We start from the raw sequence: 114,853 nt of genomic DNA on the forward strand, positions 1-114,853 counted from the left end.
AACCACCAGATTGCCATCAGATTTATCAACCTGGATGTGAGATTGTATGGTTTGTGTTTATCAACTAGGTATGTGTCATGGAAACAAATAAAAATATTTTTCATGTGGTAAATATCTAACAATGCCTTCAAAAAATAGGTTGCATGATTCCCTATATATAATATAGTATATTTTTATTTCTTTTGTGGTTTCTTCTTTTGCCTTTTTTCTCTTCCTTTTTCCTCACTTTTGTTTCTTTTTTGGCACCTTAAAGCAAAACCAACACAGTCTTCTAGATAAAGTAATTTATTGTTCAAAATTAGGGACATTAGATATGCTAAACAAATGCCAAATTATTCATTTCATTCCGTTTAAAGTAAATGTAACAATCTGAATAATATAGGACCATCAACATTGGGAGAGGAAAAAAAAAACTAAAGATGAGCTTTCCATATTGAACAAGTAGAGAACAGCAACACTGAGGTACGCTCAGTTTCTTACTGCATAGATCCTTCCAAATTTCTGAGACTATTACTCTGCATAGCTTTTATAACATAAATTCATGAAAATTCACTATATTTAACTTAAAGCAGCATATTACACATGCGCTGATCTTACAGAACCGTGAGGATTCTTGGTGAAAATATCCCAACTTCAAACTGAGGTTCTCCATAGAAATCAGTCTACACTGCATCGTCCTCGACAATGAATTCAATTAGCATTCAGCTGTTGTTGGTATAACTTGAACATACAGAGTCTTTGTATTTAAGAACTTCATGGAAGTTTCCTTTGTAACCTCTAAAAAGGGAAGAAAAAGCATTAACAGCATTAGCAACCATACATCTGATTTTACTAGGCCTCATAAGTAACGTTGTGGAATCTTTTCTAAATAACACTCTGCTCTCCCCCCACTCCCCCATCTTTTTATCAGAGTAAATGCAATTGCTGGGAAAGACAGAAGCATCTGAAGAGCTTTGTCACCAACGTGAGGACAGAACATAGTTTTATTCATTGTTTCATTTAATACTTGAATTATATGGCTTAATTATATCAAGAAAACTAACCTTATATTGGTTTAGGTTAAGTTAGGTAACCTGATAATAGTTACATTAGGATAATTAGGATCTGCAAGCGAGTATTTCAGTATTCCATCGTTGGGAGAGCTACCTTATATAACCAAAGGAGCTTCTCTGTCATGCACACAAGATTTAGAATGTCCTTATCTCATGGCATTAGCTCTGGTGGTGCAGTGGTTAGAATGCAGTATTGCAGGCAAACTCTGTCTACAGTGTGGAGTTTGAATCTCACCGGCTCAAGGTTGAGACTCAGCCTTCCATCCTTTTGAGGTCAGTAAAATGAGGGCCCAGATTGTTGGGGAAAATATGCTGACAGTGTAAACCACTCAGAGAGTGCTATAAAATACCATGGGGTGGTATATGTGCTATTGCTATATGCGCTTTGACACCCACCTTTCATTCTCACATTCAGCATTAAACATCCACAACTGGACCACACTTTCTCCCCTAACTGCCTATCTTTCAGCACTGTTACCACAATTGTCAAGCTTTTATCCTGTATTGCTATAAATCTGGACTCCACTTATCTCTTAACCTTAACCTTTTACCAGGAACTGTTTTACTATAGAAGGCTTGCAGACAATAATGAAGCTATCTAATACAGAAAAATCTACCAACTGCAGTCAAAGTCAATGTATTTAAACAATAAGTCATTTTTTGGGTCACAAATTTGGGTCATTCCCTTCGTAGCCTTAAGAATGGGAAGTAAATGAAAAATGCTGGTCTTGGAATGAAGTTCCAGCTTCATTACTGGCAATGATTACTGTACTTCTAAATTTGTTACTCGTCTATACTTTGCTTATTTTACAAATCAATCCGTTATAAACATTATCTGGATCACAGACAGGCTATGTTATATACAAATTATGAAATAGCACAGGAAGCTATTATTGCTCTGAGTTCTGAGCAAAGCTTCTTCTGAAGCCTCTTTGGACAACCTGCTTCATCAGATTGCAGCTACAAGAAAAGTTGTTCGAGAGTTACATCTATCCTGCAAGGCCTGGAACAAATTCTCCTTGGCTTCTAGGCAGTATTCAAAATACAGCTAAGGCATTAATAAGGAAGGTTTGCAGCAAATAGCTCCTAGAGCTTATACAAATACCTTGTGCCTCTGCATTGCAGCTAAATTTGTTTAATCATATCTCAGACAACGAACTTTCCTCTTAATTCTAATAATGAAAGTTTCAACCTAACCTCTGTGAATTGCTAAAAGTTGAAGGAGATCAAGTACCACAGCATGACCACAGATGGAAGAATCTGTTCTTTCATAACCAATCATAGCTAACAGATCTTCAAAAGGCTCCTTAAACCTTCATTAGTTTAAGAATAAGTACATATACTCACTATTCCCAGCATATTAGCAGATTATCAACAGATTTGGGATGGGGGAATGGAGAAGTACCTCATATATATGTTTATCCCATTTTACTGAGTTTAATATATCTGCTGTTTTAGTATTATAACATTAATTTTATCCTGGATTCTCTTTTAATGAAAAAACATAGGTTCTTGATAAAGGGATCAGATCTTGACAGCTAAAATTAAACCTTTTTTTAAAGCTATATAAAATGTGCTGTGTCAATTATATTCAGCTAATTTGGTGTTTATACCATGCAGATATTAAAATGTTTACTCAAGAAATTAGTTGAGACAGAGCAATTGTAATAGCACTGCAGTAGTTAAGTAAGACTAGCTTTTGTATAAGTAGATCCAAAAATTATAGCTAGAATATGCAGGAAAGTCGGAGGGAGGAGACCTAGAGAACTCAGGGTCACAAATAATTTGCATTGCAGGACATGTGCAATTGCTTCATAAAGCAAAGCTGGACGTTTTGACATTTATTTCATTGTGCTTTAATGAGTTCTGTCATATTGAATAGACACAGCATCTACAACAGATAAATTACATCATCCTGCTTCTTTTATTATGACAGCAACGACAGAAATCTACCTGCCATGAAGAACAGTTATTTTCATCCTACAATATAAAAAAAGCCAGGAACTGCCATCAATTTTTCCTAAGACTCCCAATTTTTCCATGCATAAAGCCAAAGCTTTCCTATCAAGACTGACACAGCAGGAAGTAATATTAGCTCAGATATTGAAAAGGTAAAGGTAAAAATAAAGGTTGGAAGTTGACTGGTGATCAATGTCATGGCCTCAGCATAGGTTGTTACACTGTTGAACCTGCTTCCTCATAGCAGTATTGGGTTGCTGAATTTTGAACTAACTGCAGCTTCTGAGTTACCCTGAAGGTCAGCCCAGCATAAAACATGTCAACATTGTATTTTGTTAAATCAAACTTCATGTGTTAAAATTTGCTTCTGGCTTTCTAAATCACAATCTGAAATAACACATGCTTATAAGTTTATCACATAATTGATATGAGCATTCAAGTCTTGAGCTGTTAAAATTTAAGAACCTCTCCCCTCCCACACATGATATAATGCTGTATCTTTCCCATTTTATCTCTTCTTTGCAATGCAAATGTCTATCAATCCAGAATAGATGTGCCAAGAATATTGTTTTAGAACTCTTGGAAACTCAAAAACAACAAGGGGGCAGGGGGAGGGAAAAGGATAGGGTAGGGAAGTGGAGGAGAACATCAGTGGAATTCAATCATTATTAACCATTTCCTAAATATTGCTTATTATGTCTTCTCTATCATATTACTTTTTCAAGGAAAATGCTGTTTTTATTATCTGGGATGATAGAGTTATTATCAATCTCCTGTCTAAACCATTCATAAAAATGTCAATAAAACAAATACATTTAATGTGTCTATGCAAGAGTATCTAAAATTAGAACAATCTTTAAGTAAGTTATGGGTAAGCTGAGGCTTCCTTTGGGCTTGGCTTTGAAGAACAACATAAATAGCAATTATGGTGTTGAAATTATCTTTCCCAATACTTGCTCCATCTCTTCACACATACATCAAGTCCCTAAAATTCTGTGTTAATTATTCATACTTGAACAATCTGCCCTTTAAGTTCTCTGTGATGTACAGAGCAATCAGAGTAAGAAAGTACTCAGGAAGTTTGATATCCAAGGGAGACTGGAAGTGATCTCTCGCTTTTTGCTTGATAGCTAAAATAGTGTCAAGCAGAATTTTCCAGGACTAAACCTATATTTAATTTGCTATTAGAGATCATTTCTGCAAATCACTGGTCTGACATTCCTTCACTTTATAAATGATATTGAATCCACAATACTGTAAATGTTTTCCTCATTTATTAGAACATTTATTATATGGGGTATTACGGTTTTTAAAAGGTCATGGAATCTTTTAAAAAGATATTCAAGTAAAATGCAACATAAGTTATATCTATCTCTGTTAGCATTCTCAACCTTTCAATTTAATGCTGGGTTTTAATATTTCTAACTTAAACCAGATCACATATACTAAATCCCCAGAAACCCTAGAAATTAGGGCAATAACAAAACAAAGCTTTTTAGAATGTAATGCAGCATGTATTAAATCTTTAATATCTTATCATTCCATATTAGCAACACGTTTAATCTTAACAGCAAAGCAAACTACAAAATTACTACTAAATTTTTATATTAAAGTAATATAAAACAAAAACATCATCTTTTTCAGATTTACAAAGCAGGAAATATGCTGCTTCAGATTTTAGGCAACGGCTTTGTTTGATCTTTCTACAGAACTGCGATTGGATGAAATGAAAACATGAGTTTATAATATTTTCTTTTTCAGTTATGTTTTAATAGTAAGATAATAAAATAAAAGGCAACAATAATAATCTGCAACAGCAAATCTGCAAGTTTTGTTCTACTTCTAAGGCCAATTCTATGTTTAAGATTCCATGGATCCTCTTTCTTTTCTCCGGACAATACTGCAATTTAATTACTAATATTTTGGCAATATTACCATAGAGAACAATAGAACAGAATAGAATAGAGAACAACAGAACAGAATAGAACAGAAACAGAACTAATGAAGCAATATGAATCAACTGATGGCTGAACTTCCAAGCTTCCAAGAATTTCTAACATTTTTGGATTTAGCTTAGTCTAAGATGCTCACAGTTTTCCATCTGTCCACACGTTGTGAGATTAAGGACTTTTCATCATGCCTTGTATTACCAACAGGCAGAAGATTGTTCCTAGAATTCATGGATTTTGGCATTCAGGCAAATCAGCCATCAATAGACACATAAAGATAAACCACAATTGCATATCATTCAAAAGAGACAAGAAAAAAGCTAAGACGGAAACAAAAAGACCAGAACAGATCTTCTCCAGCAGTCATCGCCCACATACGCAGAGATTCACACCAGACAAACAACCAAGCAGAGATAAAGGAATCAAAATCAAAGAATTTATAAGAATAAAAGCCACATCCTTGTAACACAGGGCAAGCTCCTGTATATAAACAAGAAGCAAACTCCCACTCACCAGCACTGACAATATTACCTAGTCAGGCAATGAAAAATCTGCAAGCCAACATGCTCAGCACTAAGGACTTCACAGAACAATATGAATAGTATGAAGAGTAATATTATATATTATTGATCTTTATAGTTTAAAGACTCCTTATTTTATAGTATGATGTTAAAACAAGAATTTCAGGATAACGGTAAGTCAAACACTAAGTGTAAAGCTATATTATCTATAATAAGTAGCAATTAACTGAATTCATCTAGGGAGGGTGCCATTCAGGTATAATTTTTAAAAATGGAATCTTCAGTCTAGATTGGATCCACTGTTAAGTAGAATGTTGTTAAAAGGCTCTATATCACATGATACAATCCCCTCTAAGTAATATTTATGTCCTATTTTTTAAATAAGAAAAAAGCTGTTGTAACTTGACATTTTAAAGAGAAAATGTAGGCTGACCTTAACTTACAATTTTATCTTAGAAACTAAACAGTATAATGTAATACACTAACAACATAGGGATTTTTTCTCAATCTATGTACTTACCCTTTGTCAACGCTTCATCCAAGAACAATTTTAGCCTCCTACTTCTGAGTCCAAACATTTTGCCTGTTTCATGCAGAAGCCCTTGATATGTTAATCCATTTTGACCAACAGGGTTTTCCATAAGAAGGGTTCCCACCATTCCATTTAGACACTCTGGAAAAAATGAACTGTCTTAATTTTTAGCAAAAAAAAAACCATACAATTCCACAACATAATTTACATTGTGCTCTATGAGGAGTTACTTTTTCTTTACAAAGCAACCCTGTACCTACATCTATTGGATTGAGCCCAGCTAGACTCAACAAGATGTACTATTCCTCTTTCCCCTTTTGATTCCACCTGCCCCTGGGCAGCAGAGAGGACAATCTACCAGCAGCACTCCCAACTGTTTCCTAGAATCCTATTTTACATCACTTATCGGCAGAGCACAGGATCTGGTACTGGAGGACTCATGGATAACAACAGCCACAAACATCACCTCTCTCCGGGGTTTTGACTGATGCCAAACTAGAAACCCAGATGGGCACAATTCCAAGAGAGGAAGAACCCTCTCCAGACCCAGTCAGGTTTTGATTAATTTTGGTTAAATACTTCTTCCAAGACCAGACTGCAATTATTTTAGAGATTAACTATTTTTTTATAAAAGCATCTGTCTTATAAATAGCTTTTGCATTCATTCTATTAAAAGATTAAGATTAAGATTCTTTAACATGATTAATTGGTGTAGGTTGTGGATTGTGATGCCCAGACATCTGTAGCCTCTACCACTGAAGCAAGAAAACTATATTCAAAATAGGGTTAAGTCAAGCTGGTCTTCAGAAAAGGTCCAAAATTCAAAAGTTAATAAATTGATCTACCACCAGACAATTAACATTGTGTGCGACATACCTTGTGGTTTTGCATTCACTAGTTGTAAATTGATATACTGACATAAAAAGTCATCAAGATTATTTATAATTGGCAATGGCCCTGCAGTTACATGAAGCTTCTTTCCATTAAGACTCAGCAAATCTGTTTGTTTTTTTACTTCTGAAAAGAGAAAAAAAAAGTTGTTAGAAAGAAACCTTTGAGCAGTATCACTAAATTACACACATGAACTGAACTTTTCTTTGTAGGGTCTATTTCTTGAATATTTACATACAAGCTAGAAACGTGAACAGTGAAGATTAATATTGCATAGTATTGAACTGGCCTGAATATTTCCAGATCAGTGTTTCTCAGCTTTGGCAATGTTGAGATATGTGAACTATTGGCTCAGAAATTCTGTGAGTTGAAGTCCATCTTCTTCTCCGTTTCAGGTGTAATGGAAGATACAAAGTTCTGGTTCTTGCTCTTCTGGCAGCCTCAACCACTGCTGAGATTATTGTAGTGTGTTTTTGATGTGGTCTCTCCATCTTCTTTTGGGTTTGCATCATGTTTTTTGACCTTATCCTGTTTTGTATATGCCTTGTACATATGGAATTCCACAACATCCTCTCCAGGAGAGCAAACCACTTTATATGCTGTTTTTGTACGTAGTTTAAGATTGATTCTATGCCAATTCTTTCTCTTATGGTCTCATTTCTGATTTTATCTCTTTTGGTCACTCCAGCAGCTTTCCTCAAACATCTCATTTCCATGGTGACTACCTTTCAGTTATGTTTTGTTGTAAGCGTCCATGTTTGGCACTGGTAACATGGGGGGGGGGATGAATATGTTTTGTATGAGTTGATTCTTTGTGCCGATTGGTACTTTCTTATGCTGTAGGAGTGAAGCAAGCTGTCCCAACAGTTGTCCCAACACCTCTCAAGTCCAAACCACAGCCACGTTGTGAAAGGTGGCAACAGAACAAAGTAAGGGATTGCTAGGAAGTACTGCGTGCCTTATGCCCCAACAACAACCATGAAGGCCATCCTAGCCAAAGGGGCTCTGATGAAATTGCAACAGGCCCAGAAAGCCAGCAATGGATAATGTATTGCTACAGAAATTATAATGAAATATAAACAGACTGTTAAACTATATACATATTAAAATTGCCAAGGTTAAGAAACACAATTCTCGATTGATACTATGACTACAGGCTGGATTAGAAAGTATTTATTTGTCCCAAACTATCTCTGGTGCTCCTTATTGTACATGATGCTGCATTATCAATGATCTTATCTTATCGATTATAATAAGTTTACGCTGCTCTAAGACCATAAGCACAATGTTTTTCAGTATTAGTGGAAAAGGCCTTTCATTTCATTCATCTGGCCATTTAGCCAGCTGCTATGGGGAAATTAGATCAGTCTAGCCCAGGCAACTGATAGACCCAGCAGGGAACCTGGAATGCTTTCTGAGACCCTGGAGAGTGATTTTGCTGAGTCCTTAGCCACTATTAGTATGGGCAGGTGGGAAAGAGACCTAAGACTGGACTGCTCTTCTATGACATCTCATTGTGTGTTGATCCCAGAGATCAACTCCGGATGAAAGGCCAGAAGAAACTCCATCATTGGAGAAAGACAAAGAATGAGTCTTAGTTGAACATGAGCAAGAGTCCACATCAGGACTCTTAGAGCTGCAAAATACAGTACATTTTCTCACTCTTATTATGTTCTTTGATAGCTGCCCAGCAGCCATCATGAGGTTTGCTAACCCAGTCACTACCTTATTAGATCCTGGCCCTGCCTGGCTTGTTCAGTTTTCTCAGGAGGAAGAATCTACTGAATCCATACGACAGTATCTTCAGCAGTAAGCAATGAAATGTTTCCAGAGAAACAATGAAGACCATTTGGAAGCAAAACTCAAGTCAGAATGAAGCAACATCAGCGTGGTGGGCCTGCTTTGGCTTGCCCACATGATTCCTTAACTTCATGAGCTGCGCTGCTTCCACTTTGCTTCCAAGTGTGATTCAAGAAGGTGTGATCACATATAAAACCTACACAGTTTGGGGCCTGGTTATCTGAGGGAATTCCCAGTAAGAGTCAAGAAAGTGGGCATGCTACAGGCTCCCTCAATCAAACAATATTCCATTTTGATACACAGGAAGCACATATTTTCTATGGTGCTGCCTAACCTCTGAAATGAAGATCCCTCTCTCCCCCAAAATTGATGGTATTCTGGAAAGCTCTAAAGCCCTGGCTGTTCTCCCAGTTTTTCAAGATAGAATGGGGGTGGAACCCCGTGTTAGACTGCACTGGGGAGCACAGAGTGGGAAGTCATTAAGTAAGGTGATCACATGGATGCCTCACTTAATGACCATCGTGACTTACAACTATAATGGGAGGGCTCCATTACAGTCATAACTAGGACTACCTTTATATGTGTTTTTCTCCGGCAAACCAAGGATAGTAATATCAAGTTGATAAAATGAATTTTGGTTTCCCTTTTCCTCACTTGGCATGCCCATTCTTGTTTTAATTTGTTTACACCATTGTGGTGAGCTGACACAAGTCATAAAAGTTTAGAAGTCTTTTATCTGTCATGTTTCCTGTGCCCTATTTTGGTTTTTATTGACCAAGAATTATGAGCACAACAGACTGCTTTTTTAAAAAAGAAAATAATAGATAATCCAAAAATGCTGGCAGCCAAAGAAAAACTTAAGTCTTTGCCATGTTTTATACAAAACAACTAAGCACTATTTTCATTTTATGCTTTGTCTATCATCAGAGGCAATCTGATTTGTTATGTGATGATACAGTTGCTGGGATAAACAATTGATTTTAAGAGAAAAAATAGTGCCAACATTCAATCAATGAAGAGGCTCAATACAAAATGTTCTTTGTCACCAGTACAAAGTGAAATCTTCCCAAGAGACAATGTGGAAATTATAGCAATAAATAAGCATTCCAATGTTATCAAAATTTTAAATATTCTCATAATTTATTTTCTGTATTGACTGTAAAATAATGTGCTTTCAAAATGAATTGACTCTTAAGACAAAAGAGTCCTCTTAGATTGACACAGTGTATAGAAACGGAGGCAAAATAGGCATTTCTGTTTAATCTTCCTCTGTGAAGGAACTGCTTTAAATTCAAAGTCATATTTTTTCTGGATAGAAGCAACAGATGGTTTTCTAAAAGGCATTTTATCTAATACATACCAAATTTATCATGAAAACAGCTAACATAATTGGTTTTTTAAAGCATATAAATCTATTTCAAGAGTGTACATTTTTTGTCAGACTTGGTAAAAAGCAAGTAGTGAAACAGACCTATTTGCAATTTTTTTTAAAAAATGTCACAGTGAGGATAAGGTATGTATCATTCTGAAATTCTACTTACCTTGTTTTCCACTATAAATTGCTACTTTCGCTTTTTCAAGACCAAAAATGCAAGCAATAGTATTAACAAGATTGGTGAAGTCTAATTTATTGTCTCCCTTTGGATTTTCCAGCAACACCATACCATCTAGAGAGAAATATATGTATCAGTAATTCTAATAATCTAATTTTGTTTTCTTCATCAATTAACAATAGGTGCTTAGTTATTTTTGGGATTCCATCATAGCATTTAATAAAATGCTTCTGTCAATGTGTGCTCCTTTCAAAATCCAAGAAAGAAATACTCAGACTCCATGGTTCAGAGCAAAGTTCTTCTTTTACTGGAAGATGAAAAGGAAGCTACAAATGGAATTCCGAAAGTGAGAATTTGGCGCGCAGATCACACATACAAAGAAATGGAATTGTTCCCACCCCCCAAAGTCCAGAAGTCTCTGCCAATTAAAAGTTCTGATCCTGATCATGTGGGCATCTTCAGGTGGTGATGAGGCTTCTGTCCGTTGACCTTGACATATTTTGATAAAACTTCGCAGCTGCGCAAAAAGGATAGAGGCTAGCAAGGAAATGGAAAGTTGGAAAGAAGAAATCCCCCCTTCTTCTGCCCACAGTAAAAGAATGCAAAACACCTCCAGCTCTCTTCCCCCACAATTACCCCTCCCCCGTTGCTAATGACAGCCGAAAGAAGTAAGCCTAGCAGTAGAGATACTAAGGGAGAAATAAAGGATAGTAGTTGGGGTACCCGAAGAGATCTTGAGGCTGACAGCTTCATAATACTCTGATTAATAAGCAAGTTAATGTGAGTAGGAAGCCCTGAGAATTAGGTGGCTGCTTGGAACTTGTAGCCAAAAAATGATCTTTAATGATGCCTCACTGGATTGCAGGAGGTATTAAGGGGGGCTTTACAATGTTTGGTCTTGATCCTGCACTCTTCAACAAATTTATTGGAGTAACAGTAATAAAATTTGCAGGTGGCATAAAGTTGGGTAGGGCAGTTAATATAAAGAAGATAATATAAAATTCAAAAACAGTTATATTATATTAGAGAAATAGTTAAATTCAAATTTTTCACATAGGGAAAAGAAATCAAAGGCACAGGAATACAAAAATTCAGGAGTACCACACCCAACAATAACATTCATAAAAATTATCTTGGAATAATAGTTCATGACAAATAAGATATAATTGCAATGTGATCTAGCTTTAAAAAAATGGAATTAAAAAGTTAGGGTGCATCAACAAAAGAATAGTTCCTAAATTCCATTTAGCCATAATTCTAAGTATGAATTATATAATATGGTGCATTGTTTAGGGCACCGCATTTTTAAAATGATTCAGGCAAAGTAGAATATGTTTGGTCAGAGGGCTAGAAAATAAGTCTTAGGTGGAAAAAATGAACAAATATTTGTCTTTGAAGAGATGTTATTCATCAAATACATGAAAGTAAGTCACCAAGAAGAAGAAAATCTATTTTAAATCATTCCAGAGTACAGGATACAGAATACCAGATTTATTATTACAGAAAAAAAAGACTGTGGTTGGACAGCCCTTCACTGGAGGTGATTAATAGAAGCTGGAAGACATCTATGGAGTCCCGGTGCTCTCTGAGCTTGGTTGTTATTTGCAGACATTTCATTACCCAACTAGATAACATCATCAGTGCTAGTATTAGTCATCTATCTAATCATCTGTCATGGATCTCTTCATCTGATTTTTGTCCTGAGCAAATTTTCCTTGATGGGCTCCTTCAACTCTATATTTCTATGAATTTGGGATTTTAGAAAATAGTTCAATTTGCTTTGGCTGAGCACATTGGCACAAACCCACAAGACTCCAGAAACTGAAATTTCCTTAACTCTCTATAACCACCAAGGAAAATCCATAAGAAGTTGTATCCTTATAACATCTTAATGGACCAGAATAAAACCTGTATATCTCTAGTAAGCTTCAACTGTAAGCTTCAAAATTTCTGACACTGTTCCTACAGCTTCTAAAAACCAACTTTCATTTCCTCCATCCAGTGTTACGTGCCAATCTGAGTAATATCCCAATAGGTTTCAGTAACATCTATCAAATCACATTTGACTTCTGAGTTGGGATTTCTAATTGTTCCAATTTATTTCCCATATTTTTGAGGAACATTAAGCATTGAGGAACCTATTCAATAAACAGCCCTTTGAATTACTGAAGATGAGGTGCAAAAGAATTGGAAGCAAGCTTCCCTTAAATATGTGCTTCTGATTGTTTTTTGAAACAATTAAATTACCAATTCAACTCCGGATTTAAGTGAATAGGATGCACACTTCTATTATCAGGGTTACTATATTTATACTGAAATATATCCTTGATATTAACCAAGATCGTAATTTCTTTCCTCTTATTCTGAATCAGTTAAGTAGCTACACCTTAATTATAATCAAAAATAAAAAGTAACCTTCCATTTTTTAAATTTTATAAGGAACCAGACACAATGATTCAAAAAATTTAAATCTTAAATACATTTTCAAACAACCCCACCCCCACCCCCCAAAAAGTTCAAACACTTCAAGTGTAAATTAGGCTCAAAAGATCTGTAAACCTCATTTCAAGTAACCAAAAAAATGGTTGGAACAATGCCAGGCCAGTGTCAGTTCTAAAGGTGAAATATTGCATGGCTAATTCCTAATGATGTAATTTTCATTGCCATCTGTTACACCAGGGGTGTTAAACTGGAGGCCCAAGGGCTGGATGTATCACACACAGACCACGCCCCCCGGCTCTGCAAAGGCAAAAAATGTCATGATACATCATGTGACACGATTGAGTTTGACACCCATGTGTTACACAGACCCGTTGCATATCTCTCCAACAGGCTCCCAGATAATGCAGTTCTATGTTTGAATACTTCTTAAATATAGCCACATAGGGTTTTTTTTTTCCAATAGCGTAGAGGTAGTTTGTCATTGCCTTCTTCAAGGATGTTTAATTTTTTTAAGTTCCCAGTGTAATGTAGAGCTGGGATTTCTTAATGATCTCCCAGGCAAATCCTGTCTGATCCTGCTTAGTTTCTCCAAAATCAACTTGGTGCTACAAAGACCATATACTATGTTTTTCACCATCACGTTTAACTATTAGCTTCATCCCTTTTTAGTTAGCAATTTTACAAGTAGTACAAATAGCTCTAGCTACACCAGCATAGACACCATCATGTTTTGCGGCAGCGATTCAAAGGAGAGAATGACAAATTAAAAAGTAGATTAATACCGACGTACCTTGTTCTTTACCACTAATGCAGATATTCAGAGTGACATATGCACATGCTGGCTCAGTACAGTGATGTACAGCTCCTTTGGCTATTGTAATTTCCAGTTCTGATCCCTTCAGCTAAACAAACAGCAGTTACATTCTTTTTAATTATTCTTCTAAGACAAGACCTATGCACACTTTTCCTCTCCAAGCTGTTACAATCTGAAAATACTGCCAGGAACCACAGTGGCAATAGACAGATATTAACATCTAATAAAAATAACAGGGCAGAGTACTTTACTAGAACTAGAATCTAGCAATTAAAACACAAAATTTGTACCTTCTAAACCAGCATGCGAACTAGAAATATAGTACAAATATCAAGTGCACTTTCAGTGGAAAAAAATGAGAGAGAAGTAATGCCTATACATGTAGATAGAGGACAGATTTCACCACACAGGCACTTTGCTCAGGACCAGCCAAGGATGTTTGGGTATCTACTATTATGTTGCAGAAACATTTGGCTTGTTTCCTCCTCTGGTATGGCCCCAGCTATTCTATTTTAATTGTTATATTCTTTTAAATCTCGCTAGCCTCCATCAGACTTTTACAAGTTGGTCACTGTAAGATTTGAAAATACAAATACAAATTATGAATCAGTGTACAGGCTAAAATGTAGTTGCCTGGTTTGTTGTTCAGTGTGCAGTCAAGTCTAGTTGGCATGGTTTGATAGTGTTCAATATGTTGTATGAATGCAGACAAGAGTTAATTCAGTAAATTATGGCTTAGTTAACTAAGGCATAACATGTAGTTCAAATACTATGCAATTTCTTTCTGTCCCTGCCATTATGAGACCCAACGGGCAATTGTTTCAACCATCAACCCCCTGAAAGTTGACAAACAATATGCCAAATAGTGGCTATAGGAAAGAAAAAAACAACATGTAATAGTATATTAAATGAAAAACTAAGATGATGTTAACATAGCCCCTTGTTATTTACTCTTAACTGCTAATTGTTCTTATGGCCACTGGTAAAAACTAATGTCAACAAAAATTAATGACTTAGTGGAAGGTTACCAATCAGCAAATACTTGTCTTACAATTTCCCAGTAACAAAACTAGCTGGGGGGACTGAGGGGCAAAGGATGAAACAAATTCAGATATAACACTCATCTTCTGCTATATCATTTTTTTTTCTAGAAAGCAGTCACAGTTATGGTGAAGGTTTGACTACTTTGATAAAGTAAAAGTTTATCAAAGCACTGAGTTGTTTCAAACTGCGAGATGGGTAGCAGATACTTATTATTATTATTATTATTATTATTATTATTATTATTATTATTATTATTATTATTTTATAATAATCAAGATATTAAAGTTAACTTTTGACTGAAGATCTTGTTTATCTCATTTAGGTCAGCTAAACTATTAAATTAACATAGAATGTATTACTATACCAAACATTAATTAATATTCCTTATAAAATGAATGTAAATCTTATTCATAGACGGTGGTAAAATATCATTAGGAGCAGTCTAGTTCCCACTTAAATGTAAATTATTGTCTAGCTTATTTGTATGTTGCACATTTTTTTTAATTTGTCTGCTGTTTGGTCTTGAACTATATACATAATAACTCTATAATCTTAGTCATATCCATGAAAAGGTACATCAACAACTCTGAATTTCTCCTCATTTTAACTACATATTCACTTTCCATAATCTGGTTCTTTAAATTATTCTGGAATTAAACATAAAAGCCTATCAACAACAAATTTAGAAATGGTTTTTAAAGTCAGTCAATTACCTAAGACACTCATCCAAAATGTGCAAACTGTTTGAAACCATTGGGGGGGGGGGACTATTATGAAATCATTTATCTTTTGATGATTTTGTAATATATGTTCTAACAACTGTTTAAATTGATATGAATCTAAATTTGTCATGAGAATTATTGCATGTATGCCTTGCAAATCTAATGCACATATATAACACCACCAAATATATTAAAATGAAGACATTCCGAAAAAATCTGAATTCATAAAGACCAACATGTCAAGGTTTAACACTAAAATTCACATGGGAATATACTTGATCAAATATGAAGTCTTTATATTGCATATAGGATTAGTTACTGTTTTTGTCTCATATTCTTTTAAAGCAAGTTTCTACAACTGTAGCTGTGTAACTTAATTTTGAAAGAATTCAGATTGACTTTTTGAATTTAAAACTTGCTATACTATATGAAAGTCTAATCCAACAAACATTAAATATGAATAGTGCAATATTTAGATCACAGTGAAGGTGATTATTTTGTAAAAGGTATATTTGTATTTACCTGAGTTTTTTCTTGAATAAGCACTTCCTCCGAGGGAGACACTGGATATGGCTTCAAAGCAGCTTTTATTGTGGCAAAAATAAAATCTGTATGTTCCTTAATAACTGTATCAAGATAATCACCTTCTGGAGATGCCTGATAATATACTGTAATCTCATCTGTAGGAACCAAATTGCGCTGAAATAAAATTAGCAACATTAGTGAGTATCAAATATTAGTTTATGGCCAATTTTTGTAATAAATTCTCTGTCAGTATTAACAGAAGAAATTAATCCATTAAAAGTACCAAAAAGCAACAAAACTGTGCCTATTGGTTTAATTTACAAAGAAAAGTATCTAAATTGTCACAAGTTTTCTTTCGAATTCCCCCATGCACGTAACTCACTCATCCTTTCCTAGGTAAAATGAAAATAAATGTTTTGCCATGTTTCATTGGCCTTCATGGGAAAAACCATTTCATGAAATTTATGGTTAGTAAACAAAGTTCAGATTCAAGTACTAACAAAATTAATGAAAGTTATTTGGGAGTGCTAGACTTACTTTGTGTGTAGAGGTTACTCTTATTTATAGAGCTGTCATCTTAAAACAATGAGAGAAGTCACCTTCATGCACAATTACCTATGTCATGTTCAATTTTTCTCCTCTGTTCTATTCTCTCCTTTTATTGCCATCTGTTCTCCATGATGCGCTGCAACCCCATCAAGCACAAAGATATTTCCCTCCAACACATTATTTTGATATTTAAAGTATTGACTTCTCTCCTTTCACAGCTTTCTGTTGTTATAACTGGTAGAATAGGTTGATTTCTTTCAGTATTACAGCTGGTTTAACAGCAGTTACATATGTTTTTACAAGGAAATGAGCAAAATGCACGGTCATTATCACCTAAGATAAGCAAACTGCAGGCTTGTGAAATTTAAGGAAATATTTTTTGCTTAATGCTTTTACTTCCCAATTAATTTCAAGGTGGCTGCCTTGATCATAAGCAACATTAATCAGCACAGCAAGCTATCTGGACCAAATTATTTTCTGTAATATTCTTTAATTAGATCTTTCTGATTTTGAATAGCATGGATGGGCAGTGGGAATGGAATGGAATGGAATGGAATGGAATAGAATAGAATAGAATAGAATAGAATAGAATAGAATAGAATAGAATAGAATAGAATAGAATAGAAGGCACCTTGGAGGTCTTCTAGTTCAACCCCATGCTCAGACAGGAAACCCTATACCACTTCAGACAAACGGTTGTCCAATCTCTTATTAAAAACTTCCGGTGTTAAAGCACTTACAACTTTTGGAGGCGAGTTGTTCCACTGATTAGCTGTTCTGTCAGGAAATTTCTCCTTAGTTCTAGGTTGCATATCTCTCTGATTAGTTTCCACCCATTGCTTCTTGTCCTGCCCTCAGGTGCTTTGGAGAATAGCTTGACTCCCTCTTGCAGCCCCTGAGATAGCGGAACACTGCTATCATGTCACCCCTAGTCCTTCTTTTCATCAAACTAGACATGCCCAATTCCACAACAGTTCTTTTATGTTTTAGCCTTCAGTCCCCTAATCATATTTGTTGCTCTTCTCTGCACTCTTTCTAGAGTCTTCACATCTTTTCATGGCAACCAAAACTGGATGTAGTATTCCAAGTGTGCTCTTACCAAGGCATTATAAAGTACTATTAATACATGATCTTGATTCTATCCCTGTTACTGCAGCCGAGGACTGTGTTGATTTTTTTTGGCAGCTGCAACACATTGCTGGCTCATATTTAAGTGATTGTCCACTAGGACCCCAAGATCCCTCTCACAGTTGCGACTATTGAGAGAGGTAGCACCTATACTATATTTGTGCATTTGGTTTTTCTTGCCTAAATAGAACCTTACTTTTTCCACCGTTGAAGTTCATTTTGTTAGATAGTATCCCATGTTCAAATCTGTCAAGATCCTTCTGTACCTTAAGCCTACCTTCTGGAGTATTGGCTATTCCTGCTAGTTTGGTGTCGTCTGCAATTTGATGAGTTTCCCATCTATCCTCTCATCCAAATCATTGATAAAGATGTTGTAGAGTATTGGGCCTAAAACAGAGCCTTGGGGTACCCCATTGCACACTTCCCTCCATGTAGATGCAGTTTCACTGAGGCCTACACGTTGAGTGTGGTTAGTCAGCCAGTTTCAAAAAGTGATATATATTTCACTTTTTGACTCAGATGCAAATAATGGTAAATACAGTTGCATACAGTACTTTCAGCTGCAAACAGCATTTATGCATTAAATAGACACTCATGCCATGGGAAGGACTGGGATTTGTTTCTTACAGCGGAGAAATTCAACCCAATCCATAGTAACCAATAGCAGATATATCTTATCCATCTTTTGTCATTCAAATTCAGTTATTTTTAGCTGGCTTTGGAAATCTCAAAAATCCCAAAATCTAATCTAAATCTAAAACTCATCATTCAGATAATTTGTGTTTTATATATTAATATTCATTAATACTTTTGCCTGAGTAACTCCATAGGTATTACCAAATTTACTTAAGATTAGTTGCTAAATACAGTATTATAATCAAAATCATCTTAAATAACCTTAAGGTGCTTAACTTAAATTCCCAGTGGCATACAGTTTAGGATTCTGGGAGTTCTAGTTCAAAAAAATCTGGTAATCCTCAACTTTATTATTATTTGCTGTATTTTTATAAAACTTTCACTTCTAATTTAAAATAAAGGTCAAGAACAGCATAAAGCAATCTATGTATACAAATAATTTTTGATAAGTATCTTAAACAACAATTAGTATCAGAAATATTCAGAAAAAGGTTTAGGAAAGGGAGTCTTATTTACAATTTATATGACCATCTTACATTCATAACTCTGAATAGTTGTATTAAAAAAATACAAACAGTAAAAAGCAGAAATTCATAACAATGCACATAAAAAAGTATTTGTGGTAAAAACAGAACCATAAATCACAATTATCATAGGCTCAGTCAAACCTCCTGACCCATAATGTGGGTGTCAGAACCAAGGCTTTACAAAAGGCCAAGGGGGCCAAGCCAAATTTGCTTTTGAGGAGGAATAATGTCCCAAGAGGCAAAAAGAGGAAGAAAGCAATAAAAACAACAATTTTCCCCAAAGTACCCAGGCTTTGGATATTTGGGGGAATTACCAAGTTTTCATATCAGTAGAATGCCCAAAGCATGAAAATTAACACTAGCATTTATTGTACATTGATTGGCCCTCACTAACAATATTGTCTAATTTTGAGCAACCTTGTCAAGAGGAAGATTCAGACAAACTGGATCAATTCAGAAAAGAGCAAGTAGAAACTACACTGAAGCAAATGGGAATGTTAAATCTGAGGAAAGGAGAATATGAAAGCATTTTTCAAGGACTTGAAACAAAATCAGATGGGCACGATCTAGACCTGTTCTCTATGATCTCAGAATGCTGAATGAAGGATAATGAATTTAAGATATGAGAAGGCAGAATCCGTTTGAATGTTAGAAAAACTTCCGAGAAGTAAGAGCAGTGTGACAATGGAACCAGTTAGGCAGAGAAGAGGGTAGTGGGAACACTGGGTGGGTTTCAGCAGAGGCTAGACAGAGATGCTGTAGTAAGGATCTCTGCACAAAGCAGGAAGCGAGGTTCCATAACCTAAGTGTCTCCTCTAAAATATACATTTGGGGATTAGGATTAGTTTGAACATAAAGAATATCGTTTTACTAACAATGAAAGGAATCAAGAAATATGACCCCAGAGAAATTTTTAGGAGAAATTTCTTTATTTGATAGAAATCTCCTAAGATTTACTTACCTTCTTTCGAAGTTTCTGAATGCGATTTATTACTTCCCGTGCAACACCTTCATCAACCATAGACTGATCAGGAGTAACATCTAGAAGAACTAAAACCTGGTAATAAAAATAGCAAAACAATGATCAAACCTTAATATTTATATCATTAAAAGAATGGAGTTTTAATAAATGAGAGCTAATTATAAATCATAGTTACTTGTTCCTTATTTATTCTTCTCCTTTCAATTTTGGAAAATCCCTGGGTAGATACAGTCCCAAGGGAAAATGGCTAGTTTTGCATTCACCTAATTAGACTCATATTCAGTATCTTATAGTATCTTTGAAATGTTTCTAAAATGTCAAACACTCCTCTTTTGAGTTAAAATATAGCTATGTACCAAGTCTGGGCTAGCTAAAAGGATCATATGAAAATGATGGTAGTATCTAAAACATTTTTCTACTTCTATTTTGGAGTGGCCAACAGATAATCAAAGGCAAAGCCTTAAAAATGTGCCCCTCTCTCCCTGACCCAAATGCACACTTCTATAAAGAAGTATAAATAAATAAATAAATACTTCTCTAAAGAATTATATTCTATAATGTACTCTTTCAAAATCATTTTCTGATAACTCTGCCAAATGAAATTAGGCAGATTGTTTAAGGCAGAGCATTCATTTGCAGGATTATATTCACTGAATGCCCACCAAAGAAGTCTATTTGCTATCCCTTTGAGGTCAAGCTGTATTTGCTTTTTTTCAAGATGCTTTATATTTCACTTTTAAAAGTTGGAATGGTGACTTGTGTTTTTTGATAAAATAAAAGTGCTTATTTTATTTAAAATAAAATTTAAAAGAATAACCATTTGTACTTTTAGTGTCAGTATTTTGTCCTTATTATACCACTAGCACCTGTTTTATCTGATGGAGGAGCACAGTTCACATTTGCTACATGGGCAACAACAGTATAAGACTAATAAAACTGTAGAGATTGCATGCCTCACAGTTATGGACCAGGACACTTATCTGTACAGACTGCTTCCTAGAGAAAAAAGAACTTCCCACCCTCCCCATCATACTGTGTTTTTTTTCTTATTTTAGTCATTACTCTTTAAAAGCACAACTACAATGACGTGGGAAAATACCCGAACAAAGCTGAATACCATACATGTAAGTACCGCGAAAACTTAAGAATATATATATATATAATTTATATCGCTGCCTATTTGTCCATGGCAACTCGAGGCAGCTTACAGAATGTAAAACCGTACTTTAAAAAAAAAAATAAAAAACTAACAAAAAGAATCAAATAAATTAATAAAGTACAGTAGAACAAAATCTGGGGGGGGAAATTACCCCCCCCCAACTCTCACCTCCCCCACCCCCCGCCCTGACAGCAGAGCACACAAGCCATCTCGCTCTGGGTTCCCCAGCAGAGCACACATGCTCCATCCCGCTCTGGGTTCCACAGGCCCCCTGGCAGAACCAGGTCTTCAGTGCCTTCCAGAAGAGTATTAGAAGGCGGGGGCATTCTAATCTCTTGGGGAATGATGTTCCAGAGAGAGGGAGCCACCACAGAAAAGGTCCTTCTTCTGGGACTCACCAGGTGTATCTCCCTCAGGGATGGGACCGGCAGCATTTCCTGCCTCCCTGCTCTGATGGGTTTAGATGTGACCGGCGAGAGATAACCTGGTCCCAAGCAATGAAGGGCTTTAAAGGGGACAACCAGCACCTTGAAGCAAATTGGCAACCAATGCAGCTTCCGAAGGAGAGGTGAAACACTGGGGTTTGCACAAAACCATGTGGGCTGCAGAATTTGCTTCCGAATGTTCTTCAAGGGCAGCCCCATGTAGAGCGCGTTGCAATAATCAAGACAGAAAGTGACTAGGGCATGAGTGACTGTGAGTAGGGACTGTTTAATTGCCATTAAAATAACACTATCATCATTCAACTGTTGTCACCGGGAGGGGGGCCTTATTTATTTTTCATCTTTCTTCCACTGTGTTTTATTATTTGTTAGCCGCTAGAGTCTTATATAGCCACCTACTCAACTGTGAGCAAGTAGGCAACTATATACATTTTATAATAAATAAATAAAATTAAGAACCCATACTATGTGGTAGGAAAGTTGCCTGTTTCCCTATTTTAAGTCCTACATTAACTTTAAAATGGAAAACTTTTTCTTACTGCTATTTTAAGTCAACTATTCAAAAATTACTTTTTACACTGCAACGTAGAGACAATAATTTGCAAGAAGTAGAGATAACAAAATGTCTTTAACAAAGACCACTTTTTATAGTCAATACCTGAGAATCAGAATGTGCTTCAAACTGGCCATATCCCCCTACAGTCTGGTCAAAGGTGTACATCAGACGGAGATCTTCTTCATGCAATTCATGCCCTTCTACAACAATTGTGCCTAATTCATTTAAACAGGAGAATTCTGTATTGTATGTTAAAACATGACCATTCAATTTCAAAATAATCTTTAATTATTTTCCCTTTCATTTGAAGGATAAACACGCGTATCAATATGACTTTGTATTTATCCCTCCAATAAACCGTTCACCCTTTTCATCCAAATACTTTGTACATTAGATTAGACAGGCGTTATTCAGGGAATAAGTAATCCTTAACATATGATGCTAATGGAGCCTGCCCGTTACAGTCTATGTCATGACAGTCGTAAAATGGGTCAATCAAGTGCCTGGCCAATTTGACTTTTTTTGCAGCGGTTGTTAAGCAAGAGACAGTGGTAAAATCATAGCAGTCATAAAGAAAACATGGTGGTTGTAAAGTGAACCGCAATCATTAAGCAAACCAGTGGTTCATTATGGGTGCAATTCTGCCCAAAACCACAAATAAGTACCAGGTTTTGGCAAAAGCATTATAAACTGTTGCAATATTGCAAGCTCTGTAAGTGAGGCCATGTTGCCAAGCGCTTGAAGTTCACTTATATGACCACAGAGGAGGTTGGACTGTTAGAACTTCAGATTCAGGTTCTAAGTGTCAAGGACAACTTGTACTGGAAAATTAATAACTTTAATGTTAAAATCCAGAACATTAGGCTTATGTTTGTTGTAAGAACAGTTGCAGGAATTGGGTATGTCTAGTTTAATGGGGGGAAAAGAACTAGGGCTGACATGATACCAGTGTCCCAATATCTAAGGCGCTGCCACAGAAAGGGGGGGGGGGCGGTCAACCTGTTCTCTTCAAAGCACCTGAGGGCAGGACAAGAAGCAATGAGTGGAAACTAACCAAGAAAAGAAACAACCTAGAATTAAGAAGAAATTTCCTGATAGTTAGAACAATTAGAGGAGCAACCTGCTTCCAGAAATAGTGGATGTTTCAACATTGGAGATTTTTAAGAAGAGCCTGGACAACCGTTTATCTGAAATGGCATAGAGTTTCCTGTTTGAGTAGGGGAGTTGGACTAGAAGACCTCCAAGGTCCCTTCCAACTCTGTTATTCTGTCATTCTCTTATTCTGTATTTAAGCTTACATTTATGACGCAGCCCTATCCCATTACACCTAAATTCTTTTTAACAGTGCCTGTTAAACTCAGCATGCTTTTGCACTCCCATGATTGGACATTTCTATTTTGTGCATGTCTCCTTTCAGAAGTGCATTTGATAAAAGTACTAACAATTTGCAGGCTCTCTCTATTCATTTTTTAAAATTAATACTCTTTCCCACTTCTGTTTTTAGCAGTCAGGGATAACAAATTTATGGGCGTTTTTAAGCTGAAATCCTGAGACTTGGATAGATTTGTTTAAAGAGCCAGAGATCCAAGAAATAGAACCTATGGGTTTTGGTATCCTGAATGCTACAATGTATATTTGCATAGCCTCTCCAGCCTGATGCCTTAATTAACTATGTCACGCCCAGAAAGTGTGCATTATATAAAATAAAATTATAAAATAAAAATCTTATAAAAATACAAAAAAGAATACAAAAACAAATTCTACTCTGTCAATTTAAATAATCCCCTGACATTTTCTGGGTTTTAGTGATTACTTTAACTGTTTCCCTGTTTGCAATTATTTTCCAATACATTTATAATTTATAAATATTTGATATTTGTTTATTTATGAGTTTTGGAGGCTGCCTGACTCCAGAATGACTTTGGATGGGTTACAAACACAATCCTTGTAACATAAAATACAAATGACAAGTGTCCTACTCCAAGAAGAATAGCCAAGTTGTTACACAGAAAGGAATATTGTAGCTTTTAAATACCCCCAATCTATTAGTAGGTTATAATATATTTCAGAAGCTAAATGGGTTTGCAATCCAAACATATCACAGAGTTATAACAATGCTGAATGGTTACCAACCTGTCTTCTGAAATTCTTCCAATAGCTCACTTGGCAATTCTTTGATAGCAGCCATTACAGATTTAAAGGCACCTTTAAGTCGCTTCCCAAGCACCATATGATCAGGCTCTGCTCTCAAACGGATTCCATACTTATCTTTATCAGTCGATAAAGTTACTTTGCGGACATTAAGTTCCTTCAAATTTAACCACATACACATACCCACCAAGGAAATAAAAAGAACAAAGAAGAATACATACATTATTATGATTTTCAACTTAAAACAGATGTTTTTGTCACACTTTTTTTTTTGCCACAGTTGTTAAGTGAATCATTGCAGTTGTTAAATTATTAACACAGTTGTTAAGTGAATCTGGCTTCCTTATTGATTTTGCTCAGAAGGTCACAAAAGGTGATGATCACATGACCCCGGGATATTGCAAACATCATAAATATGAACAAGTTACTAAGCATCCTAACGTGAATCACATGACCATGGGGAAGCTGGGTTCGTGTGAAAAATGGTCATAAAGCACTTTTTTCAATGTCACTGTAACTTCAAATGGTCACTAAGCAAACTGTTGTTAAATCAAGGAATATCTATACACTGCTCAAATAAATAAAGGGAACACTTTTTAAACAACACAATGTAATTCCAAGTCAATCACACTTCTGTGAAATCAAACTGTCCACTTAGGTAGCAACACTGATTGACAATCAATTTCACATGCTGTTGTGCAAATATAGACAACAGGTGGAAAGCATAGGCAGTAAGCAAGACATCCCCAATAAAGGAGTGGTTCTGCAGGTGGTGACCACAGACCACTTCTCAGTTCCTATGCTTTCTGGCTGATGGTTTGGTCACTTTTGAATGCTGGCGGTGCTTTCACTCTAGTGGAAGCATGAGACGGAGTCTACAACCCACACAAGTGTCTCAGGTAGTGCAGTTCATCCAGAATGGCACATCAATGCGAGCTGTGGCAAGAAGGTTTGCTGTGTCTGTCAGCGTAGTGTCCAGAGCATGAAGGTGCTACCAGGAAACAGGCCAGTACATCAGAAGACATGGAGAAGGCCATAGGAGGGCAACAACCCAGCATCAGGACTGCTACCTCCGCCTTTGTGCAAGGAGAGAGAGGAGGATCACTGCCAAAGCCCTGCAAAATGACCTCCAGCGGGCCACAAATGTGTATGTGGCTGCTCAAACAGTCAGAAACAGACTCCATGAGGGTGGTATGAGGGCCCGACGTCCACAGATGGGGGTTGTGCTTACAGCCCAACACCGTGCAGGACATTTGGCATTTGCCAGAGAACACCAAGAGTGGCAAATTCACCACTGGCGCCCTGTGCTCTTCAGATGAAAGCAGGTTCACACTGAGCACATATGACAGACGTGACAGGGTCTGGAGACGCCGTGGAGAACGTTCTGCTGTCTGCAACATCCTCGAGCATGACTGTTTTGGCAGTGGGTCAGTAATGGTGTGGGGTGGCATTTCTTTAGGGGGTTGCACAGCCCTCCATGTGCTTACCAGAGGTAGCCTGACTGCCATTAGGTACCGAGATGAGATCCTCAGACCCCTTGTGAGACCATATGCTGGTGCGGTTGGCCCTAGGTTCCTCCTAATGCAAGACAATGCTAGACCTCATATGGCTGGAGTGTGTCAGCAGTTCCTGCAAGATGAAGGCATTGATGCTATGGACTGGCCCGCCCATTCCCCAGACCTGAATCCAACTGAGCACATCTGGGACATCATGTCTCGCTCCATCCACCAACGCCACATTGTACCACAGACTGTCCAGGAGTTGGGGAATGCTTTAGTCCAGGTGTGGGAGGAGAACCCTCAGGAGACCATCCGCCACCTCATCAGGAGCATGCCGAGGCATTGTAGGGAGGTCATATAGGCATGTGGAGGCCACACACACTACTGAGCCTCATTTTGATGTGTTTTAAGGACATTACATCAAACTTAGATCAGCCTGTAGTGTTTTTTTTCCACTTTAATTTTGAGTGTAACTCCAAATCCAGACCTCCATGGGTTGCTAAATTTGATTTCCATTGATAATTTTTGTGTGATTTTGTTGTCAGCACATTCAACTATGTAATGAACAAAGTATTTAATAAGAATATTTCATTCATTCAGATCTAGGATGTCTTATTTTTGTGTTTCCTTTATTTTTTTGAGCAGTGTATAGATATTCATATTCGTAGATTTTCATGAGTACAGGTATGCAGGTCTTTTCCCGTGTAAAATTGAGAGTATCTTGGCGACGTTTCAACAAGGTCCCACTTGCCATCTTCAGGCTGGTGCTTTCGGCTTCATGCTAGTATGAGCAAAGCGTGATCTGAGCTGCCATCTCTCTATAAATACTGGTGGGGAGGTTGGCTGTGTTGTTGTTTCTTGATTGGTTGATGGAGTTGATGTTTGCAGATTGGCTGACTTTTTCGTAAGAACATGTGTGGCTGAGGTATTGGCTGTGTGTCTATCAGCCTCCTGTGTTGTAACAACCTGGGTAAAAAGCTGTGTGATGACCTTCTGAGTTCTATTGTTGTGACATCCTGGGTCTTATGCTGTAATCTCCTGGGTTGTTGGCTGTGTTGTAACATCCTGAGGTTTTGTGGTGTAACCTCTTGAGTTTCGTGATGTAATATCCTGAGCGGGTGGCTGTGATGTGACGTTCCGGGTTTTGGTTTGACTCCGAGTTTGAGGCCTGGCTATGTGTTCATGGCATGTGCCAGTTTGCTTGGTTTGGGGGTTGGGGTGTGTGGCAGCTGGTGATGCAGCTGTGGTCTGGTTTCTGGACGGTGGTTGCCTTTCGTCTATGGGATGGGTTTGGGTTTGAGTCTGGTGAGGGAGATTGGTGGTGGTGTCATGTGTTGTTTTGGGTCCGGTGTTGGTTTTCGTGGCTGGGACTTGTTTGTAAATAAGGGCTAGTTTCCAGATGTCTGGTAGGTGGGAGGTATCATCCCATTTATTCATGTTATGGGGGTGTTTCTCTATTTCAATGGCTTCCCTGATTATTCTCTTGTTGAAGTGTTTCTATATAGAGACAGCAGTATTTATAGAGAGACGGCAGCTCTGATCACACTTTGCTTGCACAAGCACGAAGCCAAAAGCACCAGCCTGAAGATGGCGAGTGGGACCTCGGCAAGATACTCTCAATCTTACATGGGAAAAGGCACGAACACGCCAAGACCTGCATACCTGTACTTGTGAAAATCTACAAAAACAAATATGTGTGTGTGTGTGTGTTTTGTTAAGTTTTTGCAGGTATTTATATGTGTGGTATTCAGCTTTGTTCGGATATTTTCCCACGTCATTATAGTTGTGCTTTTAAAGTTGTAGCAATGTTTCGGCAGAATCTCATCAGCCATCATCAGGCTTCTGACTCACAGACAAACACTGTACAGAAGCCTGATGATGGCAGATGAGATTCTGCCAAAACGTTGCTACAACTTTAAAAGCACAACTGTAATGACATGGGAAAATACCTGAACAAAGCTGAATACCATACATACATACATACATACATACATACATACATACATACATACATACATGTTGTGGCCCCGATTCCTGAGCCTATGCTGTCAGAGGAAGAAGACCTGGAAGATGAGGAGGAGGAACTGGGAATGCCTTCCTCCCCAGGACCTTCCTCTCTGGCAATGCCTTCCTCCCTGATAATGCCTCAGGTTTCATCAGACAACTGAGAGGAACAGCCTGAGATAAATTAGGAGGAAGGCATACCGGAGCAGCACATGTAGCTAATAAATTTCTTAAATTTCTTTCTTTAGCCTTTAAATTTCTGTAGAACTTCTGAAATCTACATTATATTGGAAAAATTCTGACACAATACTCATTATCCGTATTTATACATTGTAGGGACATGCATGCTTCAAAAAATAATTTGAAAAGAACATTCTAAGTTAGGTTCATGTTATACTACATTTCTAGTCAACACTGTTAATTGCTCCTCAATCAAGATTTGACATTCTCCTTTTGTTTTCAAACAAAGTCAGGTTACAGTTGATTGGACATATTCTTCCTTTTATCCAGCAAACTTTACATCACATAAGATTTGCCATTTTGGACATGATATATACATTTAGATAATTCTTTAATTATCATGTACCTAGTCAAAACTGGACTTCTAACATGTGCAACATGGACAAAGCATTTAACAGTCACTGAATAATTACAATAATACCATTGCTATTTTTGCATGTGAGCTATCCTTATCACCTTCTGAGCTTTTTGATTTGGCAAATTTGAACAGAGATGATAGAGTTTTTAATATATTTGTTCATCTTACCTCAAGTATATACTTTTCCAAGGACTTAATGTCTTCCAGTGCTTGAGAATCCTGATGGATGATCACCACTTCTTTCAATGGATACTAAAATCAAATTCAAGAACTTTAGTCCCAAAAAAGAAAATTGAGGAGCATTGCAAAATGCCATGTTGTCTATTTAATGTCTATATAATCCTCTTTCTGGAGCTCATTGGTTTACTTCTGAAAATAGAGAACTTCTTACCTTTACTGGAATGGTTTTCCTATCTCTGATTACACGTCCCAGCTCAATAACAGATTGCATCCGAGAAACAGCACTTTCTATATTTTTGTCGATCAGGTCTTCCCTAGATTAAAAGAGCAAACAATTTTTTATCTCAATGTATGCAGTTCCAGAAACTAAGAATACATAGGATTAAAATAGTACAAACAGACTGAAAAAAGGACTTGACAGATTTGAGGATAGGATTGATTTAGTTTTTACTTTTGGTATTTCCTCTTATCAGCTATGCAAGATTACCTATATTATTACTACAACTGTTAATCTAGTGTCTTTAACAATGATCTATTTCAAAAGAATTAAAAGGCCGCAAAGTTTATTTCAGATTATCAATGACAAATGCACAGAATTCTGACAGTACAGAATGAATGCAAGTTAAACACAAAACTAAGTTGATAATTACACAGTTGCTCACCTAACTTGAGGAAGCATGAGGTAGTGAATGCTATCGGTATTCTTCTCCTGAACACAAGCAGGATGAATAAGAGTCTTCAAATTCTGGTACATTAGTTCGGTAATAAACGGAGTATAAGGTGCCTGAAATGACAATATGGTCATAACTCACATTATGTTGCATATTCTAAATTCTTGATTGATTGTAAATTTTACTGAGAAGGTTATTGAATCTCATCTATGTCATTTCTACACTGAATACTAACGGAATTTCTACAATGAAAAGACAATTGTGCCAGCAATCAAAATTGTACTTTATTCATCTGTTTTCCTCTAACAGAAATTGTAAGACAGATGGAGCTTTTTCCATCCAGTGGCTGGACTCCAAGTTTCAGTATAACATAAAGCAATCTAACGAACAACATGAGAACACAAAATGTTATAGCTTATCAGATAGTACCTGGTTCTCTATAACTGCTCTATGAGCAATCATTCTGAGAAATCAGTAAGAACAGGGTGTGACTTAATTCTATTTTGTATCAGGTAAGATATATTAGAGGAGGACTGGCCCTCTAACTTCCAGTTTATGTTGGAGAGCCACAATATCGCCTGCAGAGGCCTTCAATTGCCTAACAAGATGTCCAGAGCTACTCCACACTTACACACACATAGTTACATTCCCACTAAAAGAGAAGAGAAAATAACAGTAAAACCTTTCCCTCTCAGAAATCTTTTGCAGAAATGCCATTTCTCCTGTGGCCATCAGAAATACGAATGCAATTTGTTCTTCTTCTTCAATAAGTTCTGACATAACCATTATTTTTCCTTCCTTGCCTTTCCTTGTCCTTTCCTTGCTATTGAGTTTCCTTTTAGCATAGCTTATTTGGATTATAGTATAGAAGTTCTGCATTCCATTGTTACCAGTCACCGTGTTTAAATAAAACTCAATTTTAAGAAAAGGCTACATTAACAACAAACTGGGAGTCGAATGTGACTGAAGAAACTAAAGCTAAAGAATACTGCAAATGCAATTATTAGCTTTAGAATGATCTATATTGAATGTTGGCCTGACTACAAAGGGAAATTATTACAATGCTCTGGTTAGGAAGAGTACGATTTTTATAAAAAATTGAAATTCTTAAAAAAATGAATTTGGTCATATAACCATAAACTATACTCCATCAGAATATATATAGCTTTGGCTACAGCCTTCTTCTATCTAAGCTAATATTAGAATTAGATTATAATATATTCTCACCATAAGTCTGCACATGGAGTAGAGGACGCTGAATAAGGTTTCTAAGGCCATAATGCAGTCTTCTGTTCCATTCTCACCCTTCCCATTTATAGACAAAAGAGTAATTAGACATTTTTATTTTTAATTGTTCACATATTTTAAGCAAAATAGCAATCAGGTTTGAATAAAATATTAATTCCATCAAAATTTTAAGCCACTTGGATTTATTATTTCTCTAAATAAAGCAACATATAAGCAACTCAAATAAATAAATGTCATGAATATATACACTGGAAAAAAAATAATTTACCTTTAACCTCCTTCGATTCATTCTGACATACCAGTTAGTTAGAATGTCTACAAATTTAACCAGTCGAGGAACTACTGTGTACAGTCTGTAGGCTAAAAATAAAAAGGGAAAAAATGTGTAATCTTTTTTTTTTTTTTTCATTTCAGTCTCTTTTTCTCATAGAATGATTTCATTAATACTGCAACAATTTTGTGGCAAAAATAAAATAAAATAGAGGAAGTTTTTTTTTTTAATTTAACTTTGCAAATCCAATACCAATCCCAGTTTCAAACCTGCATTAATAATCATTGTTGATATGGTTATATACCCAAAACTATTTTTTGCTTAAGATTAGTGACAGAAGAATAGGAATTAAAATTAAACTGAACAGGAATATGGGGATTCCTTTATAGGGCACCAGCAGTCTCTGAGAAAATACCGCCCGGAAATTTCTGCCAAATCCAAAGCATTTGCATTTTCTTTATTGATGTCTATGTTGCAATGAAGGGATACTCACGGATACACACACACACAAGCACATACACAAACCACTGTTAAGAGTTTTAATCAGTAATACTTTTGTGATTAAGCAAAAGGCAGAAATAATTATTCCAGCAGCAAATCACATTTTGGGGTGGATTTCTACTTTCTGCTTATTACTGATATGATAAATATATGTGAAAGGTATTTTATTTTAGCAGTGATGGCTATTTCTTTATTGTTTATTTTATCACTATATTTGTTCAGTTTCCAATGAACACACAAGGCAACTAACATTTAAAAATAAATATATTAAACAAAAGATAAGAGAAAAAACTAGACCTATTAAAATGCGGCATTTTGAGAGGAAGGAGGGAAGTGGCAGCAATGAAAATGATGCATTTTTGTACCATCGTTTCCTTTCTCCACCCTCTGGACTCGATGCACGCAGAGGAAAACAACCTCTAAGCTGCTAAACAGAACTGGGTTGTGACCATTATGGCAGCAAAGGGTTTTTTTTTAAAGCAACAGATACATAAAGTATGTCAGTAACTGGCAGAGCAACTCTCTATAACAGTGATAATTTCCTCCACCACCACCACCACCCAAAAAAACTGCACAAAAAGCTGGTCAATTTCATTCAACAAACTTGTATAATCTTATGTCTAACCAGGCTGAGCGTACATACGTATCACAAGGCTAATTTGATGCTGAAACATTGATAAAATGTACGCACCAGCCATCTCAGCCCTGAAGAATTGAATCAGTGATTGTGTGAAGGAAAGGATCCATTTATCCATGATGTTGTTGCTTTCTTTAATTGTATTCTCGTTGTAAAGGAATTCCTTCCCATCTTTCTATGAACATAGATAAAAAATAAATAAAACAAGGAATATAGTTTTGTTGCATGGAAAATGTTCTTAGTTAGAACTTTTGGGGGTTTAGGCAAGGGTTGAAATCTGGAACAGATTTTTGCAACAAATATACATAAAAACATGGCTCCCAATTATTGCAACTCATGTAGAGCCAGTAATAAATTTCACTGTTCTTAGGACAAGTTCTTCTATATGCAAACAACTGCAGATATCCTGCATATGTGAGAATAAAAGGTATCCCTTGAATGCCATTCAAAAGCCCTGTTTATCTTAACTATACCACCATGCATACCATGCACTCTCATTATAACACTTATTCATAAATAAATAATTGTAGTGGCATAATTGCCAAAGCACATCACTTATAAAAATACATTTTCTAGGCAATGAGCACAAGTATAATGAGACTAATATTTTAGTACCAAAATGCAGTCCAGTGATTTAATAAAAGAAAAAAAAAATATTAGGGCAAACTGAGTTACTGTGTTGTGAGCAGTGCCTGGGGAGACTCAGAAATAGCTGATTAATTATAAAACTTTGAAGATCTGCCTGTAAAGGTGACTGCTAAAAAAAGTAAAGCAATTTTGTTTTTTACTTTTTGAAATCTGCTGCCTTTATTGCAAGGTCTCTAAAGTTATTTTGAAACCTGAGATATTATAAGAGGTGTATAATTACAAGCTCCTCAAATGATCAATTTTCCACAAGCAACATTTGAAAGTATATCTGCGATAAAGTTTTTCCTACCAAATAACCATCTGTTAGTTTCTCTGCACAATGACTTTTCTGAAATGCAATAGTAGCTGAGAGCACAGATTAAATTTTGTGACAGGCACAAAACATTCATTACATCAGGAATCATCAATGAAGTTATCAAATACAGTGAGAGTGAAACCAATATTGCATTACATTCTGATAGATATAAACAGTTGTTGTTGCTCTGCTACTGCTGCTGCTGTTGCTATTAAATTCCAAAGATTGATCCCAGAGTCAGAGGACATATGCCTATGATAGTGGTGGGATAGGAGGCAATTTGCCATTTACACATCTTGTTGGCTTCTCATGGTGACAGTGGTTTTCCTTTGTGATAGTTTTTTAAAAATAAATTCATCTCACTGGTTACAACAAAAGATATAAAGCTATGTTAATTCAAAGATGGCAAAATTATCAATTAAGGACTTTGATAAGAACAGAAAGGAGTTTGGATTCAGTATATAAACAAAAAATTTCGCCATCAGAATTTGGATCATGAAGTTTCAGAAACTTCTTGTATTTAACCAATCTAGGACACAGATAAGTTTAAATTTAAATCCTACAATACTTTATTATATCTGTGCATAAGGTTACAGCAATTATTCCAAAGCCATATTCTCAAGCAACCCAATGAACTACTTTTAAATCCAAAGTACTATTTTTGATTTCCTGCTCTCAAGGGTGCTTCTATTATTTAGATCATTGCAATGTATGCTTTCAGAGAAGTCATTTTGGTGATTAAAAAAAATTATGTAACATAATATTGGATTATAAACTCACTTCAGAACTACCTTGCTTAGCATTGGAAATATTAGGTCCAATTGTGATTGTAAGTCAAGGACTACCTTTAAATGGTCTAAAAACCAAGTCTTATTAGGAATAATAAAAGAGATGGGCATTCTTAAGAAAAAACTAAAAGAAGATTAGGTGGTTGTTTATAAAAATCTAAAAAAGGGATTCCATGCAAGGGAAAGAGGGACTTAAATATCTGTTAAAATGACAGCAAGAACTATCACATTAAAATAAAAATAAAAACCAGTATTATAGAATATTAGATGATCTTGTAACTCCCACTTCTGGAGGCTCTCAACTGGAGATTGGTTGGCTATATGACAGGCTGAATTTTGTGGATTCCTGCACAGAGAGATAAAGCCAGGTATGGTAGCACCTATTCCAACTAACATATTTTCGTTACGTCCAGCTAACAAATAAGCTTTCATGAGCTGCATCTCACGTCATTAGATGCATAGATACACTCTTAACTTGTCTTTCCTCCTACTATTCCATGAAGAAAGTAGTGGATTAGGTGATTTTTCAGGATCCTCAAACTCATAATTCAGCGATTCTATAATTCTTTACTGGTTTTTCATCTTCTAACTAGCCTTCATTCTTATTTAATTTATGTTCCTGGCCCAGAATTCTTCTTAGACATAAAAGTGACATTGGGGACTGGTGCTTTGCTCTCTTAACTTCTCATTACCTTTTTTTATTAGATATATTTGAAAATTTGCACAAGTAGTCTGCTATGTCCCAACAGAGATGCCCACAGCTACCACTATGAGGAACTCAGCATTATATTAGATGTTTAAAACAGAACAGAATATTAAAAGGAATAGTCCCAGATCCAGGTATATAACGTTACTTTTACAGATGTGTGGATCTATATGTAGATCTCCATACATTATGTCTGATATTTTAATCATTGTGACAATAGTTCCAACAAGAGCAACTACATTTCCATTTAATTTTAAAACTGCACTGATGCATATGGAGTGTAGTTTGATAAAAAAATAAGTCAAGAAAACTGCCCAAAGTCTGTGGGAGCCAAGGAGCATATCAATTGAATAACAATAATATAAACAGAAACCATTAAAAAAAGAAAGCAGATCGTATTTAAAATTGCTGTTTAAAAATGGCAGAAACAGCCCCGAATGTGCATTTCTTGACAATATTTGAAAGTTTTATACCTTAAGTTGCAGAATGACAACATTCTGAATCAGAAAGCGATAGGCATTATACCAGGGGAGGAAGACATCTTTCAGCACATCTCTTACACCTTCCTCCTTGAATCTTAGGTTTTCTGCTCTTACCACTGGAGAATTAATAAGGTACAACCTATAGCGGCAAATAGAAATGTAGATAAACCTTTTTCTGTTTTCGAATGTTCAGCAGCCACTTTAAACATGTGTACTTTTAACATTCTGACATTCTTTAACTCATACCCAGGAAAGATGGGTTGGTGTTGCTTAGCAACTTTGTTAACATGCAATGTTCCCTATTAAAACAGCAGTCTTAATCAATGGTGTTAATCTAATTGCAAGCCTTCCCCACACAAAACTTAGCTACATAAAAATTTATTAGCATTTATAGAACAGCCTAATAGACTTAGGATATTTTATTAATTGCAATCTTATTTTATCTGCTAAATGCAACTTTACAAACACATTTGAAAAGACTTTGTTCTCAGCTCAATTTCATTCATTTCATTCTTTTCAAGTATTTTTTTTTTCATGTTTTCAGGCAATAGCTTTCCCCAATTTGATTTTTTCCAAGCACACTCTCAGAATTTCCAGCTAACATAATTATGCAAGATTACCATGAAGACAAATTTTAGCTAAGATTCTAACAAAACAAACCTAAAATGTTCTTAAGAGCTGATTAACATACCACTGATTCAGAAGATGTACAATAACTAGCTGTGTTCACATGATACAGCTGACACAGTTACCCTGTGTCCAGTTACTTGATTCATCGTGGTGCACCAACAGCATGTAATGTATAATCCTCAAGTTAACTATATGTATTTTGTTTCAATTTTCTACTGCTGTAAACTTATATTTTTTAAATATAAAGAACTTCCCATTATTACCAGCCAAAATGGCTGATAGCCGTGCTATCCCAATACATCTTGAGGGCATCAAAGACTCACAGAAATTCATGAGCATAGGAAGAGAACACCAACATGTTCATACCTCAGCGCATCAGCTCCATAAGAGTTGACAATTTTTGTTGGATCTGGATAATTCTTCTTTCGTTTGCTCATCTTTTGCCCATCACTAGGAGGGATTAAACATAGGAAATATAACAAAAGACACCTCTGGGGCAGTTTTCACATTAATTCAACTCCCCATGAGAAATCTGTTCAACATTTAGCAAAAGACAAGCAGCATCTATATTTTAAAACGCTGATAATGTGCTGCACAATACAGATGGAAAAAAAAAATAACCGTTACTTTGGCAATCTGCATTTAATAGTTCTTAACTTATGGTTAAGACTCATTACCCATTTTTTTTTTTTCAGTTTATTTTACCCCTCTGAAATTAATAGTTGAACTTGAATCCTTGAAGGAACTGTTACTTCATTTTAAGGAGTTCAATGAATACATACTTTATGATTCCCACCCTCTTGAACTTCTGCAAGAGCCTGAAGACCTGGATCTCCCAATTTGGCTTGGGGCCCCAAGGGGGGAGTACCACACTGGAGATGGTTGATCAATTAATAGCAGTTCCCCACCTTACCCCCCCCTCCTGGTACATTCTGCTCCTTTTGCACCTATTCATAATACTATTATTTTTTAGTTTTAGTTATAATTTGTATTTTCATTACAAATTTATTGGACTTTATACATTTGTGGATGTATTTATGATTTTAGTTTGATGTTGTAAGTTGCTCAGAATCTCCTTGAGATGGGCAGAAACAAATTTAATAAATAATAATAATGACACCAAGGATTACCCATCAAAAAAATTTTCAATACAGGCAGCAGAAATTTAATAAGGAATAAAATATTATTATACTTGCCTGGCAAGAACTAGGCCATTTACAATTACATTTTTGAAAGGAGGCTTTCCAAAGAGAGCGGATGATAACACCAGCAAAGTGTAAAACCTGGGGGGGAAATGATACTTAGCTGAATCTAGGCCAGTTGTTGTTAAAATAATATACTTACATTTTAGTAAACTTATAATTTTTAATTAAACCAAGACAATTCTTTATAGTACATTCAAACCATGGAGATATTAAGAACTCTCTATTTCCCCAAATTATATTCTGCTTACAGAAACATCTGGAAAATATGAACTTGAATTATTATCTTCCAAATACTGGCTTCCAATATACGTGTCTGAAACATTTGTAGTTATGTGCTCACTATAAATAATATTTACACATTTAAACCATTGTATTTTACCCATTTTGTGTGATACAGGAAGCTTGTCTGCCCTCTGGATTGATATTCACTTAGAGATCCAGATGGCTTCATCCTGATGCCACTGATACTATGCAGGAAGCTAGTAAAACCTTAACTACCATATTCTCCTATCTCTGGGGACAAAATGAAGTTAAGCCTGTTTAATTTCTTTGGTTATGTGTGGTTTGGGGGCCATTCGCTCTTTTTTATTTTATACTTTTAATTTTAAACTTCCCAGAATTATTGGGAGTCAGACAGCAATTGTAAATAAATAATCCTTACCCGTCGTAATACCATGACTGATGTAGGCTGTCCTACTTTGGCTCAGAAAGAAGATGTTTTTTTAAAGAAACAAATTAGTGGGAAATGCAAATGATCTGAATAATGGTGCCCATGTAACCAGCCAACTTGCGATGAGTAAAATTAATTATTGTTGCTTGCCTAGTTAAATTTAACCTTTATAATATCTGGGTATGGTTATACCCGTACGAATCGAGCAGTCAGCACAGGCCGCTGATGGCGAAGATCAGGATCAGCAAGCCCAAGACCAGGATTGACAAAAGAAATGCAGACCAGCCACGAATCAAGTGGTGGAACCAGAAGAAGATGGCGGGACCCCTCATCAAACCGGAGCAGTTCCCGCAGATGGTCGACGGGCCACAGGAAGCGTGGTCCATGCTGAAGAGCACTGTTCACACTGCCGGCTGCCAACAGCTTGGTTGCACCAAGCCAGGACGGAGACGCATCGAACGAGATACATGGCTCTGGACACCGGAAGTACAAGATGCCGTACACCTGAAGAAACGGCTCTACAAGGCCTTTCTTCAGGACAAGACCAGCGAGAAGCTCTGCGAATACAAGGCGGCCAAAAAGGCAGCCAAGAAAGCAGTAGCGACAGCCAGAAGCTCCCACTACGATGACATCTACGAGAAGCTGAACACGCGAGAAGGCGAGAATGAGATCTACCGCCTAGCCAAAAGCAGACACAGGAAGACCCTGGACATTGACCAGTTTCATGGGATCAACGACGAAAGGGGAAATTTGATCGTCAACCCCAGAGACGCTGCGGAGAGGTGGCGGCAATACTTCGAGAAGATCTCCACCGAGGAGTTCCCACACCCACGAACCCCGCGAGGTGACCCAGTTGAAGGCCCAGTCTCAGGCATTTATGCCAGCGAGGTCGCCGACGCCATCAAGGCCATGAAAACGGTAAGGCAACAGGACCAGATGACATCCCTGCCGACTTCTGGAAAAAGGCACTCACTGGCTCGGCATTGTGGCTGTGCGAGCTGTTCAACAACATCGTCTCCACGGGAAAAGTGCACACGACTGGTACCGCAGCACCACTGTTCCGATCTGGAAGGGAAAGGGCAGCCCAGCGGACTGCTCCAACTACAGACCGGTCAGGTTACTGTCACACACTATGAAGATCTTTGAACGCGCCCTTGATAAGCGCATTCGGGACACCGTCGACATCAGCGTCAACCAGGCTGGATTCATCAAGAACTGCGGCACCACCGACGCCATCTTCGGTGTGCGGATGCTGATGGAGGCTCACAGAGAGAAGAAAATCCCGCTCCACACCGCCTTCCTAGACTTGGAAAAGGCCTTCGACCGAGTCCCGCACGATCTCATCTGGTACGCACTGCAGACCACGGCGTGCCTGAGCTGCTCGTACAATGGGTCCAACTCCTATACAGACGCCACAAAAGCCGTGTAAAAGCGGCAGCTGGGATATCAGAGGAGTTTAATATTACCGTCGGCGTACACCAGGGCTCTGCTCTCTCACCACTGCTGTTCATTCTGGTGATGGACACAATTACACACGACCTGTACACGCCCGCCCCATGGACGCTGCTCTACGCCGATGATGTGTTCCTGGCCAACCTGTGCAAGGCTGAACTAGAGCACCGAGTCCAACAGTGGCACGACCGCCCGAGCAGTTCGGCCCGGCTGAACCTAAAGAAGTCCGAATACCTGACCACTGACAATGAAATGACAGGCTCCATCCACGTGAACGGGCAGGAGCTACCGCGCGCCTCCACCTTCAAGTACCTGGGAACTACTCTTGGGAAGAAGGCCTACTACAAACTGAGGTGGCAGCCAGGATCAATGCAGCGTGGGGCAAATGGAAGTCCGTCACGGGCGTCCTCTGTGACAAGAAGATGTGCATGCGCCTGAAGGCGAAAATCTATAACTCTGTGGTGCGCCCGTGGCTATATACGGCGCAGAGTGCTGGCCGACGACCAAAGAAGTCGAAAGCAGACTCCAGATAATGGAGATGCGAATGCTCCGATGGTCGGTAGGCCTCACCCTACTCGATCGCCAGGAACGAAGAAGTGCGTAGACGGTTCAACGTCGTGCCCATCCCCACGGTCATGAGGCAGTCCCGGCTACGATGGTTCGGCCACGTGAGCCGCGCCAAGGAAGAATCCATCATCAAATCTGTAATGAAGGTGACTGTCGGAGGAGCGAGACCGCGTGGTAGACCTAAACAACGCTGGATGGACACGATCAAGGCCGATCTAGAGATCGCGAAGGCAGACCCGACACACGTGGCAGACAGAGAGGTGTGGAAGCAGTACTCAAGGACATTAGCGGACCTCGCCCGAGCGCGAGACAAACGCTGAAGAAAAAGAAGAAGAAGAAGAATATCTGGGTATGGTTTGTCTTTTTATTTTCAATACTTGTTTTCTTTTCTCTTCCCCTCCCCTCATCTTCAATTTTATTTTCCTCTTTTTTTCTATCAGCATATCTGACCCATCACATGTTTTCCTTTTCTTCTCTTTTCTGGTTTCTGTTGGGAGAAGTTTTTTAATAGTAGTTTTAAATGAGACAAGGTTGATAAAGCCAAATGGGAAATCAATTAATTGTACATATTTTATTTTACAAGCAATTAATATTGATACATAATACAATTAATTAATTTATCATTTTTGTCCTATCTTTGTGCCTTTTGGAAACTGTAGTTTCAGGCAGATATATCTGTACATGTTCAAAATACTATTATCTACATATTTATAAGTGTGTTACAAAAGCACATTCACTAGGGCAAAATGCTAAGGATTGCTTTCAGTTGAAATTTGTTAAGTTAAAAACAATATGTAGGATTTTGGTTTGTGTACGTGGTTGATCACACAATCAAAAGTTCAAACTGGATTTTACATTTTTATTCATTTTTACTTAGTCCTTCATAAGGTTCTCGGAGAGGTAGATGTTGTGTGATTGGTGTTAAATATATTGTTGCAAGATGTTCAGCTACAAAGCTGCTTTTTTGCAATTAACTGGTGAGTTTGGCAATGCCGATGGTGTTTAAGCCACAGATGTTTTGACATTATTATTTATACTTCCTTTTGAAAGTACTGTCTCAGTTTCAGGATTTTCCTTTTGGATAAAAAGCAGTGCTATTTTAAGATAAGAATTCTCAGCACTCAACTACATTTTTAAGTCTTGCATGGAATAAATAATAAAACTGTTACCATCCTCTGGTCTGATCAATGCCTTCAGCTATGAAATCAGCAGGAAAAGCATCTTCAAATTCTCTCTTATTCTCAAACGGATAATGGACTTGGGCATAAGGCATACTTCCACTTTCAAACCAGCAGTCAAACACTTCTGAAACACGATGTAAGACACCTTTGCCACAGCATGAAGGGATAGTTATGTGATCAACACTAAAGAGAAAAAAAATCCAGTAACTGATACTGAATATTTATTTCAGAAGTAGTAATGTAGCCCACATTAAAGCTTTCTCATAATATTTTCCCTAGTGTACAGACACCATCGGTTTTGGTGATTTTATCATTTCAATTAACACAGATATTGTATTATTCATACTGTTGATGTTTGTTTTTGCAGAAAACTGCTGTGAATCAATTTATTAAAATCTGTGTTGTTTAATTTTAATAAATAAATAATAGCATGCCAAACCCTAAAGTCAGCCCTAATGCAAGATGGCACTTTTAAAAAGCTGAGTAGTAGAGTTTGTGGGACTCCTTAAGCGGAAAAAGCATCAACTTCCTTAATCAATCAAGGCCAGGCTTGACTGAGGAGAACTCCTTTAAGGGCTGCTCCTTGTTTAATTTACTTGTCATTGAACCTTTACAATGAAATCAAACACCATCTTCAGTGCACATCATGACCATGACCATGAAAATAAACACATACATCCTTCACCCTCCACACATTGAACCGAAAACCCCCGACACTGCACCAATATTGCACTATACAGCAGAATTCAAAAGAGCTACTGCCCTGGGATAGCAGCTTTTTTTCAGCCTATTTGTCCTTGTTTTTATTATTCTGTACCGTCTGCCACATGGTAATAGTTCAAAAAATGGGTTCCCAGGATGAGATGGATCTTTGAGAATGTTCTGAACTTTCTTAAGGCAGCGGGAACTATAAAGCTCTTCCAAAGAGGGGAGAGGGCAACCAATGATCTTCTGGGCAATGACGTCAACCCTCTGGAGTGCTTTCCTATCTGCCACTGTGCAATTGGCAAATCATACAGAGGTGCAGTAAGTTAAAATACACTCTGTGGTGCAGCTGTAGAAGGTCACCAGCAGTTTTTCATTCAGTTGTTGTTTTCTTGGAAGCCTCAGGTAGTATAATCTCTGCTGGTCTCTTCTGACCAGTGCTGCAATGTGAGCACCCCAGGTCAGGTCCTCTTTTATGGTAACACCCAGAAACTTAAAATTGGCCACTTGCTCTACTCGGTCTCCACTGATAAGCAGGGGCTGGATGTCTGATCTGTTCCTTCTACAATCCGCTATAAACTCCTTGGTCTTATTGGTGTTGAGGACCAAGTTATTGTCTCCACACCACGAAAGCAACCGGTCCATCTCATCTCGATAGGCAGACTCATCCCCGCCACTTGAGATGAGTCCTACCCCTTGTCAGAAACAATTCTCTCATTTCCTGTTCTATATTGTGCTAGCTTCTTAGTTCTTTTTGACTTTCTGAGCTGTGGGTTCATCCCCAGCTTTCAACCCTTAGATTACATGCCATTTCAATTTCTGAAATTTCAGGTTTGCAAGCTTTATCTCCCACTGTAAATTCACCTGCTCCAGTCTGCAAGGAAAAATTCTCTTAATTTGACTTTTGCTGTATGGATGCCTTAGACTCCTTTATAATCTTCAGCCTGATTGCCATCTCTATTTCACACTGAACTGATCCACTAATAAAGCACTTAAAACCAACACACCAATTCATTCCAGCTTGTGAGCCTTGAACAGGAATGATAGTTGAAAGCTCATTCATATTAGAAATAAACAATGTTTCTCACTGAATCATATCTTTTTATATTACATATAAGAACTTCTCCCCTATGCATTCTTATTCAGTTCAACTCAGCCCAGAATCAATCTGCATCTTCCAATAAAAATTATCATAGTGGTCCACCTTTGGGATATTATTATACAAGTTGGAATGTTTTTTTTTGTTTTTTTTTTGGGGGGGGGGGTTGCCAGAAAAATAGCCAAAGACTAAAATATTCATTTTTAAGGTGTAATTCTAAGCAATTCTACTTATCTGAATTTATTTGAAGGTAGCATCTGACTCAATGAAAGTGTCGTAGACTGGCAATGAATTAATCATAGTGGGCAAGAGTTTGGAAGGCCTTTGACAGATGATCTAGTCTCATCCACTGCTCAGTGAAGGAATCCATTAGTGCAGCAGCTAATCACTATATGCCAACCAATATTGACTCAGCCAAACTGTAGTTCTAAAATAGAAGCAGCCAATCATTTTTCGAAGAAGGACCATATTGTTCCCTCTGAATTGTTGGTAACAAGAATCACATAAGAGGTAAATACGATCACAGCATACAGTTGCCATTGGAATCTATAAACGTACTTTCCCCTATCCCTTATTATCAAATGATCATGGGAGTACAGAAAAAAGCTGCTTCTTTCTCCCATAATGCCGATTTATGGAAAGGGAGACCAAAGCTTTCACTGATACAGATAAAGACTTTTCTTCTATAGTGACAGTACCAATCCAACATAGGAAAGACTGCAATTAGCAAGGAGGAAGCAGTGCAATCATAACTGGAGGAAGGGGGAAAGGTTTTAATCTTGCCTGTCTCCCTATGAATTCTTATTTGTACTGAACAAGTGCATGAGGAAGATTTGTTTCAAAAACTTCAAACACTTTCTCCACCAGTACAGCCAAACTGATAAAAAAGGATATATCATGGGTGATTTATACATGATGGTTCCATAATGAAGGTTGGGGTTTTTAAAAAATAATGATTCAAAATGGACAAGTGATAATCTTGATGAATCTTTACTTGCCTCTATAATAATCACTAACCTTTCTCTGTGGAGATCAGTGATTTTCACTCCTGACAGTTCTTCCAGTTCTGCTACAGACCCAATACAAACCACCTGTCAACATTCAATACATTTCATATTTATTGATTTTTTTTAAAAAAATAAACATTTCTCTAAATTTAAAGTAGAAGCAGTGATTGCAAAATAGGAACTGATATCATGGGTTTAACCAGTACGTTTCAAATGTGTGTTTAATTTTAAATGTGAAAACATCATTTTTCAAAATCAATACTGTAACCTTTTAACAAGGACTACTGTATATAGTCTGCAGTGACAAAGGCTGGCTAAGATATTACACGCAGAAATGTCCTATGGATCCTGTACCTGTTGCAAATGAGCCTATTCTCAGGCAAGACTCAGAAATTGTGCCCCAAAAGGGTTGCCTATCTTTGGTAGGGTTGCCTATCTTTATAAACAATTTAGGCTAATACAAATCAACAAAAACCTCATATCTGAACATGAGCAAGAAATACAAAGCATATTTATATAAAACATAATATATAAAACATAAGCTATCGAATTATTTAGTTCATAAGAATGCAAAGTTCATTCTCATATTGCCTTTTCTTGCCTACCTCTTCAAAATCATCACTGACCCACAATGGAATAGGTGTCCCCCAGTAACGATTTCGTGAAATAGCCCAATCCCGTGCATCTCTCAACCAGTTGCCAAACCGCTTCTCTCTCACGAAGTCCGGAACCCTAATCATTTTTAGAAAGATTCTTAATTATGCACTGTTACATGTACATTCTCTATGGCTGACATTTTCTGCTCATTTAACCATAGTTAACTATCAGGAGAAATCTTCTCCACTACTCCTAATAAAATTTCATCCCAGCAGCCTCAGTCATTACGATTTAAATTTCTACCAACCTTGATTCTTGGCACTGGCCAGTAAGGAGCATTATCCCTCTCTCAGTGCTCTATTTGTTGTTCTTTTACATTTTATTTTTTCACTGGGCCACTCAGTGGTAAGCACTGTGTCTATTCAGTGGCCCTATGCAAGATTCTTAATGCATGCTTGAATGTTTATTTTTATCTCCTGAAAGTCCCCATTGTTCAATCAAAGAATATGAGAAAAATATTTAGTTTCCTTGGACAAGAATCAGTCAAAACAGAAATTCATTCCACATTTCACTTTATAAAATAAGGGTTCATATTTAAAAAATGAGATTTCTGACAATATTCATTTTCATGCCCTATGAGAATGTAATTGTCTTCAAAGATTTTGAACTTATTAAATTGCATTCTTAATGCTGACCTTAGGAGTATCTTTAAAATGGAATAATGAATTAAAATAAAAGAGTAATTGAACACACTGTTAATGTGAAAAATGAACTTTGCAACCTTGCTATTTCATACAATAGCTTTCTGCTTCAAGATATGGATGGGTGGCATCTTCCTTCTGAATACAGAAAAATATATTCCAATTTAATTTTCTAAGTAGAAATTCAGAAAGGAAACAATATAAGCCAAATTATATATTATTTCATAACATGCTTTGAACATCTGCATTTTTTTAAATCAAGCACCAAATACTACACAAAAATATTAAACAAAATATATAACAATTACATTCCCTGCTCAAAGAGAAAACTCCTGAACAGCTGCAATATAAAGTATAAAATATAGAGAAATTCCCCATAAGTCACTGTAAAGAATAGATTGCTGTTCTCTGATTGATCAATTATGTGTCATCAAGCTATTTTCAACTCCTAGCAACTATATAGGCTATTCTTTAGAAACAATCAAAAGGGAAAGGATGTTATATATAACTATTAATATACAAAGACATGCCTGGGCAACATCTCTGCCCCCATCTAACATAATAAAGATAAAAAAGTCCCACCAGCATTAAAAAAAAAAATTCAAATCCACACCATGACATAATTACTACAGCCTTTCCCAGCTAATTATTTTCCAGCTAATTATTTGAGCCAGCTGAAGTTTCTAGAGCAAGAGTGTCAAACTCAATTTCATTGACGGCCACATCAGGGTTGTGTTTGACCTCCGAGATGGGGGTGGGGGCAGGATGGGCATGGCGAGCTCAACGTCACTCATATCAGGAGAGCCTGTGCTGGCCTCAATGCTCTGCCAGCAAAAATGGACTCCCAAGTTCCGTTTTCGCCTATGACTGCAACTCTCTGCCAGTGGAAGCAGAGCTCGGGAGGGCCACTTGTGGCCATCACAAGCTTCATTTTCCCTGGCAGAGGCACCGCGAGCCAGTCCTCCTTTGTTTTCAGGGTGACCCAACGGGCCACGTCCAAGCACCCGCTGGCTGGCTCCAGCTCCTGGGCCTTGAGTTTGACACCCCTGTTCTAGAGCATTTTTAAAATGCAACTTGTCTCACCTATCCCAAGGGGTTCTCTTAGAACATGGATCTATCTTAAGAGAGCTTTTTAACAAATCAACTGTGCTTTAAGACATAGGGCTGTATCTTTCAATAGAGTTTGATTATCACTTGGCTGTCATCTAGTCTAGTCAAATTACTGATTCATATATCCACTGCCATAGCTAGGCTTAATGAGGAAAAGAAGTACAGCTAGGTCTCATTCAGGAATCCTACAGCCTGCATGTCACATGTGGTGTGCTTATCTGCAAATCTTGTTTTATACAATTATTAGAGTAACTTCTATTAGTTGGTCTCAGATGTAATAAAATCACATGGATAATTTGGTTCTTTCTATCTCCTTCATCCATTATATACTGAAATGAAGCTAGGTAGTTTGCAGGGCAGTGTACTGTGATGGCATGGTGTGAACCTGGCCATCGTATCATAGCAATTAATAGTAGTAGCATGGTTTTATTTGGGCACAGCACGTTACATGAATGTGGCCACTGTTTTATTAACCAGGTTTAACAAGTTTCATGAACTCAGCTGCCTACTAACTCACTGAACATTATTTCATCTCTCTCTTGCCATACTCAGAATATTACCTTGACTGTAAGAGCTAGATCAAACAAGGTCAGAAGCAACTAGCATAAGACCAAACTCTTCTGATACAAAGTGTTTCCTAGCCTAATAATGAAACATCTGCAGGAAAACAACTAAGCCCAGAATCCATTAGTTCAACCCTGAGTAACCTCTAAAATATAACACGTATGGGCAAAAAATGTTTCAGAAGGCATACAAATGAGAGAAATAAGCAGACAGGCAAAGCCTTATAATAATGAGCAAGAGAAACCTTGCACACAAGCCTGGCATTGACAGACGTTCAACTTCTTCTTATATCTCTTCTCCCTTTTTCCAAATACCATTTGGGTCTTAACATGAAATCCCAGAAGGATCGTAACTCACAAGAACTCTGGGAAAACTCAGTCTTGCCCAGTTGTAAATCTGAGTTGGAAGCTCACACTAGTAATGTTTCATAATATAGCAATAGTTCCTTTTCTGGCATTCAATGCAAGAGTGCCACCCAGTGAAATGCAGGTTACTGCCTCTAGTGGTCACTGCCTCTATTTCTATCTACCTTTTAAATCCTGGAAATTTTGTTTCCTTTAGTAAACCTGAAATGGGAGTCTGAAAGGCAGCTCAAGAAAAAATGTGGATGGATGATGGATGGATAATGTGTGTGTTTGTGTGTGAGAGAGAGGGGGGGGGGAGGGAAGGAGAGAAAGAGAGAAGAGAGCGCAAACCATTTGGATTTCTGCCACCTTCATTAGAATCATTTCCCCCACTTTTATATTTATCTGTATCTTGGCCAAAGTTTTATATGCTCTTCTTATCTTTAGAATATTACCTTTATATTTCTTTTTATTGCTTTTTAATTAATAACAAGAAAGAGAAAAAAGGAGCAAATCCCAAAGATAACAGAGATGTAGATACATAGTCAAAGAGTAGAAACGAAAAAACACCAAAAAAGTGCTTTAACAAAAAAATTAAAGAAATATGCCAAAGTAAATATGTCATTATAACAATAAACACTTAGTGTGTGTGTGTGTGTGTGTGTGTGTGTGTGTGTGTGTGTGTTGTGGCTCCGGGCTTGGATTCAGCTCCTGTGACTGATATGAGTTCAAGTGAGGAGGTCCTGGCAGAAAAATATGAGCCGGCATGGCTCAGTGATTGGACTGGTAACCAGGATGAGGAGATGGACGTGACAAAGGACGACAGACCTGATGTATTAGAATTGTCAGGACCTTTGACCTCCTCTGGTTCCTTATCTGATCAACAGCCGGGAATGGCTGACAGGGAAGTTTTGAGAGAGTCTTCTAGTGGAGATGAGAACTTGGAAAATTTGTGGTTAAATGTAAAAAACAGAAGACGGTTGAGAAGGCAAAATCAGCTGGAGCGAATGAGGAGAGCGAGTCAGTAAATTAGCACGTTGCCTCAATGAGTATAAAAGGACACAGCTGGGCTGGTACAATTTGCCAGGAACAAACTGACTTATTTGAGTGAGGACGTTTCAGCAAGAAGCTCTGAGACTAGAGATTTATTGCCAGGACTGGTTTGCCGGACAGAGTAAAGATTTATGCTGTGGATTGAGATTCCTGCCAGCCGTTATCTTGTAAGACTTCTTTCTGTTTGATTTAATTTGAAATGGCTGCTTTCTGTTTTGTTTGTTGGAATTTTGGAGGGGAGTCATAACATACATACATACATACATACATACATACATACATACATATTTTCTTAAGTTTTTGCAGGTACTTAAATGTATGGCATTCAGCTTTGTTCGGGTATTTTCCCACGTCATTGTAGTTGTGCTTTTAAAGTTGTAGCAACGTTTCGGCAGAATCTCATCTGCCATCATCAGGCTTCTGATGATGGCAGAAGCCTGATGATGGCAGATGAGATTCTGCCAAAGCGTTGCTGCAACTTTAAAAGCACAACTAGTGACGTGGGAAATTCAACAAAGCTGAATGCCATACATACTTACATACATACTTACATACATACATACATATATATATATATGGCATTCAGCTTTGTTCGGTATTTTCCCACGTCGTTGTAGTTGTGCTTTTAAGCATGTAAGTACCCGCGAAAACTTAACACACACACACACACACACACACACACTTGTCTAATGTAAATACTATGAAAGTACATATATATTTATTGGACTCCATTTCAATATCTTGCCCCTGGTCTCCTGGGCCTTCCAGAAGAGCGTGAAGACCTAGCTCTGCCAACTCATGCAAGGATGAAAGACGGGCACACAATCCTGGGGCGGTTGAGATCACTCTCTCTGCCTTTTAACCTAACTTTTATCTGTTTGTCAACTGTATTTTTATTTTATTATAAACTGCCCAGAGACTTTTAGATGGATGGTATGCAATTATGTTTTATATAGAAAGGACTATCAAAAGCAGCACTTTGTTGGAGATGTAGTAAGGATAATGCTTCTTTAAAACATACATTTCTACAATGTCCTTACTAAGTTTGGGGAGAAAGTTATGGATTATATAAAAATGGTTATGCAATGAAAGTTTTTTTAAAAACTATACAATTAATATATGGAATTTGACAACCAGACAATATAAACTGATTCTCTGTGCTCTTGCTATGAATAAAAGTCTGACATTGTGGCACTGGAAAGATAAATATATGGCTCCATTTATTCAATGGTTTGCAGTTGCCATTCACAAGCATATTGCTCTTAGACACAGACTTTGTATAGACAAGTATAATGAAAGATAAGATTCATTTATACAGAATATAAAGGACTAAACAAAAATCTTTACCTTACCAAATAACTGTGGTTAGTGTATACTTTGTTCTTAACAATAACCAGTCAACCAAACAAGAAAACAGTTTTTAAAAGGAATTTGCATTTACTATACAAATTTTGCAAGTTGCTTAGCCCTACAGGGACATACATAAGGAATTTATGTGCCCTTCTGGTTTTATATCCCACCAGGAGATACTTTAGAAAAGCAATTATTATATACTGCCATCTAGTTTTACAATCTTGTTATGGCTTGGTAACATTATGTTCTTTTGGAAAATTATCATCAGTTCTAAAGTATTGGACCATAAAACCTGACTAGTTCAATCTGCACTTTGTTGATGGGATCCCTCTTAGTCAACTTGCCACTCACAACTTGCTTTGGACCAGAGTGTCCCAAAAACTGTGAGGTGTCTCTCCCTTAGGGAGGTGCCAACATAACATTTTAGCTGTACACTGTTACAATAAATCCACTTTTCCCAAAGTTTCATTGTACTGTTTGCCTGGTTCATTTGTGTTCGTTTTGTTCTTTGGAATTTTAGAGGAGATACATACATTTACACTGCACTAAAGGTGCTATGGGAAGAGTTTAGGAATCCCTGCTAAGTTAAATCACAGTACAGAACTCCAACCTTTCTCAAACAATGGCACATCTGGAAACAACTCTCCAAAACAGATGCCACTGGAGAAGTTGCCCTTTCATCAAACAGCAAAAGCACTTAGACTTATATACCGCTTCATAGTGCTTTATAGACCTTTCTAAGCAGTTTACAGACTCAGCATATTGCCCCCAACAATCTGGGTCTTCATTTTACTCACCTCGTAAGGATGGAAGACTGAGTCAACCTTGAGCCTGGTGGGATTGGAACTGCCAAATTGCAGGCAGCCGATTATCAGCAGAAGTGGCCTGCAGTGCAGCATTCTAACCACTGTGCCACCAAGGCACATCCAATGGAAAAACGCCCATTAATTATTAACAGGACAACTGATGAGGAAGTGCCTATCCCTTTTTGTCTTTTTTTAAAAGCCCTTCGGCTCCCTTCCTTAGCTTCTCTTTTCTGGAAAGAGAGGAGCAATCCTAAGTAAAGGAGTGAATTGCCACCAGTTGCCATTTTTGTTTTCTAAAAATAACTATTAGCTCACAGGCATTTTTGTAGAGAAAAATACTTTGCTCTAGAGCATGGTAGCTTCATTTTAAGAAAAACTTAGAAGGAATTTTTAAAAATGAAAGCGGGCAGCCATACTGTTGGTTATTGAGATATCTCAAAGCCCATGGCACCACACAGGTAATCTCTTAGTCCTTCAAGGTAGGCAAGATCAAGAAACAAGATGGTGTATAACTTAATATTATTCTTATTAGAATGGCTATAGTAATGGAATCTTGCAATAGCCTTTTCTTTCTCTTTCTTTCATATTTTTGTGAACAAGGGAATGTGAATCTTATCATAAATCTCTATCTTTGTATGGGCTTAATCCAAATTTGTTGCCTTGCTCCATCAATGTCCACCTTAAAATTTTCTAAAGAATTTTAGAATTGTAGGCACAGTTGGATAAGGAAACAGAATTTCAGAGATGTGTCATTTATAAAATAAACATTATTTATGTAAAGCATTTATCTGTTATTTTTCATTTTACATGTTCCAATTTGTTTATTCAGATTGTTTAAACTCGCCATTTTAAAGAAATGATTTTTGGTTCTTTCTCTTTGATAGCTCCATTTAACTTAAAATTACAGACTAGTTGCACTTGGTTCTTTCTAGTTAGCAGTTAATTGGAATCATGATTTTTAATTAGTAAATTCCTAAATATAATATAGGGGGAAAATCAATATCAAAATAATAATAATAAATTTTATGATGCTGCACTAACTTATTACTAGAACTTATGTTTACTCATTTTAAAATGATCAGCAAGATCATACTTGTCATAGTTTAAGATCAGATATTCCTAAATCTTAAAATATGTCAGTTCAAAAACACATTAGTATTAAGTTATCTCATTAAAAACTAATTAGAAATTCAATTATGTTATAAAATTTGCCAAATCATATTCAATCTAGTTCATCACAGAAAACACCTATAAGGAATAAAAAGGATTCCTAAGAGACATTAAGTCCTATTAATCAGCAATTATTCTATAGTCAGAGCAAGCATCACAATAAATCCCAAAGATTTTATAGAATCCAGAAATCTTTGGTTTTTACACTTAGAACAGGAAATTCCTCAAGAGTCTTGACTGAATTAACAGTGTCCTTGTACCTTTACATGGTGCCAAAGTGGAACAAACTGTAGATATTTTGAGCATTCACAAAAAAATTAATTACATTTAGTCTGAATATCAATATATACACATTTAAAATGACTATGTAAGCAAAATTCACATTTGAAAATACCATATTAAAGTGTCAAAATGTGGAAATTAGACTTTTCTGATCAAAGTAGCCCCCAAATCATAACCAAATATATATAATTGTAAAAATACCTGATATAAATAGGTGCTCATCAATTATGGCATTAATGGCAAAAATATTATTTGCTATCACAGAATATTTATCAACCTTCAAGTGTGATATAGATGCCAATTAACATACAAGATAGTTTAATACTGCTACTTTTCCCATTAGCATATTAGTACTGCAGTATGTGTAAAAGACTTTATTTTCTGCAGACACTTTATAACATCTTAAATTCATTCATCTGCTTATCATAAGCCAGAGAGAAGAATTTGACACAAAGGAGTTATTACATTTAGCTGAATAAATTTTCTATCATTATAAGAAGCTATCCTCATCCACAGATGAACTTTTAGATAAAAAAAACCTTCTTTCTTAATGTCATGAAGCATAAACTGCAATTTGATCCTCTTGCATTATCTTTCCACATCCAAAACAAGCAGTATGCTAAAACATTTAAACAGCAAGGTATCACTGAATAATTCAGTAAGATTAGTGCCTATATTTATTTCTCATATTCTTGATAAATAGCATATGCTTTTTTTCATTAGATTATGAATGGTCAAAACAAAGATGGTTTACAAAACTTGCTAAAAGACATTGTACTGGGCTTTCCCAAGTCAATAATTCAACTGCACAAAATCAAAATACGGCAAAGTTTAAGTTCACCTGCCACATAAAAAAGGGGAGGGAGAGAATAGAGAGAACAGAGAATTGGTCATTGCATTCCATGAATACAATAAAATTTGAAAGCTACTCCAGCACAGTGCCTCAAACACCGCATCACAATCACACTCGAGTATTTAATCATCATCATCATCCTAGTCTAAAACCTATCTAAAACATTTAGAAAGTTAAATAGTTTAAAAATGCCACTATATACATAGAACTAAACCAAGCAAGCTTTATATAGTTCTACAAGATGCAATATCATGAAAGTGTTTTTGGAGGGTTAAAAACTCCTCCCTGTTAACTTAATGCATGAACGCTGATTTGTTGTATGCAGATTTCAGACTCAGCATTCCTTAGAACATTTTGTTTTTTCTCCCATAATGTTCCAATTTGGCCTTTGGGGGGATTCCTTAATTTCCAAAACATGAATCTTCCAGTACAGAAGTGTTGTCTGGGACCATGATGGCTCGGTGGTTAAAGTTGTCAGCTGCGAAGCTGATAGCCTGCATTCAAGACCCGAATGCAGCGTAACAAGGTGAGCTCCCATTACTTGCCCCAGCTCCTGCTAATCTAGCAGTTTGAAAGCATGCAAAATGCAAGTAAATTCAAGCAAAGATGCACCACTTCAGTGGGAAGGTAACAGCCATCCCGAGCACTTTGGCGTATAGTCATGCTGGCCACATGACCACGGAAAAGTCTTTGGACAACGCTAGCTCACTTCAGGTAAGAAACTAAGATGAGCACTATGGCTGGTGAGAGGAAACCTTTACCTTTACCTTAGATGTTGTCTAGTCCTGAAACTCATTCTGGTTCCTTTCTAATAAGATTGACTTCAGAAATGTCAAATTCCTATTTATTTGGGAGAATATCTATATGATTATTCATTAAATGTATATGCCACCCGTCACACTATAAGGCAACACTTAACTTCTCAGCATTCACTAGAATATCAAGGTGATATTACAAAACTGGATGAGGCTAAATATATCTGTCCAATTCTTTCATTTACCCTTCTATCCAGTCTGTCTCTAACCTCCCCACAATCTCTCACAGGAACCATCTCTGAAGAGCAAGAGGTTGGCCTTTATGAACTAACTTACCTATTGATTACCTCTTTCCTTCTTCAAAATCAGTTTTGTCAATACATGGAATATTTTTAAAAATAAATAATGCATGTTAATGGATATATTAATAAGTCTGTACAGATATAGAAGACGTTATTTCTAATCTAAATGGGAAATTTAAAAGAAAAGGACAGAGAACCAATACCCAAATGCAACACTTAAGCCCTTTTAAAATTCCTGCTAAAACAATTAAAAAGCACACTCATAAAAATTTGGGGTGGGGGAAATCAATGAATACCACTGCCAACATTGAACTATCCTCAGATCTTAAAAGAATAAAGCATGATGTAACACCAGCACCTTTGGAGAATTGTGATTTTGTTAATGATTTTTATGACATAAAGCACATTATACGAATTAAGATGGAAAAACAAGATGAAAGGAGATAAAACAGGATCTAGAAACCAAAGAATGACATCTGGGTACTTTGTGAGCTTATCATAATGAACTACTGGCAATGCATCTTTAAAAAGGCATCTGATTGCAACCAGACTTTAAATTTAACTAGATATTTAAGCAATTCATTGTTAAATGGGGAAAAAAGAGTAGATCACAGTACCAATAACATTGAGAATTGTTTTCCAGCAACTTTTCCACCATGTGTTCCACACGAACAAACCAGCTTGGAACTGCTTTGTATATCAAAGGTGTATCTGACCTGAAAGAAATTGAATAGACAGAAAAAAGGTGTTTTATTTTTAACTATCCTCCAAAATTTGAATGACCGTATTTGGTTTCCATCTAAAAGTTAATGGATAGATTCCAAATGGAATTTTGAGTGGAATATTATTGTACCTGTTGCACCCAAATCTAAGTAAATTGCTTATATAAATGTTTTAGTATACTCTTTTAATGAAATCTATCAAAGGGCTAGATTCATTATACCAACCTTAGAAATATTATTCATGAGTTTTTATATCTTGCAGACAAATGTATTTAGCTACAGCTGACTTAATTTTATTGCAACACATAAACCAACAGACCCCAGTTCTTCACTTTTCTATATCTTACCCATATTTATTTTCAGTTCCATTCACAGTGCTGCATGTTATTATTACATGGGCATGAATGACGAAAAGCTCTTAAGTTGCTTCTTGTCTCATGAATAATTCTGAACCTTTTTTAAATGAATAATGAAACTCGTACACTGGAGGAGAAGCAGTAAATATTGCAGCAAAAGAATGAACTTTGCAGAGAAAAAAAATATGAATGCTAACTTTGGAATGAGTTAGAAAGAGCCAGAGTCTTTCCTGTCCTTTTAACTTCCTCGTTATTGGAATACTTAACTTTGCATTCTATCTCATCAACAAAATTGTTCAAACTGGCTCTGCAGTCATTCTGATAATCATTTGGTGTTTGCCTAAGGATAAGAGAAAAGGCCAATGCTGGGGAGATGAGATGGTAAACAAGCAAGAAAGGGTCATATTGACACGATAGGCCGTCAGACCATTTCCTTCTACTTAACAGTCCAAGAATTGAGGGCAAGAAGTCCATGGCATACAGTGATAGTGGTGACCAGTGGTGGTATTCTACAGGTTTGGCCCAGTTCAGTAGTATAAAATGCTACCCATTCAACCGAACCGGTAATAAAAAAAAGCCTCTGAAATCTGAGAGGAGAAAGAAGAGAAAAGTGCAGGATTGATTCTTCCACCTGCCCCTGCACTTTTCTCTTTATCCTCTCGGCTGATTGGCACTGCAGGCCTCAGCTGGTGTGTGGAAAGCTGCGAACTCGTTAGGTGCGCGTGCAATCACCGAACCGCTAGTGAAACCCACTGCTGGTGGTGACCCAGGTACACCAATAATACACACACCTCCAAACCAAATATTTATTCTTTTAGCATATTTATACAGACACCAACCTCAGCAGACAAACAACAGAATAAAATAATAATCTGTCCTTAAAAAATACCAAACATATCCTTAAATACTTCACTAGCAGTATAACAGATATACCTGCAATCAAATCAGAGCTCCATCTGCAACCTGGCCCCAGGCGCCTGGGAGAATGACCAGATCTTCACAGCCTTCAAGGAGACTAACAGGGTTGGGCTACCTCTATCTCAGGCAGTAGGTGGTTCCACAAAATAGGTGCCATGACAGAGAAAGCATGCTTCCTAGGTTCCATGTCATGTACAGCCATTAAAGGGCACCCATGATAACCAGCATTGTGAAGTGCACCCAGAACCCCTGTAGAGGCCAGTGCAGCTGATAAGTGTCTTATACGGCACATTTCACTGCACGCTAAACCAACTTAATCTTCCAAATGCTCTTCAAGGACAGGCCATGTAGAATATGTGACAATAGCCCAAATGAAAAGTGACTAACGTTTAACTGACCATGAGCAGTATCTCCTGGTCTAGACAAAACTGGTGCACAAGCTATAATTACAAATGCTTTCCTAGCCACGGCTGTTGTGAACAGAAACCACATGACCAGGACAATGCCCAAATTGCACGCCAACTCTCCCTGAAGGACTGATACCCCATTCAGAATCAATGATGAAAAATCATTAGATTTTGAGTGGGGGGAACATGGCACCACCTATTAAAACTCACAGCTAAGATAAGAAGATAAAAAGAACTTTGTCATTGTACAACGAAACTATGGATGCACCCCGGCAACTGTTCACAATACAATAAAACCAGAGCACTTAAAGATGAAGATAAGAAAAATAGAGTACCCTCGTGTCCATTTGCAATTAGAGTACAATATCTATGAATATACACAAAATATACATCCAACACTGACTGTGACGCTTTGCCAAGTGTAATACACAAGAGATGGATTGTACTGTAATATGTTATTACACATCTGAATGAGGTATTGCGATTTCACATCTTTTCACATCTTAATAAGGTAGTGACTTTGTATTTATTTGCGGTTCGGATGGCCCAGGGAAAGAAACTATTTGTTAGTCTAGTAGTGTGGGATTTTATTGACCTAAAGCGCCATCCAGATGGCAGCAGGTCAAAAAGATAATTGCCAGGGTGTGAGGGGTCTTCTATGATGGTCTTGATTCTGCTTTGGCAATGGGACCTGGCTAAATCTTCCAGGGAGGGCAGAAGGCAACCAATGATCTTTTGAGCTGTGTTTATCACCCTCTGTACAGTTTTCCTGTCCTCAGCTGAGGAGCCTGCATACCACACACCCAGACAGTATATCAGAGTGCTCTCCACAGAGGCTTTATAGAAAGCCAGCAACAGCTTCTTATCCAGATTGTTTTTTCCTGAGAACCCGCAGGAAGTGCAGCCACTGCTGAGCCTTCTTCACTATGGCCTTGGTGTTAGGGGACCAGGAGATATCAGCTGAAATATGGATGCCAAGGAATCTGATCGTAGGGACAGTTTCCACTCATTCTCCGTTGATGAGTGGGGCGTGGTCCTGTCCATGTTTCCTGAAGCCCATAATCAGTTCTTTGGTTTTATGGACATTCAGTGACAGATTGTTCTGTGAACACCATACAGACAGGTTCTCTACTTCTGACCTATATGCCGTCTCATCCTCTCCGGAGATAAGACCGATCACAGTCGTGTCGTCTGCAAATTTTATGATGTTGTTTGTTGCGTGGCTTGGTGAGCAGTCAAAGGTGTACAAGGCATATAGCAGGGGGCTTAAGACACAACCCTGGGGGAAACCAGTACTGAGTGTAATAATGGAAGAAAGATGGGGGCCAAGTCTAACAGACTGTGGTCTGTTTGTCAAAAAGTTCTTAATCCAGGAGCACATGGGGGTGGGGACCTGCAGATTATACAGTTTGGTTACTAGTCAGACTTGTCAGTTTGATTCTTCCATATCCAGACCCACATAATCTCTAGACACTGGAGAAAAATGCCTCAATGAGAGCCAGACCTGAGATATATTCTGATGATACTTGACCCAGTGATTTCATGTTGATGTTAAATAGGGAGCCCAGGGAAAGCAACATTACATTAAAAGCTTGTGTGTTTGCTATGTGTGCGCTCCAGTGATGCAATTTCAAAAGTAACACCATCTGTTTATTTGGTTTGTCTGTTGGTTTACGGTATTTGTGCAGTGCACATGCATGGTCTTGTATATTTTTGATGCTGAAATCCAGGGTATATGTGAGGTGAAAAAGTAACCTTCAGAGGCACAGACTACCCATGCACACCTACACTGACTAACCCATCATTCACAGAGTAAGTAGTTTATGTTTGACGTTAAATGTCTCTGTTCATCTGTTTTCATTACGTACATTTTGCTCTTTTGTTTGAGGAAGCATAAGAATAAATTTTAAAATGTCAGTCTATACCAGTTGTCATGCTGAGCTCAGTGGGTTCGCTGTGGCATTCTATGGAGGACTGTGCTACAAAGACTAGAAAGGATCTGGGGTTTTTTTTCCCCCTGATTCTGTTTGCTGCAGTTTTCTTTAGCAATGCAAAAAGAAAAAGAAGAGTTGTTTTGATCAGCAAGAGTCCGTGCATGACTCATCACTGCTCTTTTCCCGAGTATGCCACCGAGTATTGAGGATGCACATGCAATTTACATTTAGAACATCAATGCTGGAAGCCATGAGGGGAGGGAGTAATACATTTTTTATTTTATTTTCTCAAGACCTCTTCTCTCTTAGGCATCAGCAGGTTTTTTTTACTATTGTACCAGGAGGAAGAAACTGCAGTTTTTTGGGAGGGTGTTGGCAGTCAACAAGGACAAAATGAAAAATCCTTAAATACAATGGTGGAGGGAGACAGCATATTCTGACTATCTAGGTTACATTTAAGCATAGTTTTAGAAGAAGTTTGTTTTATTTTTACCATTTATTAAAACTACACTTTAATAACTGGGATTCATGTAATGTTTTCTACCAGGAAACCTTCGTGCCTTGGAGAAGGTAACTGACTGAAAAGGTAACTGACTCTTATTTTAGAAATCAAAAACACAGAGCCAGCTTATTTGTCCTCTCCTCAAACTCCTTTTGGTTATTATATCTGTATTTCCCTAGTTGGTCTACTGCAAAAGGCAACCGCTAACACTATCAGATTTGGGCTGTAAAAAAATTAGATTCCATGTGTTTAGTTTGTGGGGGGATGCTATCTCTGCCCTATTCATCAGGATCTCATTTCAATATTTTTATTCCATGAAATTCTGAAAATTTACTATTTCTGAAGTATTTTGAAAGCTGAAGCAAGATGAGAACCCCACAATATACATAATGTTTAGACTGAGAGCAGCTTTATTTTTTTTAAAAAAAAAATCTAACTTTAAATGTATAAAGACCTACATAATTGTATGTTTGGATGATATTCTTTGAATTCAAGAACTTTTACATGATCTCTGCTTTACTGAATGATCCCCCCATCTCCAGCTTTTAAAAATCAACTGGCTGTAAAATTCCATTAAATGGCTGGAAAATGTTGGATTTTTTTGATACCTCTGCTGCTGTCGTGTGATCATCCTGTTTTTTGCAGCCAAGGTTATGTTTCATATAGGAAATGGGAATTCCAAAACTGATGTTTTGTTTCAGCTGAAGCAAAAATAAACAAATCATTCTAGGTTCTCCTCTGCCGAGACTATGTTTGGCCCAAAACAAGTTGGTCCCTCTGAAATACAATATTTTGTAGCCACTTTGAGATAAAAGTGGAAGAGAGGCAGTTAAGGCATCAGGCTAATTGGACAAGCCTGACCCCACTCTCAGCTCCAGGAAGCAGGCAATGGCAAACCACTTTTGAAAAACCTCGTCAAGAAAACTGTAGTGATTGATCCAGCCAGGTACCAGGAGTCAATACTGGTTCAAAGGTATTTCCCCCATCCCACATTGAGATAACACGCTTTCCATTTCATGTACACCTATACTAGTATTTTACTTCTGGATGGGTACATATAAATTTGAATACAATTTTTAATTTTTGAAAAAGAATAAAGTAGTCTGATTTTTTTCAAAAATATGTGATTAGGCAGGACGCTTATTTTAAACTCACTAAAACTTCTTACCTCCAGCAGAAAGGATAGCTGTGCTTAAAAGTGCTGATATGGACCAATCTTCCTCGTTCCTTTAGCGCTTTGATTATATTTTTATCAGCATCCTAACAAAACAAGTTGCTAAATTTAACATTATGCCAAAATATCTTATGGAGAAAAGTAATGTGTAAATTAGTAGTTGTTTCCACTGTAATACACAATCTATCTGAGACTTACTGAAAAGTAGTACTGTATCTAAAAAATAAAATTCTGAAAAATAGACACTTTAAAGCTGATTCAAGATCTTGAATGCAGGTAAACTGAACTATATCTCATGCAGCTATTTCCTCACAGTGCTTGGGTTCATACATGATGGTTTGTTTTCGGCTGAATAAAATTAACATCATCACTGTGAATGAATTTAAACACCCCACTAGGTCAGAAAGAAACATTATGTGCAAATTCGGTGAATGTAAAGGGTCATTTATAAAACTATTGTTGCATAGCAGAGAGATCTGGTAGTTTGTCTCGTGAGCAAGAGACTCAAAGACCCGGTCATTTAGACTGGAACTAGGATATCGAATCTAAATATGAAAATACAGAATAGATACAGCACAGAAGATTATAGATGAATTTTTCAAGGAAAATTCCTAGCTTATTCAGGACCACTAACCTTGACGTACTGTCCAGAGAAGTCTGTCACTTCTGCTGTGAAACATCCTGATGCATCAACAGGACAAACAGGCACTGAATCCTTCTGAATAATGTTAAAATCCATACAGACCCTGTAATCATCCTATAAGAGCAAAGAAATACAAAATAACTGAAATTATTGGTTTGGGCTTTTGAGGTAGACTTTTGCAGTTCAGAATACTAACTAAATTCTCTAATACTATCATGGGTAATATTTTCTTTACAATATGAAATGCTTTTGTAGAATCAAAATATTTTTTTGTGAAAGTTCTATTCTATATACGTATCTAATATTTAAATATAACAAGAACTGATTCAATGTGCACATTTATCGCTTTTGGGGTCCAGTACCAACTGGTGACTTGGGATGTGTCAGTAACTTATCCCAAGTTTTTTTTTTTTAATGAAGCCACAACTGTTTGAATATAATATACTGAAACATTTTATGATTTGCTTGGTTTTAGCTTACTGTGTAAAAATCTCATAGTTATTTTATTTATTTGATTTGATTTGATTTGTCAATTGTTTACAAGATAATAAGTAAAAGTGTATACATAGTTATGAATGCATAAAATGGGTACATATAAGAAAAATAAAAGAAAAATAAAAGAAACAATAGGACAGGGACGGTAGGCACGTTGGTGCGCTTATGCACGCCCCCTAGAGACCTCTTAGGAAAGGGGTGAGGTCAATAGTAGACAGTCTAAGGTTAAAGTTTTTGGGGTTTGGGGAAGAAACTACAGTGTCGGGTAGAGTATTCCAGACATAGATCACTCTGTTGCTGAAGTCGTATTTCCTGCAATCAAGCTTGGTGCGGTTAACCTTGAGTTTGTATCTGTTATGTGCTCTTGTGTTGTTATGGTTGAAGCTGAAGTATTCGTTGACAGGTAGGACATTGCAATGTATGATTTTATATACCATGCTTAAATCAGACCGAAGACGGCGTAATTCAAGGTTTTCTAGTTCTAGAATTTCAAGTCTGGTGGCATAAGGTATTCTACAACAAGTAGAGGAGTGGAGAACTCTTCTTGTGAAATATTTCTGGACTTTCTCAATTGTGCTAATATCAGATACGTAATGTGAGTTCCAGACTGATGAGCTGTATTCGAGTATTGGTCTAGCAAATGTTTTGTATGCTCTAGCTAGTAGTGTGATATTACCAGAGAAAAAGCTACGTAGGATTAGGTTAACAACTCTTAATGCCTTTTTGGCTATGTAGTTGCAGTGGGCTCTAGCACTTAGATCATTAGAGGTGAGTATTCCAAGGTCCTTTACAGAGCTTGGATCATCAACAAGATCATTAAACAATCCTGAGATATTTATGATGTTCAGCTTCCTATATACTGGAATGGGTTAATAATAACAAAGGTGACCTGGGTTCTCAGAAGCAGAACCAAATGCTCAGCGATAAAGCTAGATAAAATAACTTAAGACAGCTTTCTATGTATCAAGAGAAGAAACATCCCTTCTAGATGTCCCATGCATTTTTCTCTTATGTAAAGCATACAGAGTATAGAATCTGACCATTATATTTGAAAAAACATATTAGATCAACAGCCACATTCTACACTATTCTATGCAAATGTCCTTCTGCCAAAAATCCACCCTTGACATATGTATCAGGTAATACAAAATCGATTAATTGATTAACTGACTTGATTGATCAAATGTCTTAGAGTTGATTCCTAGCAACCACAGATTTTCTGATGATCTGGTCCTTCAGATATTCCAATTGTGCACCAATTACCACTGCGACTGAGCCTATTCACTGCTGTTAGTTGAACTCTTCTCTTTCCTTCCCTCCTTCCAGGATTAGATCCAGCCTATTATTTAACACAACCCATTGCTACATGGTTTCTTGTAATCAACAGGGAATAGATCCAGAATCACCCATAATGAAAATCCCAACCAAGCTTTCTTAAAAGAGGCAGAGTTTCAATGACATATAAGCATATATCTATCTAGCTATGATAAATATGGATATGTTTTGTGCAGTTTCAGCACAAGATAGAAAAGAGTAGGACAGAACACGTTAGAAATTAGTACTTCAGAAAGAAATTCTGGATCTCAATAAGGAAGTACCACAAGAAGAGCTACAATAAAGTCATCAGCAGTTCTAAACTTACAGCACCAAAGTAAGGAGCTTGATGTACAACTCCTGTACCTTCTTCTTCCTTCACATAATTGTCAGTCACTACAGAAAAAGCACCATTTTCTCTGCACTGGAAGAAAAATACAAGAGTTTTCAAAATGTAGAAAATAACAATATGGAAAAGGTGTGAAAAAAATTACAGAATATTAAGATCCTAATTTCTCCATCTCTCCCTTCCTTGCCAGCAATGTCATTCTAGCTTTTTTTCAAATATGGACTCTTCTAGATATTTAGCTTTTCCCTTAGAAATAGCAAATGATTAACCATTAAAGTATTTTACCTTTATAAAATAATTGAAAAGAGGCTTGTATTTCTTCCCTTTTAATGTAACACCAGGAAACCTGAAATACAGTAAGTCAAATTAGTTGTCGCTTACAACTTTTATGTCTTTCCATCATTTATAAATACTTTTCTGCAAAAAGAGACCAAAACCATCAGACAATAAAATTATAATAAAATAGACATTTATATATCCACATATATACATGTATATATCTTGATACATTTCAATTCAATAACATTAATATCTAATCACTGAAGCAACAACACATGGAATAGTTCTTGGCTCATAAAATTCTAGAAACTTTCTGAAAGCTCATGAAAAAATTAAACTATACAGTTTCTTAATAAAAACAGATACATGCTTTAAAGTAAAATAACTGCTGCTTAGCTCAGATTTAGATATTTGTGAAATCCAAACAATTAAATATGAACTCAGCACTTGTAGCAGACAATTTAATAGTGTTTTTAACATTTACTTATTTAGTTATTAAATTGGTATGTTCTCGGTATAACTACCCATAACTCTGAACATTTAACAAGTGCTAAAAACATTAAAACAAGAAAACACCACAAAACATAAAAAGAACAAAGATGGCAGAGAGAGGAAACCCAGAGGTCTGTTTGATGCAGAGTTTTTTAAATTTCTTTTTCCTGTTTTAAAAATTAGACTACATCCCAATTTTGTCTTATAAATATCAGAGAAAACTGTTATCAAGAAAAGCAAATGAACACATGTACCAGATCCATGCTGGAAGAAACTATCCCATAAAGTTCAGAGTTAACAGCTTTAGTGAAAGTTACAGTTGTTGCAAAATATTGTTCGTTTTGATATATAGTTTTAATGTAACTGGGAAGGAAAAACAAATAGTGCTGCTGTTATTCTTTACAAGCAGGGGGAGCTTCACTTTGGTTTAATAGATAGTACCTAAAACTCCTTCTTTAAATGTAATGTTGCCCCAAAGAGAACAAGGTAGATCAACAAAAGAATTATTGAAGATAGAATCAAAACTGTAGATCCTTCAGCCCTATTCAGCAGCATCTAATGGGGAAGGAGTAAGAAGATAGCTTAAAATGACAGAAATTGTCACATGCTGAAATCTGATCCATTTGTAAGAGCAAAGCATCAGGATTTGATGAAAGCAACAAGTTTAATTGCTGCTGCAGATACTACAGTTCCTATTTTGTTTCCAAAAGAAATTTCAACACTTTAACATGATTGATAGGAGATACATAAAATGAAGTCAGCACTTTGCTACAGATAAAATTTCCAGCTTAAGGAAAGTTCTGAGTATCAAACCCTTTGAGAGTACAAACATTACATGTACTTTCATATGTCAATCTACAGAGCAGATAAATCATTACTTTTTGCTTTTCTTGCCTTTTCCATAGCAATTATTTATAAATTACATGACACAATATTCTATTGACTTGCCTGTCAAGTACTTCATATTCACTTTCAGATTTGTAGAGAGATGCCAATCTAGCTTCCATCAATATGTATGTTTTCCCAGTATTTTGGTCTGGGGAAAAAAATAACGTTAAGATTCAGTTTCTGCACTATAATAGCAATATAAATATGCAATATTAATAAATGTTAATAATGGAATGATGTTAAATCCCAGACTGGCAGTAAAAAAATGGAAGTGTAAATACTGACATCAGGACTATATTTATATCTAAGTTTAAGCAAGAATTTATCTTTATTCTATTTCAGGTATGAACAAAACCTAATAGCTTATCAATGCTCATTCAGACAAATCCTAGTTTGTTTTTCCTTTATTTTTAGTTATCCTTGTCTTCACTTCTATGAACTGAGAAGTTGGCTGAGAGAACTAAAAAAGTAGAAATGAGCCAAGATATTTCTGTATGTCATGATTAAAATGAGTAACACACTGTTCAAATTCAGATTTGTTGCTAAAAAATAGCAACATCCTTGGTACGTAGTTGACTAAATACAATCAGTATTTGGCAAAAGAAACATTACTGTGATATAGTATGATATTAAAAGCTGTGAGTGACTTATTAGCTATTCCTTAATCAAAAACCACTATTTAGGGCAAATATACAACCAGGCACGACATCTGACTTAATGAACCTTAACAGTGGCTTTCTCTACATGCCTGCACTGCACAAATGAGGCTTTTGTTGGTGGCTTCTTTAACTCTTTAACCAGGATTGAGACCTTGTTGTTTCTTCCCTTCAGAAAACCTCTGGATAGAAGTCAAGGTATAGTAACACTTCGAATTCAATACAGTGCATTGAAATCACTAGCCATGTATTTATCAGGGAAAGCTGTTCCCTTTAAACCACTGTTTTTCAAACATGGCAATTTTAAGGTGTGGACTTGAACTCCCAGAATTACCTAACCAGCATGCTGAGTCCACACATCTTAAAATTGCTAAATTTGAAATACATTGCTTTAAACAAATTGAAAGTACATTAACACTAAGGAGTGCTTGATGTAGGATGTGCTTAAGTACAATGAAAAGTTAGCAGTTGAGAAGACCACTTTACTAGTGGATATAAGCAGTAAACAGAAGTTACACAAGGTAATTTCAGATGTAAACTCAAGAAAGCAAAAATAACAGCTGATCTGAGAACTGAATATTTTTTTAATTATTTGCCGAGATTGTTTAATTGTATTCTTAGTTTCCTTTGAATCAAGCTCAATGCATGCGATAATCGGCAAAAGGACAGAAGTTATTTGCTATGTTTCCTCTGAAATAGTTTTAGAAATCTCGTTCTGGCCCTCTGCTGGTCATCCATCCAAGTATTCACCAGATTAGACTCTGCTTAGCTTTCAAGATCAGCCAAGGTTGATTAGGTGTTTTCACCTGTAGAAATTGGTGGTATTTCCTCTAAGGATAGAAGAACAGGAGAGTGGCCTTAAGCTTAGCCAACATGAGAAAGCTTAAAAGTAAACGCTTTAAATTTCTGTAATACAAACATTGCTCCTCAAATATCTAACAGCTTTTCTCATTTTGGCAATTCAAAAGTGTCCTTACTATTCATATATCTAGACTCAATTATATGCATTCTAAGTCCGATTATGGGAGGTAATTCTATTTTACTTATTCCTGATCCATAATTTCCAAGTACTTAAAATGAAATTACCCCTAAAAATGAATTACAGTATTTAGCAAGGGAAAATATTGAGTATCAGCTGCTCACTGTTTTGCTCACAGCATTTAGCGGACAAAAACTGTCCTTGAGAAGAAGTCAAAGTTGTTTGCTTCCTACAAATAGTCATCTTTGTGTTATTACGATGTCACCTGAATCATCATGTAAAGGTTAATCAGAAGGTGTGGAAAGAAACCACTTTATATAACTATTACTAGTTTTCTAGTTTTCATAAGGTTTATTATGGCATCAGCTGGAAGTTCCTGGGGAAAAAGGTATTAAATGAAGATGACAAAACAAATATATCAAGTCAATCAGTCTTGAAGTAAGCAACTTATTTACATGCCTATAAACATCCTGTCCTCCTGCCAAATAGTAACCATTTATTCATAGAGTACAGCCATCGATGGAAGAAGGGATTAAAAAACATTTTAAAATCAAGGAATTTAAATAGCAATACTGACATTATTAGAAATATTCCAGGGCTGTTCCAATTATTGCAAGTGTTAGAAACTCATACAAAGCAACCATATTTAAGCTTGAAACAAAACACCTGAATCAAATTAGAAACAGGGCCATTTCTAGTTTAAAACACTTCCAGAATAGTCAGCAAAGCATATGAATGCTGGTAAGGCTGGAACAGTCCATTGCAAACTTGAAACAACTATCTATATCTTGTGGCTTTTAAGTGCAAGATATGTCAAAATTCCACATGACTGGACTATTAAATTACTGTCCTTAATACAGTATCTTGAATCTTATACTCTCTTACTTGATAAGCAATATCCATTTAACTAAATAGGATTTTTTTTTTCAAATAAGGATATCACTTGCATATACTAGAAGAAACCAATAATTATATGCCATCTCATGTTTTACACTTGCCTTTCACTTTCACATACTGCAAATCTGGATTAACACACAGGGCTAAATTGCTAGGCAGAGTCCATGGAGTTGTTGTCCAAGCAACAAGAGATATACTTTCATCATCTTCCAATGGAAAGGTGATAATAACCGAGGGATCTTGAACATCCTTCAATATAAAAATTTGGGAAAGGTGAAGTTGAATAAAAAAATTATTTACACTTACAGAAATAACCAATTACAAACAATAATATTTGCATTATTTATGACTATTCATGAATCACATCGAAGGCAAACAAAGTTTTCCAAAGTGCATTAAACTGATGGCCCTGTGGTCAAATAAAAACCTTCTATGTTAATTATCTAAATATTGACAGAATTTTCAAATTGGAAGCAAAAATAATAATTTACTGCAAATTACAAGCACAGAAGTTTGCATTGATTTAAATCTGATCTGCAACATAAACCCAAGAAATCTTAATGCAGTTTTAAAATCCTATGTACGTTATCTAAATAGATTTTACAAACAATTTGTGTGTTTAATCCTTAATCAAAAATTGATCCACTTCAAATGATTATGTAAATAATTCCTACTACTGCAGTCCCTAGCAATTAAAATTGTGGTTTGGAAAACATTTTCTGAAATCTTAAAATGTTAAAAAAATATAGGCACCTCATAATGAATATAGATGCCATATACCAAGATTTAATAAAACCCCGAACTCTTGCTATGTTTTCTAATACATTTCTTTCACACATTTTATTTTTAAATTCCCAACTTGAGCTCAAAATCCACCAGATTTTTTTATCCCATAAATCCCATAATAAATCAACAAAAGAATTAAGAGATACTCCTTTCCTATTTCTAGCCACAAGATTAACGAGAATAACATGTCTTCCAGCAATTTACAATCTTACGCGGTAGGCCTTTCTTACAGATTTTTGTTATGTTGTATATACGTTAGTTTTTTTATATATTTGTATTTCCTTTTCTTATAATCTCAATCAAGTGTTTCAGAGTAGGTGTCATATAAATGTATGTATAAATAAGAGAATAAGTTCATTACAAAAGCAACAATGTTTTCCTTTTGCAAACCGCATGTGTTTTCTGTTCTCCTTGAACTAATGCAACACTAAGAAATCAAGTGCATGTTTCTCCTAAAAGATTATTTAAAATCTATTTAATCACAATAATTCAAAATCTGCTAACGTAAAATTGGTGGAGGAAAAAACATTTGGCCAAAAATCCAAATTTGTCCAGCATCTCTATCATTTATATCATATCTTAACTGTGGCCAAAATATAAGCACTAGAATTTTACAAAGGCAAAAATGTTTCATTGCATGCAAAATGTAAATTTATCACTTTTCTGTAACTCCTTTAAGCAGCTGTGACTCTTCTCAGACTTGCAAGTTGCGGTTATCAGGCAGGCTGCTCAGAGTCCCCTCGAACTGTGACATAGGCAACAAATTTAATATCTTTTTAAAAAAATCTAAGGTAAATGCATTTGGTTGCAGCAAGCCATGGTTTGTTTAAAAAATTTGCCAAACAAAGGATAAGTATCATATTCACACATGACATTAAGGGGAGGGCAAGCAAGTTACATTTCAACTTCTGCAGTTGCAATGGTTCCTGAAAAGTAGGCATGTCAGCAGCCATTGCCAAAATTCCTTCTTCTACACCAGGGGTGTCAAACTCGCGTTGTCACAGTAGCATTTTTTCCCTTTCGCTAAACCAGGGGTGGGCATGGCCAGAGTGTGATGTATCCGGCCCGTGGGCTGTGAGTTTGACAGCCCTGTTCTACACTTTTAAAAAAATGAATAAGTCCTTTTCTCCTTTGAATTTTGTCATCTGGCTGATTCTTCCTGATTCTGGATATACATTTTTTTTAATCTCACCTTGATTTTACAGCTAACTCAAGGCAATGAATATACCTAATACTCCTCCTTCCTCCTATTTTCTCCACAACAACCCTGTGAGGTGAGTTGGGATGAGAGAGAGTGACTTGCCCCAAAGTCACTCAGCCGACTTTTATGCCTATGCAGAACTAGAACTTACATCTCCTGGTTTCTAGACTGGTACCTTAACCACGATACCAAACTAGCTCTCCGTATGTTAACTTTGAGTAACTTTTATTTGAAACTGAAGCTATTCATGGAGAATTGAGGATTTCCTTAAGAAGTTTCTGTGAACTCAAAGCAAAATCAACAACCCAAATGCCAATATGCTTTTCTGGTTGTTATATGATTTCCAATTTTATGCGCTTCTCAACAATGCTGTAAGCTGTCAGCCACCTTGATTGATTTAAGAAACACTCAGATAGTTGGGAATTTGTTGGGCATACTGCACAGTAAATGCCACTTTTATTGCAATATCTATGAGCTACAATATTTTTCTCTTTGCATGTCTCCTTCCAAAATAAGCCAGTTTTAAAGAACACAGAGTATGTCAAAATAAGACAATAGTCATTTGTGCACATTGTATTCCAACAAAAGCCATTTTGAGAAGAAGAAGAAAAACCGAGAAGGCATTGAATAACTCATTTTGGGAAGGTCAAAGACATCACAAGCTTGTTGAATAACTCATTTTTCTATTTCACGGAAGAAAAACCTGGCAGCAATCAGGTGAGCTCTTTCTTCCCCTTTTTTTTTTCCTTTTCTTTCCCTCCAGGACTTGCTGAATTAGCTGGACTATATCTGTTCTCCAATTATTACAAGAAAAGCCTTCCAGAGGTTGGTGGTGAGTATGTCAGGAGTTGTTGAATATCTTTTTTAAGCAAATAAAAGATTTCTTTTTTCCTCCCAAAGTTAATTGAAAAAAATGTTTAAGATATTCAGTTCAGGCACTATGAAGCATATAGGAACAGTTCACAGGAAATCTTATATTAAACAAACTTTGGTTGGTATACAGTCCTCACTGACCACTTGTTCAGTGACTATTTGAAGTTATGACAGAACTGAATGAGTAATGCTTACAATCAGACCTTGAAGTTCCAGATGTACGTATTATGAATATTTGCAGACAACTTCCATGCGAAGAAAGGCAGATATTTATAGCTACCACGGGAGGATTCACAAAATGGCTGCCATGACAGGTAGCTTCTCACAACCACAGTTGTAAAGCTTGTTTCTCCTAGCACTTGTTTTAGCTTGTTATACTCTTTCTGTTCACCTTGTATTTATCTTTATTTCTTCATAAATGAATAGGCATACTTCAAACAAATCACAGGACTGTAGCACTTTAATAATGTTCTCTAATAAGGCATGTGGGGCTGGTAAGGAACCCAAAGGCATTGTTTTAAATAAAGGTGTAGCTAAACACTAGTATTTTAGTTCCAATATGCCATACCTGTATTCCCATTCAATTTTTTTTTAAAGTTAGGCACAATGGCAGTTGCCACAGGCATAATGGTTCTCACACACAAGACTGCTAGCAATACCTTTAACTTAATTAAAGGTTTACAAAATCACAATAAAACCCCAACAGATATAACATAATGAACAAAACAAACAAAAGTAAAATATTAAGAAACTAGAATTCAGAATATGGGAAAATATAAAGGCTTTGCATTAAATGAATAGCTGGAATAGTTTGAAACAGTCTTTAAGTCAGCACACAATTGGCAGTCACTGATTTAAAATCTAAAGCCACACCTTACCTAAGATTAAACTGATGAAATGTTCTCCTTCACTACTGGTTACCCATCAGAAGGAGCTCTCTTAAGCCTAGACATCAAATGTCTAAAGAAGGTGGTATGTTGAAGTACTTTCAAACAATGGCAGTCAGTTGTCACTTGTAATGCTTTCACAAGTCTGTTAAATTGAAATGAATATACTCTCCATCCTTACAAGGCTATTGAATATTTTCAAATTTATATGTGAGTTTGCCACTACACAGTTCTATCCAAGATATAAAGCACTGTACCTTATAATTCTGGTGAGACTCAAAGTTGGAAAGGGGTGTATTACATGCAGTTGAGAAGGGCATAACTTTAACTCCTCGGTATACCAATCCTTTGTCATATAGCTGTTTGAAAACCCACCTACAAAAACAACATAATTGAAGCATTCAAAAATAGAATGAGACTTGTAGCTTAAAAGTAATAGAGAACATACAAAAGGCACACTCATAATCTCTTCCAAGAAACTTTCTTTCTCAACAGATTTAATGTGAAGATTTTCTTTAAAACTGTATCTTTCAGTCCAGCATCTTCACTGTGTGTGTGTGTGTGTGTGTGTGTGTTATCTTCAGTATCATATCTTCACAGAAAGATAAATCATGATATTAGGTATATAAGAGCCAGGCTAGTATAGTAGAGAAAGGCATTGGACTAGGAATGAGGAAACAACAGGTTCATGTGCATCCAGGTCAGCCATGGAAACTATCCAGAGCACGGGTATTAAACTCGCGGTGTCATGTTGCCATCACATGACATATCGTGACATTTTTTCCCTTTGTGGAGCTGGGGTAGAAGGGCCTGCACGTGACACATCCCTGCTTGACATTATGGCTATGGTTTGCTCTCCCAGTTTGTTTCAATTTAGTTTCTGAACATTTCATTACCAAATTAGGTAACATTTTCAGGAGGATGTTCTTGTCCTATTCTCCTTTAGTTTATAAATGTCTTGTGTGCCAGTTTGGTCAGTTGGTCTTTAGCTCAGGCCATCTTCTCAGCATAAATGATTTCACAAGATTCTTATAGGGAAAAGCTGAGGGGAAACCGTGTGTTATGTATGCTACCCAGAATTTGGGAAGAAAAAATAGTATTGTATATAAATCTAACACAGGTTTAATATATTAATTTTGAAATATCTTAAATGAAAGTACAAATGCTATGAACAAGATATCACAGCAACATTTCTCATCTTACACAGACATGATTGTTGCTATGGTCAGGAAAGACTTTGTTTTTATGTCGGTTCTGTTAAGAAAAAGTGCCATTGTTGCTTTCAAATGTAAAAGCTTTTCTTCATTCACAAGCTAATTCTGTAGCCTTTCATAGAAGTATTGTCAAGTCCATGCCTATTTCAATTTTCTTCAAACCTCAACGTGAATCTCTTTGCAGAATTGCTACTTTGCTATCCATATCTCAACTTTCATTTCACCCTTATAATTTGTTTTCTGCTACCTTTTCTTCTTCTGGCTTGTTCTTCTTAAATAGAAAAGCATATTCCCACCTGCCCTCTGCAGTCATCCTAGAATGAATTAATGGTAAAGATAACCTGGCCAAATTTAAGGCAGCAGAGCACATTGCTAATAGGCCTCCAGTTACTATGTTAGATAAGCTTGAAATGTGGCTTTTATTGCTGGCACACATAAAAATGATGAAAGAATCTGCATAAACCACTTTTAATAAGCATTAAACATTTCTCTGCATTTATTATTCAGATTTAATTTAACAGACGGAGCTGATAATGATGACTGCAACTATAGAAAACTAATTCAACTGTTTCTTCTCCTGGTGTAATGCTCCCAAAAATAGAGATCCTCCAAACTGAAATTGTGTTTCATTGGAATTTTTTTCCCCCTTAGGACCATAGCTGGAGAAATTAAATCCCCTTTCCATGACTGTTGTAATCCAGATAATGATAAGCCTCCTACTGTTTAATGCTATTTGCATTTAAAATGCTGCCCCCTAAAAGCACACTTACCTGTTTTATATTTTGTTAATCACACTCTGCGGCAGTAAATTACCGTTCCAAAGCAATTTAATCAACATAGTCCAATATGCATTTATGAAATATGAAGGTGATTTTATATCCCTATATTATATTTCCAAAGAATAGCTACTCAAGTTAAAATAAAGGCATAATATAATAGGACACTCACAGACTGAGCTCTCAGGAACGCATGAATTTAAATCAACTAGTCCCTCCTGTGGAATTTTTCTCCAAATACAAGGATATGAAATTCCACACCATTTTTTTCAATTATTTTAACATTTGAAGTCACTTGTAATATAGTACATACTTATAACAATACCAGATTAAAGTCAGATTTGCAAAAACAGAGTTTTGCGTAACTCTGACAAAGAGAGAGATATGTGAGCCAGTTTAATGTAGTTAAAGCACCAGGCTAGAAATTAGGAAACTAGGACCTCTAGTTCCATCTTAGGCTCAAGACAGGTTGATGAATTTGGGCCAGACACTGTCCTAGAAATGAAGCAAGGGCAAACCAATTCCAATATCTTGCTAAAAAGGGGCTTGTCCAGGAAGGCAGCAGAAATCAACACAGACTCAAAAGTGGACACACACACAGATATAGATATCTGTGCTTATTCCTGCAGTTTTCCTGGCATCATTTTTGGAGGTTTGCCATTACCTTCTTATTTGTTTTATTTTACAATTAGTTTGTTTATATATTAAACTTCTTAACTGGCCATCTCCCTCACAGAGAAGCTTTGGGAAGTATACAATTTAATCAATACAATAAAATCGAATAATTTAAGATTAAAAAATTTTAAAAGGTAAAACAACTTTATAAAATTGCAAGGAATGGAGATATCCAAGATGAGGAGATTGAGTTGTTAATACAGGGAGGGGGAGGTCCTCATGAGGCCAAACAGTCCCATGGATGCCTGGGCCCCTGTATCCCTCAAGCAAGGCTACAGAGCTAGGTTTTGACCCCTTTATGGAAGGCCAAGAGATTTGTGGCTTTCCTCATATTTGAGGACAAGATGTTCTACAAAGCAGGGATAGCAGCAAAAAAGGCCATCTTCTTGACCCTGCCAGTCTGAATTCTCTGACTGACAGAGTTCTGTAGCATGCCTTCCCTGCCTGAACAAGTGGGATGGACTGATGGCAAAGCCAGTGCGGTAGGTAACCTGACCCGATGCCATATAGGGCTTTATAGGTAATGATCAACAACACTTTGAACTGGATTCTTCTGCTAATATTACTCACCCTTAAAGGAAAAGTCATCAAGCAACCAGCCTCAGAACACAACTGAGGGAGAAATTTGACTTTAAAAGGCACATAAATACAACATAAACCATTCAAGAAGTTAAATAATACCTACCAGACAGATTCCATGAATTCTGGATACAGGGTTTTATAATCATTGTCAAAATCAATCCACCGCCCAAGTCTTGTAACACTGGTCTGAAAAGACATTAAATCACAGCTCAACATAGCATAGACATAGGATGCATGCTTAATTATTATTATTTTGTTTCTGTTAAACAAAAAGTGGGAGACCAATTTTATTTGGGGATAAAATAAAAATATTTTCAGGAACAACTTTGTTTTGAAACGTTAAAAAATAAATTCACAAAGTATGCAGTGTTTGTAGAATCATACTATATTGTAGCATAATTCTTCACAGAAGAACACAACGTTGCCCAATGCTCTTATTCCACTGAAACTATTACAAATAGCATTCTGATGCTATAATAATTAATACCCAACAATCAGACCTCAATCACAGTGAACATGGATTTTTAACAACTGGGTAATTCTATGCAATCAGGTTTTTGGTTTCTGTCTTCGTGTGTGTGCGCATACACACATCACGCACGCACATGCATGCACAGGCATGCATGCCTACACAATGTTTAAAATTTAGCAGCTTACAGTTAGCCACTTTTAAAGCAGGGAGTACTACAAAAGTAATCAATCTCCTATTCAACATTGACAATTCATCCATCTTAAGCCATGCTTTTTGAATCAGCTAATAAACATCTAAAATAGGATAAAGAAAAGGAAAAAATCTGCAATAAACAGTATAAACAGCAATATTTTTCTTACTCTCCATTCTTGGGAATATCTCATCACAATTCCTCGACAGTTGCGATTATATTCTGCAATCCCCATTTTTGCAACATCTTCTGGTCCTTTGATGCCCAGTGCTTTGTCAATTTCATACTCCTAAGGAAATCAAATGCATTATTTCTTGCATGAAAGTCAGAATAATCAGATAAACAAACAGACATAGACACAATTAAGAGGTGGGGGAGGGACAGAGGGAGAGAGAGATGTCCAACAGACAGTAAAACCTGGAAAATACAAACAAAACGTTTTTACTGCTTTTTGCAACAAAAAGGCTATAAATATACAGGCCAACTGGCACACAGTTTTTATCAAAGACTAAGCTATGTTCAAATTGCACAGAAGTTCTACATAGCTGAAATAACTACAAAATCATTCGATTTTTCAGTCCAAAGGTATTTAAAAGTGATATTTACACTCTACTAACAAATATATTGCAACAATGTCCTGAAATGGGTTTTCATGTTTACGGTTTCTAGATTATTAAATTAAATTATTAAATTCTGTACTTCATTAACGAAGATATTTATATTACTTCAATCTAATTTTATAATTGCCTCTAGTCAACAATATATACAATGTCAACACAGTAGACTCTAACTCTAATAAACTCAATCTAGTATCCTAGATATAATGGTAAACCAGCCCACAATACAACATTCAACACGCAATGTCTTATTCAGCAATCATTCCACTAATCTTCAGAGGCGTTCCAGAACAGTCAGGTATTTACAAGGTTTCAAAATGACAGAGGAGGCCAAATTCTTCTACAAAAGGGAGCTTGCTTCTGGGTGTCCTCTCATCAGATATCCTTCTGCATGCATTAGGTGGGCAGATTCTATCCGAAATAGGCAGACTTGAATATAAGCAAGTATCCAGGCCCCAAACTGTCTTCCCCATGATTTGTTGTTGGAAGCTGGCAGAAAGCTGCAAAGAGGTCCCATGATCCTCATTTAATGACAACAATAGGGACTACTGGGATTGCTGCTACTTAGGGCAGGCTTTTTATGACCATATTGCTTAGCCACAAAAATTCCAGTTTCAATTATTGTCAAGCGAGGACTACCTGTAGAGCTTAACAACAAACCACCCTCTTCATGTCACCTCTATATATTATTTACATAATATATAAGCCGCCCGGCAAAGCCAAGGGAAATCATCAATACCACGAAAAAGCAAAAATTAGAATATTTTGGACATGTATTGTGACACCCAGAAAAATACGGCATACTTCACCTAATCCTCCAAGGAAAGACTGAAGGCAAACAAGGTAGAAGAACAAAATCGTGACTTCAAAATCTAAGGGACTGGTTTGGACTAAACTCAACAGAATTTTTTGTGCGGCTGTTGATAAAAATAGGATCACCAATATGATCGTCAATGTCCAATGACGGATGTGGCACAACAAGATACAACTTTATTGTATACATATATTCTCTGAATATATAGAAACTATTTGAACAAGTACCATGGTTACAATACTGACCAGTCATAAGCAGAATACAAATCATGGGTGGAATGGATTCCCATTGCTTCACCTGAACATTCCCTAAATTCCTTACAGATACCCCTAAATACAAGCAGAAAGTTGGAAAAATCTCAGGCTTAGATAGTAACACTTAGGCATAGTGGGTAGGAGGCTAAAGGAATATTAGGGTCAGAAAAGCAGTGAAAACGGTACCCAGTCTGATAATTAAATGTCTGCAAGCAAACAAGCTCAGGAAGCACCAGTCCACAAAGTCGTAAAAGCCCAATCATGAAGACTTGGATGTAGCTGATCCTTCAGATATTATTTTTGAAGCACTAATTGTAAAAATATTCCAAAGAAGTCCTTTAAAAGATTCATTTTTTCCAACCTATAAAATTATTTGAAGAACCAAACTCTGACTGAACTGGCTCCAGTTTGTTGGGTTGCCTTTGCTATTTTTATAGATTATAAAATTCAAATCAAGCCAATTAAGTCACCCTTTTTGTGATGAAAACAACTCAGAGCAGTGGTCTCTATCAGTGTAGTTGCAAAGCTTGCATCGGTTGACAGTGGATAACCAAACCAATAATACATAGAAACAAACATACCACAGGCAAACCATGGCAATCCCAGCCAAATCTTCTGTCAACGTGAAACCCACTCTGATGAGCAAATCTAGTTACTATGTCTTTAATGGTTCCTGCAAGTATGTGGCCATAATGCGGAAGCCCTGTGGCAAATGGAGGACCATCATAGAAAGTAAACCTAGGAAACAAAAACAATGCATAGAATTTAAAAGCACAAGATCCATCACATTATAATCAGCTTTTTGATTATTTGAAGTTTTTGGTTTTTGAGAACACCATACAGAGAGAGAGATAGGGAGGGAGTTGTAGCGCACAATTCAGATATCAAGCTTCAAAAGAAAAGACCTATGAATAGGGATAATAACTGTGGTCTGTTTATAAGAATTATGGAAATCCAAGGAATGTACTATCTTACCTGGGTCTATTTTTTGACTGCTTGAGACATTCTTGAAAGCAATTAAGTGTGTTCCAAAGCTGCAGTATTTTCTCTTCTTCCTCTGGAAAGTTTATGTTCTCTGGGACTTGCTGAATCATCCTCTTCCTAATCAAAACAAAGCAATACTCAAAAAAATTAAAATATCACTATATAATTTCTTCATGTCAAGTAAACTGACAATAATTCAGAGAATAATTCAGAGAATAATTCAGACATGTATTTAAAAATGCTGCATCACATGTCTAGTCAGAAACGAATCCTACTATATATGGAATTAATTATTGACTATTTGCTCAATTATGTTTCCCCTTAATATTTAGGACAGCAATTCCTAAAGTGGGCAAAATGAGCTAGCATTAATAGTTTTCTGATTAAATATTATAAGCAAAAAAGCATTAGTGCTTAAAACAACAATGCTGATTGTATGTTACAAGGACTCTGCTGGCAATCTATTTGCATATACTGTAATACAAAGCCAGCATTATTCATTGTAAATATGCATCATTCCATTCACAATCTTTGAATTGTTATGAACAAGTGCACTGTTGCATGCTGCATGTCACTCCAACTTGGCTTGTCTAGGAACGCAACCTACACCCAATAGTCTGCCCATCTAATGATTCTATGAAGGTCTAGAGCTCCATCCTCATATGTGGCTAGATGCTGAAATAATTTGCCACCATTTAGCAACAACATGTTCAGATAGGTTGCTGCCATAGCTTTCCCCTCAAATGAATGCTCAAGCTGTTCACCAGTTTTTTAGCATGACAGCACATGCTGAAAATTAGCTACAGTAAGTCCCTCCACTTCTATATGACCCCCTCCCCCCAACAAAAACAAGTCCAGGTATCAGGTGCACATCTCAGTACTAAATAAAACCAGGAAATCTTAAGCATTTTTTAAAACATACAAACTAGAATTCCAAGCCTGTCACTTGCCAGAAATTGGAAGCAAAAGCCAAAGGCTGACTTTATATTCCAACTTCTTAGAAAACAAATGAGCCAAGGATTCAAGCTGAATGCCAAACGTATCACAAATGAGCAATGGAAATTTCCTGTTTTATTTGACTATTACCATCAGCAAGAGAAAAAGACCAAACAGATGCAATCATTTGGCATGCCAAAGCACACTTGCACAGGCTTTAGCACTGCACACCAAAGCAAACATGATGCAGATATTCTTCCCGCAGCACTCCTTCATTATAGTTTTTAGATATACTGGTTTGGTCTCAAATATTCCTATGTTGCTTTTTCCCTTTCTGGGGAAAAAAAAGCAAAAAAACTACACACAGGCACAGCTCTTAAGTGATACACTGTTCTTGCCTCAGTAAAGAACTGCACCTGTAGCAGGAAAGCAATGTAACAATGACCGGGCTATGGAAGCTGCAAAAATATCAGACTCCATGCATATGCCAGAGTATTTATTTTTGGCCCATTTCTACCAACTGAAACACTGCACTGGGACAACAGTATTCAGTAACCACAGGGCACATATTTTAAATATAATAAAGATCAATGCAATGCAATACAGAACCATAAGTTCAGAAGCAATTATTTTGTATTATTTTATACTGAGTGGAATATTTAACTTGACATTTGGTGTAGGGGCATGGATGAGCCGTGGATCCGTTAACCCTTGCGCCACTTTTGCCCGATCTGATGCGTCAGAATTGAATACTCAGCCATTTTCCATCGGCACGATTATAGAAGCAGGAGTCGGTTTAAGACAGCCGAAGGTTACTGCTGTGTTGGATTCTCAAGGAGGAGGAACACTTCAGCTTTCCTCCAAAACTGCATGAAGGCGCGTGTTCGAATTTTCCTACTAACTCCGGAGCCAGCGCCCCGGAGCACAATCCTCAATCAGCAGTTTTCAAACCTACCTTGCGACAAGGGGCTTTCCTAGCAGACGACCCACAATAAAAGAAAGCCGCCGCCGCCGCCGCCGCCCCCTTTCCCCGCCCACGCCCACTCCTCTCTTTCTGCTTCCCTCACACGCTCCTCCAATAAGACACCGAGGGCCTCACCTGCTTCTAGGCCCAGCAGCTGCAGCCCGCTCGACCGGCTAAGAAATGATGCAACCCCAGAGCGAGAGAAAGCATGACAGGAAGTCGAAAAAGAAATCCACCACCTACCCACCCGCGGCTGCTCCGATCTCTCCCACCATAGGCTGCAAATAAGGCGGCCCCGGATTGGGTAGGACACGCCCGTTCCCTCCTCCGCCAAGCAACTGTTTAATTCCTCTCTCGGTCACAAGGGGAAGGACGCCAAACGGCGGCTCAAGGCCTCGGCTGCTGCCTTCCGTGTTGGTCGCCGAGGAAAACGGGCTCGCGTTGAAGAGGAGGCAGGGAGGGGGGCCGCGTCTGCCGGAGGCGCGTTAAAAGAAGCGGCGAGGAACGCGGCGAATGGAAGCCGGAGAATGTAGAGATTGTCAGTCATCCAGCACCCCAAAGGTGCTTTTTCAGGGGCAACTGGACATTGTCAGTCATCCAGCACCCAAAGGTGCTTTTCAGGGCAACTGGACATTGTCAGTCATCCAGCACCCCAAAGGTGCTTTTTCAGGGGCAACTGGACATTGTCAGTCATCCAGCACTCAAAGGTGCTTTTTCAGGGGCAACTGGACATTGTCAGTCATCCAGCACCCCAAAGGTGCTTTTTCAGGGGGCAACTGGACATTGTCAGTCATCCAGCACCCCAAAGGTGCTTTTCAGGGGCAACTGGACATTGTCAGTCATCCAGCACCCCAAAGGTGCTTTTCAGGGGCAACTGGACATTGTCAGTCAACGCACTCCAAAGGTGCTTTTTCAGGGGGCAGCTGGACATTCTTGTTCTTCCATTTACTTGACATGCAGAGGGGAGTCCTGAGGGGGAGGCCAGTTGCCTGCTAAAAATAGCATATATTTGGACCCACGGAGACATTGGGAAGGTTCGGTTACATCATTGCACAATCATGATTACTAGTGTGATCCAGTGATATAACTCTTAAATTCAGAGATATATCCCAAATGCCTCCAAAAAAATTGTATTTTCACTTCACTGGAAGAATGCAGATAGTCCCCGACTTACAAGTTTGTTTAAGTGACCGTTTGATGTTGGAAAAAATGTGACTTATGACCATTTTTCACACAACCTTTGCCATATTCCCATGGTCATGTGATCAAAATTCAGATATTCAGCTACTGAGTCATATTGATGATGGGGATGTCCCAGGTTCATGTCCCTTTTGTGACCTTCTGACAAACTCAGCGAGAAAACCAGATTCACTTAATATCCATGTTACTAACTTAACAATTGAAGTGATTCACTTAACAGTGGCAAGAAATGTAAAATGGAGCAAAGTTCACTTGACAAATGTCTCACTTAGCAACAGAAATTTGGGGCTCATTTGTGGTCGTAAGTCAAGGACTACCTGTATAAGGTGTCCATTTTCTGTTTGGTATTCAGAGAAGTTGACATTCCAGTTTCCACAATAAAACATAAGCTGCAAAAGAAAATAACACTAAGAGGGAATCTGCCATATAGAAGTGATCAACGTACAGGGAGGCTGTACTTTCCTTTGTACCAATTTTTGGACCAAAAACATTTAGCTATTAAAAAAAAAACACTTGTTTCAACTACCATCAAATGAAATGAAAACACATTTTTGTCTTCAGTGTGATTACCTGAGTAAAGAAGTTCATTGCATCACATACTTACCTAGGGTTCTTAACTATAGTTCGTTTCAATTAACCCAGTTTTAGGCTAGCATATTATCTTGAATCATAAACTAGCCAAACAAGCTTCTCTTGCTCAAGACACAGACAAAAATGTGGTTCAACTACTGTACTTTATGATTCAGTGTTTCCTTTAGTGTCAGTATTTACTTCTAACCACTAAAGCTCAATTTGTTTTTGTTTTTAAAGCACTGTACTGAGATTTGGGGGGAGGGGATCATCTCTCCTAGAATATAACACTTATTTGACTGGGAATGCAAACAATATTGTAGAGAATTTAACTGTCAGCATGAAGTACTGGAGGAAACTTGGCAAATAAAAAATAAATTGAGCCCTTTTTATTTTTATAATTCATCTGACACCCTTTAAACTAGGCTTTTGCTGAATATATTTGCTACCTTTTTCTGATTTCTTTACACTAACCTTTCTTTAATACTTGCTGGAGCAAGCATTCTATAAGTTAAATCGGCACTTGGCATTGTTCAGAAATAAACTTCCGAACAGAAATAAACATCTCTCCCTGCACTACACCCCAGCCGATTGTTCTAAAGTTTATTTTATCAGGATTAGGTGACTTACTAAAAGATTTAAAAGTAAACCAAAAAGATGAAATTCAATGGTGGAAAAAGTAAGGTTAGGCAAGAAAAACATTTAGGCAAGAAAAACCAAATGCACAGGTGCAGTATATGTGGTACCTTGCTCAATAATAGTAATCGTGAGAGGGATCTTAGAGTCCGAGTGGATAGTCATTTAAATATGAGCCCGCAATGTCCTTCAGCTGCCAAAAAAGCCAACGCAATTCTAAGCTGCATAAACAGAGGGATAAAATCAAGATCATGTGATGTGTTAATACCACTTTAAAATGCCTTGGTAAGGCCACACTTGGAATGCTGCATTCAGTTTTGGTCGCCATGATGTAAAAAAGATGTGGAGACTCTAGCAAATGCAGAGAAGAGCATCTAAGATTATTAGGGGACTGGAGGCTAAAACATAAAGAATGGTTACTGGAATTGGGTATGTCTAGTTTGATGAAAAGGACTAGAGGTCAAGCTATTCTCCAAGGTACCTGAGGGCAGGACAAGAAGCAATGGGTGGAAAATAATCAAGGAGAGAAGCAACTTAGAACTAAGAAGAAATTTCCTGACAACAATTAATTAGTGGAACATCTTCCACATTGGAAGTTTTTTAAAAAAATGTTGGATAACCATTTGTCTGAAGTGGTGTAGGGTTTCCTGCCTAGGCAGGGGATTGAACTAGAAGACCTCCAAAGTCCCTTCCAACTCTGTTATTCTATTCTAAACTGCATTACTGGATGCCTGTCTATTATTGCCATTAGAACATTTCTTTTTCTGTATGCTTACACATACATGGAATTATCAATAGAGGGTGCATTCTGAAGAGTTGCTATGTGCTACTGTCACTCATCTTAAGAGTTAACATTTGATTATATTAGTATATTTGCCTGCCATAAACTTAAATATCTCAGCACTTCCTGATCTTAATTTCTCATTTCAGGACAAGGAAGTCTTGAAATCATAGAATTATTTCTATTTGCAATATTTTCAAAATATTTAGTTCTAAAAATATTTTTGTTTCGAATGCTATCATCACAATTCAATTACAATAAAAATAATTGTCTCCTTTAAGGAATGGGGAAAGGGTGATTAATGAGATAGGCATGGTTAACATTTTAATGGTGAGGTGGAGCAGCATTTGGAGCAAGCGTACACCTATCAGCAGGTGGGTATTAAATTTGGCTTTTCCTAAGCTGCTGCAGGAAGATGCACTTCTCTAAGGTGTTATGGGTGTGTATTAAAGCACTCCATGCTTCCTTTCTTCAAATTCAGATTTCTGCCCAACCAAAATGGTTTACTATGACACTCAAGACTATACCTTAACTACTATATCTCCCAAGCCAATGGTGCAAATTTTGTACCATACTAAATGTAACTTTTTGATGCAAGTTTTGCTTGTTTTAATCTGTGGTAGAACTGGTTCAATAAAAAGAGGATACTTCTTGCCTTATAATGGTTTAAAAATAAATATATCTAAGATTTCAGAAGAGTAATCTCAAGAGAAGTTGCCAATGTACTTTAAAATGTCAAGTATGTAAGTACACAGTTAAAGCAGTGATGTAATAAAAACAAGAGGAGTCACTGAATGTGAAACAAGCAGTCACATTTTTTACTCATTGTTAACTTCCTCTTGCAAACAGCACACAGTTAAATCATGAGGGATACAACCCTGAAACAACTTCTGTGCTTCTGGTTCCTTCAGTCCATGTATCTTGAGATACAGTATAGATAATGTACAAAATAAAATAGTATAAGCAGTCCTTGGCAGTGTGTGCTTTTGATTCAATCAGTTTGAAGACATCTCTCAGTAGGAGATGGGGATGGAAGGTTTTATTCTCCACTTTCTGATTGATAAAGGAACTTAACATTTTGCATAAAGTTATATAATTTAGATTCATAGATATATAATTTTAAGGGCACAGCAGGAAACATTCGTTTTTGAAAAATGCTGACAGCTGCTTTATTACAGAAAAGGCCTTCCAAATCTTAATTTCCAGTCTCTTTCTGATAAAGAGTACAATGGTGCACTCTGGGGTTTAAAAGTGTGAGTGGAGAGATTAAGACAGGATAGCTATAGCATTTAGGCTTATATACGGTCCCATAATGTTATACAGTACTAGGAGGTTTACAATGTCAGCATATATTGCCTCCAACAGTCTGGGTCCTCATTTTACTAACCGCAGTAGGATGGGAGGCTGAGTCAACCTTGAGCACTGTCAGGATCGAACTCCAAGCTGTGGGCAGAGTTTGCCTGCAATACTGTATTCTAACCACTGTGCCACCAGGGCTCCTGGAAGCAATGCTATTTTTAAGCCCATTATTTTTCATTGTTTAAATAACATTAACATGAATAAACTAGCTAAGAAAACAGATAAATCATCAAACAATTCAACCCAAAGTTCTCAAAGGCACAAATGACCAGGCTCAAATTATCATACTTCAGATGCCTTATATGAACCCTAGTTTTTCTGGTCAAGGTACTAATATGGAAAAGGTAGAAAGAAAGAGGATGGCCAGCAAGGTGGATAGATGTGATTACAGGAGATAGATACACCTTTGGAAGATCTGAAAGACTAAGATAAGAACAGATCATCCTAGATAAAGTCTATCTTTGTCATTTGTTGATTTGCAAGGGTCAACCTGACAATATGACACTGTTGAGTATATTTGAAATGAAAATGCAACTTGCCTCTTCTGAGTCTTCCATTTACTCAGTTCAGACCTAAGATCAAGAATCTTCCAATGGAATTCGCTTTGGAATCTCTTTTCTTTAATTCACAGGAAAGTATTTTCTACAATGAGATAATTTGCATTTTCCTTGCTACTCAATACCTAGGGTTAGTTAGGGTCGTCATAGTTCCAGTTAATATAGTGTCCCCTTGATCATGTGATAGCAATTCAGGCAACATGACCATGATTTTGGAAGTTGCAATCACATGAAGTAATTGCTTAATTACCTGCATGGTTCTTGTTTAACAATAGCAACTGATCTTGCTGGAATTGCTACACGCTGCAGTCATGTGACAACATTTTACAATTATGTTGACCTGTAATGGAGTTCTCAGTCCCAATTATAACAGAGGACTACCTACAGTAGCACTTTAGAGCATAAGTGAAACAGGGAAGTACTTTAATGTAACATCCTAAACAAATAAAAACACGGGAGAAAGGATGTTGGTGTTACTAGAAAGTTCATTAATTTAGCATTTGGAAAAATGTCATAAATTATTTTGTCACCTTCCAATAAAACTGATTAAACCTGAAGCCATTCTGCAACATAAGAATTATTAAAATATGTCTGTTCTAAATAAAAAAAAAGAAAAGCCAGCAGAGGGCAATATTTTCAAGGAAAAATTATTAAACTTTAACTAGATATTTTTTTCTTTAGTCTTCTGAAGGCTACATTTATTATCTATTTGCCATTTAGTAAGAGAAGAAAGGAGTAAAACAAGTTACCAAACACAGAGATATACATGGCAATTGTAGCATTCCAGGCTAATGTAGGAGGGTAGCTCCTGATGGTTTTGAAAAATGTTGGTCATTAGGTCATAAGCTCAATAAGAATCCATTTTTATTATAAGCATACAGACACTATTTTTGCAAGCTAAAATCTCTAATCAAGTGGAAAGATGGAATGAAAAAAGAGTCATGCTGGAGCATGGCTTATTAAATGCAGTGAAAGAAAAAGAAACTTACTCTGCGAAACTAAAACAAAGAGGAAAGTGTAATAAATTTAACAAAAGATAAGAGTTGTATGATATGCTCTAATTAGGGCAAAAGGAAAACAAGCAGCTTTTATCTGTTCTTGATTATTTTTTCCTTGATGTGATTGTATAATTAAGATTAATGTTGAAATTTTTATATACTATCCAGAGTATGTGTATTTATTTATTCATCTATTTATTAAATTTATATGTTTGCCTTTAACAACTTTAGGCAGTATTTCTCAATCTTTTTTATTCCCTTTGTATACTGTAATATTGCTTAACCTCCCCCCAAAAGAGTACAATTGGTATGCAGGTTTTATATTCATTTCAACTTGGTTTCGATTTGAAGTGTTTGCAAGCATTTTTTTCCTTTCTGACAAACATCTAGCACTTAAACTTTACAATTTTTAAAATGTCTGGGCATGTGTAGAATTAATTAGTTCCATAATTTTTAAGAATTTTCACATTCTATACAAATTATAGACATTGTTACTGTGTTTTTTCCTAGAACCTACCAATTTTAAAATGAAGTTTATACATTTCCAGAAACACTTTCAAATAATATAGTTCAAAACTAAAGATCAGTTATACAAATAGTTTCATTTTATGAACACATGTGTTGCAGAATTTAAAATTTAACATAACTCCCAAATGCACTGACTAGCTATGATAATACAGCTAATTATCATAATTTTGCCACTGAAGGATACTTGCCTGGATAGCAAATGTGCAGTGTATAAAATACTTCACTATGTTTGCTCTATTCTGATAACCTAGCACTCACTCAGCATTACAAAAGGATCCCACACCACTACCATAATGCAGAAAGTTCTCTTCACCCACACACATCTATGGGGAATTGCTGTATGTTAATATGCCCCCTAGAGAGAACACAATTTCTGCTTCCTGACAAAAGCCACTGAGAATATTAGCTGCTGTTATTTCAAGAAGCAGAAAGTTGTAGCAGCATCTCTAAAAAGATTAATATGAATGCTTGTTTTGGAAAAGCCAAACTTTATCACTCATAACATGATAGGGTTTGCAAAATTGTAGATGTTTGTGTTTTTAATGAAATGTTGATGGTTGTAGGATATTACACTTGTGCAAATGTTATAAACCACCTTATATCTACAGAATATGTGGAATGCAAGCAACTGTAGTATACAGAATAAATAGGTAGCATTGTCAGCAAATCTAAAGATTTCCCAAATTCTTGCAGTAAGAACATTAGCCTTTCAATAACTATACCACTATTCAAGTGATAGTTTTAAGCATTATTACAAAAGGAGGGGGAGTTGCATATTGAAACTAAAAAGAATTCCCCTGAAATTTCCTGAATTTAGACTTGCAAAAAGTGTCATACAGAAGTCAAGGTTACTTGAAGTATGTACTTGGCTTTAAAAGATATATTAAGGGAGAGCTCCATGATAAGCAATATACAAAATAATCTGAACATGTGCTTCTCATGCATCTTCCTTTTCAGGATTTCAATTAAACAATTTTTATGAAATAGACCTGTAATACATTAAGTCCTACTGTTTCACAGCAGGAATGCTACTTGTTATTCAATGTTGACGTCAAAAAAAAAAGAATCCTTAAAAATGTGATTTACAATAATGGTTTGTACAAGTAAAATATTTGGAACCAGGAATGCATTAAGCCTGAGGTTTAACACCCTGCTTTTAAATCATTGTACATTTTGGTCAAATTACTCAAACATGAAAATGTTTTCCAAAATTTTAATGCAAATATGCCTTAGAAAATGAGGCATGACATTTGAATGCCATCTATATGAACAGCAAATCTTACAAAGTTGATCTAAAAAATCACGGCAAGTAGTGATATCTTTGCTCATCGTATAAAAAAATGTATGCTTAAAATCTGCATGCATTCATTCTAAACTAGATTTCTTCAGGGAAACTTACAATACATTCACATTACTAAAAATAACCTGCACAAGTAAAATATACAAAAAAACATATTTCACTAAAGTAATAAAACAGTAAAAATAATAACACAGGAGTCAGAGCAGTTTAAAAGTTTATCACCAGCAAATATGTTTTAAAACAGGGATGGAGAACTATGGCCCCTTTATGAGCTGTGGATTTCCAACTCCCAGAATTCTTCAGCCAGTCATGAACAATTCTGGGAGTTGAAATTTCAAATAATCAAAAAGCTGATTATAATGTGATGGATCTTGTGCTTTTAAATTCTATGCATTGTTTTTGTTTCCTAGGTTTACTTTCTATGATGGTCCTCCATTTGCCACAGGGCTTCCGCATTATGGCCACATACTTGCAGGAACCATTAAAGACATAGTAACTAGATTTGCTCATCAGAGTGGGTTTCACGTTGACAGAAGATTTGGCTGGGATTGCCATGGTTTGCCTGTGGTATGTTTGTTTCTATGTATTATTGGTTTGGTTGTCCACTGTCAACCGATGCAAGCTTTGCAAGTACACTGATAGAGATCACTGCTCTGAGTTGTTTTCATCACAAAAAGGGTGACTTAATTGGCTTGATTTGAATTTTATAATCTATAAAAATAGCAAAGGCAACCCAACAAACTGGAGCCAGTTCAGTCAGAGTTTGGTTCTTCAAATAATTTTATAGGTTAGAAAAAATGAATCTTTTAAAGCAGTGGCCCCCAACCTTTTTTGTGCCGCGGCCCGGTACCGGCATCACAAAATGATCCGCGGCCCGGTACTGGCATCAGCACACATGACAAGGCAAGGCGAGCTGAGCGACCAGCCAGCCAGCCGTCCCCCACTTCTCCCCGCCACCTTCAACTCCTCCTTTGTACCTTTGTCGATGGGCTTCGCTTCGGGACGGCTTCGGGACAGTTGCTCGGCTCGCCTTGCCTTGGGTGCTGAAAGAATCCTCGCACCTTAGTTTCATTTGAAGCCCCCCCCTTCGATGAAACTAAGGCGCGAGGATTCCTTGAGGACCCAAACGCCGCTTTCCAACCGGAAAAGCTCACCCGGAAGCACTTTCTCATCAAACAAGATGGCGGCGCCCAGCAAACCGGTGGCCCGGTAGGAAATGTTCCATGGACCGATACCAGTCCGCGGCCTGGTGGTTGGGGACCCCTGTTTTAAAGGACTTCTTTGGAATATTTTAGTGCTTCAGAAATAACATCTGAAGGATCAGCTATATCCAAGTCTTCATGATTGGGCTTTTACGACTTTGTGGAGTGGTGCTTTCTGAGTTTGTTTGCTTTGCATTACCAGACTGGGTAACATTTTCACTGCTTTTCTGACCCTAATATTCCCTTACCTTCCTACCCACTCTGCCTAAGTGTTACTATCTAAGCCTGAGATTTTTCCAACTTTCTGCTTATATTTTAGGGGTATCTGTAAGGAATTTAGGGAATGTTGAGGTGAAGCAATGGGAGTCCATTCCACCCATGATTTGTATTCTGCTGATGACTTCAAGTAAAAATACGTTGTAATGGTCTTCTACAGTATTACATCCAGTGAATAGAAATTGCCAATCAAGAGATGAGAGATCGTTGTTTATAAGATCATAGTTGCCTTTTTTGAAGTTATAATTGGGGATTCCGTCATTGTGATGATTTTTGTGTGAACGTATGTTGAGATAAAAGTCAATCATGTTGTGGTCACTGTTGGAAAAAGGTTCTTTAATTTGTATTCCGTAAATTGAATTCAAACTATTACAGAAGATGAGATCGAGGCAGTTGTTAAGTCTCGTGTTGTTGGTTACTAGTTGTTGTAGTCCCAGATTTGTTTCTGCATTGTAGAAGGTTGCATATGTGAGTTCAGTTGTACATTTGTTAAAGGTCCAGTTAATATGAGGTAGATTGAAGTCACCATGAAAGATAAAAGCGTGTGGGCAGGATGCTGCCCATGTTAGTAGTATATTTAGCTTGTTTGCATGTTCAATGTCATAATCAGGGGCTCTGTAACATAGTAAGAACTGAAATGTGATATTTAAGGACAGTTCACAGACAATGGTCTCAGGAATAGCAAGCTCCTGGGAAACTTGGCTGTTTTTTAGATGTAGGGACTTTTTATAGAAGATAGCAACACCACCTCCTCTACAGATTTCATGATCTGATCGGTAAACATGATAGTCTATTACTGAGGTAATGGAGTCAGGGAGAGATGCGTTGAGCCATGTTTCACAGACAAATATAATGTCAAATTTAGCCGCATTTAGTAAGAGGAGAAATTCAGGTATTTTATATTACATTATATTATTTACAAGGCTTCTTGCATTGAGTAGCTTGCATTCAAGGCCAGCAGTGGTTGGAATAGGGGTAGTTAGGGGTGTGCGTGCCTAGTTTTGAGTGATGTTGGATTGGATGGGGGGGGTTGGATGTGGAGTTGTGGGTTGTGTGACTTTCTTTTGATGCAATCAGCTCCGTAGTGAATGTGTAGATCCTTTTCTCCATTGTCTAGATGGTTTTTGAGTTCTACATGGAGTTCACAGGAGCGGATTCTTTGCACTATGGATAAGTCTGGTTTTGAGCAAAGTTTTTTGTGGTTGGGATTGGTTTTTGCAATGGCGTTTATTGTATGAATGAATATGCATTTGCTGGACTCATTTTTGCATACAACTCTACAAAACCTTGGGGCCACAGAGCTATCATTGTTTTTGCACCTAGGGCCATTTCTGGTTATTTCAATGATATCTTCAGGAGAGATGTTTGTTGTATTTGAGTTGCTTATGATATCGCAAACTATTATGGTTTATATTATATTATATTATATTATATTATATTATATTATATTATATTATATTATTATATTATATTATATTATATTATTATATTATTATTATATTATGAATTATGGTCAGTCATACAGTCAGCTAGATGCTTAGACTGGATTTGGCATTTTATTCGCCATCACTATTATCTGTTCATGACAGTATGAAATCACAGCTGCCAGTTCTTTAATTGGTGTTGGCCTTCACACACACTGAGTTCTTCCCAAGGACCTAGGATGTCATAATGATCAGCATAGCATATAGTACTGCATGTGCAAATCCAAGCAGTGTGACCTTTTGTAATTGACAGATGGAAAATTTATCAATGTGCAGATTTTCTAAGTGTCATTCAAAGCTGTTTGGTATGGCATTCAATACGCTAATAACCACTGGGACAACCAGTGTCAGTTTATGCCATAATGCTTCAATTTCAATTTTGAGATCTTGATACTTTGTGATCTCCAATTCTTTGTCGTCTCTTGGCATTGCCATATCAATTATCCAATTATTATTACTTATAGCATCTCCTTTCATCATCTATTTTCTTATGCAATTAAGTTTTTATTCATCTATTTTGAGAAGGTACTCCCTCTACTTCTCCCGCCCCCCCAGGATTTTCTACTTTTGCAAATCTTGAGTTTTTCTCAACTTCCCTCACTTTTTATGTACAAATGATGCCATACAGGTTACCTAGAAACAGGCATTAAAGGGCCAGTCATTCCCTTTCCACAAGAAACATACCCTTTCCACAAGAATATGTCTTTTTCACAGTCAGCTAGCATTTTACACCTACAACATATATTCTGAAGATTGTGTTTTCTGTTTAGGATTTTAAATGTAAGAGCAATTGTCCACTCCTGCAGACATTAGAGTTGAAATTTCCTTTCATGTCTAGAAGCAGCTGTCCCTTTTTTCTTCTAAAAACACTACCCAGTTGACAAATCCACCATTTCTTCCTATGATTTTCTATGGCGGTGCATGCCATCCTATGCCAAATACCAGTAGTTCTTACTTCAAAAAACAAAAACATTCAAATACAACAATGATAATCAAACAATATCACCTAAAGGTACTATTCACTGGTCCTCACCTCTCCTCTCCAAATAATTCCCTAAAGAGCTATATATGCTTTCAAGGCTCTTCAGACACCCAGGAAGAAGGCAGCCTAGATACGAAGTCAGAGGAGGCCATCACTAAGAGAGATGACTCACAGCCAGCACAGACAAATAGGGCAGAAAGATACACTCCCTTTTGCCCGTTTCACTGTGTCCAATTGGAAAAATAAATAATAACATTCCTAGAAAAACCATTTCTGAAGGTCACTTTATTCTCTCCCAAATGGTAAACATACTTACCAAGAGGAGAATACCAACAATGGAGGTGGGAGGGGAATGGAGGAGAAAGAATATGTACTAATCCATTGGTAGTGATAGGAATTGACTGACTAGTTTGTTGTCTGAGACATCCTGGGATGAGAATGTCTGAACCAGTTACCTAGTTTGCTTTCATGCCTAAATCAAGACGAGAACTCACAATCTCCTACCAGTAATTTCTAATCTGGTAGCCTAACTAGAAGACCAAACTTACCCTTTTAATAATTAATAATAAAATAAAAGCACACCATGCTGCAGCTTTTTGTAGTGGACATCTTTTGATAGATTTTTGAATTCCTATAAATCTCACAAAACCCACAGAGACTTTTAAATAATTTCTTTTCGTCTTAATTTTCTTTCTTTTAGTCTTGGAAATAATAATTATGGCCACACTATCCCAACAGAGCCAAGTTTCCCGAGCTCAGTGCACACTGAGATTTGGAGGGTCTTTGTGCAAACACATCTTGTGAGACAATTTGCACCCATTTCTGGAGATGGGGCCTTACTCATGTCTTATGCATTTGCCATATCTTCTCTGGATTGCTGCAATGAGCACCACACTGTGATCTGGAAGACCATTTAAAGCTACATCTGGTCCAGAATGTAGTGATGCAAGTTATGGGGTACACTTCAGTATGCCCACATAACACTGCTAATTTGTAAACTCTGTTGGTTGCCTGCGTCATCTTGAAACAGTTTCTAGTGTAATTATATACAAATTGCAGACCATTCCAAAAGCAGTGGATTAATTTGAAAAGTTCATTTGAAAGTTACGTAATTATTTTATGAAATGTCATAGGTCATGTTTCAGTTATTATGGCTATTTGTATTTCAAAAAGGGAAGAGTTTTACTATTAATATTGATCAGACTGCATATTCAATGCTGTTCTGAAGAAAAATAGGAAGAGCAAGCACAATATGAGGCTTTGCATTAGTGTACAAAAAAGGGAGGATGTGTACCATGTATGTACACCCAATGTTATGTTTGTTTCAATACATTTATTTTTAAAATAAGGAATTGGAAGAAAGGAATCAGATAGAGGAAAATCCATCTGCCTGCAACTCCCAAAATCTTACCAAAACTATCAATATCGGCACAGTAAGATCCTAAAACAATCGAACCTCTTACCAGAACATTCAGCAACAAATAAATACAATTATTTTTAGAATAGAATTAAGAGTTGGAAGCAGGGGTGGGATTCTACCAGTTCGCACCTATTTGCTAGAACTGGCTAACATTCTAACAGTTTGGAAAACTGATTATTAGAAGAAATAACTGACCTAATCCTGTTAGGAAGGCAGGAAGGAAACATTCTGGTGTTGCTTACAGAAACTGCCTCTCCGTTAACCCTTATTACATTCTTGGCAGGACTAGATTTCCTGTCTCAGGAACATCTCTGGAGTTTTTTTCCCCTCCTTTGCTGGTACTTTGCTTGTGTGGAGTGACCATTCAAAGTTACAATGGCACTGAAAAAAGTGACTTATGACCATTTTTCACACTTACAACTGTTGCAGCACCCCCATAGTCATGAGAGGTCAGGTGAGGAGATGCGTGCCTCGATGTGAGTGATATTGAGTTGGCCATACCCAGCCAATAACATGACCGTCAAACCATGCCTACCCAGTCACATGACCATCAAGCCATGCCCACCACCTAAGCCACACCCACAGAACTGGTTAAAATTTTTGAATCCCACCCCTGGTTGGAAGGGACCTTGGAGGTATTCTAGTCCAATTCACTGCTTAGGCAGGAACCCTATACCATTTCAGACAAATGGTTGTCCAATTTCTTCTTAAAAATTTCCAGTGTTGGAGCTCCTACAACTTCTGGAGGCAAGTTGTTCCACTGATTAATTGTTCTGTCCGGAAATTTCTCCTTAGTTCTAAGTTGTGTTGAAAGGTGTCAAAATGCCTTTCTTTTGAGCATTTGATTTTCCCGCTGGGAGAGCTCTGGCACAAGGGTACAGACAACTGCTTGAAAGCTGGATCTTTTTATTTTTCAGGAAGGCAGAGAACAGCGAGACGTCTGCGTTCCTGGGCTAGCTAGCTTCTTATGGTAAGTCCCTGGTTTTTTATACCCTTTTCTCCCTTTGTAAGTTGATTTTGTGTGAGCGTTTGTATTTGTGCCTAATGTTTCAAATTCTGTTTGAGTTTGTCTTTATTTCCACCTGAGGGCAAACTCCAGCGGGGTGGCCAGATTGTATTATTGGTTTTCTGTAATCTCTTTTAACTTTAAGATAGTTTTTCATATTTGTTCTGTGGCAATCTCCTGTCTGTCCCTTTTGTAATTTATATTTTGTGTCTTTTATCTGTTTGTTTTGCTTATTTGGTATGTCCTGTGTTTGTAAGGGTTTTCTAAATTATCTTTTGTTTCCTTTTCCTATTTGTCTAGTTTTCTTAATTACTTAGGCTTTTGTCTATAGGGATTCTTTAATACTTTTTATTTGATTCCTTTTCCTATGTAAGTTTGCTTTCTGGCTGACCTGATGTTCCCCTTGGGCTTTTCCTTTTCTTTTTGTGACACTACTGTCTTCGTGAAATTCCCTTTCCACAGTTGCTTCTCTCCTTGATTATTTTCCACTCATTGCTTCTTGTCCTGCCCTCAGGTGCTTTGGAGAAGTTTGACTCCCTCTTCTTTGTGGCAGCCCCTGAGATAGCAGAACACTGCTATCATGTCACCCCTAGTCCTTTTCATTAGACTAGACGTATCCAGTTCCAGAAACCATCCTTTATGTTTTAGCCTCCAGTCTCCTATTTGTTGCCCTTCTCTGCACTCTTTCTACAGTCTCCACATCTTTTTTAAACGGAGGCGACCAAAACTGGATGTAGTATTCCAAGTGTGCTCTTACCAAGGCATTATAAAGTGCTGTTAACACATCAAGATATTGATTCTATCCGTTACTGCAGCCTTGAATTGTGTTGGCTTTTTTGGCAGCTGCAACACATTGCAGGCTGATATTTAAGTGATTGTCCACTAGGACCCCAAGATGTCTCTCACAGTTACTACTATTGAGCGAGGTACCACCTGTATTATATTTGTGCAGTTGGTTTTTCTTGCCTAAATGTAGAACCTTGCTTTTTTCACCATTGAATTTTATTTTGTTAGATAGTGCCAATGTTCAAGTCAAAATCCTTCTGTATCTTAAGCCTATCTTCTGAAGTGTTGGCTATTCCTGCTAGTTTCATGTTATCTGCAAATTTGATGAGTTCTCCACCTATCCCCTCGTCCAAATCATTGATGAGTACAGAGCCTAAGATGTTTTTAAAATGTTTTGGAAGACTTCGATTAGAACGTGCAAAATCTTCATTCGAAGTCCCTACGGCGCCGGTGGGTAATGACATGCTTAGAACTCCATGAAGCAGCGCGGGGCAGCAGAGGGAAGCAAAAGCAAACCTGCTCTGTTGCCTTCCTAACTCTGGAATCTCCTGCGAGGTCCCTCAGTTTGTTTACTCCTCTTTTTGATCTCTCTCTCTCTCTGTGCGTGTGCAAGAAAGGCAGCACGTGATGGGTATAAACACAGGCAAGACTTGTCGAGGCTCACGTCCGCTCAGCTGTTTCTACTCCGCAGCCTTTAGCTGCTAGCGCCATTACACGGATCTGAAGGCGAGCAACGATCTTTAAAAAAGACACGTTTCTTTTGTCTAACCAGGGAAAGTAGCGAAGCCCATTTCCCTCCTTTAAATGCAATTGGACGATCTCCAAAAATACCAATCCCGAGGCCTACAACGTAAATGACTTGGCTTTGCAGAACCCCATTGCCTGGACTCCAGGCTTACACCGCTTTAGGGTTCAGGATCCTGCAATCTATGGGAAAGGCTACCTGTTGTTGGAAAGAACCATCAGGGAAACGCGAGGAGATAGATCGCATTTGAATTAACCACCTTTGCATTTCATTCTCTGAACCGAGAATGCCGCCATTTTAGCCCTACTTAAACATTAAGGGGTGGGAAAAAAAGACTGCGGGTCTCTGTCCATAGGATCGGGTGAAAACAGTCCAGCAAATATGTCTGCCATGAAGAAACACAGAACCCACCATTTTTATTTCGTAGCAAGGCGCCACCGTACCCCAGCTCTTCCTGGGATCCCTTCGCACAAGAGGCGAGGAGGAGAATTGGGGTTCGGACTTTAGGCCGGACTGGCGGTCCTGTCCCCGAAAGTTACGGACTTCGCGAACCAGCTATCTCGTTTCACAGACGAGGCTCTACTGGCCGCCCCTTTGAATACCCGCTGATTCTCGGCTGCCGAGATGAATTGGTGAACTTTCGGAAGCCCCTTGGGTCTCTCCCTCTGCCGAACACGACCCCCTCCGAGCCGCTTTACTCGCCCACCTTACGGTACTTGTTTGCGCTTGTACCGTCGGTTAAGTGTAATACGGAGGGGAGCTGAAAAAAAAATAATTTCAGAAAAGAGCGCTGTCGTAAAGGTGGTTTGTGAATAGGAGCTCCCGTAAAAATCACTTGTCCTACAATGTGCTCAAACCAATATTTGACGCCAACCTAGATCTAAGGAAGAGAACTTGCATCGCCTTCATACTAATTACTGCTTCCGTTGGTATGACTTGGGTTGTTTGGTTAGTTTAATTCGGCTCGAAGAATGGGAAAAGGCTTGATTTTAGAGCAAACGACGCGCCCCTTCCTCAGAAACCAATAATGGTTTCTCCCAATGGTATATATATAAGTGGGCGAGGCTTCGCGTTGAACAGTCACACACAGGAGGTGGTGATGGTTTGTTCGTGAAGTAGAGGCACAATTCAGTGACGTCTTGATCTTCTCTATTCTCCGCTCTCCCTCTTCTCCGCCGCATCTTGGGCACAAACCCCATTTTAAACCAATTCTTGCAAACAGGGTTTGGGACCTAAGTCATATAAAACCGCCAGGAGAGGGGAGAGAAAGCTCTCGGGAACCGGGCAGCCTGAAGCTGATCAAGCTGCCTCTCCGTCAGGCTATGCACTGTAAAAAAGCCCCGGTCAAGAAAAAACCGGAGCGGATTGTGCAAAGGTAGGAGACAGGTGGAAAGGCCCGCTGGCTGTGGGGATTTTGTCCGAGGGGCTCTAAGCTCCCGAGAAGGAAAAAAAAAAGCCGAAGGAAAGGAAGGTAGGACAGCGCGGAAAAAGTTCGGAAGGTTTGGCCTCGGACTCCTTTGACAGCTGTCTCTAGTCCGGGCTGTTCGGAGTATGTGAGCAGCGACCCTTGCTATGCTGAGAAGAGAAGAGCTGCTCAGGTGTGGCCAAGGAGCCCTCGGCACCCGCCGTTGGGAGGCCAGCCCGCTTAGGAGAGACCCAGAGGGCTCCGAAGGGGCGTACCACCGCGCTCAGCAGCTGAAAGACGGGCAGCCGCCCAAAAGGATCTTCGGAAGCGGCCGAGGACGTTCCAGTGGGCACCCCAGGAGGCGGGGCAGGAACCCCAACTTCGCCCGGCCGCACTGCCGCCAGCACTGCGCCCACCAGCAACAGAAGCAGCAAGCGACGTGGTCCCGCTGCTATCGGCCCACGCGGTCCAGAGTGCTGCTTTCCCTCCGCCCCGTCAACATGATGGGCATGCGGGCGCCTCGCAACACCAACCAGTTCCTGATGCGCGAAAAGTATCAGCTCATGCACCTCCGCTCCGACTCGGTGGGCACGGAAAGCGGCGGCTCGGACTGCGAGATGGACCCGCTGGATATGGATTCCTACTTGGGCGTGTTGGAAAACGCGCGCGGGGCGCTGATGGACTGCCCGGGCGCCGAGGAATCGCCGTCGCCGCCCGCCTTGCCTCTCTCTCCTTTCGCCGCCGGCCTCTCCAACCAGGCGGCCGGATTGCGTTTTTTCGGAGGCTGCGGGGAAGCCGGCGTCCTCCAAGAGGACAGCTTGCAGTATTTTCCCTCAGAAGACGATGTCATCGAGAGCGAGATCTTCATGGAGAGGGACTTCCACGAATTTTGTAGTACAGTCGCCTGACCCACACGGGCGGGCGGGGGGTGGGTGGGTGGGGGGTGAATCATATGTGTTTTTTTTTACTTTTGTTTTTTTTTTTACTTTGCCCTTAATTCCTTGTTCCGAATTGGATTTGAGGAACTGATAGCCGTTGGAGAGTCAATCTGTAAGACTGAATCCTGCTGGATTTTAAAAACGCCCCTTGAATTTCCTTGCATCTTAAATGGTAGAAGTGGGAGGTACCAGTGGTGAGATGACAGCTTCTATGTAAATACATAAGGATTGTCTTATGATCCCTACCAACAAGTTAATTAAAAGGAAATGTTTCTACCCTAGTCATTTGTACAGGCTGACAGTTCTGTCTGCCTGATCTTCCATCTCCTATTCCTGTGAAGGCAAAGGAACATTGCTATGAGTATTTTGTAGGCAATGGTTCAGTTGCTAAAACGTATCATTCATTCTGATTGATCCCAGTGCTGTTAAATGTCTGAAATGAGTTGCCATCTTTAGAAAATAAGGAATATGGTGACCAAATATTTGAACTCCTGAATGAAAAGGTGAGATATAATTGTAACCATTAATTTTTTAAAAATTAAAATTTTCAAAAGAGAGGAGGATACTGAGAATGAACTGAAGCCCAGATTTTGTGAATTTGATCCATTATGAATTCATAATTTAATGCTGTACTTGGAACACCTGCATTTGTTTTATATTAAAAGAGCAACATTTGATGTGAGGTTCAACAGTTTAAACTATTATGGTCTTTTGGATTATTTTTTAAGATAATCAGGAAAAATGCACCTATATGCCGTTTACCTTTTAACTCCCAAATGCCTGATCTGGGGAGTAATGGCTGGAAAAGGCTCTAAAAGGGCAGTTAAAATAGATTTGCCTGCTACCTCTTTGCATTTTTGTCAAATGAGGCCAGGTCATTTGATATGCAAATTCTTTAAAAAAATGAATGTAAAAAAATAAAAGCAAATTAAATATGAATGTTTTGTGATTTATTTTGAAATATTTTTGAAATATTTTTTGTAACAACTATAAAAATGTAGGCAAAAAAAAATTGCTAAAGCTGCAAGATTCATTATATACATTGAAGGAATCACACATGGAAATTGGGCATTTCCATAGTTTTGTTGCTATGTTAATAAGGGATAACTCCTTAAAATAAGATATAAGAAACTTCACTATTGGAATGGAGGTTGCAATATGGAGCAATAAAATTGGCACAGTAGTATAGATCACTTAAGTGCCTGCTAAGATAAAAGCTACAATAGCTAACAGTGGAATGTGGCTGCATATGAGGGTTTGATGTAAAAGGATTAATATTGACTTCAAGAACAAAGAAAATGGTGGTATTGACTCAAGTAAATGCACTGGTGTGGGTACAGACAGGAAATCCTAGCCTGCTTTTTAAAAAAGAATATAAAATCATTTATATGACACATGCTAGAAGAAGTGATCCAGTTCAGATTGGAAATAGCCTTATTGTATGTGGCCATTTGTATAACCATGGTTTATATGGAGCCCTGTTAATATAATGAAAAGAACAAAACAAAAACCCAGCATACCAATATCCAGGGGAAAAAAATACAAATGATCAAAAATAAACACATATTAGCAAACACCCTGACAAATAGCAGTGAAATCTACCTCTGATACATACTTTTGTTTTCAGTGTAAAATTTATTTTTTTAGTTTTAAATAGCCACACTTAAACACAAAGTAATTAAAATGCTGCTTCTTGCAAATGAATAAAAATATCAAGGAAAATGAAGTTAGTTTTTTATATCTACATGAGGAATGTTTTGTTTTATAAACAGAGAAGGGGAGGTGATATGAATGAAAAATAATAGGACTGACTGTCAAAATATGTGTTGCAAGTTCTGGAATGGAAAAATGAATGGTAAAGAAAATAGTTCTTGCAAATCTCACTAAAACTCATCCATACATCATCTTCCAAAAAACCTTTTCCTCAATTTCTCCAGAACTGCATAATTTCCTGACAGGCAGGCAAATGAGACTAACAAGCAGTAAAGCAATATTGAAGTCATTGACTCTGAAATTGAGTGTTTTTGTCATGATTCCTCAGTGCAATCTGAGCCTAATAACATCAGGTGTCAATAGAAGTGAATTTAGCATCCTAGATGAAACCAAATAAAAAAAAACATTAGGGCGTTCCTGGAAGCTTGGTATCCAGACGAATTAGCTATCAAAAACCAAATAGAAATAAACCATACAGGTAGCCCTCAACTTATAACTCAGGGTTGTTAAACTCACCACATCGTCACGTGACATATTGCAACATTTTCCCCCTTCGCTAAATGGGTGGGCGTGACCAATGCATGATGCATCCCAACCGCAGGCCTAGAGTTTGACATCCCTGTTACAACCGATCACTTTATAACGGGTGTCAAACTCACGTCATGGCATCATCACGTGACGTATCCGGACTTTTTCCTCCTTAAATGGGCTTGGGCGTGGCCAGTACGTGACACATCTGGCCTGCAGATTGGGAGCTTGGTAGCCCTGCTTTAAAATCATTCAAAGTTTCAAAGGACTCAAAAAAAGTTATAATCCTTAAAGTTACAACTGCTATGCTGCTCTTGTGATTATATGATCACATTTTTGGCACTTGGCAACTAGCTTGCACTTCTGACCAGTTACAGTGTCTCATGGTCACTGTTGATTTGTTTTCCCATTTTCCAGCAAAAACCATCCATTGGATAATAGCAATAACAGTAGCACTTAAACTTATATACTGGATAAGCTGGGTTTGGTGTTACACTGCAATTTGCTTAGTGACAGCGGATTTTCTTATTGACATAATAAAATAGTCATAAAATCCAAGGCCCATCATATGATGACTCAATTTATGACCACATCTTACAACCAAAATTGTGGTCCTAAGTCAAGCCTTCCATCCTTCCAAGGTGGGTAAAATGAGGACCCAAATTTGTTGGGGGCAATATTCTGACTCTGTAATAGTGCTTAGAGAGGGCTCTAAAGCACTATAAAGTGGTTTATAAGTCTGCATTTACACACCATTCAAAAAAGACAACAAAAAGCTAATGAGACAAAAAAGATCAAAGTACATCAGCAGTTAACTGATAAGCAGGGATTAACAACAGACAACGAGCATGAAATGTACTAATCAAGGAGCTATCAAAAAAAAATATCCCCACCAATACTGGCAAAGCAAACATCTGTATATACATAGGGACCAAACTTCACACTCAATTAGCACTGATGATGCTACCCTAGCTGGGTAATGAAACATCTGCAAGCAAAGAACCAAACTCAAAGCATCAAGAACTCCACAACATGAGGTGTGAATGACAGTTAATAGGTCATCAAGGATCATCTTCCCATGTATCCCATTATATTTGTATATAATATAATATATACATATAGTATATTCCCATGTATCCCATTATACATTTCCTGCAAAATAAATATAATAGGTAAATAAACATGAGAAGATATATATTAAAACTCTTTTTAATTTTTATAAATAAAAAACAATATCCCATTAGATACAGTCCAAATATCATCTATTTTCTGAACCTTGAAGATGTATTGACATTAATTCCCAGAACTCCCTAGCCAGCAGATGTCCACATATCTTCAAACTACCAAGGTTCAAAAACACTGATCTAAACAATTCCCAAAACTCCTCCACACAGTTTTAAAATGTTCTAGTATTGATATTAATTCACTGATTTGGTTTGCATCCAGCCTTTTCCCTAAGAGCCCAGGGCAATGCATGTAGCAATGGCTCCTCCTATGTTTTTTTTTCCAGAGGAAGAATGCTATGAAGCAGCAAGGGCTTAGAGAGTGACTAACTCAAAGTCACTCTGTGAGTCTGCACGACAGAGGGAGGATGGAGGGTGGGTCTTCCCACTACATAGAGGGATAGAGCCTCAGTGGCACAGTGCAGTATGGCAGGCTACTTCTGCTGCCTGCTGGCTGCCTGCAATTTGGCAGATCGAATGTCACCAGGCTCAAGGTTGACTCAGCCTTCCATCCTTCCAAGGTGGGTAAAATGAGGACCCAAATTTGTTGAGGGCAATATTCTGACTCTGTAATAGTGCTTAGAGAGGGCTCTAAAGCACTATAAAGTGGTTTATAAGTCTAAGTGCTATTGCTATTGCTACATAGACCAAGCCCCTTTATCCCTCAGGTTCTCTTGTATGTATGCCAACCAAGGCCATTTTGCTTTTCTTTGAGCCACTTTACAAGCTTCATTCTGGAAATGTATCAGGATAACTCTTGCTTGACACCCAGTGTTGATTATTGCTAAAAATGCTTTATAAACAAATACCAAGCAAACATGTGCTTATTAGAAAGAGCTGAGAATAATAACATCCCTAGTAATGTGCAATATTACACATTCCGTGGGATAAATGCAGCCCTGAAAATCACATGAATATACATATGTGTTGTGACTGGAAGGATTGACCCTGCTAGGACTTTTGAATTTGATGCATCTGAAGACGGAAGGTTTGAGCCTGCTGTGAATGTGGAGTCTGAGGTATCAGAGGACACAGATGTGAGCCAGGAGGAGGAGAGAGTGTCGGAGAGAAGGTCGTCTCCAGAACCTTCTACTTCTTTCATGCCTCGGATGTCAGCAGCAGATCCACAGAATGAGTCAGAGGCTTCGAGTGAGGACGAGACTGACGGATGTTGGCTTGATGCTAGGACTAGAAGAAGATTGAAACGTCAATTACAATCTGAAAGGAGACGTCAAGCCAGGGATTAATTAGAGAGACTGACACGCCCCTCCAGGGGATTTAAGGAGGCGTGCTGGCTCTCAATCTTTGCTTGGAGCAAAGTGCTTTTTGGATTGGGAAGAATACATTTGAAGCGGCGTCGTGATTTATGGACAGTTCAGACTTGCCAGACAGATTCCAGGAAGACTGCCAAGGACTGTGAAAACAGAAGCAGTTAACTCTTTTGGGTCTGGTTTTGTTTGCTTGAATATTTGAACTCTGGAACTTTGGATTCTCACCTGTGGATACAGGCAAGACAGAACACATATGTATCTATTATGTTTACATCAAGCCACCCTTATAAGAATTCAAAAGCTTACCTGTGATCTTCCTTTCATTGCTACCACAAAAAGTCCCATGAGGTAGGATGGGCTAAGAGACTTACGCAGTCACCTAATGACTTTCTACGACTCTAGGTAGACTAGATGCTTAGTTCTAATAAAATACAGGATTCAGAAGCTCTACAAAACTTGGAATTGTCCTTCTAATAGAAATTGTGGTACTAGGTAACAATCATGCCAATTTGCATTTCAAGAACTTAGTAACTTTTTCAGAAAGAATAAGCACATCATACAGGTAGTCCTTGACTTACAACTGGTTGCTTAGTGTGACCATTTGAAGTTACAACAGAATTCCTCATAGTTATAGGTAGTCCTTGATTTACAACAGTTCATTTAGCGACTGTTACAACAGCACTGAAAAAAGTGACCTATGATCATTTTTCACACTTACGACTATTACAGCATCCCTATGGTCACATGAGCAAAATTCAGGTGCTTGGCAATTGACAATTGACAGGGTCATGTGATCAACTTTGTGTTACTAACTTAACAAATGTAATGATTCACTTAACAATTGTGGCAAGAAAGGTTGTGAAATGGGGCAAAACTCACTTAACAAATATCTCACTTAGCAACAGAAATGTTGGGCTCAATTGTTGTCACAAGTCGAGGACTACCTTTACTTATGACTTAGATTCAAAATACCAACGGCCCCTTCTCCCCCAACAATCGCATACTGTAATCACATTTTGGGCCCTTAGCAATGAGCCTTTGCAATATCCCGCAGTCACATGACCGTAATTTACATTCCTACCCCTCAGAAATGTGTGTTTACTTCTGTTTCAAAGCAAAAAAAATGGCCATTGGGTACAATGGGTTTATTTAACAGCTGCTACATCCACTTAATGCCCAAAGCATTGATTTAACAGTCACATTTTCTGCTTGACTGCCATGAAAAGAGTCATAAAATCAGACATGGTCATGTGACCCACTTAACGACTGGCACAATTTATAATTGTAATTCTGGGCTCAGTTTGGGTTGTAAGTCAAGGACTACCTGTATAAGATCTCTGCCCATGTAATTTTTTTCTATGAACTGGAAATCAGACATTAGCTCATCTACAATCTCAAGTTAGGTTTAACTTGATAATCACTTTTATAACTTCCTGTTAGAATAAAGCTAGTAGCACTCCAATTAACTGAAAGGCCCCTCACTCTAATTGGAAAATTCAAAAAAGAGAAATGATTTCAATGGTTTTAAACCATTAATTAATTAAATCGTTGGATAAATCTTGGGACTTCTTGTATGGAAAGGAATTTTTTTTATGTTCCCTTGCTTAGGTTTGTCATTAAGATTATTTCTCAAGAGCTGAGTGAAACCTGAGACCTAAACAAAAGCAGGCTGCCAACAAATTGCTAAATTAATAAAGAACTTGAAATAATTTTAAATAAAAAAGTAATCTGGGTCTTTTTCTAAGCATGTTTAACTTTCTATGTCATCAATTATTTAAGTATGGTACCTTTTTTGTGCCTGTATGCCTGTGCTGTCCAGACAGTATATAGTTAATTGGGAATTGGGATAGTTAGTTGGGAATTGGGAGCTGTCCCCTTAAGGGAATGCCTCATGGTAAATGTAGTTAATGCATCCTGGGAAATGTAGTGTATGTCATGTGGTCACATCTATAATCCTGATTGGTCACTGAATTGACCTTGGTTGAGTTGGGGGGTTTCTACTTGGACCCCAGCTCCGTGCTGGTGTTTCACCTTTTGCTCCTTCGTTATGGGATGAAGATCACTATAATTTCACTGTTCTGTCTTTTAATTCCTGGCTGAATATAAAGACAGACAGGCAAACTCTACAAAGGCTTCCATACAAAGTTTCTTTATTGGATCACAAGATATTCTCAAGGTGTAACTCACAGTTATGTCGACTTGATTCCATGTACCTGCACAGTCCGTGAGGTTTTCTTGACAATATTTTTTTTTCAGAAGCAGTTTGCCTTCCTAAGACTGAGAGAGAGATGACTGCCCCAAAGTCACCCAGATGGCTTTGTGCCTAAAAGTCATCAAACTCTGAGATGGGTGGCATATAAATTTAACAATTTTTCTAAAAAAGTCTGAAATCAGATCCTCCTCCTTTCTAGCCTGGTGCTTTAACCACAATACTAAATGAACCCTCATAATGCCTTTATTCAGGGGTGGTGGACTGCTACCAGTTCCCCTCAGTTCGGGTGAACCAGTTGTTAATCTTATGGCCAGTTCAGGGAACCGGCAAATCCCACCCCAACTGGCCCCGCCCACTCCGCCCCTCCCAGGAGTCCCCATGCAGCCTATTTTGGATCCCAGGTAAATGCAGGTCCCATGCAGAGGCTTGGGGAAAGCGAAAAATGGACCTCCCAGAGGCTCTGGAAGGCCAAAGAGCCTCTGGAGGCCATTTTTGCCCTCCCAGAGGCTTGAAGAAAGCCTCTGGAGCCCGGGGGTGAAAACGCCCCTCCCTGCCATGGTGCAGGAGGCTGACTAGGCCACGCCCAGCATGGCCTTGCCCACCCAGCAACCAGGCAGTGAACCAGTTGTTAAATTTTTTGAGGCCCACCCCTGCCTTTACTGTATGACTAATCCTATTAAGCATGGCCATTACCTGTTTGTCTGCAACACGTTTCCTTAACTTAACCCATCAATATATATTGGCTTACACAACCCAGAACTTTCAAACAACTGTGACCAAAATAATTGGAAATTCTGTAAGCTATAAGATTTAGTAATGCAATCCAAATACATCAAGTTGAACAAAGTTGGTTTAGACTAAGGGTAAAAATTGACTGACACACAAACAGGAATACTTTTAGTTCTCCTTAAGGGAATGCCTCATGGTAAATGTAGTTAATGCATCCTGGGAAATGTAGTGTATGTCATGTGGTCACATCTATAATCCTGATTGGTCACTGAATTGACCTAAATTGAATATTTTTTAATTTTATATGAAACTGAATGGCAACGTTAGTCATTTCCTATTAGAATTAGTGGCAAAATTGTCATTATTTCCAATAAGTCTTTTACATTTAATTTTTTCTTGAGTTAACAGTTTTGATATATGTCTCATGGGACCAGCAGTTTTAAGTTAGTCCAGAAGTTTACTAATAACTAGCCCAGAGACTTTAAATGTGATATAATTCTGCATGGGCACAGGATAGGCATTTTGTACCAGCCTTTTACTTGACTCTAAAAGTCAGTTCCACATACTGTATTGTGCTTTGCTGTAAGCCTGTAGAAGAGAATGGCCCTTAGAGATGAATAAGAGCCATGAGCAATGAGATAAAATGAATATTAGTCCAGGGCAGAACTGTTGTGTCAGACAAGCTCTTCCCCAATTCACACAAAGATAAAGAGTGAAGGGGAAGAGCCACCTTCAGATTTGCAAGATTCTGCACTATAATTTTACAATAAAATTTTACAATATTGGTCTACATGACTTTGGTTTCCTTATCTGGTCTACCTTGAAGGACTGACACATCCTGTCATATATCCCCAGCCTATTATAATCAAAACCCATGGGCATATCATGACAGAGTCTGTTTTAAGATGATATGCAAGAATAGGGTCAGAGAAGGGCCTACCATATTAGGCATGTAAAAGGCATACATTTACACAAATCCCTGAGTTTTCAAGTAACTTAACCATAAGGAGCCAAAACCCTGGGAGACAGATGCAAGAAAGTATCTTTTATTTGCATGTACAGGTACAGTGATTACTGGGCTCCTTGCCAAAAGAATATAGAATTGCCCCAAAACCCACAACGTTATAGGTTATACCTCTGCAAATGATAACAAGACTTACAAAAGCAGTGCTAAATTACTGCAGGAACAAAGAACCTGATAACAGCTACACTGAGTGACCTTATTACAGGCTGACCTACCCAGTGCCTCTATCTTCTGTTTGTCAGTGTTCAGAGGTGGTATTCAGCAGGTTTTGACCAGTTCTGGAGAACCGGTAGCTGAAATTTTGAGTAGTTTGGAATACCACCTCTTACTGGCCCCACCCACAGCTATTCTCTGCTTCCCAAGTCCCAGCTGATCAGCTGGGTCTTCTTTTGTTGCCCTGCACAGGAGAACGGAACTGGAAAGCAGGTTAGCGGGATGGGGAGAGAATGGGGATTTTACAATATCCTTTCCCTGGAGTGGGGTGGGAATGCAGATTTTGCAGTATCCTTCCCTTGCCACTCTCACTAAGCCATGCCACACCCACCAAGCCACACAGAACCGATAGTAAAAAAATTTGAATCCCACCGCTGTCAGGTTCCATGTGATACAGCCATAGCAAACACACCCTATATAATACTCTCCTTCCCTATCCCTCAGCACCATTGTGACAACACGGAAGCCTCCAAGATGGCCTCAGTCAGGCCAGCTTCAGAACTGACACTGTTCTTCCAAAGAAATTCCAAGCACACCCTTTCTACTGATACTAGCACCTTATAGCATTAAAAAATGTCCTTTATTTTATCCATAGATGGACTTTCCACCCACCACAGAAAAGACAACGAGCTGGGTTTAGTTATTTGATTCTTTTCTGGGGTCATCATACAATTTTCATTTGTATGTTTTTCCTAATACTTTGGCATCACATATATAAAGATAGAATATTATTTATCCCCAGGAATTGGAAAAAGTTATAGTCTTATTCTTTAAGGAGGTGACTGAAGCCAATTCAACATCCCAAGAGAAAATCTTTTCTTTCTGATATTTTGCTATCCCACATAGACCAATAGTAGGATGAAACAGGATGCCTTTGATCACAGTAATCTGATAATACTGTGGGGTATTCTAGAAATTCTGTGGTGCCCGAGAAATCTTTGTTTTCAGCTGTACAGGATATTCAAGACACTCATTTCTGACTTTAGAGAAATGACATTCAATTTCAACCTCCCAGCCAGGGTTACTATCAAGCATCAGCTCAAGTCCACTGGTGGAAAGTCCCACTGAGAACGACCACTGAGGCATAGTTCCCATCAAACATGTTCACAGCTATAAAAGGTATACGAAGGGGGTCCTGCATTCAATGAGCTTCTATACTGTTTGCGATGATGACCCAGAAAATAGGAATGCTAGAGACGTTAGAGCAGAGGTCTCCAAACTTGGCAACTTTAACTCTTGTGGGCTTCAACTCCCAGAACTCCTCAGCCAGATTGGCTGTCTGAAGAATTCTGGGAGTTGAAGTCCACAAGACTTAAAGTTGCCAGGTTTGGGGACCCTGCGTTAGAGGCTGGGCTTGCACAAACATAGATTTTGTGAATGGTACAAGGACATGGCATAGTGTTGCTTACATGTGGTGCTGAACTTATTCAGGAACACTTCCTGAATGGAAGTAATGAGGCATTGTCAGCTTGGGAGAATTTATGTATTATTTATATATTATTTCCTTTGTCAGAGCAACCAAATGCCCAAGTGTATATAAAAAAAGGAACATATATTAATTTTTCCATTTGCTTCACTTAATATTCAAACAGATGGTTCAAAAGCTAGCTACATGTCTCAGTGAATGGTGACAGCATTCGGTCAGTCAGAACAGATTTTGTTTGGCCATGAGGCTTTTTTTTTTTTTTTTACAAAATAAATAGTTTTGTGGCATGCTATACCTTACCTGGAATATCTAGGCAAGCAAATTTATACAGGAGAGCATTGCAAAAGGTTTGTTTGTTTTCCTCCAGTAGGACTCAGAGTGAACCATGGAAAGGCTACACTGGCTTCCACAGCATTACATTTTTTCGTTTCATGCTTCCAAGACAGTTTGAAGAATATTTTCCTAATCAAAATACTCAAGGAAAGGAATTACTCCCTCTACTTTGTCACGTGGCCCTAATCCCAGTGCTCCCTGCCAAGATTTAGAAATCTGTTACTCGAAACAAACTGCCCAATTATTACAAACGTGTTTCTCTTTTTTCCTCCTTTTTCCTTTTTGAATTGAGCTTGATAATTTTAATATTTTTTTAATACTCTGTGATCTATTTTGAAAAATCCTTCACAGAAGCAGATATAAACCTAACATGATGTGACTTCTTCCTAATAGAAAATGCCTAAAGTGAAAGATTATCCAACGATTTGTCCAATACATTTACAACACAATGCCAATTTTAAAGCACTGATGTTGTATATCAGTCCTTTACAGCTGAATTTTGTACCTTGTTATTACTTTAAAATGACTAACATAGAATAGACAGACCTTTGCTCCCTGGTGCAAAATGCAGTGGTCGGCACATAGTACATGCCACAACGCTTTCATCATCTAGGACAGAATTTCTAACTCATCTATTTTTAGGGTGTCCTGGCTTTGCGGGGCTTATTGGACCATAAACAAGATTTTATGAGCCTGGCCGTATTTCTCCTAATACAAATTTTTGAACCAAGAATAAAGCACATATAAACATTCTTAGCTTTAAAAAAGTTTCTTTAAAAATCTCCTTTGTCCTTCCTATGGCGGCAGAAAGTTTGCCTCCTAGCCAATTCAAACTATTGCTTTAGGAAACATAAATAATTGTCAAACACTTTTTCACACAATAATTGACTTTAGTTCGTGTAAAGTATACCACTTCATAGACATTATACCTGAGCTGCATCAGAGGTTGTACTCAGCTGGTTCTGACCAGTTCTGGAGAACCAGTAGCAGAAATTTTGAGTAGTCAGAGAACTGGCAAATAGCACCTCTGACTGGTCCGCCTCCATCTATTCTCTGCCTCCCTTGTCCCAGCTGATCGGCTGGGTCTTCTTTTGTTGCCCTGCATAGGAGAACGGAACTGGAAAGCAGGTTGGTGGGGTGGAGAGGAAATGGAGATTTAGCAGTAACCTTCCTCTGGAGTGGAGAGGGAATGGAGATTTTGCAGTATCCTTTCCCTGCCATGCCCAGCAAGCCATGCCATGCTCACCAAGCCACCAAGAACCAGTAGTAAAAAAAAATTGAATCCCACCACTGAGCTTCATATAAGGCATACTGCCATTATTAAATTGAGTTTTAGAGACCTTAAATGTGTTTCAGTGTATCATTTGCAGAGAGGTAACTGTATATAAATTTTAATATTATACAGAGGGTCATGGGGAAATGGCACAAGCAAAACTTTCCAAGAAGAAGAAACAGGCATCAACATTATTGCAACAGAAGACAGTGATGGCTTTATTTCCTGTCTAAATAGCAGCTTTGGAACATTCTATTTTCACAAGGAAATACTTTAAGACTTTGATGCTATATTCTCAAACTATTGCTTACATGCCCAAAAATTACAAGTAAAGAAATATGTTGATTACACAGAAATGTATTTGTTGCATTTAACACACATAAGGAAATAAATCTTTACCTCCTCCTCATAATTTTGTATTTTCCATCCCGAACATTTACAAGTGGGTCAGAAGTTACTAATGTTCTTCACTGAAATATACAAATTGCTTGCAAGTAATAGGAGTTATTACATATTTTATGGAATTAAACTTTATAAATTCTAATAACAGAATTCTAATAATCTTACAACGGTTCATTTAATGACCACTCAGTTACAATGGCACTGAAAAAAGAGTTACGACTGTTTTTCACAGTTATGACCGTTGCAGCGTCCCCGTGGTGATGTGATCAAAATTCAGGCATTTGCCAAGTGACTTAGATTTATGATGGTTGCAATGTCCAAGGGTCATGTGATCACTTTTTGCAACCTTCTGACAAGCAAGGTCAATGGGGAAGCCAGATTCACTTAACAACTGTGTTACTAACTTAACTGCAGAGATTCACTTAACAACCATGGCAAAAAAGGTCATAAAATGGTACAAAACTCACTTAACAAATGTCTCACTTAGTAAGAGAAATTTTGGACTCAATTGTGGTCGTAAATTGAAGATTACCTGTATTTCTCCCAGTGATAACTGCAAGGAAAATCCATGGTCACAGGCCAAAATGTTCTGTATTTTTGTGCTATAATTTTTTATAGTCATGCAAGCTTCTGTTCTGATTAAATTCCTATTTTAAAAAAGCAGGCATAATAGATAAACCACTAGCTTGTTGTACTAGTTAATGTATCAGACTAGAAATCTCAAGGCAGATCACAAATTCTAATCATGCCTTTGGCACAAAGCCAGCTGGGTGACTTTGTTTCCAGTTACACTCACTCTCTGTCTCTCTGTCTCTCTCAGCAGGTAAGGGGAAACCACTTCCAAAAAAATCTTGCAAGAAAACTTCAGGGATTAATCCAAGCAATCAGCAGGAGCTAAAGGCACATACACACATAAAGAGTGCAAATTCACAATAAATTTTACAAATAGAACTGCTATCCCATTCATAGTTATTTGGGAGTCAGGTCTGTGTTTCAGGGTATTAAAAGTGGCCTGAGGTCAAAATATTCATTTTCTCTTATGATTTTCCATCCCCTGACAAACTTGCAAGCCTTAATCTGTCAGTTTCTCAGGGGCATTAGCAGGGGTGATAAACCAGGCAAGGTGGCAAGCGATGTGATGGAAGTCCTGCCCCTTTTTGCATACAGTGTCATGCCCAACTTCCCCCTTCCAAGTGCTTTATAAATGACATCATCCAGGATTGTCTGCAGGAAGGAGGTCAAAAAAGTCAAGATAGCAGGCCCACTCATGCAATCAACCAAGTTGCTGAACAGGGAGGTGGGTATCATATATAATAAACAAACTTTTTTTACATGTGCCACAATATACATGAAAAGATATACAGTCACTTTGGATAGTGAGATGGGTGTCATATAAAACCTGTGGGGAGGTGTATGTGTGTGTGTGTTGTACAGAGAGAGAGAGAGAGAGAAAGAGAGAGAGAGAGAGAAAGAGAGAGAGAGAGAGAGAAAGAGAGAGAGAGAGAGACACAGAGAGAATTAGAACAGGGGTGTCAAACTCAATTTAATTGAGGACCACATCAAGGCTGTGTTTGATCTCAGGGAAGTAGGGGACATGGCCAGCTTGATGTCACTTGTGTCAGGGGGTGGCTGTGGTAATCCAAGCATTGTGCCAGCAAAAATGGGCTCCTGGGCTCTGTTTTTGGCTGGGACTGCCTCCTGCCAGCAAAAATGGAACTTGGGAGGCTGTGCATGGCCCTCCCCAGCTCCGTTTTCTCTGGCAGAGGCACCACAGGCCAGTCCTTCGCTGTTTCCAGGTTGGCCCTGCTGGCCAGAACTAAGCCCCTCCCACAGGCTGGATTCAGCCCATGGGCCTGAGTTTTGACACCCCTGAATTAGAGTTGGAAGGTACTCTGGAGGTCTTCTAGTCCAACCCTCTGCTTAGGCAGGAAACCCTGTACTATTTCAGATGAATGGTTGTCCAATCCTTCTTAAAAACTTCCAGTTTTGGAGTATTCACAGTTTCTGGAGGCAAGTCATCCCATTAATTACTGTCAGGAAATTTATCCTTAAGTTCTAGATTGCTTCTCTCCTTGATTAGTTTCCACCACTGCTTCTTGTCCTGCCCTCAGGTGCTTTGGAGCATAGCTTGACTCCCTCTTCTTTGTGGCAGCACCTGAGATTTTGGAACACTAGTCGAACTTACAATCATTTGGTTAGTGACTATTCAAAGTTAAAACGGCACTGAAAAAAAGTGACTTGTTTTAAATTGTCACACCTATTCACTTAACAACTGCAGTGCTCCACTTAACTACCATGGTGTAAAAAAGATCATAATATTAGGCACAAGTCAATTAACAACCACTTCACTTATAAAAGGACTCCGTATATACACATACACCTACATATTAACCAAGAAAGCTGGGTTCATATAATGTAACCAAAATGAAATTTATAGTGCATTTTAAAGGACATTCTATCATTTAATTGCTTTTTTTTTTTGGTAACCCATTGTGGCCTTTTCCATGGAAGAAAAAAAAAAGCTGTCTTTTCAGAAGTTTGTATTTGCATGAATGTAAGAGGCATTTTCCATTTCTTTAATTGCCTCAACTTATTAACCATGGCTGTTCACTTTAATTGTTTGTCATTACAGTAGCAGATGTGTTTAAATGACACTTCAGCACAAACAAAACCCAGTGAACTTGGTGCTTGTTTTATCTTTATTTTATACAAGATGTTCATTCTTTAGGGATTCCTGAAACCTCTTTCAAGCCAGTTCTACTTCATTTCTTCCATTATTACATTTCAGTTGCCTTTGCTGTTAAGCTTGAACTCTATATATGAAGTGGCAGAAAAGATTTAATGGTTTTATCTGTAATAACCAAAAGGCTACCATCTGCAAATGGAAATGTTGTTATTGTTAGAGGCATTTCTGATGTCTACAGTTCTCAGAACTACGGCCTTGAATTTCTGCTGGCACCTCTTTTAATCTGAGTGAAGCCTTAACAATATATTTATTTTAAGATCCATTCTTCATTCATGTTGTTTACATAAGCAAAATCTCCTCTCAACATACTTTCACACTGGCCCCTCATCTTTGAATTCAATCCGTATTCGTTCCTCAGACATTCATTCTTGATCTTACTTCTCCTTGGATTACCATATACATTACCTTAGTATTTTCTCCTAAAGAGGTAGTTCTCAAGTTAGGACTACAATTGAGCCCCAAATGTATGTTGCTAAATGAAACATTTGCTAAGTGAGTCTTGCCCTTTTTTTTCTTGCCATAGTTATTAAGTGAATCATTGCATTTGTTAACTTATAGTAGTAACATGGTTGTTAAGTGAGTCTGGCTTCCCCATTCACTTTGCAATGTTAGAAGGTCACAAAAGGTGATTACGTGACCCCAGGAGGCTACAACCATCATAAATATGAACCGGTTACCAAGTATATGAATTTTGATTATGTGACCATGGGGATGCTGCAATGGTTGTAAGTGTGAAAAATGCTCATAAGTCACTATTTTCAGTGCCGTTGTAACTTTGAACGGTCACTAGATGAACTATTGTAAGTCGCAGAGCATTTGTACACAGCACTTTAGGCATTTCTTGACATACTAACTCTTATTTCCATACAACTGGGGCGGTGGAAATATGCTCTTTTACATTACCATTTTGATTCTTTCAATATATGTTCATTTCCCATGTTACCCACTTCCTGTTGCATCAGTATTTACATGTCTTAAGATTTGTCCAAATATTTTTCCATCTTTCGTAAACATTCTGTTACCTTTATCTGCTCGCTTCAGCTTTTTGCCATTCATCTCTAACTTGCTATTGTCCATTTCCCTGTCGAATACAATTAATCTTCGATACATTAATCGGTCGAACCCTATTCCTCACTGCATTGTGCAATCTGTTTAACATTCACTTCAAATAATTTCCATTCTCAGCCAACAACATGGCACCCAATGGGAGCTGATTTTGATTGTAACAATCTGGACAGTAAAGTGTAACTAGGTAAATAATAAACGTCTCCATGCAAAGCTACACATGCACCATAAGCCACAATGTGGCTGAAAGGCTGTTATACAAGAAGCAATCTTACTTGGCCCCTATGATCTAGTTTCTCAGACAGGATCTTTTATCTGGATTTCTGCAAAGAAATGTCCCTGGAAGCCACCAAAAGCATCACTAGCTATATCCCCTCCACTGTCCCAAAATCTCACCTGATACCACACCCAAGACCCAGGTGAGCACATTTACAAGAGGGGAACCATCATCACTGGTCAGTCTAGCCAGCCAGATCTATGTAGTATATTCCTGGTCTATTGTTTCTCACATTTGTGATTATGAGGGACTACCAAAGCTGCCATGACCAGACCTCAGGGCTGAGCAAGGGATCTGTAACATGGCCACCATGAAACAGTACCAAACACTAAGGCTGCCTTCAATGTGAGCAGCTGTTTCTCCCATTCCAGTCTTATACGGTGCATTTTCTTCATGATCTGCTTATTGCAGCCAACAACCAACCACAACTCCATACTTGTGCAAAGCATTGCTAAGACTAGATAGTTTTTCTAAATTAGCATACATCCAATACACTTTATTTTTTTATATTATTCATATTTTTCATTCTTCTTAGTAAATAATCTATTTAATAACTTGTTCCAAGCTTTCTACCACTACCTGATTCAAGATGGAACTTAGTGCGTGTATACGTGGGCGCAGATTTGTCTGAACTTGTCCAATGAGAAAAAGGTTAGGTCGGAAAGACCTATGTAATATATATAAAAACTTGTTTTGTTTGTAATCAATCAATATAAAATGTCAAGCTATCTGTTTGGTAAAACATTTGGTCAGCTTGCTCACCTCCAATATTGTACTATGAAGAATGCTATGTTCAGTTTACCCTGTTTTACAAACATTAGCAAACAAAATTGTGAAATTCAGTGATAATGGAAAAGACCTTTATAAAGTTGATTGCTTTATTTATAGCAAAGTTTGCATTCTACTATTAAAACTTCATTTGTTTTCTCATCAATGATAGATTTTTGTTGCAATTATCATTCCTTTCCAGTATTCAGTCATTTCTATGATTATTCTGGAATTTTTTCCTAGGTTAAAGGTTACCTTCAAAGTAATCAGCTGTGTGTTACAATTAAATGTCCTTACTTTCTCTTTTATTGAAAGCTTTTAAAAATTAATGTATTTTATTATTTTTATAAATAACAAGATGTTAATATACTGCTTCCTCTTCCTATTTTTAGTTGCTTCTATTTTTAGTTCCTCTCTTATTAAGTTGCTACTGAAAGATGGTTTAATTGAAGAATTGTACCATATATTATAAAATGTATAGTACAGTAACTTGAAAAGGAACCTGAACTTAGTTCAATTACCTTTTAACTTAAAAAGAGCTTATTATAGATATTGCTTACATTCCTTATTTATAATTTATACAGATAATCAGAGTTGGAAGGGACCCTATAGGTCATCTAGTCCAACCCCCCGCCCAAGCGGGAGACCCTACGCCATTTCTGACAAATGGCAACCCAATCTCTTGAATGTCTCAAGTGATGGCGCTCCAACAACTTCCGAGGGCAAGCTGTTCCATTGGTTGATTGTTCTGACAGAAAGTTTCTCCTTATTTCCAATTTGTTCTGATTTATTGTTAAATTTAAAATTGATTTAATATTGCCTCCAGAGGAATACTTACATTAGTCTTTTGCAGAAAAAAATACAAAGAGTTTCATAGAATCTTAAAAATTAACACGTTTATTTTTAGTCTTTAGGGTGCCACAAGTCTCTTTGGGTTTTTGTTCATACTGTTATAAATTGCATTCTGTAGAGGACAGATTGCAGTCTCACTGGCTGGCAAAGAAAAACATGAAAATTAATAACATTTATAAATGAAGTGGGATTATGCTGATACTAGGTAACAATTCATCATTTTATATAGAGAGCCAGTGTTGTATGATGGTTACAACATTGAAACAGGAATGGAGAGACCCATTCTTAGTCATGAAACTTATTGGGGGACTTGGAATCAATCCTAATTTGGAATATAACCTATCTCCCAATGTTGTTGTAGGAACAAAACAAAAGGAGATTTCCATGAGAAGCAGCCAAGTCTAATATGAATTTACACTTGATGAATATGAATCTAATATGAAACTAATAAATAAAAATAATAATGGTTATTGAAAAAAATTATAAAATTGAATAGCTATTAAATTATGTCGATTCATTTGAAGAA

At 37.5% G+C, this 114,853-nt stretch overlaps 1 protein-coding gene and 1 non-coding gene across 4 annotated transcripts; both read right to left on the reverse strand.

Annotated features, from left to right (window-relative positions):
- Positions 1-269: 269 nt before the first annotated feature.
- IARS1 (isoleucyl-tRNA synthetase 1) lies at positions 270-78,439 on the reverse strand. Of its 3 annotated transcripts, none has more exons than XR_015741651.1 (34): positions 78,235-78,439; positions 76,191-76,316; positions 75,797-75,953; positions 73,700-73,819; positions 72,972-73,054; positions 69,879-69,996; positions 65,976-66,123; positions 63,403-63,490; positions 61,969-62,029; positions 61,663-61,758; positions 59,517-59,639; positions 58,877-58,968; positions 53,487-53,585; positions 43,585-43,711; positions 42,990-43,063; positions 40,157-40,351; positions 36,290-36,376; positions 35,460-35,543; positions 34,455-34,602; positions 31,599-31,719; positions 30,404-30,495; positions 30,115-30,192; positions 28,879-29,000; positions 28,428-28,530; positions 28,205-28,288; positions 23,918-24,092; positions 21,887-21,999; positions 19,606-19,701; positions 15,802-15,978; positions 13,490-13,601; positions 10,242-10,371; positions 6,890-7,027; positions 6,002-6,154; positions 270-777 (listed from the first exon to the last, which is right to left on the reverse strand). XR_015741651.1 is itself a non-coding variant. In XM_087923963.1 (34 exons), exons 2-34 carry the CDS (start codon positions 76,307-76,309, stop codon positions 695-697), a joined length of 3,795 nt encoding a protein of 1,264 aa, XP_087780089.1. In that variant the 5' UTR covers positions 76,310-76,316; positions 78,235-78,439; the 3' UTR covers positions 270-694. The 3 variants fall into 3 exon arrangements, 2 of the variants coding, with proteins under 2 accessions (XP_087780089.1, XP_087780090.1); XM_087923963.1 differs by having other exon boundaries at positions 6,890-7,030; positions 10,246-10,371; XM_087923964.1 differs by having other exon boundaries at positions 6,890-7,030; positions 10,246-10,371; positions 78,372-78,390.
- On the reverse strand, positions 77,566-77,699 carry LOC113455198 (small nucleolar RNA SNORA84). The gene has a single exon (XR_003376486.1). It is a non-coding gene; the product is annotated as a small nucleolar RNA SNORA84 (small nucleolar RNA).
- Positions 78,440-114,853: the final 36,414 nt, after the last annotated feature.

Source organism: Pseudonaja textilis, chromosome 2, assembly GCF_049901715.1.
Source record: "Pseudonaja textilis isolate UNSWEBS1 chromosome 2, rPseTex1.2, whole genome shotgun sequence".
In the NCBI taxonomy this organism is placed as follows: Eukaryota; Metazoa; Chordata; class Lepidosauria; order Squamata; family Elapidae; genus Pseudonaja; species Pseudonaja textilis.

Bases quoted from the DNA above. Each gene is read 5' to 3' on its own strand.
- IARS1 (XM_087923963.1), bottom strand. From the start codon at position 76,309: ATGATTCAGCAAGTCCCAGAGAACATAAACTTTCCAGAGGAAGAAGAG. The intron at 62,030-63,402 runs GCAAGTCAATAG...ACTGTATTTCAG, and splicing joins GAATATGAAGTACTTGACAG to GTTTCCTGGTGTTACATTAA. The intron at 35,544-36,289 runs GCAAGTATAATA...AATCCCTCCTAG, and splicing joins AATGGCCTAGTTCTTGCCAG to TGATGGGCAAAAGATGAGCA.